The sequence below is a fragment of the Callospermophilus lateralis genome, chromosome 6 (assembly GCF_048772815.1).
Source record: "Callospermophilus lateralis isolate mCalLat2 chromosome 6, mCalLat2.hap1, whole genome shotgun sequence".
NCBI lineage: Eukaryota > Metazoa > Chordata > Mammalia > Rodentia > Sciuridae > Callospermophilus > Callospermophilus lateralis.
Window position 1 is genome coordinate 35,975,147 of NC_135310.1, and position 144,179 is coordinate 36,119,325.

The following is a 144,179-nucleotide window of genomic DNA, read 5'->3' on the forward strand; positions in this document are numbered from 1 at the left end:
CACTCCCAGGGATAAAGTGCTGAGATTTCCATGGAATCTTGTACCACCCTAATGATGCTTATGCCTTGCCTCTACCATACAATGGCACGCTGTCTAGACTGGATGTGTTAAGTATGATTTAGAAATCTCATTACAACATACGCTTTAAAATAGAAATGAAAAATTCCTAATGTGTATAAATCCTACTTTGACAAAACCATGTAATTTTAAATTTTTTGTTGTTGTTGCTCATCATATCTTGGGACATAGTTTGACAAACCATACTAAATCCTAATCCTAAAGATTTATTAGATAGATAGCTGCCCTTTTTCCTCTCCTCCTTTTTGTGGTCTTGAGGACCAAACCTAGGGCCTCATGTTGCCGGGCAAGCATTCAACCTCTGAGCTACCTCCCGGCCCCTACATGGCTGTCTCAACGCCCTTATGCTTGATGTTGTCCCTGATCTTGTTCTATCTCTCCTGTGTGGCAAGCTTCCTTAAAAATCATACATGTATAAAAAATGTATCTGTAATTAAGACTTTATTTCATTTATATCAGGTATAACAAGTGCAACTTGAATGTACAGATTCTGAACAGAACATAAAAAAGGGGGAAAACCAACAACGAAAACTTATTTATCAGATTCATGCAAAGAAATGAATGGGACACTGCAGATGTCACTGACCCTCTTTTACCTTAAATCATGACAAATGCAAAGGACTGCTAACAGATCCCAACAGAGCACATTAAAGGAAGTTCTACATCAGGAAAAAAAAAAAATGAGAGCAACTAAGGAAAGGGGTGGGACTTTCATCAGAATTCAGACAGCATGCTACAAACTTACTTTCTATTTTTAAAATAGTCCTTGAATAAATGTCTAATCCTGGAATTCAAAAGTACATCGAAAGACTGACAAAATAATTTACTTTTTCCCTTAGAAATGCATTCTTACAAAAGAAACACCGCCAGCTATCAGTTTATAGATAATCAAGGGTTTTCGTTTAAAGTGCATCCGAATGCTCAGATAGTGAGGCAAAGTATTTTACAGAAAAGGGAATCCTTCTAGAAGGGAGGTTCTTGAATGACTGCTTTGGGATTCACCTCCCTGACCTGTGAGCACAGACATTTGTGTCTGAGGGTGCAGCTCCCTCACTCCAGGCCCACAATATAAAACCTAGACACTTGTTCTTCAGCCAACCCTGAAGAAAGTCTTTGGGTTTGGAGGACACCTCAAGACTGGAGACAGCTCTTCATGGATTAGTGTTTCCACCAACAGAATGAGCCTTTCATTGCTGAAAAGCTACTTCAATGACAATTAGAGAAAAGCTCAAAATAATCTCATAAACAGTTCAAGAGCCCTACAAACAGCCCCCACTGCAAAATGTAACCACACATTCCTCTGGTACCATCTGACTCTCGTAAACAACGCAGGCACCACGATGTATGAGACTGATGCCACTCAGATATGCTACCTAATTTATTTATGTTTATATATTTTATTTTTCAATTCCATTCTTTTATATACATGTTTTTGGTAATTATAGTAAAGATGCTGGTGAAAAGTAATTTGTTTAAGATTTCATATAATGCGTGCAAAAGTAAAAACACTGATTTGAAGAAAAGTAATTTTTACAACTCTTCGGCCCCAACAAATGATGACAAGCAGTTAGGCAATACCATGACTTGCAAAGTTATACTTAGCATCATGTTGCAATTCAAAATATGGCACAAATGAACAATACAGGTAACAGTCCCACTGGCTAGACTTAGCCAGGTTTTGACTAATTTGGTATAAGTTGAAATTCAATTATATAAAAAGGTTTCTGAAAGTACTGAAAAAGAAAAAGTGTACATGAAAGAGAATTCAACAATGTTTACAAAATGCCAAAGTTCTTACTCTGCCCCCCCTTACCATAAATAATTAATGAGGTCCCCCTTTCCCCCACCCCCCAGCCTCAAAAAGATTTACAAAGATAAATTTAGCTCAGTGAACAGAACCAAAAGATGACTGTTGTTAGACAGTACCTGGTTAAAAGCTCAAGCACTTTCCTAAGAATTCATATATATTGTCTCTTGAGGAATATAAATATCAGATAGTGTTGCTCTTTTGAATTTTCGAGACTTCTCGCTTAGGAGTTATATCCGTCCTTGTGCTTTGAATAAAACATGAGCTTTAAAGCAGAAAGCTGATGGTACTCAGAATCCACCATCTTCAAAGTTCATTGTGAGAATTCTTCTCTGCAGCTTTGAACATCAGAATAGAATTAAAAATTTTGAGAGCAGGGCCCAGCTTAATGCTCATGATTTTAACAATGTCCGTTTGAGTCATGAGTAGAAATGCTTCTCCATCAATTTGCTAAAATATGGGGAAGAAACAAAAGAATGTGAATTAGCCAGGAGTTGTGCTGTGGAAGCATCCAAGGTTAAGTTCCTGCTGGCCTCCACACAGGAGCTACACAGAGGCTTGGTGTGCAACTGCATTTCCCAATATTACCTAACCCAGACGACTCAAATGTGGTCTGGGAGCAGAGCCCACAGGAAAATGAAAGTGCCCATCCCTTCTTGTGATTCCCATGAGTTAGGTGCCTAGTCAAGAAGAACATAGGAAAATTTAGGGTGCCCCACATCTAGTTCAGACTTTTAAATTAAAGATAATAAGCACACCATGTGGGCATAAGTCAAGGAATTCGAGAAAGCATTCAGCTGTATGCTAATATATATATTTTTTAATTTGTCCTCTACCATGAAGGAAAAAGGTGACAAGAATGACATTTACTTCTAGCATAGCCACAATTTGTCTTTACATACACGGAAGAAAAATAATCAGCAGTGTTACCATGTGGGCAACAGTAAGAAAGATCCTCCTCTCTCGGGGCTACTTCTAAGATAAACGGCCTATTTGTCTAGAAGCACTTCCTGGTTCAAAGACACACTGCCACAAAGATGATGTCTGTTGTTCTTGGTGGAGAGATTTTTAGTTTTTTTTGTTTTTTTTTTTGGCATGACTTTCAACTCTTAGGGCATTCCACCACCTTAAAACACATTAATTCACTCCTCTTTAGTTTACCCCTTTGCATAAAAAGTAAAATACACTCGTTTTCCCTCTAGACTGTGTTAGAAACTTCTCACAGCAATACTGCGTTATGTAGTTGAATTATGTCCCCTGCAAATTCATGTGCCAATGTTTTAACCCCCACAGTCCCTCAGAATGTGACCTTATTTGCAAAAGGGTCAATGCAGATGTAATAAGATGAGGTTACACCAGAGTAAGGTGGGCCCCTAATCCAACATGACTGGTGTCCACAAAAAAAAAAAGAGGGAAATTTGGACATAGAGACAGATACACATAGAGGGAAAACAGGGAACAGTGGCTGCAAGTCAGAAGGAGAGGCTGCTTCCTCAAGTCTGCAGGAGGAGGCAGCCCTGCCCCACCTTGACTTCTAGCCTTCTTCAGATTTCCAGCATCCAGCACTGGATAATAAATTTTTGTCATTTGGACACTGACCTGTTTGTAATGGTTGCCCTAGCAAACTGATAAAACCCTGAATTCTGCAAAGAGTTCAGTAAACAAAGGCTGACATAATAAAATAGCTATTTCTTAAGATCTCTCTTCTCTAAAAATAAAAAGCCCTGTTCATCTAAACTGACTATATAGTACATATAGTATACGTAACTATTAAGAACTAGAGTCATCTTATTCAAATTCAAGTGATAATTATGTGGAAAAAAAGTTTGTTGACCTCAGTAAGAGGTCATCTGCTGCAGTAAACTAGACGGAAGGACTGCCAGGTTGGATGTGGATTCCGTGTTCTGGAAATTTTGGCTCTGGTTTCAATTGCTTATGCTATGAAGAAGGTCAGGAAGAAAGGCAGGGCTGATGATAACACTTCACTCAACCAAGGCAGACCCTGGCAGAAGGGACAGCCCGACAGAAGTCTTCTAGATCCTTAATGAAAATGTCAAGTAACACATTGCATCTCAAGGAGCGCACAAGAGACTGATGAGCTGAATCCAATTCTGGACCCTTCTGGAGGTTTGCAGCAGCCACCGAGTGTCCTTCAGTGTCTATGTAAGACTTAAACATGACAGGTGACTGAAGAAAAGGAACATGTAGAGAACTGAGAGGCTGGGATTTGAAGTTAAGGATAAAAACTGGTTAAATTTTGGTAGATTATTATTTATGAGATTGTGCTAGAATGAAAAAAATCTTGAAGCCAGTGCCTAACTCTGTGTTATCTCATACAAGCTGCTCTGATGTGTGGCTCTAGAATGAACTTCAAGTGGAAGGACATAAACGGAAGGAAGTGCAGTGTGAGAACAGTGATCACTGCACTGTGTTACTGGGCTTACTTCTGATTTGCTTTTGTAATGCACAGAGCCCTGACTCTATAGATGAAGTGTTGTGCTAAAGCCCTAAACCAGGAAGAAGGGTTAGGAGCTCAGGACCTCTTCCTTCTTTTTCACTGTTCTTCCCTCTATCCACTCAGGTTCTTTACCAATGATTTCACTCTGTAAATCACAATGACATAGTTTGTTGGAGTCTTTCTCAGAGTATAAAGGTATTAGTATATGCACTCAATGAAAGCATTCTGAACACCTATTATATTCTAAACACTCTTTTGAGGACTGGGCATATAGCAAAGAATAAAACAGATAAAAGCAAAATATGCAAGCAAGCACAACCTCTCTGTGGAGTTTACATTCCAGGAGTGGGAGACGACAATAAGCAACAGACACAATAAGGAAGCAAATTAATTAGTAAGTTAGAAGGCAATTATGTGTTCTTAGAAAACAGAGCTGGCTGGGGAGATGAGTGGGCAGTTGAGCGGGGATGCTCGAGTAGCAGCAGATGGTGATTTCAAGGAAGACAGGGCAGGACCAATTGAAAAGCTGGCATCAGAGCAGAGGGAGACAGTCATGTGAGCATTTGGAGGAAGAGCATTCTAGACAGAGAAGAGCCTGAGCATGTCTGGACAGTCTGAGGAGAGCAAGGAGGCTGGCGTGTGGAACTGTGATGGGCAGCCTAAACAAAGAGGCCAGGCAGCAAGGGGTGTCAGGCTGCAGGCCCCTGTCAGGACATGGGATTTTACTCAGAGACTGGAAGAACCTGAACAGAGAAGTGACATGATCTGCAACTAGGTGTGTTTTAAAAACACAGATTCCACCCTCTTCCTCTCTCTGCACCACAATCCTGGACCGGGCCATCATCTCACCTGTTGATTCATGCAACAACTTCCTAACAGGTCTCTCTGCCCCTTTTTGCTCCCCTGTATTCTATTCCCAGCACAGCCAGAAATACCATATCAATCTGAGTTTGAAATCAAACCTTACTTTAACTATATGATACAGCAAATCTACTATATGGATTATCTAGCTATTAACAGAATCAAAAAACAGAATTTACAAAATAAATTGACTGCTTGTTTATTTTCAAAAATATTTATCATTTTTAAAGGTAATGACCACATGACTCTTTCAAAGAAAGCACAATGGCTCTAGTGTGTGAATCTAAGGCTATGCAGGGATAGAAAATTCACTCAGAGTAGTTTATACAAAGACAGGACTTAGGGGGGAAAAAAAAACCCAAATGAGCAACTGGCAACTAGAAATCAGCTACAAAGAAGACAAAACATTTCTTCAGTAGGAACGTAAACCAGAAAAAAAGGGGATGTTTAAAATTAGATCCTTGTGCATTTTAATTGGCATCCATCTAAAGAATAATTATATCTAACAGTTTAATGAGGCCTACAACCAGTTGCTGAATTTTCAGCTGCCCTTACACTCTTGCAATGCTCTTAGCTGCAAGTGTGCTAGTCTTAAAAGCTAAGGTCTAGGGACTGGGGATGTGGCTCAAGGGGTAGCGCGCTCGCCTGGCATGCATGTGGCCCAGGTTCGATCCTCAGCACCACATACAAACAAAGATGTTGTGTCCGCCGAGAACTAAAAAATAAATATTAAAAAAAAAAAAATTCTCTCTCTCTCTCTCTCTCTCTCTCTCTCTCTCTCTCTCTCTCTCTCCCCTCTCTCACTCTCTCTTTAAAAAAAAAAAAAAAAAAAAAGCTAAGGTCTATAGGTGAGGAAAACCAGGTGTACATGAGTTTAACTGTAGACAGCAGGTGCTGGAGAAAGCCTTCTGAAATTATGCAGTCTGTTTTCTGCCTTGTGGCAGTAGTACACACTGCCAAAATCAGAGCATTAATGGACTGCTCTGCTTAGGAGAGATGACAGGAAAGTGGCTTATTTTTACAAATCTCTGGTGAAAAGGGTCTCCTGCTGTACTCTGACTGCATCACCTCTAGAATAGTTAGAAAGCAAATTCCTACTTATTCTAATGTTCAGTCCAGGTGGTCATTATTAATCATCCCTTATATTCAATTTTTGGAGAAGCAGTGAAACAATAAATAAAATAATCTTCCCAAAGCAGACTGTGATAAATGTCTATTATTATTCATAATAATGAGAAATATTTAAGAGGTAAGGGATTCTTTTTAGCAATAATGGTAATATGATTTATTTTAAGTATCAAATATAGTTAATCTTGGTATTGTTAGAAAAATATTTGAAAATAAAATAATGGAAACTAATTTCATTTTATTAAAAAAATGTTGCATATTTCTCTTTTGGGCTTCTTTTTGTGCTATGAGCTATGTAAGTATATGCTATTAAGTTCTATGTTTTTTTAAAATAACGAGTCTAATGCTCCTGTGCAGAATAAAATGGTACTTACAAACATTCCTTGGGCTCTCATCTACCAAGACATTTTTACGTAACTCATTTGTATGTGTCAATTTGTCAATTTCAACATAACCCATTTCTCAATTCTGCCAAGTCAACGTATTTCCCCATTGGATGCACTTCAGTGCTTTGATCCCATTAAATGACATTAATAGCAATTTAATGGAATACTTACTTCATCTTTAAACACCTTTCCATGTTCTTCACACCCAGGTAAGCTCTGTATGAATTCTGACACCTGTCAAAAATAATACAAATCTCTGAGTTAAAAAACAAACCAAAACAAAAAACTCAATTGCTACAGGTTCAAAATATTTAACCCAGATGTTTTAGGAATCTGTTAGAATAATTCCTTCTCTTACAGAGAGTAGGGGAGAAAAAGAAACCCAAACAGTACCCTATCTACTCTCATAAGTCATTACTCTTATACCTGCTGCCTGAAAGATAAGAAAATAAAATATACCTCATCGGTGCTCCATTTGGAAACTTTACTCGCAGGAATTCCAGCAACAGTTGGAAGAAGTTTGCTCTGCTGCTCCCAGCGCAAGGGCAGACATGGAATTGGGGACTTAAAGGACAGAAAGACAGCTGACCTACGCTGTGCCTGCTGTACAGTAGGCTCCTCCCGGGCACCTGCTCAATTGAAACAAATGGGATATCATTCTCTGAAAGCAGCAAAAAAGCCCAAAATGCCATGCATGTCCCCCAGATGATGAAGTTGTGGAAGAGGAGGAAGTTTAGCGGGATTCTTTTCAACATCATGTCATTGAACAATCACCATCTCCTTTGTCTTTACTGAAGGTCACTGGAAAAATCAACCACATTCAACTTACATGTTTGCTACAGCATCCATTATTAAAGCCATGTTTCATTACGTGGTTCAGTGTTGCCTCTTGAATGCTGCAGATGAGAAATGTGCCACAAGGAAAGTAACTCTCACCTTGGTAAACTGTTCCTCTTTCTGCCTCAGAAGTCATAGAGGGAACAGTTGCCAATTTGCATGCTCAAGTGCAGCAACTGTGCCCATCAGGTGGTTACTATACTTGTTCCCTCTTTTGACTCCGCCTTGGTTTGTTTCTAATTTACTAATCAGGGTGACTTTTATGTAGCCAACTTATTTTTTTTATTGAAAGGAGATAAGAAATTACTGCAATAAAAATAAAGCAGCAGAAAGACAAATGCTTTTGTGACTCTTCACTTGCGCAGATCAAACTTAAAATTTCAGAATTTTCTATTTACATGCAAGATCTTCAAAAATCAAACAGGTCTGCTGCTGCTTTCTAAAAACAGACATTCTCTAGCAAATAACCTCTGTCCTTAGAACTCTTGACTCAAGATTGCCAGCAGAAGAAAGGCAACTCTTCCACCATAGTCTCCCATCACACACAGGTCAGCTGCGGGGATATTTCAAGTCCATCAGAAATCCTTGTCAAATGGCTACTTAGTTTAGGTTTTTCCATTTTTTTTTTTTTGCATGCATTCTCTCTAAGAATATATTCAAGTAAGCTTTTTTTTCCCCCTTGAAGAATAAGATTTATAGAAAGGTACATGAATTTTAAGTTCACTGAATTTCACAAAGTAAACATATCCAAGTAGTCAACAACCAGATCAAAAAGAAGGTGGCCAGCACATTCTTATAACCCCACTGGTTCCCACCAAGGGTAGCTATTTCCCTGACTCTGAACACGGTCGATTCATTTAACATTTTGGAACTATAGTTAAATGGGATCACTGGTGTTGGTTTCATTGAACAGCTTATCTGTGAGATGCTTATGGTCCACATAAAGACAAGCTCTTGAGAAGTGCATATTCATGATTTATGCCCATTTTGTCTACTGGGTTGTCTTTTCTTGTTTTCACTGATTTACAGATGTTAGCTAAGTACACCCTGGGTAAGACTCCTTTGTTGGAAAAACACATTACAAATCTCTCTCCCACTCTGTGAGTCCTTAATAGGATCTTTTGAAAAACAGAAGTCCCTAACTGTAATAATGGTTATTATTTTTTCCTTGTATGCTTAATGTTTCACATGTCTACTGAAGAAATATTGTTTACCCCAAAGTCATAAGAAGTCTACTCAGTTTTCCTCTACAAACACTCTGTGCATTTCTTACATTCAGATCTACAATTCATCTGAATTTATGCTTGGGGTATTTATGAGGTAAGAATAAATATGAGTGTTTTTTACACATGGATTTCTAACTGATCAACCACAATTTACTGAAAAGACCATCCTTTTTCTACTACAATGAAGTGCCAGAGTTTCCATACAGATTTTTCATTTTGACATACTGACCTCTTGACCTCAGCACAGATTTAATTACTATCACTTTGTAAGTGTCCTAATATCAATGAAGTAATCTTCTTCAAGATTGCCTTGGCTATCTATCCTTTCTCCTTTGCATTTACATGGAAATTTTAAAATCAGCTTGTAAAAGAAAAAAAGACAAATGATGTCTTCACAATACCAAGTCTCTCAATTCATGAGCACAGTATATACCTTTATTTCTTTGGGTCTTTTTAAAAGCTCTCATTAATATTTTGCCATTTTCATCTAGAGATCCTGCACACCTTTTATTAAATTTATTCCTAAGTATCTGATGTTTTCTGATGTTGTTACAGTGGCACAGTTTTCTTACAAATTATTTTCTCTTGCTCCATTCTGATTTTCTAATTGGTTTTTTCCTCTTCAGCTAGTCTAATCTAAAATTTAAATTGTTCTAAATGTTATCAAGTCACTTTACAAGGTCAAAAATCTATTTTTACATGAGCTAACACCTACTGGTTCTGATTCTGCTCTGCTGGGCCCACACAGCAAATTTTCTCCTATCATTTCACATGAAACACCTCTTAACATTTTTAAATTTAAATTTTTAAAAGTCTCTCAACATTTAAAAAAAAAAGTCATTATAACCTCTCTTTCCACATTTCATTCAATCAGTCTCAAGGTTTTAGATCATCATCTGATTTTACCAAACCAAATGTATAAACTAACACCAGTTTGCTTTTATTCTTTTTAAATCATCCAGAGCTCAAAGTAGTTTTGTGTAGCCAGATATAGGATAGAGGCTGGGAAGTATCTCAGTGGTAGAGTGTTGCTTAGCATGCACAAGGTGCTGGGTTAAATTTCCAGCACTGCAAAAATAAATAAGTAAATAAACAAACAAATAAATGAATAAATAGGGGTGGATGAGGGGAGGCTGGGGATTGGGGATGTAGCTCAGTGATAGAGCACTTGCTTTGCATGTATAAAACCCAAGATTCCAACTCCAGCACCAAAAGTAAATATAATAATAATAAAATTAAAAGAAAAGGGAGAGGGGTTGGTGATACCTTAAAATCATTCCTTTAATCTCAGATATTCCCAAGAGTTTAAAAATTATTTGAAATACAATCATTGTGTATATGTCACAAGACAGGCTCAAATGAAATGGTAAGGTTTCCAATTCCATACTAGAGTAAAATAATAGAAATTACTTAATTATTTGTGTCTGACTGTTTGCCACAACAGTCCTTTTTAAACCCAAACTCTACCCTGCCCAATGTATATGTTCCATTGACACCTGGCACATTTACTTTGTCACTATAGCTCCATTCTATTTCCTACAACAAGTTATATTACTTGTTCATCACAGTTCTTTTCCAATGCTCCTACATTATTCCTCAGAAAAATAACTCTAAATTACTAAAAAACCTAAACGTCCTGTATTTGTGGTGACTTCTGCATGTCTTTGGACCTGATAGTATAAGCAGGCCTTAGACACATACTACACCACTCCAATCCTAGTACCAACTTTGCTTCCTTCACTTTAAGACTTCACTCTTCCATTTTGCTGAATCTTCTGTGTTGACTGATGCCCAGAGACTCACTGTTATTTTTTGACAAAAGGGGTAACTGCAGTGTTTACCAGTCATAGAACATACCATCTCCTATGATTCTAGTCCAAGAGGAATAAAAGCAACTTCATTTGAGTGAATCTGTATTTGATTCTGTGAATTGCTCAGAAAAGTGAATCCAGGTTTTTACTTAATGTGAGATAGAGACTAAAATAAATGCAAAGACATTTTGGCTCCAATGGCTGGCTCACTGTCAAGAGCAAGGAATGGTTAGTCTGAATGTGCACAACATGCTTTGGAAAACACAGTGTTTTGTTCTGTAAGACATTTCCACCACAAGCATTTTATTAGGATTCTCTTTCTTACTATCCTCCTTTGCAAACCATCTACCTGCATGAAAAAATAATACTTTTAAGGAGTTTCCTATAGTTTTCAAGTTTCCTAAAATAAAAATTGACCAAATATATCTGTTCAGATTGTTTTGACTCTTTTGTGTTCCTTTAAACCAATGACAAAAGTGAAACCAAAACCTTCAAATGCCTGCTCGCATTCTAGTGTTGAAACAGTGCCACGAAGGAGCTTGTCTCTAAGATGGGGAAACTGAGAACCAGCCCTCATACACCCAAAACCACACTGAGAGATAGGAGCCACACCAGGGTGAGGCCTGATCTCTTCTGCCTCCTGATATAAAGAATAGGGTCTGGATCCAGATGGCAAGTTCTGGAATACAGCTGAGAGGCTTGGATTCAAATCCCTACTCCGTCAGTATAATATTGGCTAAACCAATTTACATGTAAGGATTACAGGATATTTTCTAAATGTTTATCCTAGCATCGGACATGTACTAAGCTCTTGGCAAATGGGAGAAATTACTACAATCTTGAAAGAAAGGCATGTAATTGACAGTGTATTGGACAAAATGAAGAAGACTCAACAATCTGTCTCAGCTAATATTCCAGAAGGCTACAAAATATGTTCTTTTTTTTTTTTTTAAGAGAGAGGAGAGTGAGAGAGGGAGAGAGAGAGAATTTTAATATTTATTTTTTAGTTTTCGGCGGACACAACATCTTTGTTTGTATGTGGTGCTGAGGATCGAACCCGGGCCGCACGCATGCCAGGCAAGTGCGCTACCTCTTGAGCCACATCCCCAGCCCACAAAATATGTTCTTAATGTGAAAGGAAAAAATAAAACCAAAAGAAATGGAATATCTGGTCACTATTTTTTTCCCTTCAAATGAGGTTAACTGTTGACTAAATATAAAATGATCAACAACAAGTGTTTGGGTAGAATAAGTAGATTCAAAGGATCGAGGAATACAGAGATTATTAACTTCCAAGACACTTAACCTTAGGCATGAAAGATTTTTGAAGATCACTTCAAGTTAACAATCAAAATAAACAGACTGCTATGGAGGAAAAACTGGAGCCTGGTTTTTCCAGTAAGAATCTGGCACATTACAAAATGGCGTTCAAATTTTTAAAGATATAAGCCCCCGGTGAGAGAGAATTCTTGAAGGAGAGAAAACAAAAACCACAGAAGCATAAGAAACTTGAAAGACAATCTACAGAGTTCTTTATTAATGGGCCTTCCACCATGGTGGAAATGAGCTATTTATCGCTTTAGGTGGAGAAGATGAGAGAAAGAAGACTATCAAATTATATTCCATAAAAGCCCCTAAATGTCCAATTCCACAACAGGGCATGAATCATCTAGAAAGGGCTTATAATTATGCATACTGTGCTGAATTAAACTGAATTAATTGAAGAGACATGGGATGAATCCTTTTTTTCTTTTCTTTTTCTAAAACCAATTTGTTCCAAGATTCCAAACAAAATCATCTTCGTGTACCTAGTGAGTCACTAAACCCTATTGGGTTTGGAAAGACATTCAGGGTAGTTGCTTCTCAGTCTTCTCTGTGGTTAAGTGCAGCCCACTGCAACGGGCTTCCCCTCACTGCTCCGTAGCAACCCCAGTCCCGCCAGATCTGGAAGGACCACAGGAATAGAACTGTGAAGGGGCACTGCTAGGCACCTCCTGGGCTCAAGGGAGTGGGCTGCAATGCAGCACCTGTACCTGACCTTCACCAGATTTCAGGGATTCTGTCCTGACCCAAATGGGAAAGTGTTCCCTAAAAGACACAGGGAACTACTTCAGGGCTCAAAAATGATAAAACAGAAAACAATCACCATGGAGCTTCTGATAAAAAGCTCTATAAAAACATCAAAAGGGAGCACTGATTTATTGACAGAGCTTAATGATTTTAGTAAGTCACAGGGGACATCACTTTTACTAAACAAAAAAATAGAATATGAAAAGAGAAGATCAAGACAACACCATTGGAAATTATAGGAAAATAAAACACACTGCTGTTAAAAATCCACGTTACAAGCAATAAATACTAGATATCAGAAGAGGTTCGTGAGCTATTTTAACGTGGGAAACATGTCTAGGACATCAAAAAATGCACAAGTTGTTAAAATATTAAAAACTCTTTCATAGTGGTTGATAATAATCACCTCTCCACCCCACACTGGGCCCTTGTGGAGCTTCCCCAAGACACAGATATGAAGGAAACTCATGATGCAGCGGGGAGTTGTGAGACCCTGCTGGAGCAATAAGACCACTGCAGGTTACAACCATTTTTATGCAATGCTGGCTGCTAAAGAAACTGCTAAATATTTTACATATCAACTCTTGGTTCCAATCCAACAACAGAAATCACTAGTCAAGAAAGAGACAAACAGAGCAAAAGTAAAAATCAAAACTAGGACTGAAGGAAACTTTTTGGTTCTAAGGAACACCTGGGTCTAAAAAAAAGAAAGAATGCGCATTACTTCCCAGGAAAAATTCATGCAAGAAAAAGTGCATTTAAGAACCGGGTTCATTTTTCAAAATCAAAAGACTGGACTGAATTGGGGTAGCCAAATCTCACAGATGTAAAATGGTATTTTGGTTTCATTTTTTTTTCTGTTTGATTTTTCTTAAAAGAAAAAATAGGCCAAACAACTGTCTAGACATAGTGAATTCTGTGACAGGCCACTCAATTCCCCTTCATGCTAAGGCCACTGCCTCCCTCTCCAAGAGCTGTCCTAAAACAGAGGGAGCTTCTTTACCTAAGGACACCCACTTCTGGCCAAGATCTGAAGCCTGCTCAATCAGACACAAAGCCTGGCCCTCTTGCCTAAATTTGGGATAACTCTGAAGAAACTTAGGGCAAGGACTAGGTCTCTTTTGTAATCACATCCCAACTCGCCTTCTCATCCTATCCAAACCTCTTTGTCTCAGTGTCTCATTGGTACCATTCCCAAGAACACTCACCAGCAAACCCCCAGACAACACTCTCTTCATTAGAAAATGATTATGAAAAAAAATCCACTCATTTCAAAAAGATAAAGGAAGTCTAAGAAAGATGTTAAGTGAAAGACAGCAAATGAAATGATTTCATTACAGATAAAATTAATTTTATGGATGGGGGTTGGAATGATAGTGGAATGAATCAGATATAATTACCTATGGGCACACATGATTACACAACCTGTGTAACTCTACATCATGTACCAGACAAATGAGAAGTTATACTTCATTTAAGTATAAGGTCTCAAAATGCAATCTACTGTCATGTATAACTAATTAGAATTTAAAAAATCAAAAATTGATTTTATGGGACACTTATTCAAAATGTTTCAAAAATATTAGAGACAGTTATCAAATTCACTTTAGGAGGCTAAAGTTGAATGAGCCAGTAAAGGGGAAAATTTTAGGCCAATCTCATATAAACACTTTCATAAAAAATGTTCACAACTGATTTTACTAGGCTTCATTTCACAATACAAAAAGATAATAATTAAAATATGCATACTGAACTACTGGTTTTATAGGTTCAAAATAATAAAAGTAAATGACTTGGAAAAAATCACAAAATTAAGAATTATATATGAATTCTAGAAATGTTTCTTTGCAAAGAATTACAAGAGGAAATTCAAATCAAGAAAAATAGAAAAAATAAAAATAGAAACTAAAAGTAGGGAGAGAGAAGACCATACATATCAAGTGTTAATAAATCTAAAATTCTCTATGAAATGGGTAATTTTCTGGAAAAAAAACTACCAAAATCATTTAGCAAATAAAAATTAAATAGGTTATCAAGTTAAACTACAGTGTTTTAAATTATTACTCCCTCAAAAAGTTCAGGGCCTAGAAATTTTTATTATGGATTTGCACCAGCAATGAGATACAAAGACATTATTTCCCCACAATATTAATAGTACTAACAAAAGTGGTATATTTAATCCTCAGAACAACTCAATGTGTGCGCATGGGGACCACATCAAATTTTTTCAGGAGAAACTGAGGCACAGCCACAGGACTAGTATGTGGCAGAGCCGAGAAGGCCATGCTATTAACTTTTGGTAGACCGATGCCTACAAAGAAAGGCTGAGCCTCTGTGGGAGAACTAGACAGAGCCCTGATAACAAAAACTTCAAAAATTAAATATTTTTCTTCTTTTTCAATGATCAGAAACATTTTAAAGAATCAAATCCTTATACAGGCTTACTATGTGGCAGCCACTGGTCTAAGGAAGTAAAAATGTTACTGTGTTTCTCCCTCACTACAACCTCAGGAAGAAGTTATGTCACCTACTCCTTCAGGAGAGATGAGAAACAGGCGCACTAAGAGGTGATTTTAATGACATGTCCAAGATCACACAGCTAGCAAGTGGCAGAGAGACCGAACCCTGGCCATCTGTAGGATCTTGACGTGGTGCCATAAAACATGCTGCAGACAGTGCTGAACATAACTTCCAAATTAGTCATTAATTATTGCTTTATAACAATCAGCTACAAAAACCCAAGCACCACTGAGTGAGTAGGTCACTGCAGAGTCATTAGGATCCATTCTCACATCTTATATGATATCCAAACCAAAAAAGGGTACGTGAAAAGCAAGGTCTCCAAGAATAATCATCACACTGACAACCAGACATTTTCTTATGAGAAACAAATAATAAGTTATATGTGAATTAATAAGTACACTCTATACCATGAAATTACTGCCTTTTAAACAATAATGTGAGTCAAATTACTTTCTCTAGTATAACTTAAAACATTGGTTCAAATGATTTTTGTGATACTTAATGAAGATCATATTCTATTTGGATTTCTTATAAACTCTGAATTGAGTTTTAAACATATTAAGCAAATAACACCAATAATACTAAAGAAAATGTAGCCCAAGAACCAAGAGAATGTCTCTTACCAAGCTGTATACAATATATGAAACACATTGTGAATATAAAGCCATACATGAATCTTTATCATTATGAATTACATGCTAAATAAATTTTTATTGCCTGCGATAAGGAATAAACCAACCAAATAAAGCTCATCTTTAATATAAATCTGACTACTGTATTCCAGTTAAATTCTATTTATTTTGCAGTGCTGGAGATCAAACTCAGGGCCTTATGCATGCTAGGCAAGCACTCTACCACTGAGCCACATCCCCAACCAATAATTATGAGTTTTACATTCTTGAATATTAAGAGTAACACCCATCAATAAGATGAGAATATCATAGTTACCTCTGGCTTCATGTGATGTCCTCATTTCACTTTCTGTTCTCTCTTCAAAGTCTTCTTTGACATCATCAGCATGCTGGTCTCTGAGGGGAAAAAAAATGTATTTCTGTATTTTATAAGAGGAACATTTAAAAAAATAGTTCATAGCTATATTTTAACAACTTTTTTTTTAAATTTAAAAACAAGAACTACCAAAATATTAGAAAGGCTATGTAGTTCTACAACAAAGCAATTAATACTAATAACATCTACAAATGCCCCCCTTTCCTCATCAACAATTTTTTATTATTATTCAGAAAGGAGATTGTTTTTAAAAAACTAAGAATATTAAGATGACCTATTCTGGAAAATGTAGCTATTTAATAACCCAGTAATAATTTCTCATGCATTCATGAGAAATTTTACTTGTTATGTTTGGTAAGACTTCAATTTAGGGGAAAAAAAAAGGTTTGGAAGTCTTGGACAATTATTTACATCATTTTACACCTCGGGTTCCTGGGACTTGGGGTTGAAGCTGAGACATAAAAATCAATCTGAATTGGAGGAAGTTTTTCTTGGATTGATTAGGTCAAATCCATAAACTGAACTGATTCTATCACTTTTTGACCAGGAATGACCTAATACTAACCCAAACATAATACAGATTGCCTAAAATAGAATGGGTTCATTAAAAATCTTAATTTAGATCTTTCCCCTTAAGCCAGGAACAAAAATGGCTCTAAGAAACTGGGCACATGATACTTATTTAAAGCTAAATTTCAGAGATTTGAAAATTTTCAACCTAATGTATTCCATCTTCAAGGTTCAAAATAAACCTCACTTTGTAATTTCCCCTATCTAGGATACAGTATCTATCTGACTACATATTTCAGTGCTTTATAAAATTCTCACCCAGACCTCTTTTATTGTTGAGTTTAAAGAACAAGGCAAATGCATATGAAACAAAATATCCCAACAAAACATAAAAGGTTCTACGGTTTTAATTACAAATTATTAATTTATACTCCATTTAAAATTATAACAATGTAACATAATGATGCTAACATAGTAAGCAGGCAATCAATGTTTTAGAAAAGATTATTTCCAAGAGCAAATGTGAAATTTCATTTGAATTGGGGGTTTGGCTCATAGTAAAAACAATCAGTCACAACTGCTGAAAACTATTTGCGCTTAGTTGAGAGTGGGGAAGAATCACTTTAGTTGTTCAATTAAAATGTATTTTTTCAAGAAATTCAGAAAGCTCTGAATTAAGATTTTAATGAATCCATTCTATTTGGAGCATGTCCAGCATGTTTGGTATAGTATTATGTCAACTCAATGGCAGAGGCTCTTACTCCAGAAAAAGTAAAACAAATGTAAGAATATCACTGATCAATTGAAGAAGGAATGTTAGTTGAGGTATTGACAGAAAACTTAGTCTTCTCTGTTAAAACAGTGCTGAAGTCATACTTCGTGATTACAATATGTTAAGATTGGCATACTTTGCACTAAAAATTAACTCATAAACTTACAAACTTGTTTCACATTAAATTGAAAATAATATTCTTTAAGTCAAGTTCTATCTCAATAAGTACTGATTGTAGCCAATGAAAAATGTTGCTTATGGGTAGCTATATTGATATTTATTGGAAACATATTATTGGAAACATGCATTGTGGTGATACAACTTAAAAGTGGCTTTTCCCAGAGTCAAAGAAAATATATTCCCTTAATTACTGTGATGTTCCTAGAAACTTTGAATGATTTTTTTTTTTTAAAGAGACAGAGCAAAAACTAAAAATAAGTTTTAGACTTCTCTGTGTAAGTTTTCAAGTCTCTTTCTAATGGAAATAGAAAGGGAAAATAAAACCTTTGACCCTCCTTGTTCTACAGTTTCAACTTCCTAAGCAAAAGTTATTCTAGTTACATAGTCTTTCAATTGTAGACAAAATATGTTTATATCAGAATGTGAAAACTTTGGGATAATATAGCAGTATATTCTGCAACATAATACAAGATGTGCTTCCTGACAGATTTTTAAAAACTAACTACCTGAAATATTTTTATACTATTGTTAATATTACAACATCACTCAACTTAAAAGCTTCTTGACCTGCTCTCCTTGATCGACATCTCTCGGTGCCAATAGTTATCTAGGTGGGAGCACACACTAGTTAGGGATGAGTGTGTCTCAACACAGAGAAAGCCGCCCAGCAACAGTGGTTATGTCCTTGGAAGCAAGGTGACCTGGTTCAAATTTCAGCTCTGCTACTTACTCATTTCACAGGACCTTCAGCAGCAAGTCACTCATTTTCCCTAATTCTCAGGTGCATCATCTATCTATAAAACAAGGGTAAGCCGCCCTCACAGAGAGCATTTTGAGGACTAAAATAAAAAGGTCTAAAAGTGCTTAGCACAGAGCCGGGAGCAGGACACCTGGCAGTGATGACTATTTTCCAACTACTAATATATCAGGATAAAATCACCTGCAGATCTGTATCTTTTGACTATTAAAATAGGTTTTCAAGTAATGGTGCCTACAGCTGAACTGCCTGGGTTACTGGCCAGGTCTGCTCCTGAGGAGCAGTGTGGCCAGAACCAAGGATGGGGGGTGTAACGCAGCACCTACATCACCAGAAGCCTGATCAGGGTTAAGTGAGCTTGGGTGGGAAGGAGCACCTAGAATATAGCAATTTCTCCTGGGATTTTAGAATTTTCCAGAACCAGTTTTCTTCAATTTATACTGAAAAACAATCAGCAACATTTTACTCAAGAATACTCTTTTGGCTTTTAATCAAGATAGTGGAATCCACTCAGAAAAACATGTTCATTGTTTTTTTCCTCTGTAATTAAGCAGCATGTTTTAGATGTCTTACTATCTTACTCTAATTATGCCTTGTGGTAAATATTAGGGAAACAAACATGAGAAGAGTAAATGCCTAGGAATAAGATGACATTTGAATGCATACAGCTGTATTTCCTTAAGTTTGTTTATTTTTCATTTAAAAACAATCCCTAACCAATTATGTTTCAACTGGTACCCAGTGTGCTAAAAACGATAGAGGAAAAAATATGAAACAATATATAATTCTGCCTCAATTCAAGAATGTATTCGTTTTAACCACCTCTCTAAATTCAGTATGTAAGGGGGAAGTAGAATATGCAATGTTAGCAGAAATGTGCCATATACGTCAGGAGCTCAGTGACTGTCAGCCCAGCCTCAGACACACTGCCACAGGTCAAGTGCAAAAGGCCTACTCCTTGGAGTAGCTTGAAATAACCTGCTATAATTTGGATCTGAAAAGTTCACAAAAAGTCCATGAGTTAAAGACTTGGTCCCCAGCCTGTGGGCCATTGGGACGTGGAGGACATTCAGGAGGTGGCGGTCTAGCTAGGCCATCAGAGGCATGTCTTTGAAGGGGATACTGGGACCCTGGCCCTTCCTCTCTTTCCTTCCTTTTGCTACCTCACTGCAAGATGAGCAGACTTCTTCTGCCACCCTCCTAACCTCCCACCATGATGCCACAGACCCCAAAGTAACAGGGCCAAATGACCATGGCTACAATCTCTGGTGAGCCAAAATAAACCTTTCTTCCCTTTAAGTTGATTGCCTCAGGTACTTCAACAATGGAAAGCCAACCAACACACAACATACTCTTCTCTTTCTGTAGTGGCTAATTTTACTGTCATAGGGGCCTTGTCAGGGCTGAAAAGGACTAGTACCCTAGTAAGAAGTGGGGGCACAGTGAATGCCAGAAAACCATTAGTAAAATGTAGGTTTTTCTGTTTTGAACTTCAAAAGGATGCCTATTTGCACATCCCCAGGAATTTTTGTTTGTTTTTTCAATACCTGGGCAGAGGTCACATATAGGTAAAGATCACAGAACAAGAACCCCGAGGTTGCGCTTTGCAGGTTTCAAATACTTAACCTGTCTCCAAAATGCTTGTTCCTATAAATGAAGAACCTTGAGAAGCTTCAAGGCAAGGAAATAACCACCCTCAAAGGAATTCAGAAAGGTTGGAAAAATGAAACCAGGGGCTTAAAAGTCTTATGCCTATGGTTAACATTCAAATAAGGGATTTTTAAAATTAAATTCCTTTTGAAATAAATGATACTATAGCCAATAGTTTTGTTTTGTTTATTTTTTTGGTACTGGGGATTAAACCCAGGGTGATTTGCCACTGAGCTTTTTCTTTTCTTTTGAGACAGGATATCCCTAAGTTGCTGAGGCTGATCTCAAACTTGTGAACCTCCTATCTCAGCCTCCCAAGTTACTGGGATTATAATGTGTGTGGCACTGTATCCAGCTGTAGCAAGTTTTACTGAATCAGGTTTTCATAAATATGGCCCAAGGTAAACATAGCTCACTCTAATGATTAAAAATAAAGACATTTTGATTAAGAAGCCCATTAAATTAGAAGTTCACATAAGGAACACATATTAGTGAAGGAACATAATAAAAGCATTATATCGAGTGAATCAAGTGAGTATTATCAAGATACTAAGGAAAAAACTGCAGAAAAACTCACTGAACAAATTACTCGATCCTCCTATGGAATGGAAAGCCCTGTCCACTAAGGCGAGAACTGGGAAATAAACATGACATGTCACAGACAACTTTTTGCTGTTGTGGAAAAGAGAATAGATGTCACTGCTGTTCTCTTTCTCATGGAAGAGTCCCATGAGTAGGAATTAGAGACAGTCAGGATCCTGCTACAATACTGCTGCGACAACTTCACAGGCATCTAACAGAAACATCCATCCTCCCTTACACTTGGAATGGCTGCCTTGGTGTCACAGCAGTTGACATCAAAACCTCAGTGAGGGTTTCACTAAAACTGGGCTTTTCTCCGGTGCATACAAACGACTGCACAGATTAGACTTAGATTCCCAAAAGCAGGAATATTTCAAAATTCCACAGCTCCTAATTCATATGTGGCAGCCCAGAGACAAAAGGGAGGGGAGGCTTTGCGAAGCCAGGGAATGCTTGGTCAGCAAAATGACTTTCTCCAATCTTCCACACCAAGCCCCCAGGCCCAGAAAACCTCAGGAGGGAAAAACAAAGTTCCCCAAGACTACTAATTAACTTTGGTAATCTTTTAGAACTCTGGCTCTAAAACTAATTTTATTCTGCTTGGTGTGATAGTTTTGCAAAGTAAATAGATGTATTTAGACTTGTAGTCTGATATTTTATGTTAGCTCATCTCCCCACCTGCTTAATAGGGCACAGAGGCTGTAGTGTGACTGGCAAAACTGCATTAGTATGAAAACTTTAAATCAGATTGATGGTAGCAATTCCTACAACCTGTTCCATGCACATTTCAGAGTGAAAACATGGGCCCTACAACTAGGAAGTCATTTTAATAGCTTATAACAAATAGAATGAACTAAATTTTTTTTTCATTAGATTACTTTAGCAGGCATTTTCAATATGCTTTATTGTGTTCCTGTGTTTATATCTACACAAGTTTAAACATGGGAGTGTAAAACACTGATTTTTAATAAAGATAGCACCTAATTTAGAACACAATTAACAAGCAGCTGTAGGACAGACCTCATGTGAATTAGACTATGTAGGATGGATGCCTAGTGTTTTCTAATTGATAATACATTGTGAATCATTACTCCGGGGAAGGATGTTTACATTCAATAGCATTTTCCAAAGCCCAGCATACAGAAGTCTTGCAGGAGCTTGTTAAACATGAGGATGAGAACTTCTCATCCTGGGATGAGAACTTCCTTTTCCTGACAGTATCTCTGGAAGCAGTGCCTGAAATCCACATTTTTAAAAAAAGCACTCTGGATAATGCAGGTGCAATTCTAAGTTTGAGACCCACGGTTTTATTAAGACATAGAAAGAAATACACATATGCTTTTACTCAGCTTGTGGACTTGTAGAATCGTTATCAGTCACCAGGAAAAGCTACCATCCGATGCCAGAGACAGAGATGGCTGCTGCCATGGAGTGAGGCCATCACCTTCCGGAAAGCCCCAGTTGAGCATAGGTGTTCCTTACACTTCAGACAGATGAATGGATGAGTGGGAAAAAACTGTGTGCCCATGTTTCTAACTGGACAGGCCCTAGGATATGCTCGTGAGTCTCTGAAGGCAGAGTCTAAGCACTCAGCACACCTTTGAGGAGACTCAAGCAGGGAGCTGTGGAATGTAGGGCAGAGCTTCCCTGGGTGCAGGAGTACTAGGATACTGACCCCTGCAGGCCTCCATAAGCCTCTCAGGCTCATCCATGTCCTTATTACTCCTTACAATGCTGTTACTTCTCTAATATCATTATCTGTGTGGCTGGGATGGTAAACAACAACAGACAGGAAAGTATCAACCTCATTTATTTAAAAAAAATGTATATATGTATTTGGGGGAATTTATCTCATTTAATAACTACTCCTTATATATCTGGTATGGTGATCTTACAAAGTTGGAAATGTAGGAGTTTTAAGTGAACAAAAAGAGTATAGAGCTATTGCGTATTAGGCTATATGACAGGCATGTTTCCTTTGAAGATGGACAGATGAGTCAAGGTCACCATTACATGTTGAGCGATGCATGGCAATATGCTCAGGTCTGAGGCTAATTCAGAGTGAGATAGGACGCGGTCTCTGCCTTTACGGAGTGTATCATTAAGCACAGTACACAAACACTTTAATAGAATCAGGATGTGTGATACGAGAGCATGACAGAAGGGCAGAAATGGCAGTCTGGAGGATCAGAAGAAGCTTCCCTGAGGAAGGGACAGTTAATGCAACACAAAAGATGAGAGATTTGCCAGAAGACACACAGAAGTTTGGGGTAGAGAGAAAAGGATGGTTGAGGACCAGGATGCATGAAGCATTGGTTAAAAAAAAGGGCCTGGTGGGGCAAGTTCAGCAGGGGCTAGTTGACACAGGACTTTGTAGGCCACATGAAGTAGGGTCATGATCCTTTGTAATGGCAAGTCACTGAAAAATTTTAAGCAGAGGGATACACTCAAATGAATTTTTAGATGCAAATCCCAAGGTTCTTTCCTAGAAAATTCTGGTGATCTAGGAAAGGTTCCCAAATTTGAATTTTAAAGACGTTGCAGGGAATCTGACATGAAGCTAACTTTAGCGGAACTACTATTACAGAACGTCAGTTGCTTGTGGGCTTATGCGAGTAAGTAGTACTTAAAATAATGCTACAGTGTGTACAGAATATACACGTTCAATTGTTCATTTATTCTTGGTCATATCAGCCCTGGGCCAAAAGCAACACCAGCATATCATTCATTCTAGGGGCTGTCTGGCATGTGGAACGGGTGAATGGGACGTGGAATGGTACAGCACTTGCTATCAGCACCTTGTCCACCCACTGCCACTTCAGCACACATGGGGCTGATGTCCCCTATGCCACCTGCACTGCTTTCCTGCAGGATTCCAGGGGCAATGGCTGCTTTGGCTGCCATGCAGCAAGGCAGATGTGCTGAGGAATGTCATGTGCAGCCTCACTGTGGTGAAACAGTAGTGGTGTTTGCACAGTTCAGCTCCCTCGTCCCTCTACTGGGTTAGTGCTGAGATGTGCGGTTTGGAGAGCATCTCAGAGTTTTCCCAGATCTGTGCTCCTGCTGCCCTCGGTGGCAACCAGTATGACAACTATGTTTCTTCTGGCTGCCTTTCCTTCCTTGTCCCCTTCTTCACTCCCTGACTCATGTTTTCTTCACATCCCAAGGACACCACCTGCAACCACCTCCTGATCTCAGGATTTACTTCTGGGGGTCAAAACTGTCTCTTGCTGTCACAAAGTACATTAAAGAAAAGACTGGCAACTGTATTTTAGCAAATTATTAGGAATGCTGTAAAGAAAATCTGCTAAAATCTGAGTGGAGAATTATATCCAGGCAAGCAATGATTACAGGCAAAAAAGAGAAAAGATAATTTGATACTACATGAATCATCTTATTTAAGCCATCTCTCCAAAGCATAACTTAGGAATATAAAAAAAAATTGGCCATCCAAGCTTTTGTTCCTAAGGAACAAAAGCAAAACAGATTGAGCACATCCAATCCAAATTTCTAAAATCTCTAAAACCTGAAACTTCTTGAGCAATTTTAGAGAATTTCATAGTAGGGATGCTCAACTGGTAAAGTCCATGCAAATATGCTTAAATTTGAAACACTTCAGATCCCAAGCATTTTGGATAAGGGCTACTCACTTGTATTATGAAACAAATTGTAAACTATTCCTCTTTCAACCTCATTAATAAAAACTAACATTTATGCTGCGCGCAGTGGCACATGAGCAGTTCAGGAGGCTGAGGCAGGAAAATCTTAAGTTCAAAGCCAGCCTCAACAACTTAACAAGGCCCTGTCTCAAAAAAAAAAAAAAATATATATATATATATATATATATATATATATATAAAGGGCTGGGGATGTAGCTTAGTGGTAAAGCACTCCAGAGTTCAATCCCCAGTACAAACAAACAACAACAAAAAAATAAAACAAAAAAACCCACTAACATTGATGAAGGGCTTTTTTACTTATTAATCAAATTATAAGAGCTTTATATTATATTTAAACTTTCCATCTCACAAACTCTGAGGTTAATAACATGTAAGGAGCAATTTGTCTTCTCCTAAGAAGTAAGGAAGCCAAGATTTAACTAAGCAGTAAGTACCCTATGCTTTGAATCACCAAGTTACACTCCTTTTCTATGAAGAAATGAATAACGACAACATAAAACACTATGATGTGCTCTTACAGTGCTGGATCTGAACTACTTATTGGTTTGGACCTTGGATATGAATCAGAAATATTTAATCTTTTTTTCTTCTTTTATTAGTGCATTATGATTATGCCAATAGTGAAAATTGTTGATACATACTTGTACATGCACACAATATAATTTGGTCAATTGTGTTCCCCAACACTCTTTCCCTTTCCTTTCCTCCCGACTCCCCCTGGAGCCTTTCCTGAACTTTATTGATTTCCCTTCTATTTTCATGAAATTTGCCCTACCTTTCCTTTTTCCTCTCTAGCTTCTACAAATGAGAAAAAACATATGACCCTTAACTTTCTGAGTTTGGTTTATTTTGCTCAACATAATGTCTCCAGTTTTTTCCATTTTCCTGCAAATGACATAATTTTATTTTTCTTTACAGTTGAATAAAACCCCATGGTGCATATAAATATGTGCCATTTATACACACACACAGACACACACACACCCCTCATATGTGTTCATATATGTCACATTACATATATCACGTCAACTATACCAAATTATATATGCACATATATATGTATATATACAAATACTACACCATACTTTCTTTATCCATTCATCCTTTAATGGACACCTAGGCTGATTCCATACTTTTGGCTATTGTGAATATAAACATAGTATGCATGTACTGCTACAGTATGCTCAAAATTCTTTAGGATAAATACTGATGAATGGTATAACCGGGTCATTTTGAGATTCTACTCCTAGTCTTTTGGGGAAACTCCATACTCATTTCCATCATGGTTTTATTAATTTGCAATCTTACTGACAGTGTATATATGTCCCTTTCCCCACACACACTTTTCAGCATTATTTGTATTCTTGATGGCTGCCATTCTGACTGGAGTGAGATGAAATCTCATTACAGTTTTTGATTTGCAGAGAAATACCTAAGCTTAAAAGCTACATTTAGAGATTAGATAGTCAAGCTTGGAGCCTAATGGCAGGAAGCTAAGTGTTAACATCAGACAAGGAAAAAAAAAACCTGACAAAGTTTGGTAACATCAAGTTTTTAGGGTCCCTTGGGTTTGTACATCTTAAGTTATTATCAGGAGCTGGGGCAATGCCTGTAGTCCCAGCAACTCAGAAAGCTGAGGCAGGAGGGTTGCATGTACAAGGCCAGCTTTGACAACTTGGTGAGACCCTGTTTCAAAATGAAAAATAAAAAGGGCTTGGATGTAGTTCAGTGGTAGAGCACCCCTGGGTTCTATACCCAGCAACACTAAATAAATAAATGGGAAAGCACTGAACAGAAAAGGATTGCATCACTGATAGTATTTACTTAGGGAAATAACATGTAAGAAAAATACCTAGAAAAATGAGAACCATCGTGATATAATACCTAGTATAGCATCAAAAATACTCAATAAATATATTTTAATCTACCAATAATAATTTGCTTTCAGGAAAGTTTAACTTTTCCACCAGGAATTATAGAAGCTCTTAATCAATATGAGGTTACTTACTTCCTCTAGGCTTTAAGTGATTAAATACTTTTTAATTAAGAAAAAAATTGGGAATGCTATGTGCATTCCTGAATATGTTCCAAGTAATCTTATTTAATGTATAAATATAATGTACCAGTTAAAAACAAAACAAAAAAAAATAATAAATAGAAGGAAGACCAATAGAGCAGAGGAAGAGGATGGTGAGGGGAGGTGGGAAAAAAAAACGGGAAGCACTGGGGAATGAAAAGGAGCAAATTATGTTAGGTCCATTTATACAAAAGTCACAATAAACCCCAATATCATGCATAATTATAATGCACTAATAAAAACAGAATGAAATATAAACATTTTTTTAAATTGATCATCTTTGTCATTTTTTTTTTTTATTCTAACCTCTTATTATACTACTGATTTGCCCTAGGTGGACCTTTCTTATTGTTTCTTGGTTAGGTGGAAAAAAATGAGAAGCAAAGTAGAATTCCATAAAACTAACTAGCTACAATGTCTGTGAGGTAGATTTTTTCCTGCATATTAAAACTGCAGCTTTCGCCAAAGTCAATGCAAAAAGTGAGTTGAGAAGATGCAATTAAAGCAAGTGAGCACATCTGAACCCTCAAGAACAAGGCTCTAAGGCTCTCTCCAGAAAAGGATCAAATCCAATGACCAGCAGAGTCCTGCCCCTATATCTGCTCTCCCACTTGACATCAGGTCACTGCTGCTCTGTCATTATCCTTCCACAAGTTAGAAAGGGACACATCTGCCATTTTCATCATAATGGAATAAAACACTTGAAAACTATTAAAACATACTCACAATTCAAAGTAAAACATTACTAGTTAGGATCTTCCTGAAAAGAAGGAAATGCACTAGGAAAGAAACGGAAGACCATTTTTTTACCTACTAAAGACAGTGTTTCCAGCCTAGGGCTACACACTGAAATTAGTTTTTTTTTTTGTTTTTTTTTTTCAAATGGAGGTCAGTCCAGCCTTGAACTCCTGAGCTCAAGCCATCTTCATCTCCCAGGTCCCTGAATTTACAAGTATGAGCCACCATAGCCAGATTTGTGTTAAGGTTAAGAAGAAAACAAGAAGAAGTAGAGGAAAGACTCTTTGATCTCTTGGGAAAATGTGAGTCAGGATGGAAGAGGGGGAGCTGTCAAGCACTGAACCCCACCATCATTTCATAGATGAAGTGCCTTTTCAACAATGCACAAGAAAACATTACCACAGAACATAAAATGTCTAAGACAGGCAACCTCTTCAACAAGAGTGCTTCCCAACAACACAAATATCATCATTTTAATTACCTGATTTCAGGAGATGAAGAGCTCTCATTTGTGTCTGTCCTTTTATTTCTTGGAAATGATGGGCTAGCTGGAGGCATCTCACCACTTAAGCGGTCTGGGAAAATGCGGTCTTTATTCAAATTGATTTCTGAATAGGGACAGTTGGCAGCACTAACAGATTAAAATAAAAAGAAAAGAACATTTCCATTAGACCATACTTACTTCTTTCAATTAAATGACAGGCTACAGATTATAAAATTCTAAAGCTGATCTGAGTATGTTATGTATATTTATATATGTTTATACATACGATCAAACCTATTATATGAAATACTGTATCTTTAAAACATAATTTAGGTATAGTCTGATAGAAAACATGCCTTTGCATAGATTCTTAAGAAGCAATTTGCTGCAATCTTTAAAACTAAGCAATGGTCATTGAAAAATTTTCTTTGTATTGTTCAAGGGTAAAAAGCTGTGCATATCTCCGAGAAGAAAATGCTTAAAGACATCACAGGAGGGCTCCTGAGAGAAGTAGGAGAGACTAATCTGGTCAATGGGGCACATCTGCTTCCTAAAGGGATCCTCCAGGCTCCAGAGAGTCAAGAGCTACTAAATTTCCTTTGTAATAGTTGCTGCCTCCAAAAGAGGTAGGACCCCCTGTGAACATTCCCATCCTCAGGTGCTGCACCTACAGCTAATGTATTAGAAAATACACACATATAGCTAATCCTATCCCTAATATGAAAAGGGACCAGAAGCTGACTTGGACAACCACCCCTGTAGCTCCTTTCTCTTCCCTCTCTGTGCCTGCAGGTAAGCTCTGAGGTCTGAGGATGATGGCTCCTATTATCTAAGCAAAGGAAATCAAGGTCATTAATTGTTAATTTAACACTAGTTAGTAGACACCTGTGCTTGGGTCTCAGCATTCCAGTCTTCAAAACAAGTGGAGAAGCCAAAACAAGTGAGAACCTGTATCTCACCAACCTCTCTAACTAACTGTCTACCTTGATTGTGTATAGGAAGCACCCCCAGACTCCACTCTGGGGTTCTGATGGAACTCAGGGCCTACAGAGACTCCTGATGCAAGAACAAGTACTCTGCCACTGAGCTACAGCCCCAGCCCCAGCCCCAGGAAATCTTCTTAAATCTGGAAATGGTTTTTCTTTGGGTAAATTATATTCATGTCTTATGTGTTCTTTTCTTTAGTTTAGGTCAAAGTGAGAATATGGATAATTACTCAGGGGAAATTTTAAACAATGCTTATTTACCAACCACCAAGAGGATCTGATACACACTCCTGGGAAGAAAGAAGAGATTCTCCTACAAGATAATTCTAATAATGGCTTATAAAATTTATCGTTAATATCCTATAAGAAAAAATGCAACCTTTATATCATTTAACTACATGCTACTGTACACTGGTTAAGCAAAAGAAAAAAGTAAATAACACCTGATCATATGTTGATATAAATTCACATAATGCTAACCCAACAATAACAAAAGCAATAGCCAATAATATTTATGGAGCATTTACTATCAATCAAGCATAGGGCTAAGTGCTTTTCATGCTACATTTTGCTTACTCTTCCCAACACACTATGAAGAAAGCATTTCATGAGATAAACTAGGGCTTAAAAAGTTCAATAACTTCAGTCTTTAATTATTCCAATAATTTTGTACGTATTTATCAAGCAAGTATTTATCAAGTGCCTATTATGTGCTAATTACCTTTCAAGGCATTGGAAATATAATAGAAAATAAAAAGACTAGATCCTGATCTTATGGAGCTGATAGTCTATGGGGAGATGGGCAATGCGATCATCCAAATAAGTTAAAGAACTTCACACTGAAGAAAGTAAAACAGTATGACATATGAGAGGATGTGAGGTCTCCTGGGAGGAGCAGCATCTGGGCAGAGCCCTAATGGTCAGAAAGCAGATGCTCAGTCCACTTGTAGGGGAGACTGGTCCAGGATGTGGGACATAAAGCCAGAAGTGTTTGAGGGAGAGACAGACCAGCTTGGCCAGCATGTGAAAATGAGGCAAACCAGGAGATGCAGACAGGATGAGGATCATGCAGGGATCAGCAGTCTGCAGTAAAAATTTTACTTTTGGTTTATTGGAAATCATGGAGAGCTTCAGGTAAGGGAATGTTAGGGTTTAACTTAAAAAAAAAATCACTCAGGCTGCCTTGTGGCTAGATCTCAAGGGGGCAAAACTGGAGCAAGGTAAGAATTTAAGAGTAAAGACACGATGGTGATGTGCATATATGTGGCCGAAATGGAGGAAAAGTAAAAAGGACCATCATAGCATCTTCTGTGATCCCAACGTGACCTGTGAGTGAACAAGGGATGGCATGTAAAAACAGCCTTTAGGTTTCTGGCTTGAAGAACTGTTGGTAACAGAAACACCACTTGTGTCCTTTTTTTGAGATAAGAATGACTAGGGATAAGTAGATATGGGGCATATCAGGAATTAGCCATCCAAGCAGAAATACTACTTGTCCAAGGTCATACAGTAGTGAATCAGCTCAGCAGAATGAGTGCTCTGTTTTATTCATCTTACTGAGAAGAGGAATACAGAGGAAGGCTGGAGGATCAGGCTTGGGAAGAGAGCAGGGTGCACCAGCACAGTCCCTTGGAATGGTCCGCATAGGATGGGGCTCCTGGGCCGCACACTCATGCCACTGACCACAGGCTCCCTGCCATGCCCTGACCTCTTCCTCAATTTCATAGTGGAGCAGATGCCAAGTTTGACTTGCTTTCTTACCACTTCTCAAGATGAAAAACCTGGATGGCAACATTCAACTGGGAAGGGGGCGTCTTCTGCCCACAATGTAACCTCCTGAGGAAGGAAACCAGGCTCCTCCCTTGCAGTACCTTATAGGAGGTAGCACTTGCCTAACACTGATCCTGAGGCAGAATCCAAATGTCTGCAAAATGCTTCTACTCAGATATCCTAGGTCACCTAATAAGAGATACGTTTAAGACCAAAATTTATCATCTCCAGTAAATCCTACTCCCTGTCCCCCATCCCTGAAGAGTAAAAACAGAACTAGCTCCTCCTGCTAACTCCTGTTCTCTTTTTGTTTCTTCTTTTTTGGTACTGGGAATTGAGCCCAGGGGCACTTAACCACTGAGCTACATCCCTAGCCCTTTTTTATATTTAGAGACAGGATCTCACAGAGTTTCTTAGGGCCTCACTAAGTTGCGAAGGCTGGTTTGAGCTCACGATCCTCCTGCCTCAGCCTCCCAAGCCCCTGGGATTATAGGCATGTGCCACTGTATGCCTGGCCTATTCTCTTTTTCTGACAAAGGAAATACATTAACCTGCCTCAGATCTTAACCATCATTCATTCCTCTTATTTTATATTTTTATTGCAAATTTATCTATTTGGATTTTCTGACAACAAAAGAGAAGAAAAAAAAATTCAAAGACAATGTTTTTGTTTCTTTTGACAATATGCTGCTAATCCTAGAATAGCACAATCATCAAGTTTCACTTATTGTTAAGTTCACTTATTGTGGCTTTGCGATCAGTGAACAACAGTGTATACGTTCACCCTGGAATATGATGGGACATAAAGCAAATAAAAGAACATAGAGGTCCTGTTCACAGTCCCAACAACACAAAGACTTGCAGGATTCTTAGATGGTTGGGTCCCCAGCTAAACATCATAGGCACAGAGTAGATGACTTACATTACATGCTCTTCAGGGCAGGACTTCATATATTTATTGAATAAATGAAAGAACAACAGATATTTCTTGATCACCTTTGTAAACTTGGGTAGCCAAGAAAAAAGCAGAAATGCTGGTCAGATGATGCTTACTATCTAAATCAATCTCTTTCTGTCTCTCTTTCTCTCTCTCCTTGGGACAACAGATTGCCAGAGCCCAGAAGGGACTCTCAAAATTCTCAATCCAAAGTAGGGAAAATAACCACAGGCTCTCCGCAGAAATTTACTAATGAGCAGGTAAACACCACCTACCTAGGGAGCCCTGTGATGATCAGTTATTGACTTTACACTGACCCTTTCACTTCTTTTGAGCCCTGAGAAAAATAAAAAATGCTTGCACACCATCCATTCTGCCGCTCCTGTGGGGCGGAGGAGAATGCCACTGGCTACTGAAGCAGGAGGTGATGAAGAAAGGGGATGCCACAAAACACAAGCAGCCTTAACACTAAAGGGATAACATGCTGTGCAAGAGAGCAGGCAGCCTGGTTCTAAATGCTCTCTGCTGCTCTGTCCTCCATTCAGTAAGGATCAAGCACAACTTTCCAGGCTATTTCTTTATCATCCTCAGTAAACTGTGACCTCTCTGGGCACCTTATCAGGTTAGGTGCTCTATGTGTCTTACCTAATTCATCTCTCACAACCCTAGGAAGTAGTTCCTACTACAATACTCATTTTAGCAGATGCAGAAACTGAGGCTTGGACAGAGCAACTGGGCAGTGTCACTCAAATAGTTCTTGGTGGAGTTTGACCATGAGCTCTGGCTGTCTCTTAACTGCTGTGCCATATGGGTAAAGAGTGCGTGGGAATATTGAACAATTTTCTTATTCCTAATCCATGACAATGAAATGGATGTGAAAGTACCATTCTTGTAACATGAAGCTGCCACCTGCTCTCTAGACGTATGCAGCTCAAACGTACCACACACTTACTAAGTACCAGGTACTGTCCCAGGTACTTTATCACATCCTCCTAGTAGTCAAATACTACTGACACCCATTTTACAAATAAGGACACTGACAGAGAGGTGAAGCACTGGCTCAAGGTCAAGGAACTTTGTAAAATAATTCTTACCTGATGCCTTTCAAGGCAAGCCAACATACAGACATATGCCAAGTATTTCAGTAACCTCACCCATCCACACTAACTCCCCCTTAGGATAAGAACTATACTGCAATTCATAAATAATCATGTTTTCAAGGAATTGAGGTCATTCCTATGTCTCCTGCTTAAAGGATCATGAGAGATTTGTAATTTTTTATCATATTAGAAGCGCTGAGTATTCTGTTTACTATTTCTTCTGTAATGTATAAATACAAGTTATTATTTTTAAAACTGTACATGAACTTTGAAAAGTCACTAGTACTGATACAAAGAGTTACAGTCTTATAATACATGTAATAATTTCTCGTTTTTCACGTATTAAGCTTCTAGTGACAAAACCTTAGTAAGGTTTCATTCTATAAATAATGTGTGTGTATTCCATTTTGGGTACACACACACACACACATTCACATTACACAATTCACCATTACACAATTCTTCAGAGCAGAGGAACAGAACATAGGATTACACTGTTCTCTCCTTTAAGGGCTCTATTAGGCTGCACGTGGCTCCATTAGCAAATAATTCCATATCAGCCATTTAGACAAATACTTGCCTAATGGTCCCTCTCAGGGGGGCTATTTTTTCTAGGTAACACTGGTCTGCTCATTAGGTAAGGTGAAAGGACCACCTGACTCACTACTTTCCACTGCCATTTTAAAAACTTTATAACTGGAAGCATATTTATTTAAATAATCAGGCAAGATCTCCAGTTTAAATGTTCCTATGATCATTCTCACACTCTGTCCTGACAAAAAAAAAAAAAAAAAAAAACACAAGACAGGCTCTAACAGGAAAACCAACATACAGACATATGCAGAGACGCAGATGCCCATCAGGGCTGGGGTGAATCCTGCTTCTTCTGACGCTCATCCTGGGCACACACCTAGGCATCGAACCTCAGCCTCCATATCTGCAAGATGGTGCCCAATTCACAGACTTGAGGAGCTTATTAAATAGGTCACACATGTGAGTCCTTGGAATAGTGTGTGGGACATCTCTACTACATCTTACCAAATTACTGCTATTAATGCTGCTTTACTAGGGGGTTAGAATTAAGCAATATGGCTAGGAATATCCCTAGAAAACATGGTACCCCACATCTGACACTCTCAATGATCATTTTTATTCCAACATTAAAAAAAGGTCACATTCTCAAACTTCATTACTGAGATGCATGTTCTGTTTCTAACACTTCTTGGATCAAATTCAATTTATAATCTTCAGAGATGATAGCAACAAATGCTAGTCAAAACACAGTCTTTTCCTTATGTGTGCATAAAACTGACTATATTCATGCTAAAAGAGCATCTTTCCTTGTTATCTAAGCAAAGAATGCATGTTTTGATTTATGCAGTTTCTCAGTAAATTAATCCAGAGAGAATTTTCTCATTATGTTTTCCTAAACGCAGCATTCTTTGCAAGGACAAAAATAAGTGCCAGTGAAATGAACCTTTCAAAGAATATCCATGATGCAGCAAGCTATTCCATGAGCCTACTAAAGAAATGGAAAGCAGGCTGGCCTTTTAAGGATTAATATCCTGCCAGAATAAAGAACACTGGGAGTCGAAAATAGGACAGCCTAGTCTGGGAGCCTAAGAAAACCCAGCCCAAAGGCTGAGAAGAGCAGGGGGCACTTGGGCAGAAGGTGGAGCCTCCCACCCATTCTGTGAACTGCATTCCTCTGTCCAGAGGCCCCTGATCACCAAAGAGTAAATAAAAATTCAATGGCATCCCAACAGCACACTGTCAGTGTTCACCTGTATTTTGAATTTCTTTATTCTTTTCCTTCACATTTGAGCAATTTGCCTTTAGTCCAGTGAATGTCATGGGATTGTATAGTGCTAAGGTAAATGTGACAAAGCTTCAACATTAATTATTGTTTTGTATCTTATATTTTAATTAAATTGTGTATAGCTTTCTAGTTCCATCAGTACATGAGTCTTTGAAGGCTAGGTAGATGATGATTCATGGAGTAGTGCCTTGAAAAGCAGCCAGGGGGAGTGGTAAAGAATACAGAGCCTCAAGCTATACAATGCTCCCATCAAACCAGCTGTAAGGCGAGTTATGAAACCTCTCTAGTGTCTCAGTGGCCTCACCAAATCTTGTGGGAAAGTAACAGCTCTGATATCATTGGGTTGTTCTGAAAGCTATCCAATACATGTAGAACAATTAGGGCAATCTCTTGCACAGAGTAAATAAATGGTCGATATGCATTCATTGTTCTATTGGCTGCTCACAAAATATTTACTAAATGTACAATGGCAAATTAGCATGCTCATGAATTATTTCTGGTATTTAGACTTATATAAATGCCTGAAAAATAATTCAGCTGCTTTCACTAGGTAATATTTAATAACTTTCAAGATGTAGTATTTTAAACGCAGTTTAAATTAATCCAGTAAATTAATCCAAAAAAGGATTGCTAATGGATCCTTGCAAATGGAATCATCATCCTCTGTTCAGATTTTTTATTCTGGGACATACTGATCCTCATAAGAAATAGGGAGGAGTATTGCAAAAAGAAGATAAGCAGGATTAGAGGTCACAGAGATGAAAGAAAGAGGAAACTATACCCAGGTGAAAATAATTATACCAATCTTGCAATTCCTATTAATACTTAGAGGATTAGGTAGAAAATTTTCAGAATTTTTAAGACAAAAAGTTAAGCAGATTCACAACCTATATAAACTTGGGGAACTAGATAAATAAGAAATAACTTGTCACAGTAGGTGTTTCAAATAACATGAGTTTGCAACACACTGACAAATCATTATTTTAATACACACCAAATGGATGATGTTTTTATTTCTTAAAAAGTTCCAGTTAAATCACAAGAATTTATTGGTATTTTACTAATATTTTCAGAATGTCTACAAAGATCACCAAATCAACTAAACAATAACATTAAATTTAAATGTAGAGATTAATTTCCTTTTAGTTATGAGCAAGAGAAAAATACTGAAAAACACTTCTCATCTCCACTTTCTCATGTTTGATTATATTTGTGTTTTTTTGTGATCTTCACTGCTAATCCACAATAATCTAACCTCTCATTATTCAAACTATTAAGTCACCAAATCACATAATATTCTACAAAATATTTTCAACAAGGTCCCTTCTCATTACTAATGGCAAACTTAAAATAACTAGAAGCCACACATCTATAAAACAAGGCAGAATGCCACAAAGAGCCAAATAGCTGGAGTAAATCTATTTTAAACAACGAATGCATTTTTCTCCAGCAAGATTTAACTTCAGATATATGCTTCAATTTTACACAGTCACCATGGTAACCATGTTTCTTATAGAATCTAAATTTAAAATTAGTTCACATCTATTAGAATGAAATCATTACACACACACACACACACACACACACACACACACACACATACACACAGAGAACAGGAAGCCATCATATGACCATTTAAGTATTTGTCAAGTGAAGGGCGGGGGTTGTGGCTCAGTAGTAGAGCACTCACCCAGCATATGTGAGGCACTGGGTTCAATCCTTAGCACCACAGAAAAATAAGTAAGTAAATAAATAAATAAAAATAAAGATATTATGTCCACCTACAACTACAAAAAGAGAGAGAGAGAGAGAGAGAGAGAGGGAGGGAGGGAGAGAGAGAGAGAGAGAGGGAGGGAGGGAGGGAGAGGGAGAGAGAGAAAGAAAATGTGTCACATGAGCAGTAGTGTATGCTGAGCACTTACCTGTGAGGGCCCAGGTGTCTGGCTCTCTTAAAATGGCCAATCCCTTTACATCCTGGGGTTGAGCATCCACCATGTTCTGAAGCTTCCATTAACTCTAATGGGCCTTAAAATAAAATTAAAAGAAAAAGAAAGTGGGACAAAAAGTTAAGCAGTCATCGGTAACAATTAAATATTTAGGATCAGAAAAGGGGAAGAAAAAAGTCCTTAAAAATTCAATTTTTGAATCAAAAACAGAAAAACAAGCAGATTCTATAAAAGTTAAAACTATATTAAAAATCTCTATTTTATAGAGTTTTCTCTTTGACTTCATTCACAACCTATACAAACTTGTAGAACTAAATAAATAAGAAATAACTTTTCATACTAGGTGATTCAAATAACATGAGTTTGCAATTTGCCTTTAGTCCACACGATTTATCTTTCTTTCTTCAATAGTGAAATGTAAACTCTGATCTTTCTCAGAATTCCATCAATTACATAAGATAAATCTTAATGAGAAAATTTTATACAATAGACACTAGTATGACCCTATGTATAAACATGACTATATAACCAATGTGATCCTGCAATCTGTACATGTGGAAAAATAAGATTAAGATTACATACCCCATTTGAATCAAATGTATGACATGTCAAGATCATTGTAATGTTTTGAGCAACTAATAAAAAAATTTAAAAAAATATTTATCAAGTAGATAATATAATTTACCTAATACTCACACACTGTGAAAACTTCAAACAATATGTAACAATACGGGATAAGGATTACAAACCCCCTTTCTGGCTCTTCTCTGTATTCTGACCTTTCATCTGGGCCACATAGGGGAAGCTTTACCCTCCCTAATGTGCCTCTAAACATTCAGATTCAATCTATATGTGTATATGAACACGTATCAGGTTTCTGGTTTTGTTTTGCCATATAAAAGGTACAATACAGATGTGTACTGCTCTGAGACACTCTCCTTTGGTTTTTAACTTGTCTTATAAATCTTCCTGTGGCAACATTAACATTCTTCATGACCTCTGTACAGTGTCTGCAGTATGATACACCATAATTTATTTAAACAATATTTTCAAGTTTTGTTATTTTAGACATGCTGCAATGAACACCATGTACCTGTGTTGTTGTGCCCATAAGCAGTTTATAAGCAGTAACCAAAAGTAAAGTAAATAAAGAACATTGATATTTTTTAAAAAACCTGACTACAGTATATCATATTTCCTATGTTTTTTTTCTAAAAGTTATTTATCCTCCTCCAAAACTGAGATCATAATATGTTAAGTACTCTTTTCATCTATTTTTAAAAACTGAATTAAACTGAAATATTTACTGACATAAATGTAGATTCACATGTAGTCGTAAGTAATAATATAGAGGAAGATCTCATTTACACTGCCCAGTTTCTCCCAATGGTAACATTTTGCAAAACTATAATATAAGGTATAAATATTAGGGTTATACGTTAAATTTAGATACTCTGACATACTGTCTTTCAAAAAGTTAGTGTGTGTGTTGAGTGTGTGTGTGTGTGTTGCGTGTGTGTACAGCATTGTATATATTTTGTTGTGTTGTTGTAGGGTTTTTTGTTTGTTTATTTTGGGCAGTACTAGGTATTGAACCCAGGGGTACTCCGTTACCAAGGTACACCCCTAGCTCTTTTGATTTTGAACTGAGATTCTCCTGCCTCAACTTCCCTAGTCATGAGGATTACAGGTGTGAGTTGCCTCACAAAGCACTAATTTTAGAAAGCAATGCTTACTTTTTAATAAAAGTAAAGGAATATCTATATACTTTTCCAGGCACTATTTTTTTCCTTTATGTTTTGGTGACTATGATAATTAAAAATCTAATAAAAAAGGATTATATAGTGTAGAAATATACAGTAGAGATAAAAAGAGAAGGGGAAAGGGATTTTAAAAAATTACGCATGCTACAAAAGCAAATGGAAATATTTGTTCAAGTTATCCTGTGTCTCTTACTCAAGGGAGGCTGAAGAGGATGTCCAGTTTTGGAACACCAGCCTACAGGGTGAATGTCAGGAGAATCTGCATCTATCCAGTAGTCATAGCATCCATTCCAGCCATCAAAGTGAACCTATAGAACAGAAGGACATTAACCACCACAAAAATTCCTATGGTAGAAGTTCTGCCCATAGCATAACTTTACATACACTCTCCCAACTTACAAATTCATCCCGTGAGACAAAAGGCCCTTTAAATACCTTCAACATAGTATCTAAGCAAAAAATGTCAAAGGCTTCTGAGCATCAGATCTACAGGTGTACTCTGCATATCTTTCAACATTGTAAGTAACGTGAGTACAGCAAGTATTACAGTATCTTCCTCTGCTCCACATCGAACACCCAGTAAATATTGCTGAAACAACTAAAAAACCAGGGAAAAAAACAAGGGGAGACAGAAAGGAAGAGTGTAGAGGAAGACCTTCCAAGTAGATGTTAACTAAGGATTTTACAAAAAAAAAAAAAAAAAAAAAAAAAAATTCAATGCCCTACTGCAAATATATCCAAATATATACAAAATACCTCTCCAGTAAATGCATTTTTAAATATCATTTTTTTCTTGTAAATCAATACAATATCTCTCAAAGATACAAAGAGGTCAGTGTTGTCAACTTTATTGCTCACCATGTAAAAGGGCAGCTAGCCTTTCAGTCAATGTCACTAGGAATCAGTTACATCTTTTAGGTAGCATATATTTTTTTGATCTTTTAAAATGAGAGAAAATACTGAAATGCCTTATATATTTTACCTTTTTCCCCCCCCAGTGACTTCTTTTTTAAAGTCTACGGATCTCTAACTCCTTCTAAGGCAATATATGCCAAATGGATTAAAAATTCAAATATTAAAAGCTGAACAACAAATATTGTAGAAGAATGCATGGGTGAATTTACTTGTAATCATGACAAGTCACCAAACTCAAAACCATTAAAAAATAAAGGCTGATCAATCCAACTACGTAAGAGATGTAAAGCTTCAGAGTGGCAAATACAACCACAACAAGACGGAAGACCCACAAGAAACTTGAAAAACACACAAATTACCCAGGTGATCAAGTACCTTCTTCCTTAATCTTTATTAAAACATATATCAATATAAAAAATTAAAACTCCCAACAGAAATATGATAGACAGAAATAGCTCATTATCAAGAAAATAAATATAAGTGGTTGGTAAACAAATGAAGAGACAATTTAACTTAAAACTAAAAAAACAAAACAAAAAAAAAAAAAACACTACAAATTAAAGCCACAAGATGCAATGCTTCACCAGCTTGCCAAAACTAAAAATGCTCACATTTTGGTGACTCCCATTGCTGGTTAACTATGAGAATAAACGGGCACTCCCATAGACTGCTGATAGGAATGTTAACTGGTGAGACATTTCTTGAGAGATAATTGGCAAAAACAATCAACAAAAATACATCATCACTGACTTGATCATCTCAACAAAATAGTTTGTAATAGAAAACAACTAGAAGTAACCCAATGATCCACTCAGGAAACTGGTAAAATAAATTATGATATGTTCACAGGATAAATAGTATGCAATTATTAAAAGTACATATTTATGGGCTCAAAATAGTGTCCTCTGCAATGAATCCACTTTCTCAAGCTTAAATTACACCCCCCACCCCTGCCAGATTCAAAGCCTCACAGAATCCCAGGCCTGGAAGAAATCGCAGATAAGATTTTAACAAGGAAAAGAGACTCTTAAAGATTAATTACTTAGCTGACAGTCATATAGCTAGTTTGGAGGAAAAACTAGACCTAGAACTCAAGAATCAGAAATAAAATAATTCATCATTCACATACACTGAACATAAACAGCATTCACAGTTAACTCAAAACCACCCTTTCCTCTGATTAAAAAATTATACCATTAAGAATGATATTCATGATAATTTTCTGAAAACACAAATTTGTAACATCAATTCTATCAATAAATGAGTAATCATAATTTATGACATTATAGTAAGTTTTAAGGATTCTAATTTTCAATTCATCAGAGTAGATCATCTTTGTTGTACTAGACATGAAACTCTAATTATTTTGATCTTGCCATCCCTAGATTCTTTCTTTTACATAGGAATCAGTGTTAACATAACTCATGCTCCCTTTATTGTAAACAACAAAATTTCAAAAAATTTAGTATCTGTCTTTTGTAAATGAGCTCCAGTCCTCAACAAGATAAGTGACTCTCTACCCTGGATACACACCAGAATTATCTATGAATACTGAGGGGAAAAGAGAAGAGGAAGAAAAAGGCAGAGCCCACCCTAGAGGTTCTTACTGCACAGGTCTGGCTTGGGTTGTGTCCACCTGTATGTCATTTACTAAACTTCTTAGTAACTTTTATGTGCATTAAGAATTGAGACCAAATGATACTAAGTAGGACATTACTGTATGGCAATATAGTCTCCAAAAATCTTACTAGCATCACAGATCAAAGGGTTTCTTTTTAATTTTCCTCAGGTATCAATACAAATAATGTTTATATTGAAGCTATTATATCTAGTGATACCATATCCTTTCCAAGTTTTCATCTAAACTGACATCTCAGTGTGGCAATTTAAAGGTGATCTAAGATTAATATACTTTAGACACTGAAGACAGATCTAATACCATCTACAAACTACACTAGTAAACAATCTGAAGATTTTTAGAGGCTAAAATTTCATGTATAAAATTTAGTTCAGAAATCAAGAACAAATGCATTCAGAAATATACTACCAGATTTATATAAATATGCACAAAATAAATATTAATCTTAACATTCTAACTTTAGAAGCCTAAATTTAAAAAACCATTAGGTAAGTTTGTATAGTTTCATTTCATCTTTGAAAACTTTTAAGACTTCAGTCTATAGCATATTAAGAGTTTTTTAACAAACAAAGACATCATGTTATAGAAACGTTTAGTAACCATTCTCCTTTTGCTGGGTACTACCCTGAAATAAAGCCAAAGGCCTAACAAGAACAGCAGCAGAGAAAGACACATAAACATATCATTTACAAATTTTACAAACATTTACAAATTTTACAAACACAAAAGAGAAATATAAAATTATTTGGACACTATTCTATTGTAACAATCCTGAATTAAAAACAATTCAGCAACACTGTTGAATTTTATTATATTTCTAAGGGAAACAGAGTATTATTGATCAGAGCACAGAACAGATAATGTAACTGTTTAAAACTATAGTTTAGGAAACTAGATACATTTTTCACCTAGAATTATAATTTAAACCCTTTATAAAAACTGTATACAGTGACAATTTCAAGATTAAAAGTTATATTTTAGAAAGCACAGTATTTCTTTAAAAACAAGAAAAGATTTGGCCAGCGTTTGTTCATATGAAGGCAACTCAGTAAACACACTGAAGACCCAGGAACTTACCTCCAGTCTCTCCTGAAATTAAAGTTATACTTGAAAAGGCATCAACCCACAAGGACAAACAAGAAAGGAAAGCAGCTGATAGTTGGGAAATGACAATGATGAGTCTGGGAGAAAAAACAGGCCAAGGAGTGCTGAACTACTTAGGGAAGTGGAGGACTGAAACTCGGGTACCTACAGAGGGGATCAGAACAGAAGTCGCTCCGTTCCCCTGCAGAAGCCAAGGAGGACATGGGCTGGATACCACAGGTGGGTGAAGAGAAGGGTCTCAAAAAGGGCAAGACTGGTTCCCACTCTGGATATGGGACTGCTTAGAACTTTATATCTGCTCATCCACTCCACCCAATGAGACAAGGCCCTTTTCAACCACCCTGCAAAGGAGCAAAGGTTTGCTTTCTAGAGAAAAAGCATCATGGGCATGTGATGAAGTGTAACATGGATCGTTTCACCCAGCAGCAGCCAAGTTCAGCCTTCCCCCAGCTGCAGACCAGCAGAAACCTATAGGCTTCAGATGCCAAAAGTGGGGTTCTCTCTGGGAGAAGCCTGCCTCTTTGCTTTCCTATGCCATGGCACAACCCACCAGTCAACCCAAGATTTCCCCTTTATCAGTTACCTTAGGTACAGTGGTCAAAAATATTAAATGGTAAATTCAATATTTTTAAAAAGAGAGGGGGAGAGAGAGAAACCACATTCACATAACTTCCATTACGAGATCTTCTTAAAACGGTTCTATTTTATTAGCAAGTAGTGTTAATAATCTCTTATGCTGTCCTAGTTTAAAAAGTAAACTATATCACAAGTATATACATATAGGGAAAACTGTGTGGGGGGGGTGTCAGTACTATCTGTGCCTTGACCACCACTGGGGGGGGGGGTCTTAAACACATCCCCACAGAGAGGAGGAGCAACTCTAAGTCTACCCATGAAAGCAGGCAATGTATGGTACCTCTTTCTTAATATGAACAGAATCAAGGATCACTAGACATTTGAGGAGAGCCAACAAAAGCAGAGACCATGCTAATTAAGGAAGAAATTTGCAGGAAATAAGCAAGGAACAGAAGAAAAACCATCACTTGTACCCTCAGATTAAAAAATAATACTAGGACAAGATATAAAAAGAGATACTATTTGAAAAAGAAGAGGACCAGAAAAAAAAAAAAAAACTTTTTTTTTTTTTTTTTTTTTAAATCACAGGTGTAATTTAAAATGCAATAGGAGGTTTGGAAAATAGGCTCAGTATTTATAAGCACTTAGAATTAAAAAAATAAAGAGAGTGAGAGAGAGAGAGTTGCAGAGAAGGAAATAAGAGGGTCAACCCAGTGCAGTACCAGAATAGCAGGACTTCCAGAAAGAACAAAGAGAAGAGAAAGCTATCAAAACAACAATAGGAGAACATTTCCAGAAACTGAAGGACATGAAGCTCCATGGTGAAAATGCACAAGTACTCTGCCTGACAAAGGAAAAGACCCTTGCAACAAGGCACACTACCACAAAGCATCAGAACATCAGCCAGGCAAAGACGGACCTGCAAGCTTCCAGAGTCAAGAGGAACATCACCCAAACAGGCAGAATCAGAATGGACCTGGGTGTGCCGAAGCCAATGCCATGTCTGAGAGGAAGGCAGAACTGTGTTCTTAACACCCTAGGGGAAACAGCTCTTTACCCACAACATCTCGCCTAGTCACGGTAAGAGTCAAACACAAAGCTGGCATGCTGGCATCTTCAGACATGCAAAGAGTCAAAAAATCTGCTTCTTACAGACCCTTTTCTTAGGAAGACACAAAAAGACGTGCTTCAGCAAGATAAGTGTACACAAAGAGAATCAAAGTGCATGACTAGATTCTGGAAAATGAAATACAATTTAGTGTGTCAGCAAAGAGAAGTCCCAGGCTTAGACTATATCCACTCAAGAGGCGGCTGCTGAGCTGTGGGGAAAAGATTTCAAGGAAAGAAAGAAAAGAAAAACACACTTGAGCTTCTGATTCCAAACACAAATATTGGAGCATTTGTTAAAAAATTCATGAGGAAGTGGAAGATTTAAAAAAATAAAATAAAATAAACTGAGATTATCAGTGCTCAGAAAAACAAAAAGTCTTAAGAAAAGACAACTTGGCATAGTAGTACTAACTCATAATGAGAAGAGTGAAGGAGAAAAAGGAAAGAAAACCAAACCAATATTGTATTACTGAAAGAATAAGGGAAAAAAAGAATGGCTTAAGATATAAATCCCATTGGTGAGAGAATATATTAGTATAACTGCTATGGAAATCAGTATGGAGGCTCCTCAAACGACTAGGCATGGAACCACCATATGACCTAGCTATACCACTCTTGGATATTTATCCTAAAGAATTAAAGTAATCACACTGCAGTGATATGTGCATCCCCATGTTTAGAGCAGCACAACTTACAATAGCCAAACTTAGAACTGACCTTGATGTCTGTCCATCAAAGGATGAATGGATAAAGAAAATGTGTGTGTGTGTGTGTGTGTGTGTGTGTGTGTGTGTGTGTGTGTGTGTTTTATTTAGCCATAAAGAAAAATGTAGTTATGTCATTTGCAGGAAATAATTGGAACTAGATACCACCAGGTTAAGTGAAATAAGTCAAATTCAGAAGGTGAAGGGTCATATGTTTTCGCTCTTATATGGAAGCTAGAGATGAAAATGGAAAACAAAGATGCGGGATCTCCTAAACATCAAAGAGAAATCAGTGGAGGAAAGGGACCAAAGGGTGAGGACAGAAAGGGAAGGGGGAATGTTGTAGAGTGGTATTGGTCAAATAATTTTGTTATATGTGTTCACGTACGATTACATAACAACACACCCCATCAATCAACTATAATGCACCAATAAAAAAGTGTGGGAAAAAATCTAAATCCTGAACTATCATAACAGGAAGAAGCCCTTACTTAAAACTGGTGAACTGAGAAATGTCAGGATATATAATATTTTAGAAAACTGTAGATAAAACATCATAAGCAACCACCAAGAGTGCTGAAAGTTCTTGCCTCTGGGGAGCCAGACTGGGGACTGGAATGGATGGAGAAGGACTGTATTATGTTCTGTTACAAAAACGTATGATAGGAAAACATTCGGAATGTTTTTCATCAAGATGGTCTGATAAAATATCAGATTTTAAAACTTTTTATTATAATAGCCCAAAGTGTGGAATATTATATATTGTTTAACTTAAACATTGAGATTTTTAAGACTTGATTTTATCTCTGAGAAACTTAAAATAATAAACCACACTAATGATTTAAGTATATATTTTCCTCTTTTTTTTCTTCCTTTGCAAAAAAAAAAAAAAGAATAAGCTTTCCTGTTGTATCACCTCTCATATTATTAGAAAAACTCCTACTGTTGAAACCTTTTATATTTTTACAACCTCCAGTGAATCTGGAAGTGAGTCACTGCCCCTGTTTACTGACCTTTAAAGGTGATGATACATACCAAGATATTTGTACAGTGTTCACCTTCAGCTGTGACATTCATTCCAGTAATTATGCAAAGGTTATCATCAACTGTACAGCTCACAGTCAGTTCTTTTGGGGGGTGTCAAGTACTGCCAAGGATGTTGCTTTGGAGGAAGGATTCAGCTTCAAGTAAAAGGCTGGATTCTAGCCTAAACCTCTCCTGTTAACTGAGTCCTCTACTTGAGAGTGTTGAACGCCTCTGGGACAAAATTTCCTCATATGTAAAAATCAAAGAGTTAACCTAATTTTTTTAATTCTGAAACTAACATATGTTCCTGAAACCACTATCAAGAGAAACCTAATGATTTATTAGTCTTGGCACCCTGAGACAAGCACTGTTATTACTACAATATGTTTTTTTCCAGAATGTTTTTTTTCTTCAGAATAAAAAGAAAAAAATCAAATAATATTATACATAATGTTAAACCTGAACTTTTTACTTCTCAATATTAAACATGCATCTGAAATGCTTCATGTTAACATCATGTAGATGTACTTTATCTTGCCATTGGTGCCTGTGTTGTCTTCGGTGTTAAATCAGCGTGGCTGAACTGGGTTGGAGCTTTTGTTGTTGCCTACTTCTTTTGGTTATTCCCCAACATAAATTCCTATTACTAAAAATCTTGAATTAAAGAATAAAAAATATTCTAAGATTCTGGTGCCAAAACTTTTCTTCATAACAGCTGGGATACTTTATATTCCTACCAGTCATTATGTGAGAACAACCTTTCATGCGCCTAAACTAAAATCAGTTGTACTTTTCAATTGTGTGCACACTGACTTATAAAGATAATATCATGCTTAATTCCACATTTTTTTTTGATTGCTGGCCTATATTGTTTTTAAAAATACTTCTACATCTAAAATATTCTGGTTACTTTATGATTTACACCAAAACCAAACACAACTGATAAGAAAATGCACTTGAAAAAGATTTACACAGGCCTCATTATTTCTAAAATTTCCACAAATGTTACATGATTATGTAACCTTAAGTACAATTAAACATTAAAATTTCTATTTTATATAAATACTACATTGGTTTGGTTTTTCATGTTATTTTGAAATTTTTTTTCTCATATGTTATCTCATTAGTTAGCGGAGGATGTGATTTTCTTTTTTAAATGAGCTTATGATTAAGGCTCCTATAGCATGGAACTGAAACTTAGTTCTGCCACTGCCAGTAATGAATAAAGTAATTCATTTAATCTTTCTGAGTCCCTGCCTCATTAATAAAATAGGGATGACAGCACACATCTCCCACGTTGCAATTACTACAAATGTCAACTAATGCGAGAACACTGCTACCCTGTAAAACGCCATGTACGACGAATGTCTTGCTGTTATAACTATTATTATCCGAACAGTAATTCCAAACAATCCCATGAAGAAAAAAAATGGATACTGTTCTGGTTGAAAAGGGAAGTAAATGTTGAAGCCAGAAACAGATAAAACCTTCAACAGTGCCCCTAACCTGGAACCCTACACTCATTGCACCACACTCAATAAACTGAACCCACCTTCCCCAATTTTTGCTTGTTTTATAAGAGGTTTTTATGAATCTCCATTTTTATTTATCAAGCTATTTATCTTTATTTGTCCTGTATTCAAAGACAGTATATTCTTCTGAAAAGACTACATCTAACACACCTTACAAGAAACATTAATTATTTTTAGAAAAACATACTATTGAAGAATGAAGATATGTTTTCTTTTGAACAGAACATTAGTTTATTGTATCTACATTTCTCCAAATACTCAAAACTTTAAATTGTCACTTATAATTAAAGAGAAAATGTCTGAGGTAGATTAAAGGAGAAAAACTTGGATGAATGCTGACTTTCCAAGAAGCATAGTCACTGACTTTGCATATTCCTATTCCTACTGTTTAAATATAGGACTTTACAAGTATTTTTCTGAAGTTTCCAGGCATGGCACCTTGTAACAAAAGCCAAAACCAAAGCACACAGAGTACTTACTTTTATTCGGTGATCATCCGTGTCTGCGACAGTTGCAACTCTAATAAACATGGGGTTTCTTTTGTCTACAACCTCAAGCTTCATTTTTTTCTGGAATCCATGTGGAGGTTTCTGCCATAACAAAAATGTCATGAGGTGAGATTCAGAGGAAGAGCAGGTGGACTCGATGTTACGAAAAATAAGAAATAGTTGAAGTATTTAGGGAATCAGCTTTTTAAACTCTCAGCTCCCAGACTGGCTCTGGATGGCACCTTTCCTATCAAAAATTACTATCCCAAGGACACATGCAAGAGAAACAATCTGAGTGCCTAGCTGTGGAATGAGTACGTAAGGCTGAAGCAAAGATATTTTAGTTATTTGATTACCTGTAGGGACGATGACAATTTTTAGCTGGAGGTAGCTCAGCAAAAGTCAACAAGCATAAAATCCGATTTTAAAAGGGGGAGGAACAACATTCAAGTGGCTGAGACAAAACACCAAGACTAATAAGTGTTAATGAGAGCAAAAAGCAGAAGAGAGCTTCAGAAAAAGAAAGAAAGAATATTAGCAAGATACAACAGACCCTACAGGACAGAAATGGAAAAGGGGGACCCAGAGCCACCTCCACCTCAACCCCACAGACACATGAGCCTCTGGAGAAGTTATAGGCAGCAGAAGGTGAGGGGATAGCTGGGAACGGTGCAGGACTATGCCAAAGTCCTTTTGTAAGCTTCCAGTCCTTTTTCTATAAAACGGAAGTATGCATGTGTGTGTGTGTTTGTGTGAATAATTCTGACTTTCAAAATTTTTTAATTTTAAAAATATCTCACTTATCCTTTTACTTTCTTCTCAAATGTTTACCAGGACATTCTCCTTCTGTTCTTAAATTTCAGCAAATAAATAATATCATCAACACAAATTAAACAAATACAGTGCAAAACACATCATCTCACCACTTTGAAAGCTCTTGCAGGAGCTGGTAAAGAATTTGTTTCTTCTAAATATTTATCCCAAGAAAAATGTTTCACATTTGGATATCCTACAAAATAAAACAAAGATATTATATCCTATGAGTTTTAACCAACGATAGTGAGAATAACAAAATGCTCTATGAAAAAATTATGAAATATTGCTACCATAATAATCTAGGCAATTCTTATTCACATGCACATAACATCTCTAAATCAGTCACACACTCAGAACTATTTGTAATGATCACTTTGTTCTTGTCTAGATCATGATTTCTCTATCGTTTTTCAGATGAAAATTTAATATATATATACACACACACACACACACACACATATATATGTATATGTGTGTGTCATTTACACTCTCAAAAAGGATAGGTTTAGACATACGACACACAAACACATTTTAATCTAGCAGTTGTATACATTACTAACAAAATTTCATGTATATGTATGAAGACAATGCATAATTATTTGTAAATGTGAAAGTAGAAAAACAAATTAAATAGACACTCAATATAGAAATATGCAAAAATGTGAAGTACACATGAAATATGATTTATTAGAAAGAATATTTAAGATTTATACGTGTTAATATATGATATTCCAGATACCTCCTTATATTATAAGGTCAAGGAAACACACACAAATCACAGAATATTATTAATAGAAGGTACAAAAATAACTATCATTTCCTCTCTCCCACTGCTTTTTGTTTTCTCCAGAGCCTAAAATCCATTAGGTAGGCATGAGCAGACATTAATGGTGGCCCAGTAGGATAGGAAATTTGCTACACAAAGGGGACTGAGAAAATAGGTAAACATATTAGAGATAATGGAGGCCAGGTTTCTCCCTGACAAAGAAAGGCATAAATATGGACAGACTAAAACTGGAATGAAGCCAACAGTGTTGGATTTGAATCAGAGCTAATAGTATCAATCCATGGTTTCAATATATCCAATGCAGAAACAAATCAAAATATAAGTTTTTGTATATATTCACATATGTATATATATTTCCTAAGTCCATTGAGAGGCCCGCAACATTTCAATAAGCACACCTAGCAATCAGAACTTAGTTTCTAAATTTCAATCTTGACAACACTAAAAAAAAAAAAAAAAAAAAAAAAAAATCACAAGGATCTCTGGAGAAATGTTTGACTGTAGGACTGGGTCAAGGCAAGCTGAGCCAGATAAGTATGATGCTCTCAAAAAGTGGTTAAGATATGTCAAAGGGACAGGTCTCCTAATTGCTAAAATTTCACAAAAATCTTACATGAAAATAAATAATGTGTGTGTGTGTGTGTGTGTGTGTGTGTGTGTATATAATTTTTTTTAAGAAACATAACTTGCACAATTTAAACATTTAAATTAGAATAATCTACTTAATAAAACTGATACAGTTGAGCATGGTAGTTCAAGCCTGTAATCCCAGTTATTTGGGAGGTTGAGGCAGTAAGATTGAAAGTTCAAGGTTAGTCTTAGCAACTTGGTGAGATCCTATTATAAAATACAATTTTAAAAGACTGGGGATATTGTTCCATGGGGTACAGTGCTTTCCCAACATGTTCTAGAGTCTGGGTTCAATCTACAAAACTGCAAAAATAATAATACGTAGACAAACATGTGAGCACACACATAGGGAAAAGTGTAATGACAAACTAATATGAAGTATTAAGAAAGAAAGTGAAATACGCCAATCCCCAAAAAACAAAGGCCAAAAATTCTCTGATATGCAGGTGATAACACGCAATGGGTGGGAGGTGGGGGGAGAACAGAAGTTCTTTGGATTAGACAAAGGGGAATGAAGGAAGACAAAGGGGAGTAGGAGGGGATAGGAAGAGGAAAGACAGGAGAATTTATCAGACATAACCTTCCTGTGTTCATATATGAATACACAACCAGTATAATTCCACATCATGTTCAACAACAAGAATGGGATCTCATTAGAATAATTTATAGTCCATGTATGTTTAATATGTCAAGATATATTCTACTGCCATGTATATCTAAAAAGAACAAATAAAAAATTTTTTAAAAAGATAACAAAAAAATAATTTTAAAATGTAAAGATATTAGTTTTGGGGGGAAAAAAAAGTAAAGATAGGTATGTTTACAGAAAAAGTGAACACAGGGGCCAGGAGGGCTGGCTGGTCAGAGGATGGACTCATTCTTGAAGCAGCCAGGGAGATTCAAGAATAGCTGCCCAAGGCACCTGGATAATCAGGATTTCTTTTCAGACAGGCAGTGGGAGAACGAGTCAGGAATTTCCCTTTACACAAAGGGTGTCTTTTTTGTCATGGAGCAAAGAGCAACATCAGCACATGCCTAGTAAACCACTCTTAAAATCTGCAGGTTGTATTTGTATTTTTTATTGTGGTAAATTATATATTATATAAAATTTACTATATTAATCATTTTTAGGTATCCAATTCAGTGGCCTTAAGAACATTCACATCATTAGGCATCATGTACTTTTTCTACCTCTACCATATTATAAAAGGCACACAAAAGGTGTTGAATCTTTCATAAGAAGTTGGCAATAATGCCTTACACCATCCCTTCCCAGGGTATCACCAGGAGCCTCTGTTCACTGGTTTTTTGTTTTTTAAATAGTCTATTGTAATTTATTTTCTCCTCTTTTGTTTCACAAAGCTCTTATACTATTGACATATGGTTCACTGTTTATTTACCAAATTTCTGAGTATGACCAAAAATGGTGTTATGGAAAGAAAGGATTGATATAAAACTAGAAAATATTAGATTTTAGAGTCCTAGAGTATAATCTAAGAGTAGTTTAGATGAGAGTGACACAGAACAACTATGCAAACAGCCAGCTTATTCTGTAAGCTACAGGACACAAGAGGGCTGAATACCAGGCATTTCCAGGCAGCACCATATTTGGGCCGTGGTACCACTAACACTTTCTGCTAACACTTCATAACTTAAGTCTCTTTCATCTTCAAAACAACTCTGTAAATTAGGTCAGAGGCTTTCCTTTCCTCCCTTTAGCATAGCAGAAAACTTAGAAGTGGAAGGGACTAGGCTCACCAGCCACAGGAATGGTTGGTCCCCTGAGGAAGAAGATCAGACAGTCTAAGTGAGGCACTGCATCAAGGAACTGAGGACAAGCCTTGAAATGAAACCAGCCCCTAGAATGGAGGGAGACTACCATTTAAAGCTACAAGCTGAACCTCTGCTCTCACCCCGCTGTCAAGCTGAACCTCTGCTCTCACACGCTGTGGGCCACATTCACAAAACAGCTCCTTAGCAAAGCTAGGCCTCCCTGTTTCCTGTGACCGCTGAGCAGCCACCTCCTGTGCTGTGAGGCTTTGTGTCAGCCAGTGACCCTGCCTTTCCCTACCAGTAGGGACTATGACACCTTCCATAGAGAAGTGCTCAAAAACACAGTCTTGACTACAACAAAGCTGCAGAATCTGTTCTTCAGCACACAAAAAATAAATTCAAAATGCCACAGAATAAGGATGCTATGTATTAGCAGTTCCTGTGCTCCCTGCCAGAAAAAAAGTAAGTTGGGAAGGCCGTAAGGCCAGAGGCGGACAGCTGGAGGACCAGAGAACTTCAAAGAAAAGAGAGGTACCACTACTATAATCTATTTCTGAACCAGGAATCTCTCTCTCACACACACACACACACACACAAAAAAAAAAAAAAAAAAAAAGGAAAAGGGAATGTGTGAGCTTTAGGTAAAAACTTTAAACCCTCAAGTGCTCACTTAAATATGAATGGTGTGGTCCAGTGTTATGTATAATTATCATGTGCCAATAAAAAGGAAGAAAAAAATAAATGGTGTGAATATCAAGTCCATGATGCACCCACAGAGCCGTGTCCCCCACAGTCACCTTTCTGTACTTGTTCAAGCCTACACAACTCACGTCTGCAGTCAGACAATATCTTTAAATTAGACAATATCTTTAAATACTAATATAAAGCTTAGAGATGAATTTCAAGTTAAAAGATAGTTCCTTGAAAGCACAACTTATATTTCCAAAGAAGACAAAAAACTGAGACTGATACAAACTTAGCCAATGCTTCACCTACTTGAAGGGACATCAGGGGTCAGTGAGCTAAGCTTGCTGCATGTTTTACAAACACTGTGCGACTATAGCACAACCATACTTGTTCACTATTATTACCTGTGGCTGCTTTTGTGCTACTATTGAGTTGAGAAGTTGTGACAGACTCTACAGCATGAAAACTTAAAAATATGTACTACCTGGCCCTTTCCAGAAAAGGTTTGCTGACTCCTGAGGTATATGAATGATACTAGACAAACACAAACCTGGTGGAGTAATAAGGGTCCTTCTATGTTCTTTACACCAACCAACGGGATGAATGTGGGGACTAGATGCTTCACACCTGTAGGTTACATAAATTTAAAAAATGTAATTAGATAAACTCACAAATAATAGCAGAATTTTTTTTTTTTAAAAAAAAAGGTTAGAGATTCTGAACACTTTACAGAGTTCTGCTTATTATGGTCAAATCTGAAAACAAATTGCTGGACTAAAAATCTTTTGCTCTCCCAATACATCGATACCAAGTAGATTTTAGCAAATAGCATATGCTTTTGATACCATGAGGTTTTCTTTGCCCCACTAATTTTGTTATATACTGAAACTTCAAAGATAACATTAAAACATTACCAAGGTAACATTAAAATTCGGAATTTCCATTATGTAGAAAAATAAACTTAAGACCATGTGCACACAAGAAAACTAAAATTATTTCACAGCATATGTTCAAAGTTGGGAAGCTCAATCACATGCTACTTCCATTACCCATTAGAATGGCAGAGGCCAGATACTAGAACATGCTGTTTCTTTCCTCACCTCTTACTTGTCCTCTCTGTTATCTTTACTACAGTCACATATGTATTCTTCCAGAGCCTTTCTATCTATATATAAATGTACATCTGATTTCCTCCTAACCATACTTTTTCTATGTATTCCCCACCTCAACAGGCAATATGCTTCACCCATTCACGTGCACACTTGCTCATTTAAATATTGAGTGCCGATGATGTGCCAGGCACTGTACAGAATCTGAGGAAAGTGTAGCAAATAAAACAGATTAAAAGTTGCTGCTCTCACGGCATTTGCGGCATAGCAAGAAGAGACAACAAATAAACAAACAAAATACAGTTGTCCCTCTGTATCTACAGGGAATTGGTTCCAGGATCCCTACAGGTGCCCATATATACAATGGCACAGCATTCACATACAACTTCTATGTCTACCCTCCTGTGTACTTTATCTCTTTTTCTTCAAACCCTTCAAGTCTTTGCTCATGTGGTGTCTTACTTGAGAACCTGTTTTGACTAGGCTAAATAAAGGAACACTTCTGGGGGCTGGGGATGTGGCTCAAGCGGTAGCGCGCTCGCCTGGCATGCGTGTGGCCCGGGTTCAATCCTCAGCACCACATACAAACAAAGATGTTGTGCCTGCCGAAAAACTAAAAAAATAAATATTAAAAAATTCTCTCTCACCCTCTCTCTCTCCACTCTCTCTTTAAAAAAAAAAAAAAAGGAACACTTCTGCACTTACATAATTGACTCCTTGACTACATTTTATGTCTACTTAGAGTTGTGCTACCAAAGTATCTATACAGTTGGCCCTTGTTACCACTGGGCTCCACGTCCACAGTCAGCCAACCACAACTGAAAGTGTGGCTAGATCTGTAATGGTTCACCTAGACTAAACATATGCAGGCTTTAGACCTTTTAAAAAATTCTTCTAAACAGAACAGTATAGCAACTTTTTATATAGTGCTAGTACTATACTAGATAATACAAGTATGCTAGAGATAAAGAGAACTGAGCCACTTAAACATATATGAACTATACTGGACAGAAAAGACAGCAAGTCCAAAGGTTGTGGAGTGGGAACCTGGCAGGATTATATCAGGAATAGGAAGGAGCAGACTGAGGGAAGCAGGACAACAGAATACGATGTCAGACAGGAAGGGCTTTCAAGCCACATTAGGACTAGGATTTTACTTGGAGTGAACTAGAGGTTTTAGGCAGAGAAGAAGCTTAACCTGGTGCATGTTTCAAATTTTTCTGACTTCCACAAACACAGTAAACCACGCTGGTGGGCAGAAGGTGACTGCAGAAGATGATCATGGTGGCCTGGGCCACAGGCGTGCTAGCCAAGAAGTGATCATATTTTAGACACATATTTAAAGAGAGAACCCAAAGGATTTACTAATGGATTTAATGTAGAATGTGAGTCCACTGAAGAAGCTGAGACATCATAAGGCTCTGGGAACGCACAACAGGAAAATAGCTTCTGTTTTCGGAGGATGAGGGAGACAGCAGGCACAATCACTGGTGTTCCAAGTGAATGAGGAATTCTGTTACTGACATGTCTGACAGATAATAAAAGATGTCAAATAGATAGTGATCACAAACCCTGGAGTTCAAGGGCAATATCAAGGCCCTTGTAAAAATACAAGTTTGGAGTCACTAGTATCTGAGATCATATTTAATACCATGAGTAGAGCTAAGACATCTAGAGAGTAAGCAGAGTAGGAGGGAAATTCCACGCAGGACTGATGGTAAATAAGGGGAGAAAAAAAGAGAAGAATGAAATCAAATGGGTTACATGCTGCTGACAGACCAAAGAGCAGAAGAAACAAGAATTGATCACTGAAGTTTCATTGTAAAGGTCATTAGTATCCTTTACAAGAGCTGTTTTGGTGAAATTGGGGATGGAAAATAGCAAAAGACTGAACAAACTGGGTTTAAGGGAAAATGGAAGAAAAGACAATGGAGATGGACATAAAGAAAATGTGTTTAAGAGGTTCTGTTATAAAAGAAAGCTGAGAAATTAATCACTAAAGAGAAAAAGAGAAGTTTTGCTTTACTGTTTGAGTTGTGAACTTGGGGGAAGATGGGTGAGGTATTTATGGTAATTCTTTATACTATTTCATAAACCTTTTTTTTGTTGTTGTTGTTTAAAACTACTTGAAAATAAAAATGTGCTTAATGAGATGAAAAAATAATTACCTGATTTAGGCAAGAAGTACATGCCTAGCAAATTCCTTAACAGGACATTGTTTTAGATGCCAGGGATACAATGAGTATTAAAACAAAAACCCTTCTCTTATATGTGCACTGGCAGAAATAATTCAATAGAGAAGGTTATCTACTGATGAAGAAGAGAGAACTGACTCGATGAGAGGAAATGGAAACCAGTCCCTGAGAGGAGAGCCCAGTCCCTGAGAGCAAGGCATGTCACCCACAGTCAATCTGTGGGTGGAAATGAGAGGTGCTGCCATGAAGAAGTCTCCTCTGCTTTTTTTTTCCCTTCCCAATAAAATAGGAATCAAGGTATGAAGAAAGAGGGAGGATAGGAAGAAGATGTGAGAAGTCTGAAGCAGGGAAAAGGGAGAATGAAATTTAGTAGTTTGGAAATATAGACAAGGATAGGACAGGACTCATGGCCCACTTGAGGCTGGCAGCCACCAACAGCAAGTCGACCAGTCAGTGTGCCATGGGTCTTTCTCCAGGTTTATTTAACTGCTCCACTACAGGAATAGAGTGGGCAGAAAGTTGGATCCTACTAGGGTTGGGATTTTGCCAGGCAAATACAGTATAAGGAAATGAAGGCTATATTCATAAGGGAATAGACACAATAATATTACAGAATGCACAGGCACCTAAAGATAATGTCACAATATGTTTTCGAAAAGTGGTTATGATAGTTCCCCAGGTATGTTCTCAAAGATGAAAGGTATCCTTAGGTTAAAATACATATTTTTTCATACTTAAATATTTTGACCATGTGACACAACATAATACTTCTCCGAGATTTACATTCACATGAGCATACTAAAGACTATGAAGTTATTCTATAAAGAAACCAGTTTTGAATTGTTTAATGTAGCATTTCCTAAAGACAGTTAATGATGAAAGACTGCTTTGTTAAGCAAACTATGAATATCAGTTTGGGAAATGTTGATCTAAAGGATGCTAAGGAGCCCTGTCTTCCTCTATTCTCCAGCTTGCATTTACTCCAAATGATCTGGAAATCTCAACACCATTCTTCAGATGGGAAACCAGAAGGTAGAAAGCCAGAAGGGCAGCAGTGGTAGAGTTTTCAGCAAATAAGCAAGTCTAATGAGTACTGAAACACAAAGGACTTGCTCAGAGTAAATGAGGTCAGCATATAGTCACCACCTACAAACCAACCTTCCAGAGGATGCAGTCTTGTGCAGTAGAACATGATGAGTTGACATAACCACTATAGCATGCTGATTTTTTTCCAGCACTTACTTCAGTAAAATATACCTTGAATTTTACAGTTAGATGTTTCTTCCTTTCTTCCTTTATTCTAACATTGTCTCATACCTTTCCCTTCCACAGATAGCCATTTTTCTTTATATATTATAGGTGTGTATATCATTATTTTAGGAATATGCAAGAAAAACAATTACTGCTAGGTCAATGCCAAATTCATATGGTAATCACTATATTTCTTACATTTTCATAAAATATATTTCAATGCAGAATTCCTTAAGCTGCATTGTTATGAACTACATATAAACAGGGTTATGGGGCTTTATTTCCAGCTACCCTAATGTTTTTGTAAATATTCACTTTGGTTATGGATTATTACTAATGACAAATTGCCTTTACTCTAAAAAAGAAGGCTAATTTACATATGGATTCAATAAAAATGAAAAAATAATAAATATATAACAACTGTCTGATTCTTTCCTTCTCACTCTAACACAACTGTAGAGTATTTTTTAAAAATTATCTACCAGACTCAGGAAGATTCTTTTAAAGAACATTAAATATTAATAACTCTGTTTTTATTTTATTGGTTTTTCTCTTTAAATAATAATTAAGGAAAATACCATGAGCTATTATGGCCACTCACTCCTGTACTACCTCAGTGTTATACAAGATCTTACTATCTGTATGTGGATCAAAGTTATTTTAAAACAAGAAAGCCATCTCAATAGAGAAGATAAAAATAGGCCCACTTTTACCTATTTTACTTAAACACTCCCAGTAGCAAACAACACTTCATTCAAAAGTGAGAGGCTGTGAAGCCCACTGCAAAACAAGTCATCTCTTAGTCCCACCTAGTGTTCAAAGGCAGAACTGTCACCAAAAAAGAAAAGAAAAGGAACAACCAGTGGTGAAAAGTTCAGCACATCATTGATCTCTGTACCCCTCTATCTTAGGGTTTTGTGTATATCATGAAAGAATTTTTTAAAAATTAAAGTAAGGCAGATTATTAATGAAGACTGTTAAGAGTCAATCAGATCTAGACTAGTAGATAATTAAAAGGGTGAATAATTATATGAATAATCCATGAAAAATCTATGTTTATTGTGGAAGGATAAAGTGAACAGAAATGAAGATCATTTTATGGAAATGTAAAGAAGCTAAGTAACTTCACCAAACCCTTGAGTTGGAAAAAAAGAGATCCTCCTTTTATTTTGTTTATTTCACTCATTCATTTTTGGTACTAGGGATTAAACCCAAGGGTGCAAGCTACTCCCCAGTCCTTTTTGATTTTTATTTAAAGACAAAGTCTTGCTAAGTAGCTGAGAGCCTCACTAAGTTGCTGAGGCTGGTCTCAAACTTTCAATCCTCTTACTTCAGCTTCCTGAGTCGCTGAGATTATAGGCATGTGTCACCGCACCCAGACATCCTGGTTTTATTAGCCACAGCCAAAAGCTAAACAAAGATAATGCATACACTCAGAACTTAACAGAACTAGGCATAGGTCAAGCAAGAACATTTTAAGACACTTGCTTAGGATTGGGATTGTGGCTCAGAGGTAGAGTGCTTTCCTACCATGCGAAAGACACTGGGTTCGATCCTCAGCACCACATAAAAATAAAATAAATATATTGTGTCCATCTGTAACTAAAAAAATGAAAATATATATAAAAAGACAATTGCTTAAAGAAAACATCAAAGTATCCTCATTTAAGCAATAATGATTTGGGTTCTTTCAAGAAATGCAGGACACTTGGCCTCTCCCACTCCTTAAACCCAAAGCATGACTCTGCCGACTTATTAACCAGGACCAGACTCTCCGGGCTCCTCATCATATGCTAACTCTTCAGGGCCTCCTTCACTCTCTGCTTTACCACTGAACCCCAAAACTCATCAGGTTCAGTCACCTCTTTCTCCTTTCCATCCCTAATTTAACCAAGCCCATTCCCCATAGTAGCTGCTATAAATATGAATTAACTGCTTCAAGGTGAATATCTCTAACGCAGTGATCTGGAAAAGATGAAGAGGATGTCATCTCATCACACAGATTTCCAACTTTCCTTTTATTTCTTCCTTCCAGGCAGAGAGACAAAAATTATTGGTGTCTCCACAATGTCCGATACCTCCACTTGCCCCTTGCACGGTGGTCCATGACCTCCCTCTGCCAAACAACCACGCTCAAAACACCCTGTGTGCAGGAAGAGTCCCCTTAAGCAAAAATCCTTTTCTGACTTCAGCACCAAACTTCTCTGACTTCCTTTATTACAATCTCTTCATCCTTTTGCAAATTTGTTTCTGCTCCTAAAACTTTTTTTAATTCCCACCACATAAGATGAAATAGGTATTAATATTAATTCCCTCTTTTCTTTAGGGGAAACTAAAGCTTAGAATACTTAAGTCATTTACAGAAGAACAACATTCTACCCCTGGGACAAAACACATTTTTATCATGTTCCTCCTTAGAAGGAAAAAATACTTTATTACAACCAAACATGTAATATCACATAAACTAATGTATATAGACTATCTATGTTTTCTGATTCCCACTTGAATACAAAAAGAAACAAGATTACTATCCAAATCAAAGGAGGAAGAAAATATCATTTCAAAAGTATTTTGAATTGAGAAAGGCAAGCCAATCTGTAACTTCAATTACACACCAAAGTAGTTTATGCAGATAAAAACCATTCCAAAATTCAAAGATCAAAGAACATAATATTTAATAAAACTGGAGAAATTCCAGTGTGCTTAAGTAATTTTCAGTGTGCCTTAACTGAATGTTAAGGAAGAGAATATACGGTATTTTTTTTTGACAATTAACAATATATGATTTCATGTCAATAGTCAAAAGTATAAGTAATCCCCAAAAACATTCCATCCTAAAAGTAATTACATTTGTTTATGCTTACGAAAGTGTAAAATCAGAGTTATAACAGTCTTTTTCTTTACTTTTTCTAAAAAAATTCCAGAATCCTTTCTGTTTGTTCCCTAGGCATTTGACACCAAGAAAAATGAGTATGACAAATTCTTTTAGATTTTTTTTGTTTATTTTTTCCAAGACCAATTTGAAAGGCAACATATGGTCTATTAAATAAGCAATGTATATAGTACCTTTAAAACACAACAATACTTATGACCATAAAAATAAACTAATATTCATCCATTTTGTTTAAACCACACAAAATCTTGAAAATAAAAATTCTCCCAAAGTGAATCAGAATTTTAAAAACAAAAAAGGGCTGGAAATGTAGCTCAGGGCCAAGTGCTTGCTTAGAATGTACGGAGCCTTGGGTTTGAAACCCAGCACTACAAAATAAAAATTTAAAAAATAAAAATAAAAAGGAAAACAAACTCCCCATTTCAACAAATTCCAATAATTTAGTATCATTTATTATTAAAAGGACTGGATCTAGAACTGCCATCTTCACAGACCACCAAACAGGAGCAGTGGAATACGTTCGACCTACAGCAGGTCAGACTATTTCTAAAATCAAACTTTTCTCATCCATTTACCCAAAGTAGATATAAACAATTTTAAATGAAAAAAAAAAAAAAAAACAAAACACCAATTTTCAGGAAATATGAAGAACAGAAAAACACGGTATGACAAATAAGCAAACCCATATTGTGGGAGATTCAACAGAACAAAACAATTCAATAAAGATTAAAAAAGTAAAAAACATAAAGGAATAGGGAGCTATCAATGAAAAGAGATCAAGAAAATATCAAAGCAACTATAAAGAATATGCCTTATTTCACCCTAAAATAAAAAAAAAAAAAATCCAAATACTAATAAGATACCAAGACAATACTGGGAGAAATGTTTGAGTACGTTAGTGACATTATACCTATTAACTAAAAAAAAAAATTTTTTTTTCATCTTTCAACACCAATTGAATTATTCACACATCAAAACCTATGTTATCTGGAATTGGCTTGAAAACAATCTTAGAGTTGGGTTTTTAACAGCAGGGTTACAGAGGAAACGACACTGGACATAAATTGGCAACTGCAGGTATTAAGTAAAAGACATTCAGGAGGAATTTTGGGGCAGGGTACCAGGCACTCAACCACTGAGGCCCATACCTAGCCCTATTTGGTATTTTATTTAGAAACAGGGTCTCACTGAGTTGCTTAGCATCTAGCCATTGCTGAGACTGGCTTTGAACTCATCATCCTCCGGAGCCACTGGGATTACGGGTGTGCACCACCATGCCCAGCTAATCGTTTTGTATATGAATATATTTCACAAATTTTTTGTCACAAACTGAATAAAACACCACATGAGGCAAAATTATGCTTTTGAAAGAAAAACATAAGGGAAAACAACCAAAATATTCTAAAGGATTTGACTCTTACATATAGTCATGGAATGACTTGTCTACCTGTTTACAAAAATTCTATAAAAAGTAAACATATAATAGAAAGCAAATAAATAGCAGATAAATTTAAATTCACTCTCTTCTTTCTTAAAACAATTCAAGATAAATATCTAAGAATTCAGTAGGAAGAGTAATGAAAGTCATTGATGGGTCTTTGAATATTTAAATATGTGCACATTAAAAGTAAGGTCAAGAAATGAGCTTCCCAGAATCTTGGCCATATTGACATAACTTAATGTTCACTTGATACTATAACATTAGCCAAATTTTATAAACACTTTTGTCACTTCTCTATTCTCATTTCCAGAGTTCTCTAGACAGAACTGAAGACTTCAAAAATGAAACTGAATTCTAGCAACCAATGAACATGAGTTGGGTATAGAAAAATCCTTTTGACTGTTTAATTACAGTTTGATGGCTTGTCAGGTATGGGGGTACACACTTGTAATGCCAACTACCTGGGAAGCTGAGGCAGAAGAATTGCAAGTTCAAGGCCAGCATCAGCAGCTTAGTGAGACCCACTTATTAAGTCCCACTAATTGACTCAAAATAAAAGGGGCTGGGAATATAGTTCAGTGGTAGGGTGTTTGCTTAGTCTGTGTGTGACCTTGAGTTCAATCCCTAGTACATCAATAAATAAATCAATGAATTAATAAATAAATGAAATATGAATGCTTTACTACAACTATTTTCCAATCACATAATTTTAGAATATGTTGTCTTTACCTTTTACAGTACATCTAAAAATGGTAAGGATTAAAACAATGTTCATCAATTAATGCAGCTGCATTCAGCTATTATGAATAGTGAAATTAGCTACCAGGTATGAAAATATGGAAAATTAAAATAAATTCCTAAAAAAAATGACAGAAGACACTCAAGATGAAGGGGAATATGTAAGTCTGTATGTCACACACACACGTTACACTAGGAATGTGGGGGGTGCTTATGGATTTCACTTTCATGGCAGGAAGTCAACTAAAATAAAATCATGAAGTAGCATTAAAAGATGTTATTTAGAAATACATGCAATATGGAGTAAGTAAAAACTGAAAAATCTGAACTAGGAAAGAGTGGGGCAGAGCACTGTTGGCTTTGTTATAAGCTTTGCCTTGTTACTGTTTTCAAACTGTGCACCTAGTTAATGTGGATAAACACTGCATTTTAAAAAGCACACATTAATGGAAAATGTCTCACCAATAGTCATAGCTCTCATCCCAGTTGTCAAAATGTACCAGGAAACGATTGTCCACCATATCTGTTACCGTAGCAACACAGATGAACGCAGGATTCTTTTTGTCTACAGCCTCAAGCTTCATTCCAACTCGAAAGCCTGATGGGATCACTGTCTATGGAAACATGCAGATTTAATTATAGACAAGCACACACTTAACAACAGCCAAGACCTGCACACTCTGCACCCCTGCTCAAAGGCCCAGCATCTATCTCTATATTCACATAATTTTAAAATCATGTGCTGGTTTCACAGCAGGATCATTCCCCTCCCCCACAAAAAGACAATTAAAAAATACCCTCTATGGTTACACCCAATTAACTTTCTGAGCCTCAAAACTACAACATCCACAGCCTAGCAGAATAATTAATTTTAACATGTGTTTTGGTACCTTAGTTGGAAGACCACGCTAGGCAAGCAAGTTTTATTCATCATATAGTTCCCATTTTGGCTTTCTTTTCCTTGATTACAGACTTAACAACAAAAGTTATTTTACACAAAATATGTACTTACTTAATCAGGTTAAAAATGTGCATGAGTCAGTACAAATTCACTCCCACTTTTGAGAGCTCCCAAAAGAGTACTCTACAGAAAGTAGGTCATCTTCATATATGAAAGGCTGCAGATTATTACAACTTTTATTTAATGCTACAACAGCAGCAAATGAAATGACTGTTAATGTACAGACAGCCATTCAAAATAGCTGGTAATTTAAGGAAATCTATAGATTATCAGTCATCTTGGACTTGAAATAAAATTCAATATGAGTTAGTGCTTGAGGGACAGTAATATGAAAACATCTCTTATAATCTTTTATGAGAAAAATATCCTAATCTCAGAATAGGGTACTCAGCTGTCAATTATGTCAATTGCAAGGGTTTTTGTTGTTATTGTTGTTGTTTTGGATTTTTTTTTGGTTAGCCTTCTAAAAAACCCTTTCTATTCAGATTGAAGTATACAGGTATTATTCTAACTAAGCAAAATAAATATTATTTCTCATCTTACTATAATTATACAGGGATTGTTATAAAAATCTAGATAGTTACATATCTGAAAAATGTTAGAGAAAATTCTATATGAATTAAAGGAGCAAGTACAAATAGTACACAGAAATTTTTAATACCCATTTTAGTCCTGCAATTATTTATCAGTGTTATGAACTTAAATATTTGACTATTCTGAGGTAGAGAATCTAGAAATAGAAAAATCAGTTGCCTCTTGAATATCAAACTCACAACCTGAGATTAAGTTGTATGCTAGCAATGCACAGAATGTAATAGGACAGGTCAGCACAGTTAATCAAATCCCTGCCTGAAATCATCAGAGAACCAGACAGGGATTAGGAACTCGGAGCAGAGATAGCAGGCTGCCGAGTTTCGACCCAACTGACCTTCCTCCCAGGGGTAAGTCTTAACCGAAAACCTACTGACAAGGCAGTGTTTACATTTCAGCAATTAAGCTATCTTCTCAATTAGAATGTTATAAAATAATAACCTAGCCCATTATCTCTATTAGATCTCTAAACACACACTCACATTCCCACACATTCACTCTCTTCATATATCTTAATTTCTCTAATTCAACCTGGCTTATATTCAATTTAATCAGAGAATATTTCATCCATTAGCCTGATGCCTTCAAACCAACCGGTTAATGTCATTTCCCAAATGGAGGGTTTTCCCCAGCTCCCAATGTTTATTTCCATTTGAAGTGAACTCTCTTCATGAAAAATGACTGCCTCTCTCCACACTGCAACTCATGTTACCAAGCAGGTGCATATGGGAAGGAGGGGAAGCTGGGCTACAGGGTGCACAGCTTCTGCTCTGCCAGAGAGTCCAGTGTTCCCTGGCCCTAGCAGGTAGAAAAGGGCAGTAAATCCCTTAAATTCTGGGGCTAGGATCAAGAAGTTTTTTGTCTGCAGAAATAGGTCATGTATGTTGTAAAGATGATATTTTGATTTGCCTTCTGCACTTTCTGATTAGAGAAGAACTTGGGAAAGAAAAGAGCCTCTCAAGATTCCAGGCTTCTCAACGATGCAGAAAAGAAACGGAATGAGAAGTGGGAATATAGGTCAAGATGTAGTAAAAATGCACATATCCTGCCTTGCTTCTGTTACACTGTAAATAAAGCTGTAAACCACAGTGAAGTACTTCATAGTCTCCAGTGACCTCCTGTGTGCAAACCCAAACAGGGCTATAGTCATCTCACCATGTGAATCCCATCTGAACACCACTTCTAATTAAATGATGGCAACAATAAAGTAATCCACTTTGTATGCATCTTTAAAATATTACACCTGGATTTGAACTATGTTGCCTACTATCACTCAATAATAAGACAACCTTAATATGGCTATGACATAATATTTATTCATGAAGATTTTAAGTTAATTTTAAAGTTTAGTAATGATAAGAGAACTCTATTTACCAAGGCAATAAAATTTTTGATAGCTCCTTGTTATCACTTGTAATTTATCTTATAAGACTCTCAAAAATCACTTCCTTTGAAAGAAAAAGTATTCTGGATGTACTTACTATATTCTGATTTTCAAATAATGACTTAGGAGCAGCTTGGGCTTTACATGTCTTAAGATAGGTCTGCCAATTAAATTCTTCCTCTTTGTATCCTACAGTAAAAGCACATATGAACAGATTAGTAAAATATCAAAACATTTTGCACTTAACTTTTCCAGTCCGACTTTTATCTGTAACTTCAACATGCCAAATTCAAGCATTTGCCCAATTTTTTTCAATAAATAAAATTTAATTCATAATTTATAATTGCATTTTGAGACATGAGCTGTGTTTACTTTCAATAAGTTTTGATAATCTTTTTCAATTCTAAATGAATAGAGGTGGCTACAAAGAAATGCGTAAGGAAGCAAATACATTTTACACCTATGTGCACTTTTTTTGATCAACAGGCTGTTTCCGTCAGAATTCAGTTAGAATCCTCAGCAGTACAGACTTGTGAGCTGGAATGGATTTTATTTTTTTCCTCAAAATATTCTATTTTGGGGGAATATTATAGGCACAAGTGGGAAGTTGAAGAAATATTAATAAAGCAGGTAGGATCTTTTTAGCTTATCACCACAAAAATGACAATTCAAGGCTTCTGAAGTAAGGATATTAGCAAATCACCAAAGAAAAACCATCCTTGCCTTAATTTTCAAAATTTTATTAAAGTTAACATTGCCTCAGAAGAGAAGATTGAGCATTTTACTTAACTGATAACATCTAAACAAATGGGTTCTTATTGATTTTAAAATATGAAACAAAAAGTGATAATACCTTTTGGAGGATGAAGTTTATGGCCAGTTTTCTCACACCACCCAACTGGATGAATATCCAGAGCATCTGCATTTACCCAGAAATCATAACAATCAGAATATCCATCAAAGTGAAGCTTTATTCGGTATCCACAAACCTGAAACAGGAACTCAGATTGAGTAATTAAAGAAAAAAAGTACACATACAAAAACTAATTAACAAGGACATCAAGGTACGAAATAGCCTACGTTCATCAAGCCACCCTCATTAACAGCAACAAAAACAACTATACAAATTACAAAATCTAAAGGCAATATTGCAAAGAGCTGATGTTCTGGCCACATTTCTAGTACCATTAGAAGCATAGGGATAAGGGGTGAAGAATAATTTTCCACAAATACAAAATATCTTCTCTCCAGTCCCTGAACTGTACCAGCACAAATCACCATGGTGAGCTGGCAGGGCTGAAGCCAGACCAGCACACTGCACCCAGCTCAAGCAGGACCCAAGGTAGAGGCTCCTACTCTGCATATTACAGGGCAAGGATAGAGGAGACACAGAGAGAAGTCACCTGAATCCTCTCTACCAGCACCTGGGCTAAAAGAAAGAAAAGCTGCTTCCATTTCATACTTAGGCTAGACAGGTTCCATGCAATGCTAGTAAGAACTCACAATGTAACCCCCCCTGTACATCTGCCTACACGGCCACAATGAAGGATATTCTGGATTTATGGGACGTGTCTTGGGTAATAGTCTATCCTGGGCTCTTATAAGATTCAGCCCTTCAATGTTCTTTGCACAAACACTAGTAGATGAGTTCCAATTGGACCCCCCACACACGCCAGACCTCTAACTACTCCAGGAGCACATATGTGTCCTGCAGAAGTCCATCTAACAAGCCTGAGACCAGAGTACACAGTCAGAGCAATTAATTCCAAAAGAATGAGGCAGTTGTACAGTTATTGTCATGGAAAGATCTCTAAGACACACTGTTAAGCTTTAAGTGGCAAACAAATTATATAGGATGAGTCTGTTTATGATAAAATTATACGTGTGGGAGTCCGTGTGTGTACTTAAGTATCTTTGGCTGTGTGTATATATACATACATATATATGTATAAAGTACACATTTATTTTTTAAAATACTTTTCATTGCAGGTGGACACAATACCCTTATTTTATTTATTTATTTTTATGTGGTGCTGAGTAACAAACCCAGTGCCTCACATGTGCAAGGCAGACGCTCTACCACTGAGCCACAACTCCAGCCCTAAAGTATGCATTTATACATACGCATTTATGAATACAGTTACAAATGTAAGTTTACTATGTAAATTCATACTAAAAAAATAAATAAATAAACTTGATGAAAATTTGCCAAAACATTAACAATAACAATGATTTCTTCTGGAAGTGCAGTGAGAAGGAAGAGGCAAAACAAATGATGCCCTTTTTCTTTTTTATTTTATACATTAGTATTTTTTCAATTAGAATATATTGATACATAAGATTTACAACTAATCTGACTTCCCTTGGAGACTACAGAGTCTCTGCACTGAGAAGAGATTGGCAACTCTGGGAAACACACTCTCTCAGAAAGGGCAGGGGCTGTTCCCACCTGTACATCTACCCATGCCAGGAGGGAGTTCATGGGCTGCTTCTCTACCTTGCCTTGCACGCAGCATTCTGTGGTCCATGGGAAGGAGCTAAGCCCCTTAGTCACCTACAGCCTCTTGTGCCCTTGTAGTAGCACGGCTCTGAGCTTCTATCCCTTGACTCGCCTCCTTCACTTCTCTCCATGGTCTGTCAATATACCTCTTGCTCTCTGGAATGCTATGCTTTGGGAACAATCTCAGATATCCTCAGCCTCCCCGCCCAGAGATTCACCTAGTCATCCTTCTCAAGCTTTTCCTCAAAGTTGCTCATTTTTTCCAATTCTCCAGCCTACAGACTCAAGAGAAGGGCCACTGCCTCACAGTACAATGGGCTCCTCTACTCTGCTCCTCTGGCACTCGTGCCACAGGGAACAGACTCATCTTCATCCCACATTCTACCCTCCAAGCATCCCCTCACTCATCACTTAGCCGGGCTTACTCTCCATCCTGAGTACTTGGCCATCCACAGGGAAACTCACCCAGGACCCTGGTTTCCTTGTGCCTTTCATTTCCTCTCCATTTGGGAGACTCACTCCTGTGATCTGATCTGCCTGCCATGAGGAACTGCTCTGCCTCTCAACACCTATACTAAAAAGTCCAACCCTGGGAAGACACCTTCTGTTCTTCCAGTTTGCTAACCCAGCTACTCTCAATACACATCTGCTTCTATCTCAACAAACAAGAACCTCACATTGATCCCTCCATTTTCTTCCTAGCAGCCCCTCACCAAGTCTTGCTTCCTTAGCAATCACTTAGCAATTTTTTAAAACTTTGGTCCTGATATCATTTCTGAAACTTCATCTGGCTAAATTTCAATATCCTAAGGGTGTGCATACTCCCTAGCTATACCCACCATACCCAGTCTAGTGATTAGTGCTGGGAAAGAAAAAATGACATACGGTAGGTTTTCATTATTCATGCATTCCAAATTTGAGAATACACCTGCTTGCTAAAACCAATTTCTAACCCACAAAATAATACACCAAGTGTTTGTGAACATGTGCATATACTGTGGCAAAAAAAAAAAAAAAAAAAAAAATGTGAGTCATCCACGGCTGACAAGGCGGTATTATCTTCTTACTTTGGTCTATACTGTAAATGAGTCTCCTTTGATGTGTCTTCTTAGTAATATGATGTGTTAGCTTTTTGCAACTGTGATCTTACAAGAATGACTTAAAGGAGGGAAAGTTTATTTCAGACTCATGATTTCAGAGGTTCAGTCCACAGTTGGCCAACTCCACTGGTCTGGGCCTGAGGAGAGGCAGGACGACGTGGTGGAGGAAAGCTGCTCAGCTCATGGCAGTCAGAAAGCAAAGAGAAAGCAAGAATCCAGGAACAAAATATAATCCCCAAGAGTACACCCCCAGCCCCTACTTCCTCCAGCCATGTCCCACTAGCCTTGGGTTACCACCTAGTTCACTTCATCTCTGAACATTACTGCATTGGGGAACCATGCTTTCAAAACATGAGCTTTTCAATGGACATTTCTAGATCCAAACCATAATACGTGTTTGTCATATTTTTGTTGATGATCTGCTCTTTAAACCAAAAGAGGTTGGTGATATAGTTCAATGAAAGAGTAGTTCACTTAGCCAGCACAAGGACCTAAAGATTTACCCCTAGTACTAGAAAGAAAAAAAAAAAAAAAGGTCCCTAAATGCCAGAATGCTGTGATGTGCCTTACAGAGAAAATATATGGGTTATATAAGCTTCATCTAGACATGAGTTGTAGTATTGCTGGCTATGGGCTCACTCTTGATGAAACAAAAATATAAACTAAATAATGGGTCTTTAAACAGAAACTCATGTAAATCAGGTTATCTATTGATCAGTTTATAAAAATACTGTGACCAGAGCCATGAAGGAACCTAACACTGTATGTCCTCTGGAAGCAACAGTTCCCTGTGCACTAATTTGTGAAACAAAACCATCTCAAATAGTGACAATAAACTCTTGAGAACCTCCCATGCCTGAGTGCTGGGATGACCCTGCTACATAGGAACACTCCCAGCCGCTCTGTCTACTCCCTCTCCCATGCTGCACGACAGCCTTCAAATCCTCTCCTACAGCTGCCCATCCCACCATCTCCACTCCACACTCCCAGGCAATGATTCACCTTCTGTGTCAAAGATGCCCCTCAAGTGTCTGCCTCCAAATGTACGACTTGCCTGTGCCCAGGAATAGCAAGCTGTTCCCCCTTCTTCTGTTCAAATGCAGGAAGAGACTCCTCCTCAGGGCTGAGACCTGTACTCCCCTGTGTATCTGCATCCCGTCTGCTCCCATCCCCTGTGTCAGCTGCTCTCTCAGAACCTTCCAGGACCAGACTCACTAGTGGATTTCTCAAAATTCAAACTATTTATGGTTTCTTTCCATTACAAAAGGAAAAAAAAAAAAGAGGAAGAAAGAAGGGGAAAAGGAATATGGAAGGAAGGAGGGAAAATTTTAAAAATCAAGAAAAGACTTATCTTTTAGTCTTAAACAAATTTTCATACATCCTTTGTGAGAATGTAACAATTGATATACTTATGAATCACCCAGTAACAACACACATCAAAAATGTAAATATCCAAGCCTGGTGTGGTGGCATGTGCCTGCAATCCCAGCAACTGAAGACTTAATGGGGAGGATCTCAAGCTCAGAGCCAGTCTGAGAGACTTAGTGAAACCTATCTTAAAACAAAAAATAGGGCTGGGGATATAGCTTAGTTGGTACAGTGCTTGCCTTGCATGCACAAGGCCCTGGGTTCAATCCCCAGCACCACAATAATAATAATAATGGCTAAGGCTGTAGCTGCAGTGGTAGAGCTAGTGCCCCTGGATTCCATCCTTAGTATAGTGGGATGTGTCACACACACACACCAAAAAAAAAAAAAAAAAAAAGAAAGAAAGAAATTTAAATGTCCATAAAATGTCCAGAACTTCTCACCTGGCAATTCTAGGAATGGATCTGACAGATGTACTTACATAAGCAAAAACATATCAGATATAAAAGATATTTATTCAAGTACTTTTTGTTAATTATAACAAAGAAAACTACACAGTTGTTATCAGTTTGAGAGCAATTAAGTGAATTAAAGCAATTCCATGAAATGGAATAATACCAATGGCCAAAAGTACATACATATATATTATATATGAAATATATAATACATATGAAGTACATACATATGTATATAATATATGTGTCACAAAGAAAAATATGCAGAGAAAACATCTAGAAGGACACAGTAAACTTCTCAGGTCATGCTCTCTGGGCTACAAAAGAGGAAAAGGGGATGGGATAGAGAACTAGTTTTTTCACACTAGTTGATATTTTCCCAGTGAGCAAACAAAACTTCTATAATAAAAAAAAAGTCTGGAGCTGGGCATGGTGACACACACCTGTAGTTCCAGAGACACAGGAGGATCTCAAGTTCCAAGCCAGCCTCAGCAACTTAGCAAGGCACTGAGCAACTTAGGGAGACCCTGTCTCAAAATAAAAAATAAAAAGGCCTGGGGATGTGATTTAGTGGCTAAGTACCCCTGGGTTCAATCCCTAATACCAAAAACACACACACACAAAAAAATCTAGACAAGGTGAAATACATCTCCTTCAAAAACCAAGAGCTGGAAGACACACACACAGCTAAACTTCTCAAAGACAATCTATGCTTAATCCAATTCTGCTCTACTTAAATTCAAATTCAATTCTGTTCTACTTAAATGGGCTGGCTCAGGACACAGTGACCTCATCCTTCTGGAGAACAAGCACAGCATCTGACACTACTCTCCCTTTCCTTTCTATGGTAGACCTGCTCCTGGCACCCTTCTCTGTCTCTAGCTACTCCTCGGAATCCTCCAGCTCATCTTCTTCTGCCCGATCCTTATTCTTCAAGGGCAGCGCTCACACCTGGCCCTCAACCACTCCAGGGTTCTCATCCTCTTCAAAGGACACTGTCCATAAAGAAGCTCTCCCCTTCCAACTCAGGGGTTCCAACAAAGACTCCAGAGTCCAAAAAAGAGAAAACACACAATCTGAATCACACTGTCCCAGGATTCTCATGCTGTATATAGAATCTGCAGAATACAGTATTTTCCTTTCCCTATATACGTGAAAGACAGAGGAATGGCCTCCATCTCAAAAGCTTGTTTCCAATATAAATTAAGAGATGGAAGGAAGCTGGATCACTACCTGGCATGTGCTGCAGGTTAGAGTAGCTGTCGTTATCACTCACTATAATTGCCATCATCCAACTGTCATATACTATGTGCTCTGCAAGAGCCAAGCTCCTTACAAATTCACCAAGTCACTGAAAGAATATTATGATAACTAAACCTAGTAGCCAAGACCATCTTATTCTTTGGGGAAGGTTTTTAAAAGATGCATAACCCTGGATCACAGGAAGGAGCAAGGAGGCAAATAAAGAAGGAAAAAAAGAAATCAAAAAGAAATGTTCCCAATAATACTATGGACTTATAGTACATATGGAGAAAGAGATATTTGACTTAGCCATTTTTTCGAAAATTTTTCAGAGACACCTTAAAACACACACAAAAATATAAATATCTGTTGTTCTGCTCCTTATGTTAAGGAATGTAGCATGGAAACATTTATGGAGTCGGAACTGAAATCCTGGTTCCACCACCATGAGGCTCTGTGGCCTTGTACATATCACCTTCACATCTCTGAACCTTAGCTCCCTCATCTATAGAACAAGGATAAAAAAAAACACAATTGGCACAGATCAGAAATCTCAAGAAGGTTGGGGAGATAATTACACACGACACTGAGCAACCTGCCTGGTATGAAGTGAGCACTCAGCCCAAGGCACAGTTTTCCTCATAACACCCAGGATCACCATTTAATTTTAAAAATAAGAAAGAGGCAAAGCTTACCTCAGCCACAGTCAGGACGCAGTACACGGACTGATGCTCAGGGTCCACACCTTCCAACTTCATGCCAACTTTGAATCCATTTTTGTTATATGGGAAGGACTGGTACTGAGAAGCAATATGACAGCAGCTTTAGTATCACCCCAAAAGCCCAGTTACAAATGTGAATAATTACCATTCCTAAACACTCTTTAGCCATAAAAATAAGAGAAAAAAAATCAAAAAACAACTAAATATAAATTATAACAAAATATCCAGAATAATTCAAAGCAAAATGGACAAAGACTAAGGCAAGTCATAGAAAAGAAAGTTAAGGTTTACAGCCTTTGTCTTCCACACATTTGAAAAGATACTCAACCTCACCTATCAGTTGCACAAAATAAAATTAAACAAGGATGTCTTTCACCTATGAGACTGGTAAAGAGCTGGATAGGTGGCTCTAGGAAAACTGGTAAAGGTATGCATTGCTAATAGGAACAAAAACTGGTACAATCTCTAGTAAATTCATAATATCTGTAAAAAAACTGAGTATTCTCTTCAAATCAGCAATTCAAAATTTCAGGAAATTACCTAACATACAGGTGCAAAATGACAGGTGTACAAGGTCACTAGAGCATATAGTGAACATCTGAAAATATGTATGTGTCTGTGTGTCAATCAGCAGGGAACAGTTTCAATTTTTATGGAGCAGATGGAAGACACAGTAATACACAGGAGTATAAAGAATGATCAAGGGATAAAAAAAAAATAAAGTGGAATAATCCACAAACTATGAAGTTAAACAAAAAAGCAAAGTCCAAAATGTATGGGACACATGTTGTCACTGGGTTTAAGAGAGGGAGAAGAGGATTTAGATATGCAGGATGCTAGTATGTACATAAAAATTTCTAGGAAGGAAATAGAAGAACTAGTATTGGTGGTCACTTCAAGGGAGGCAAACCTTGTGCTTAAGAGGACAGCGGCTTAGTGGACACCTGGCAAACCTGGTGCTTAAGAGCACAGAGCTTTAGGGAACAGCTGGAAAACCTAGTGCTTAAGGGGACAGAGCGTTAGGGGACTTTGTGTTTTATGTTCTTTTGGTACTTTCATATTATGAATCACTTGAATGTATTACTGATTCAAGTAATTAGTTGTACTTTCATAAAGAAGAGGAAAAAAATCTGGTAAAGATCCAGACTTACAGAAAATAATTATCCAGAACAAATTCATGTGTAAAACCAATTCATTGTTTAAATTAAATATTGTCATTGTTGATGTAATCACCCTAATACAGAAGGAGTTTTTAAAAAATGGTAACATGTTTTAAAACCTCCTCATGTTCATTCATGAAGATATATACGATAGATTTATTACATACCACAATTAATTATAACTAAATAACTTAAACCAAAGGTTAGCAAACTGCAGTCTGGGAGTCAAATCCAGCCCACCATAAGTTTTATGAATAAAACTTTGCAGAAGTGAGCTAACCACCCCCTGACTCCGCCACGTTCCACACGGTGCCTTCATGCTACACAATCAAGTTGTGCTGATGTAGCAGACAACAGATGTCCAGCAAAGACTAAAATATTTACTATCTGGCTCCTCTGTTTTAGCCTGGGGCAGCAGTTCATACTCAGAACTACACCTGAAACCTACATTTTTAACTAATTTAAAAATATTCCATGACAAAATATTTTATTATTACTAATGCAATATAGTTACCCTTTTTTAGATTTTTCTTTGTTATAAGACCTAAATCTCAGTAACCCCTTTTCATTCTCTTCTGGGCCATGATGTTAACATGAAATTCCATGCTAGTTTTTCTTTACCCATTAATTTTCTAGTAATAGTATTAGTATTCCTATTCAAAATCATAACTGAAAGTCTAGTAAATGTTGATAGAAAATAGCAAGTGCGTGCCACACATGCCACACATGGGAAAGCAGGCATGCACTGGTGCTAACTGGCCTTGGAGGTGCCCTTCTGGGTCACACACACATGAAAAGCAGTGTGTTTGAGAAATTATCCCAAGTCACATTTCCTAAACAGACAGTGGAAATGACAATACTAATCCACATCAGTATTGGAGCCCCTTCGCCCTTAAACACAGTACTTCTAGAAAGGTCGTACCTCCTTGAACAGCTTTGCAGGCACTGCCACTGCTTTCTCCTCCTCCAGATAGGATGCCCAGCACCAAGCTTTCTTGCCTTTAGGAGGCAAACCTGAAAGGCAAGTGAGACTGAATGATGGCATTTCCAAATCTAAGAAATCCACTGTGTATTTTGTGACCTCTCACTTCCAACTGTACTATTCCCCTCTCTTCTTTTACTTCCATGGCTCATATTCCTTTCCAAAGACATGAGAGCTGTGGTGAATACCCACCGATATGAGGGCGGAACAAAGAAGCAGAAGAGCTTAGAATAAATGAAGGAGACCCGCAGGAAGCGGAGAGAGGTCAGTCCATGGAACCTACAGGAAGTGAAAACTTCTAAAAGCAGGATGCTCAAAATTTTTTTCCTAAGAGATTATGAAGTAGAAGACTGAAAAAAGGCCAGTGTACTGAATGTTTAGGGAACATCCACTGATCTTAGAAAAGGAGAGGAAACAAATTGATGCAGTGAGAGTCGGTATTTTTCAATTCAGAAAAAAATATGTAATTGATAAAACAGGGGGGTAGTTCATATCTATTTTATTTTTGATTAATCTGATAAAAATATTAAAAATGAGGGAAGGAGTATAACAGCTTGATTGGTAGGAAAGTCAGGGGGAAAATATTCAGGGGATGCACTGAAACAGGCAAAAAAAAAAAAAAAAGAGAGAGAGAGAGAGAGAGCCCACAAGGAAAAAAAATCAGAACATTTAAGGGAAAAAAAATGATTAAAGGAAAAAAGTGCTAGAAGAACCAAGGGGTTGAAATTTCATCCAGAGTAGAAATTAAGCAGAAAGGAAAGAAAGGTTGAAGAAATAAAACATTTTGAGACAGAGTGCTGAATAACTCAGGCATTTCATTTACTCCCTTTAATCTCACTGATAAAAGCCATCTCTAAAAAGATGTAAAAATTACGTTGTTCTCTTGAAGCAGGTGAAAATATTTCTTTTTGAAAAATTAACAGGAGAATGAGCAAGGAACACTTCCAGGCACCAAGGGGCACTGGGCTGTGGCAATGATTTGCAGGAACCGTGTAACTGCAGGTTGGGAGCTGGGCTGTGCAAAGAGGAGTGACCTAGAAGGAAGAAATGGCATGGCAGATGCAGCAGGCCCCAGAACCAAGCTGCACAGAGGCCGCCATATAAATGAACCAAGGCCCATGCCAAACAGGGGAACGAGTGTGTGCAGCCAAATAATGAAGCAAGGTCTGCAGCCTGGATTCCTCCTGAGAATAAAATGCTGCCTGAAGAACTCAAACAGGAAAAAGGTTCCATGTTAGGAGTTGGTTACACTGAGAGGGAACACAAAATGAACAAGAACAGAGGTTTTGGAGCAGGAACCATCTACCCAATGCGGGGGTTGGGGGGTGCTGTTCGCAAGCTTATCATGAACCTACTTGAAAGTTACTAATTCCCATCTTTTTCTTTAAATCTACTTCCTCAAAGTCATTTTTAGTGAGAAAACTGAATCAAAGAACCACAACGATACTTTAACTATGACAGTGTACAGAATAATGGGGACTAGAACTTACTTAGACAAACTGTTTTCAATTCCACCCAGTTACAAGCAAAAGTATTCTCTCATCAGCTCACCCTGCTTTAAGACAGCCGAGTCCCCTCGTCTTTTCCTTCGGGCCCTCTGTGAACCCCTCAGGATCCTTCCATCTTGTTTGTTCTCCTACAGTAAAAAAGGAAAACTGTGACTTTAAAAGTTCATGAAATTGGCACCAATGAAAAGCAAGAGACCTGTCAGCAAGCTTATTTTGTTGCTGTTCTTTTCAATCTCACTTCGTAAATTTGAAGGAAATGTAAGAATGTCATTCATTCGAGTACTGTGTTGCTTTTGGCCGAGGTCTCTAGAAAAAGAACGACGCTTCCAAGGATTACACCCTGGAAGGGCATAAATGCTGCCCCCTCCTCCTCAAAACATAGTTTGCTCTTAGCTTCATGACCACTATGTTCTGGCTCTCCTCAGACCTCGCCAGCCCCCCTCTCAGGCTCCTCTGCAGATGTTTCTGCCAATCCAGCCCCTTCTCTCCTCCATCTGACCACTTTCCTTGGAATCTCAAGGTCGTTTCTATGCCAAACACTCCTAACCTTCATCTCCAGCTCCCTGCCCTGACTCCATGTGCCTGTGTCCAACTGCACACATGGGATTTTACTTGAGAGATTCATGAGTATCTTAAACTAATGATGGCCAAAGGACTCCTGTTTCTCTGTGCCACCGCTGCCTTCCTATTCTTAATCTAAGAAATTCTTAGAACTTCTGAGTCTTCCCTTTCCCTCCCACAGTCTGACAATCTCTACCATCAGTTCTAAATACACTGACTTCTATCTTATATAGCCCTCTGACCTATTCTATTGCCAGCAACTTCTAACTGGTTCCCTTAATCATATCAAAGCATCTCCTTGCCTTCAAATTCCCATTGATCTTAAGTGAAATGCTTTATGACCTCTAAGTACTCTTTTCATATGGAACCACTCAGACATACTTTAGGGATAAGATATCTATGTTTTAATTAGCACAATTTGAATGATTTTTTTCCCCAAAGGTACTTGATATTTGTGTGCCATCTTCTATCTACTCATATAGTTTTTTGAGCACTACTTGCAATTTATCAAAATGGGATTATCATTTTGCAAGGTTTTGTTGTTGCCTCTTAGCCCAGTAGTAAATTCCAGCACCTCCCACTTCTTCACCTGAAAGGAAGGTACTATTACTTATTATTCCCATTTTGAGAGGAACACAGAAAGACAAAAAGAGGCCAGGTAACTGTCAAACAGTAACAGTAATAGAACAACATTTGAACTCAAATAACTGGCTCAAGGGCAGTGCTTGAGACCACTACGCCACCCACTTGAGAAGCATCCCCGTGGTCCTTGGCAGTTACCTAAGAGATACTAACCATTTCATCATCTCTCTCATCTCCATCCTCCTTGGGGTCGGCCTTCAGAGATAATTTTGGTTTTTTCTTCCGACTACACTTAGGATCCTCTTCCTCGTTGTCTTCTCCTACATCCCTTTCTTCCTTCTGGTCTCTGTTGTGTTTATAACCCCAAAATAGTGACAGGAAACAATACCTATCAAATATCTACATGTTGATTATCAATTCAAAAATTATTTTAAAAAATCTATCTCCAAAGGAAATATATTTAATATTTAATCACCAGGAGATGTTCATAGGCAGTAGAATATCACATTCAGAGAACAGTTAAAATCACTATTATGTAGGACACTCTATCAGGGTAGAAAGTATAAATTACCTTATTTGTCAATTTTAAAAGGGGACCAGCAATTTTAGTGAAATAGATGCTAACAAGCATACAATTATTTATCTGCCATGTCTGCCATCCAAAGAAGAACCAGTGACTTAGAGGTACTTATCTTCAGATCAATTTTAAAGCAAGGATCTAGCAATATTAAGAATGGAAAAATAACTGAAAAGGTGAAAAGCAACTTTGTATAGCATCAGTTGGCCACCAAAAACAGAAAATTCCAAGGCCATGATGATTTAAATATGTGGAAAGCTCCACTACACTTAAACATCAAGTCATCTGTCTATATACACAATTACATGCAAGAAATATACTTTCTTGCTGACTAGCTCAACCCTGTCAGGGTTCCCAAAAGGGAAGGTCACACAGCACCTGTCTGCACCCTGAGATCATCCTAACATGACTCACTGTGCTACCCACCATGGCCACGTTCACTCAAGTGACTCACTGCCAGCCAGTCAGTGGGAAGCTTTGTTTCACATGTGGAGTTTTAACTGAGTTACCTAAGAACTCCTGAAATTACAAACAGAACTGTGTTTCCATATATACTATTATCATTAAGATGCGAGTGTAGCCCAGAAAAACCTAAATACTCTTAGCTGGGGTATAATCAAGTTAATGTAAATGTAAGGCTGAAGGCAGAGGCACAGTTGTACTGCAGGGAGAACACTGGCAGTACAACTCAAATCAGGTGTGACAAGAGTCACTAGACCTAAGAAGGACCCGGGTTATGTGTCCCCAAGGGGAAAATCTGAAAAAGAAGGCAAAAATGGGTGACACACGGCAGAGTGCGCAAAACCTCTGTAATCAAAGGCACCATGATGTTGGACTCCGAAACCCACTTTATAGATGGAACAGGGCAACAACCTACTTGTCTTTGACATGCCGAGCACAATTCTGGCTGCAATAGTTTCCTCCAGAAAGACACTCATCTACATTGCCATACTGACAACAGTTCTCACAGAATTGAAGCCCTTCTACTTTCAGTGGATCCTTCAGCCTGAAAGGCACCCCAGTCTTCTCTGAAAAAACTAGAAGATGAACAGAAGAAGAAAAGAATTAAAACCATGGCAGAAGACATTCCAAAATATATGTACAATTTTCCTTCTAATAATTTTGTTAGGAACACAATGAAGAATCCTGTTTGCTGAATGAATGGAATATTGAACTACAGAATTTGGGAGGGAGAGGGAAATGGTCTTGGCAGGAAATCACTCAAATTATTTCTATAATAAAATAATCTGCCAAAAAACAAACAGATGCTTGTGCAAGGCTTTTTCTATGGAGTTCAAAGTAAAATGGAGAAAACTTCGTTAATCACTCAATTCCAAAGATACAATGGTCAGTCTCTAGAATTCTAGTCTATAGGTGCATCTCTGATAAAATCAAAAGGGTCATTTATTGTCATTTCATGTTTCTAGCCTTTTGATGAGTAATTTTGTTTTGCTTAATTAGCATCTATTTTACTTTTAATGTAGTAGATTTCCTGAATCATAATTACACAAATCATTGGGTAACTCGCATTTCATTTTGCCTAAATCATTAAACTAATCATTCGTTCAGCAAACATTTATAAGGCAACAATTTATGCTACACACTGGTAACGACAGTTATAGACCTTGCCCAAGACAGCTCACAGTCTAGAGGAGGAGACAGGCAAGAAAACCAATATTTACAATAAAATGTGATGCATGCAATAATAGAAGCATGAACAAGTTCCAGAAGTAGTGCAAAGGAAGAAGTGATTCATTCGGCGTGGGGTGAGGTCAGGGAAGGATTTTCTGATACAAAGCCTCAATAGGGTTTTGATGGCTGAAGAGAAATGTGCCAAATGGACAAAGAGAGAAATGGCATTTGAGCCAGAAAAAACAGCATGAATAAAGGCAAGGAAGCATGAAACCACAAGCTGAGTTGGGAAAATCCCACATAATTCTGTGCTGCTGGCACTGGCAGGACACAACACATACAGAGAAGGGGACAGAAAGGAAGGAGACAGCAAGCAGGTGGGTGCAGGTCACCCAAATCTTGGTATGTTTTGCTAAAGAGGCAAAGAGAAATCAGCAAGTGTCAGATAAGCAATCTACATAATTCTTCTGACTTCAGGGTGCAGGGTAAGTTGGAAGGGTGTGAGATTAGAAGCAAAGTAATTACTTAAAAGACCTCTGCAATAGTTCAGGTAAGAGTTGATAAGGACCTAAATTAAGGCAGTAGCAGTGATAATAGAAAAGGCCAGATCTGAGACATATTTAGGAAATAAAAACCAAGAGCATTAAGTAAGAGGATATGGGGATGGGAAGAACAAATTCAGGATGACTCCTGTATTTCTGGCCTGTCCACTGGGCGGATGGTGCTAGGTCAACTGAAACATGGGTTACGGAAGAAAGAGCAGGTTTGGGGGAAAGGGAGAAAGAAATAGAAAATGAATTGCATTTCAGACATGTGTAGTTTGAGGTACCTGTGGGACATCCAGGTGGAGATGTCCAGTAGGCAGGTGGAAATACGGGCCTGGAGCTCGGGGGAGAGGTCGGGGCTGGAGATAATAGATTTAGGAGTCATCAGCATATAGGTGTTAGTTACAACCATCGGAATAGATGAGAAAAAAAAGTGGCAGGCTTTGGCTCAATCACCTGTGTAGGCGATTACAACTTGGATTTACTTGATAATTTCAAACTAACTTTGTGCTATTACAGATCTGGCATTAGGAAAGAAGACAGTTTATAGTTATTTTAAATATTTTAAAAGCTGGCTCCTTATCATTTTTCATTACAGAAATTTACCTAAGAACATGAGACACAAAAATCACCCAGGACTTTCAAATTTCCAGCCTGTTATAAAACCTTAGATATTCTCATTTCGAAACTCTCAATGGGAAGAAACAAAAAGCAGACGACTCTTTCTTACCTTCTTGAGCAGTTGGTACCATCCAAGTGGTGGTAGCAGTTGCTTTTTTAACATTTTCCATTTCACTTTCATCTGTAATAACTTCCAAGGCTCCAAACTCATTTACCCGAAACTAGGGACGACACAGCAGAAACAGGTAAGATTTACAAAAATGTTCAGGACAATAATTATTACATGACTCATATATAATCTTTATACAAATTAGTTATGTGTTAAAAATTAATTGAAACAATTGCATCTTGGACATGGCTTTCACCAACATTAAGACCTTTGCATTTTGCAAATTTCAAATTGGGGGAAGGTATGAAGCTATGCAGTCCCATAGATTTACCAATTGTATTTTACTTGTAAGGATGTCTCCTTCCTCAGAGCTGTGCTTCCTCTTTCTTTACTGCCTTTTCATATTCTCCATTATTAGGCTGGGGATATAGCTGAGTTGGTACAGTGCTTCCCTTGCATGCACAAGGCCCTGGGTTCAATCCCCAGCACCACCAAATATATATATATATATATATATATATACACATACATATATATACACACACACATATATACACATACATATATATACACACACACATATATATATATATTTCCATCCATCCCCTACTATTAAGTCAGGTGTAGTATGGTGCACACCAGTAGTCCCAGCACCTGGCAACTCAGGGAGGCTAAGGCAGAAAGGTCTCAAGCTTGAGTACAGCCTGGGCAATTTATTAAGACCCTGTCTCAAAAAGTAAATACTGTTCAGTAGCAAAGCATTGGAGATTTAATCCGCAATACAAGAAGGAAGTATAATAACAAAAATAATAAGCCAAGCCTAGTGGTACACACCTGTAATCCCAGCAGCTTGGGACGCTAAGGCAGGAGAATCGCAAGTTCAAAGCTAGGCTCAGCAACTTAGCAAGACCCTAAGCAACTTAGTGAGACCCTGTTTCTAAATAAAATATAAAAAGAGCTGGAGATGTGGTTCTTGGGTTAAGCACCCCTGTGTTCCATCTCCAATACCAAATAAAATAAAATTCTCCATTATCTTCATCTCTAGTTTACAGACCAATTTTAGCATTAAAAAGTAAGGGTATTTTGATTACTTGGACATTCACATTCCTAATATTGAAAACTTCCTCTCACCTTATGGCAAGCTTCAAACAAAGTAGTTTCTGCAATAACCTGAGTTTACTGTTTGTGTGTTGGATGCCTGACAGTTACCTCTGTGCATGGCCCTGAAATCATACATTCTAGATACAAGTTCTCAGGGAACATGTGTGTAGAACATTTAGCATGATATAGCAGTCTGGAAAATGGCGAAATTTAATGAGGTGGAAAAGAACTAAAAATAAGTTAAACTAAAAAAAGAAACAGAATTATTCTTACTGATCAACTCTGGAAACAGAATATTTCATAATAAGGCTGACAGTACCATCTACTGGGCAAGAGTAGAAAAAACAAGCTGTCATGATAATTAATAATTAATGATATTAAAGAATGTGACAAAATCAATTCTGAATTATGATTTAAAAAAAAACAAGGGAAAACTTACTAATTAGGTTCAGGTAAGATGTTTTACTTTACATGTTAATTTATATGCACTTTTAAGTATTACATGTTATTTCATATATGCTTACTTGATAAATGTGAAAAATAGCATCAAATATTTTCATAAACAGAAAGGCTACTGTGGCTGAAGTTGTAGATTTCTTGCTCACCTGGAAACCACTTTGCATTTCAAACACTGAGAAACAGAACACTACTGAATGAAATCTCCAAGTAAAAATGCACAACTATTATATTTAGAAGGATATGGCTCAAAAACTTTTGAAGAAAAAAGGTAATAACCCACAACACAACATTTAACCTGTCATCTTTTCCTTCTAATATTAATTGCCAGTAACTGATTCACAGTCTAAATACAAAATAAAGATACAATGTCACTAGGGACAGTAAGCTTCTCTAAGTCAGAGATCTGTGGATAGACTTCAAGGGTTGATGCATGAAATGCTTTCAAAATTATGGTTATGTGCACATGTATATTCTGGGCGGGGGGGCCCATAGGTTTCATCATATCCTCTAAGGCATCCTGTAACCCTGAGAAAGTAAAGTACATCTGCTCTTATCAAAGTTACTTATCTCAAAAATCAAAATCCTCAAAGCATTTTCAAAGCAACCTTATCATATGCAAAAGGACACAGAGATCAACTTTTTCTGTGTCTTCTCAAATTCACATTCACTATGTCTTCTACCACCCCACTACTGTAGAAAAATGTGAGTACACGGTTTTAGGCCTTGCTAACATTATCAAAGTCCCAATGAAAGGATTCCAGGAAGACTGATTTGCTAACTTGTTTTTTCCCCCAAGTAAACACTCAGTTTCTGAGGCTGGTAATGCTTTTATGGCTTTGGAATGATGAGAAACTTCATATCTCTCTCTCTCTCTCTCTCTCTCTCTCTCTCTCTCTCTCTCTCTCTCTCTTTTAAATTATCGGTTCTTTTAATCTAGAGACAGTACAAAAATTTGTCAAATGGCTCCCTTCTACAATCAAGAATTTCCAAATTTTAAATTTTACAAAAGGGATTATCAAGCAAAACAAACACACCAGCTGACATGGTGATGTCTTCTGCATGTTGATGTAGCCAGGTCAATCAGAAAACAATTATGTCTGAAATTTATAAGGGGTGGCAAAAGTGTTGTTTGTTTGGCTTGGCTTGAACCACCTTTAATTGATTCAATTCTCTTCTTTATTTTTGCTTTAGGGGCAAAGGCTCTTTTTCAGTTTTTGTTTGTCTTCAATAATAGATCATTAGAAGACACCACTGAGGTTATTCTTATCATTTTATTACTTTCAATGCTGACATTTTAATTCTAATTAACAATGTGTTTTAAAGGCAAAGATGTCTGGTAACTAAACAGCTTTAAACATTCATCCAGGAGGGCAAAACTGAGCATTAAGAGAGCACGGAGCTTTGCAGCCACATGGTCCTGCTCTCAGCTAAATGGCAATTATTCTTACTAGATAAGATGCTATCACTCTCAGGAGAGTATCTGCATTTTACTGAGGGACTTTCAAAGACTAAATCCTTATGACCCAGAGGAATAATTCTCTGTGGATAAATTTCAGACATCATTAGAAGTTCAGGTAGAAAAACTTCTTTGGCACTGGGAACCCTGCCAGGCTCCTTTCCACCACCACTTAGTCACCTGCCTTTTCTGATGGTTGGCCCTAAGACATTAATCTACAAATGCTTCTCTGCATTTAAAAAGAACAAATTAGGCAGTGGTAAAGTTTCCACAGCTTGCTTAGGCAAAAAGTGCCTTGTTAATGACCACAATATTTTCCAGACCACTGGTGGAGACCTGCTGTTCTCCTCTACCACTCTGTGGATTTAGAAGTTCCTGCCTCTTCTAGATACCCTTCTCTCTTGCCCTCCTCCCATTGCTGCCCCTAGAAGTCTTCACTGAATCTCCTATTTTCAGCACCCAAAGACCAAAAGAACTCTGCTTTTCAAAGCCTTCCTAAGTTCTTCAGCTGAAATAAGTTTTTACCTCCTCTATCCCTGTAAATTTTTCTTTTATCTCTGTTGATATGAAAATACTCTCAGTCTTCAGGCAGCAGTATAGTATAAGATTAAGATAATCAATTTTAATACTAGAGAAGCCTGTTCTCGAGATCCAGCTCTGCCAGTAAGTGACGTGAGCCAATGCAATAACCACTCTGCACCTCCTCGTCTGTAAACTGACCTGCAAGACAGACACTACCCCAAAGGAGTACATAAAAGGATAAAACAAGAAGATTCAGGTAAAGTGTTCAACAGAGAGGAAGTTCCCTTATTCCTCCCCCATCTGTCCTCAAAGACAAAGTTGGCTCTGCTTTATCTAAGGGTTAGTTGGCCTAGGGAGGGGAAGGGGGATTCCAGCACAGGGAACAGTAAAAGGGGTCCAGAGTATGAAATCTCAGTAGTTTGGTATGGATAGAAAACAGAGGTGCTGAGAAATAAAATGAAATGTGCCCAAAGGGAGGCCAGATCACAAAAGAAAACAAAATCATATCCTACGGAAAATTTCAGGGGACTTGAACTTTGCTGTGAAAGATACCAGCAAGTGCAGAAGAAAGTCATAACTAGAGTGGCCGTGATCATGAGGCTTTCCCAGAGGGAAAGCCTTTCAAAATGGCCAAAGCTGAAGCACATAAAAACCTGCTCCCATGATAGAAAACTGAGTGAAGTGGGGCGGGCTGTCTTAAGCTACCATTCTGTTAGGAGAACCCCATGCCCCTACTCGTGAAAAAGCAGAAGTATGGCTAGTATCCAACAAGCAAAGCATGATGTGAGAGGACAGATTTTACAACTGATTCAAAGTTCTCGTATTTTAACTTTCTGCAAAATCATTTCCTCAATCAGATCTCTTAAGCAACTCAGATTTTAATACAACAAGCACGTGAATTAGACATCCAATATAATATAATCAACAGGCTAGTCTCTGAATTTTAGATACAATGGGTAATAAAGCCATAAAGTCAAAAATAATTTTCAAATTATTTTCTGAAGTGAAAGTGTCAAACTATCTGCAGCACATAACGGGAACTGGACACCTGGCAATGACCCAGTAATTAGACAAAACTAAAAGTCATATCAAATAACCCAGATTATAACACCCATTAAGTGGTTTAATTACCTGATTGCCTTAAGAGGTATAAGCTGATTTCTAAAGGTCATTGCTTAGAAAACCTTAAAGCAATCCAAATTTCCTACAGGTAGAAACTTCAATCTCCTGTCAAAAGCTAACTGAACACAGTGAAGGATATATATGAATGAACTCTCTGTTCACATTTATGAAAATTTTCTGTAATTCTATAATTATTCCAATATGAAAACTTCTTCCTAATTGATAAAATCCAGATTTTTGTTTTATAACTATATAATAATACTATATTTTGATGTTAGCTGAGAATATTCAGAATTGGAATAGAAATTTAATTTTTCTGTGTCTTCCTTCCCCAGTTTCTTCTTCTTCCTTGATTTCCAAGTGTGTTATACAATGCATGGATAGAAAATACAGTCATTTTTCATTACAGAGTTAAAAACATAAGCCCAATAAAAGTACATGCCATTGCATCATTGGACTGTAGAATAGAAAGATTCCACACTCACGTTTACTCCATGCCTATTGTTTCACATGTTTCTTACCTATTATTCTCTGTTTTTAAAAGGTGTATTTTTTGCAGGGGAGTGATACTGGCTAAATTATATTGTTATAGTGTGTGCATGTACAAATATGTAACAACAAATCCCATCATTATGTACAACAATAATGCACCAAAAAAATGGGGGGAAACAGCTAACTGAACAATAATTGCAAATTTCTCCATTCACTTGATGTTAAAAAAATAAAAAAGCCATTAAGGAATAAAAATACAAGAAAAATAAAGTAGTGCAGCAATAAAAAAGATACTGTAAAGCCATAAACAATTGGTTAAGTGTTTATATACATTAGGTTTTTTTCAATCCTCATAACCCTTTGTATGGTTGTAAATCTTATTATAGATTCTAAAAGCCCCATTTGACAGATACGGCTTCCAAAGCTTGGGAATTTTAAATAATCTGACAAAGTTCAGGTGGCTCATATATGTTTGGCTTCATTAGAACTTGAGAAATATTTTTTCTTACTCAAAAATTTTCAGTACTCTCTATCATATCATGTCCAGATGGGCACTTGGAAAATGCCAGAGCAGATAAAATCCTTAATATTTGTTTAATTCCTTATTTTATAGAGGAAAATTGATCTGAGGAGTTTAATTAACTTGTTGAAGGTCACACAGAAGTAAAATTAACACCCCAACTTTTTTTTGTAAATTTTTAATTGCCACAAAATATTTCTGCATATTTATAGTACAGTAAAATAATTCCATATATATGTATACATATATGTATGTGTATATACATATATGTATCACACACACACACATTCAATGTGTAATGATCACATCAGGGTAATTAATATTTCCATCTTCTCCAAACATTAATCATTTCTGTGTGTTGGAAATCTTTGGACTCCTCTTTTGAGTTACCTTAAAATTTATCTTATCATTCAGTTTTAGTCTAGTTATCAACTATTATGCTATAGAAAGCTAGAATAAATATTCCTATCTAACTGTATTTTGGTATGCATTTAAAATAAATCAATTTCTCCAGATTTCACTAAACTCATTGCAATATTTCTGTGACAGTAAACTTGAGATGTTGGAACACTGCACTTAATTAAACCTAACCAAACTAAAATCTCAAGTATTTTTCCAACGACAGCCAGATTGTTCAAATCACCCCACTGAGGATGAGTGAGGGCAGGCTTGGCTAAGATACTTGTCAAACAGCCACGAAAAGGGATTAGATTCCAAGAAGCCTCTATCAGGGGGAAATTTTTCTATTCAAGATAGTTCAGAACACTAAGCCTTAAAGAGGCCAGTCAGATGACAGTCTATTAGGGAGATCGGAAGTTCAAACACCCAAATGACCAAACACAGACAGAAAGTCTAAAAGGCCACCGACAGGTTCAAGGTCTCAGTGATAGGATCAGAGCAAAAGTAAATCAGATCTGAGAGGTTGGGGCAGTTGGCTCCCCAGATGGATGCTTGCACAACCATGTTTCACAGTGCAGCACAGATGGGCCTAGAGTGGAACAGGGTCCTGGGGAAAGGGACAGGGCAAGCACGTACAACAGAAGCAGAATGAAACTCCTGAAGAGGGTTCTCATCTAAAAAAAAAAAGCATTATGACTTACAGCAAAGTCCTGTTTTGAACAAGTGATTATAGAAAAAAACAATTATTTACATTATAAGTAATTTAAAAAAATGAAAGTCTGTTTATTCAGTATTTTAACATTATTTTATCCAGTTTTTAAACAAGAAGGGCTAAGACAAAGAAAATACAGTTATTCCAAGTAGCAAAGCCCATTACTACAAAATCCAAGAAGCTATGATTTCTATGAAAATCAAAGTTCTGCACTCAATCTCTTCATCTCTGCCATTTCTACATTTACTGGCCCTCAGATCAAGTCAAAACTGAGATGATCCTCTTGGAAGCTATAAATTAATTTCTGTAAAATAAGAACATGCTACAGAATATTCTTATATTTTTAGTCCCCTAACTCAAGTGACAAAAGCTTCTGCCAATCCATCAGCATTCCAACGTGTCTTGTAAATTTACTGTTGATGTGTGAGCATAACATAAAACCCGAAGCACTGTGCTTAATGCTTTTCTTATTTCACATATGTATTCACTTAAAAATAAACACACACACACACACACACACACACACTCAGAATAATAAAGAGAGCCTACCTTTAAGTCACTTCCTGGTAAGGTGCCCACTCCATCTTTCCAGTCCATAACACTGAATACATCAAACTCTTGACCACTTGTGCTAGAGGCAGACTCAGTCATGATTTATTTTTTAACCTAGAAGGGGAGGGGGGAAAAAAAAGAAATATCACTAAATATTCCACATGCAAATCATTTTTAATTTAGTAATCACTACTTCAATTTCCAGTACACAATTATCTTGATTACAACATCCCATAGTCATAGATCTAATAATAATTGTTAACTGAGCTTGGGGTAAAGCTTAGTGGTAAGAACACTTTGCCTATCACACATAAGACCCTGGGTTTGATCCTCAGCATCTCCCCACTCCAATCCCTATAAAATTATAGGACAATAATTTTATAAGTGTTATGGTAAAATTATGCTGTTATTAAAAAAAAAGAAATTCATTCATTCATAGCATATTCACTTAAAACAAAACAAAAAAATCATCGTCTTTGGGTACAGATATCATACAGCAAGAATTTCTTGCCCTCTAAGTATGTTTTCTTTTCTAAGACACTGAAAAGAATAGGTGTGGATAAAGAATAAAAAATGTATACAGTAGTCTGCCTTTATCCTAGGGATACATTCTAAGACATCCAGTGGATGCCTAAAAACACAGTACCAAGCCCTACATGTACATTTTTCCCCATACACACATATTTATGACAAAGTTTAATTTACAAATTAGGCACAGTAGGAGATTAACAAAACTTACTGTAGGTCTTAGCAATTGTAGCATATGACCTTTTTTCTTTCCTCATTGAGAATTTTCACCTTTTCACTTACAGGAAATAATTTATGATTTCTCTTTGGCATATTCAAACTGTCAGCATCACTACTCTTGCACTTTGGAGCCGTAATTAAGTAAAATGAAGGTTACTGGAACACAAGCAGGATGATACCACAGCAGTCAATCTGACAACTGAGGCCGCAACTAACTGACTAGCAGGTGGGAAGTGTATACAGCATGGCCACACTGGACAAGAGATGATTCATGTCCTGAGCAGAACAGGGCAAGATTTTGTCAATTACTCCGCACACCATTTAAAACTTTAGAATTTCTTATTTCTTGAATCTTCCATCTAATATTTTCATATAGCCGCTGACCTCCAATAACTGAGACATCCAAGTAATTGAAACCCCAGAAAGCAAAACTGCGAATATAAGGAGACTACTGGATAAAATAATGATAAAAAATAAAGAGGCCAATTTGACAGTTAAAAAGAACAGGGAAAATTTAGAGCATTATTGACTGTCATCTACACTACATTTATCAATTAAGTGTCTGATCTACTAATGTAACAAATGCACAATGTGATTGAGTCAGAAAGTAAACAGATTTATTCAATTCCATTGAAATAGCTGCAACTATGTTGCTTTAAGAAACAGGAAAACAGTCTTAAGATGAACAGCAAACATCAATAGTAAGGCTCAGTTAAGATAACCAATTTGGCCAGGGGCAGTGGTGCCCATCTGTAATCCCAGAGGCTTGCAAGGCTAAGGCAAGAGAACCCCAAGTTCAAAGCCAGCATCAGTAACTTAGCAAGGCCCTAGCAACTCAGCAGACCCTGTCTCTAAATAATATAAAAGAGGTCTGGGGATGTGGATCCATAGTTAAGCACCTCTGAGTTCAATCCCTAGTATCAAAAGAAAAATAATAAGAACCAATTTGGCCAGGCGTGGTGGCAAGCACCTGTAAACCCCAGCTAACCCAAAGGCTGAAGAAAGTTCAAGGTCAAACTGGACAACTTAGCAAGACCCTGTCTCAAAAATAAGAAAGGGCTGAGGATGTAGCTCAGTGGTTGAGCACTTGCCTAATCCACTCCAGGCCCTATGTGGAATAAAAAAAAAGGCTAATTTGACTAGCTAAACTAATAATGCTTTTATTTCCATTTTTTTAATTACAAAACTTTCCATAATCACATCATTGGTGGTAATACTGATATTTTCTGAAACTCTCATTTGTTTAATATGAGATAAAACAAGTCAGTCATTATGTGCATATCATAGACAACTGACAAAAGGATTAATGGATCCTAAATTTGAATTGCAAGTATCAATATAAATTCATGATGTATTATGCCTATTTTCCAGCTATCCAATCACTAATCAATGATAATGAGCAGCTGGGTTCTCTGATTTAGGAGAAATAGTATTTAGTTACCACAATCTTCCCAGAAAAGGAACTGATTTCTGCTCAATGGCAGAAAATGTCCCAGATGAGCCTGGGACATCTTGTCAAATAAGAAAGCAAAGAAACTATCAAAGACAAGGGACATCACAACCAAAGATTTGTTTGGGGCTAATTTGAAGAGGCTCCTATTAGCAAAATAAGGCAAAGTAGTACTCTTACTAGTTGCAATTAATTAAAATACATCAAATAAATTTAAATGCATGAAGCCAGGCACAATGGCACAGGCCTGTGATCCCAGCAGCTTGGGAGGCTGAGCCAGGATCATGAGTTCAAAGCCAGCCTCAGCAACTCAGTGAGGTCATAAAGCAACTCAGTGAGACCCTGTCTCTAAATAAAACATAAAAAAAAGGGCTGGGGATGGACTCGGTTGTTAAACACTACTGAGTTCAATCCCTGTAAGAAAAAAAAATTATAAATTCATATTGATTTTCAAAACAAACAAAAAAGAATATTTCACTGATCACCTTTTTTAGTTTAGGAGGAAACCAACTCACTATTTGGAAAAAGAAATAAGCACTAGTGAATTGTTTGAGATGGAAATTAAAGCTGCTTTTTGAATGGAATTCCATTTTTATTTAACAAACTGTGTTTATTCAGGTTTGGATACTAGACAAATATTTTGTCAAAAATAAATGAAGTGAGGTTATCACATTTTAAAAAAGAAATACTAATTTGAGTATTCCAGGGAAAAAAAGAATTTTTGAATACTTGTATCTATCACCGTGAATTTGACAGCTTCCCAAAAGACTTCACAAAGGAGATAGATGGGTGGTGATAACAATAAATGTGATATTTAAAATACTTCATAACAAAATTTGTTAACCTTTGAATGATATATACAATTCAGTGAAGAAATATTTTCCACATGACCAATGCATGATGTTACAAAACTACGCATGGATAAGGGATTCATTCAAAATGCCAGACCGACCAAATGGATTTCAATGCCTCAAAATATGAAAAACCCAACTGATAAGGTTTCAAATTACATTCCACTAACCTTCAAGAAACCATCACCTGTCAAGTTTTAGTGTGGTATCAAAGAAGAATGTACACTTATTATTGAAAAGACTAGTAAAATTATTTCTCTTTTCCAACCCTCTATATGAAGCCAGATTTTCTCATATACTTCAACCAAAACAACAGATTTCAATGGACAGTGCAGAGGCAGATATAAGAATACAACAATCTTCTATTAAGCTAGATATTAAAAAAGATCTGCAAAAAATGTGAAGCATTCCACTGCTGTTTTTTTTAAATTTTGGAACTATGATTATCTTTCATAAAAATATATACTTATGTATAGTCTCATGTACTGGGTTTGTTGTTGTTATTTTTAAATAAACATTCCAAAACAACCTATTTCTAACAGTAAATATTAGTATTTATTAGTATTTATACAGACATGTAGATAATCTATATGTCATCCAAACGATCCCTCTTTTTTAACCATTTTTCAGTGTAAAGACAATGTGAGACCAAAAAGTCTCAGAGTCACTATTTTACAGAATGAAAACTTATTTTTTTCCACAAAGATGAAATTGCAAGGAAAAAACTTGAGGAGGAAATTTGAAACAGAGAAAAAGATATTTAAGATATATATCAACCAATCCCAATATTACAATTCATAGATCTGGTCTGGATCCTGATTTAAACTACTTTTTTTTAAAAAAAAAAAATATTATTATATAGGGCTAGGAATATAGCTCAATTGGTAAAATGCTTGACTTGCATGCACAAGGCCCCATTACCACACAAAAAAAAAATTATATATATATATATATATATATATATATATATATATAAAACTCATATATAATATATATATATGAGTTACTTTGAATACCAACTGGCTATCTGATGACATCAGAAGAAATAGTGTTGCTTTTTTAAAGGGGTGATGCTGGTATGCACTTTTTAAAGGGGAGCTGTTCCTATATTTTAGTGATACAAGTGAAATGGTAGAGGAAATGACATACTAGGAGAAATTTGCTATAGAGTAAACAATGGGGTGAAATGGTGAAAATAAGACTGGCAACATATAAGGAACTGTTCAGATGTAAGTGGGGTCCGTGGCAGTTTATTATATTACATCCTAAGCTTTGTATGTGCCTGAAAAATATCTTTCCAAGATTTTTTTTAATGTAATTTCCTTATGTGTGTTGAAAAGGTTAGGTTTGTGGATTCTTTGTATAAAATATTATAGCACTTAAACATTTTTAACATTCATTTTTCAATAGTCAATAGAAAAATTACTTGGGATTCCTTGAGTGATAGCTGTCTTCTGTTGAAAATTTTTAGGTACTTCAATATTCTTTCTTTTTTCTTCTTAAATATAAAAAAATATGAAACATTAGACATTTCAAAATGTATATCCAGTTTTAATTTGAAGAATCAGATTCCACTATCATTAACTTAATCCTCAAAACAGGAACTAGAATGTGAAGGCATAAGAAAGAATTAAATTATAAAATTGTAAAAGTATGAAATAAATGAAGACTTGTACTTAAATTCTTTTATGCTCCTCCCTCACCAAATGGATAAAGACCAGCCATAAAATTGACTCCCTATCAAGGGATGTAGGAGTGGCAACTTTTTTCTGAAAGAGAGTACTGACAGAATAATTTCCCCCCTGCTGGATAAACTGGGTAAAACTAGAGTCCCTGGTCTTTTTCCTACCCAAAAGTCATACATGTATAAAATTCACAGCAGTAAAATCCTGTCTGTCCAGGAAGAGAAATCTAAAAGCTAACATTTCACAAAACCTGAAGTTAATGTTCATTACGAGTTTTAGGAAATAATCAGAATAGGCTTTTGTTATATAAAATATTAATAATGTTACACAGTGTGCTCAGTCTGTAAGCATATTATCTAAAATCTGTAAAGCTTGTTTCATCCATTTTTTTTTCATTCTAAGGTTTGAGGACTTTTTTGTACAACACAGAAATATTATTACATTGTTTTTCGCATCGTCATCTAATTTTGAGGCCACCGGTGGCTTACTTTTTCATAAGAAGTCTGAATGGCTACAACAGATTTAGTGTTTTCAACCACCTTTCATTCAGGTAGAACAGCCTGCACGCAATAGTATTTTAAGAAAAGCTACTGCTTCCAAGACATCTCAAGTCTTTCTTCCTTATTTCACCCTCCCCGTGTACGTACACTTGCATACAAACATTCGAAGGCCTTTCACTTCAACAAATCACACCCAAAAGACTTCAGCAATTTTTTTTTCAATGCTTAGAAAATGTTCTTGCTTTTGTTTTGTTCCTGTAATTACTACCTGCTACATTCCATAATCCTATATGTAACCTGTATTCTACAGGCCATAAAAAAGCAGGTAGATAGGAGTCATAATACAAGGAATAGTTTTTCTCATTCTGCAGAAAATCCCACCCCCAATCTCTTGTTAAATGGTGCTGAGATTTCCTAAGAAAATGTCATAAAAGTGCACCACGATGGGCCTCTGTGCTTTCAAACAAGATTCAGCATTTTTCTCCTACTTTCTTAGTTCTAATGGTCTCTGGCCTCTACTGATGTCAGACAATGCAGCTTTTGGGTTCAGACATCTACCAAATGTATCAGTGGAGCTTTCAATTTCCCCTAATATACATGTTATGGCTGACCGTGGTAAAAATGAAGGCATTGATGCCCAGCAGACCCCTACCAGTGCCCACTGCAGATGTCTTGCCAAGGAACTGATGACTTCACTGAAGACCAGGGCCATTGCTGCTAACACCAATAAAAATGCATTATCTTCCCAAAGTATCTTTTTTTTTTTTAATTTTTTTTTTTTTAAGGTGTAGATGGACACAACACAATGCCTTTATTTTTATGTGGTGCTGAGGATCGAACCCTGGTCCCGCCCATGCTAGGCGAGCGCCCTACCACTGAGCCACAATCCCAGCCCACCCAAAGTATCTTTTTACAAAACAATTCACTTCAGCTGTCATTCATTTTTATTATAATCTTCTTGCCCTAGCCTCCAACCAAAGGTCTAGAGAGCAGCCTAAATGACATATGACACTATCCTCAGAATTACCTCCTGTATGTCTCTCCTACCCCATTCCACTTCTCCAAACCACAGCTGTGCAACTTGACTCTCCCTGGAGATAATTCTATTGGATGAAACTCCTCACTTTCTCATGTAAACAAGTCCCTGGCCACCCCAGTCTACCAGTACCACTTTTGTTAGGTGGTAATGAAACTGGTTTTTTGGTATTGCTTTGTTTTGTTTTTGCACGGCTGGGGATTGACTCTAGGGCCTCATGTATGCTAGGCAAGTACTTTCCCACTGAGCCACACTCCTAGGCTACTTATTGATATCTTACATTTAAAAATCCTATGTTATGTGCATGTACAAATATGTATGAATCCTGCTATTATGTATGATTATAATGTACCAATAAAAAAATATGGAAAAAAATCTTACATTAAGGTGCTGGGGATATAGGTCAGTAGTAGAGAATGTGCTTATTAGCACACACAAGGCTTTGGGTTCAATTCCTAGCACACACAAAAAACAATTCTGTTATCAGACTATAGGGAAACAGGACTTCTCATATTCCTTGACGAAGGCATTATTAAGTTGAAACAACCATTATGCAGATCAATATTCAAGATCATAACCTCCAACTCAGCAATTATACTTCTAGAAATTTATTTTATAAATACTTGTGCATATATGTATAAAAAATTATATACAACTTAACTATCCATCAATGGAGGACAACTATAGTAAATTCACACAATGACATATAATGCCACTGTGAAAGACAACAAGAAAACACTTCACACCGTAACAAAGAATTCCAAGACACTATTAATAGTACCAATTCTACACAAGGTACAAAAACTGCATGCTACATTTTATGTAAAACAAAAACAGGTAAATATAAATATGTATATTGCTTGTATATGTATAGACCAATTCCAGAAGGATTTGTCAAAAACCACTTCTATATCCAAGAAGAAGCAATGGTTTGCTAAAGGACAGTCATGGGAGGAAGCCTTCTCTTTGCACATTTTTGTGTCCCTTTTGAACATAGTTAAATTTTTCTTAATTATAAAAATGTAAGTTTTTAAATCCTGTTTCATGTTTATTTAAAATTATGTTATAAGCTGGATGTGGTGGCACATGCCTATAATTCCAGTTACTGTGGAGGCTGAGGCAGAAGGATCGAAAGTTCAAGGCCAGCTGAGCAACTCAGTTAGACCCTGTCTCAAAATAAAACTAAAAAAGGGTTGGAAGTATAGTTCAGTGGTAGACTGTCCTTCGGTTCAGTCCTCAATACCACAAAAAATTTAAAAATAAGACATACCTTTTATAACATACATATGTTTATCATGAAATATTTGTTACTGATGTCAAAAACTGAATCTATCACCTAACAGTCACTAAGGGAAATCAACTTCTGCAATGCTGTTGGGTAAGTTTACTAGTAGGTGTTAACTCTATGTGCATGTGCATCAACTCAACTGCTGAATGGGAAAAAGAAGTGTAGGGTTCACTCCTGCACAACCAAGTTATGCATTCCCAGACTGCATATTGATGATTTCTACTATTCCTGAGTGACACCTGAAGTTCTCGTGACATTTCATAATTTTTCGTTTTACATAGACATGAGTCTGAATCACACATGCCATAGGAGAGGGGCAGGGGCAAGATAGTCTGGCCTGGCCAAGGTCCAGTTATGCTCTTAGTCACAGTGCTCCGTCTTAGTGCTGTGAACACTGTAAATAAAGTGATAAAAACTCTGTTTCTTTTTAAGAAATGAAACAAACAGAATTAACTGCTAGTTGAGTCTAAGAGTTGATGACAGAATGAGGGGAATATGGAAATGTTTATGAAAGTAATAGGCCCTAGCCACAAAATAGAAGTTTCAGATAAATTAAAGACTGAAATGTCAAAAGCAATGACTCAGACACACTGTGTGAACAAAACTACCAAATGCTCCAAAAGTAAATCAGTAGAAAATACATGTGAATTTGTGTCAATAAGTTCTCCAGACAGTACAAATATCCCTCATCAAATGAGAGAAGCAGTTAAGGGTCCAGAAAGATCATTTAAATATTTCAGGTATACTTTTAGTAATTTTTTGGAAGGAATTGTGTGCTACAATGTTTTTTAAATTTTGAATTACAACTGGCTTGGGCCATATCCCTCACAAATGTCAAGAATCTACTGCATCTAACTTTGTCATAAAATGAGTTTATGTCCTTCATCATTCCTCCCTCGTATCATTTCTTTGCTCCTGTCTGCCATGAGTGGATAACAGAGAGGCTCGGTGTGAGGGGCACAGTCTCCCTATGTGCAGAGCTCCTGCTGCAGAGTCAAAGTGAGGAGCCTGCCTGGGCTGAGATGAGGAGAGGTGACCTAACATAGGACACAGCACAAAGCAGAAGAGTGGGGCCCTGTCTGCACCCCAAGAGTCTGAGCCTGCAGATACGGGGAAAAACAAGGATCACTAAGAAAGAGCACAAAGTGTAGCCTATTCCCGCTCAACCCATCATTCTCCCCAAATTATATTTAAAAGAACAATGAGTTGATGTCCATTAAGACTAGCTAAATAGTTGTAATTCTTTCTTTAGAGTTGCATTTTATAGTTTTGTAGCTAATTGGTGCAAATTCAAAATTAAGGTACAAAGATACTGTGGTTATGAGCTGAGAGTATAAAATGGGAGTAGACATTACCTCAAAAGCAGAATCAGATTAAAATTCTAAGAACCAGAATCAGATTGAAATTGTGTCATTGAGATAACAGGCATGAGATATCAGGCCTGGTGTTGATGAACTAAGCCTTCCAGATTTTGGTTAAGAGGGCAACGTTATCTTCTCTAAAGAGCAAATCAAGAATGCTAACCCTAAAATCATTATCATGCACAAAAAAAAAAAAAAAAATGAAAACAGTATAGAAGAGGAACATGGCAATGAGAAAGGCCAACTCCACTGTGGGAGTCAGAGGCCTTGTTGCCATGATGATTACTGTTAGGCCATTAACTGAAGAGGGCTTTTGGTTTATTTCATAGAAATCATCAGTTAGCAACCAAATGCTATACCTGGCACAGAGAAACACACTCAAAAGTCCTTAAAATCATTCTTCAGTTATATCAGCTAAAAGGGCTCTCACTGTGACATGCAGAACTGCTCTGAACCCCCATCCTCACTCTCCGGGCTCCTGGCATCTTTCACAGGCATGAATCAAACGATTTCACGGAGTATCCTTCAGACCTACTGTACTCTCACAAGTCCTTTCCATCCTTTCCCCTTCCCAAAACTAGTACTTTCCACTCCTCCTCTTCATTCCAATTTCCAAAGTTTGACAATTGCTTCTTCTGTGACTGTGGATGAGTTAGTCACTTAATCAATTTCCCCTCTGTAAAATGTAGAGGATCACAGAATCTTTCTTTACTGAGTAATGGTGAAGATTAGATAAACCAGGTAATATGTTAGCTATCCTGTAGACAACAGTCAAATATAATGTTAACTTCTTATTATAATTATTGACTTTAACAATTATCTGGGTTCATAAGAGCTCCTTGGCAATCAAAAAATTAAATAGCAATTTTTCTTTTCAACTCATTTTTAACTTAAAATTAATTCAAACATTTGTTAATTTACTATTTTTGCAGTACTAGGGACTGAACCCAGGGATGCTCTATCAATGAGCTACATCCCCAACTGTTTTTTAACATTTTATTTTGAGACAGGGTCTTGAAAAATTGATAAGCCTGGTCTTAAACTTTTTATCCTCCCACCTGAACCCCCTGAGTCACTGAGATTACAGGCATGCATCACAGCACCTGGCTAGTCAATTCATTTCAATAACATCCAGGGTAGTAAGTCACGTGTGTTCAAACCTACATCAGAAGATGTCAAGATTACTATGTTAAAATTAGGTATTGTATTATTAATAATAGCTCCAGAAAGACCCCCAGTTTTGTCATAAAGCAATCCGCCCGAAGTAATGTAGAAAGATCTGCCACGTGAAAAAGGCCTGAAGCCACCCAATCCCCAGAGAAGCCCCACATGTGGTCATGAGCTACCACACTGGTATGACTCCATTTAAACAAGACTAGATGAAACACTAGGACAATATTTCCCAAAGTCTGCTCCCCCAAACACAATTTTTAGAAAGCCATTCATTCCTATCCCAGATAAAATATTCGGTGATAAAAGACATGCAATTTCCCAGCAGCCTTTGGGAGATGCACACTGGCTGTGGTGCAGACACCTGTGTAGCACTAAGTCCACAGTCACTGTGGACTTATAATCACTGTCACAGCACATTGAGTTCTACAGAAACCCCTCTGTGGAAAATAACATGAAAGCAAGTAGTGTTTTACAGAGTAGATGTCATTCATCTTCAAGTTGGATGCAACTTGAAGGATGCTACCTTCGGACTTAGCTCCCAGACTGCAGCCATGTGTGGAATTCTATGACGTCTCATACTGAGGCATGTTGTTTTAGTTCAGACTTGAGAAAATAATGCTGAAAAAGATTTGGGCCCTGCATCCTGAGACCTCCCTACAGCTTTTGATGTACTCTGTGATGATGTCCTTTATAACACCTAAGGACCCAACATTTACTAAGAGAACTCCGTGTCCACCAATACAAGGCCAAATGGGGTAATCAGACTAACCCATTAACAGATACACATTAAAGGAACACAGAGATGCTGGGGAAGAAGGGGTTCTTTAATGCCTTGTCATATTAAAGGATCTCACCAATACCAGCCTACTTGACCTTCACAACTGATAAGAACTATTTCAAGACTGATAAGAACTATTTCCTCATTTTATAAATAAGAAAATTAAGAAGCAGATTTTTATCTCTTAAGAGGGAGCCCAGGATGCTATAATTTAGTCAGCAGAGAAGACAATGAAATGGTGTAAGGCAAAGGCTCTGCAGCCACAGCACCTGGATTTACATCCCAGCCTTGAGTTTTACTACGACCTGTACACCATAGGCAGGGACCTCCCCTCTTGAGCCTTAGCTCCTTCAGATGTAAAGTGGATTGAAATATCTGCTTCATAGAGATATAAAAACTTTTTTTAAAAAAAATTATGCAAGTTGGGATGCTTTGCACTCAGTCTATAAGAGCTTCAGTGATTGTGAACAAAAGAAAACAATCTTCTCTCCAGTGTCCATGCGCCCTCCAAGCACCAGGTCACCAGGTATGTGCAATAACAGAGGGCAGGAGATGATACCTGGGCAAAGGCCAACACCTTGGCTTCATTAAGCCCTATGTAAATTTTCAGGAATCCAGAGATTGGGGGTGGGGGGAGCAGTGTTTAAGAAAACTGCAAGACTCCGAGTTGTCACGGACAAGTAGATTTCAGAGTGGATTTGGGAGACTTTGTAAGGTATCCTAAATGTAAGATCAATAAACATTAGCTTAGCCACGTTCTTCTAAAGAAAAGAACATTTTGACAACCAAAAAATAATAATAAAAAAAATTAAGATTAAAAAAGCTACCCCAACAAATTAGGCCACTGGCAACTTTACTGTGATGTTTGTGCTTTGAAAACATTGAAACCTCCTCACATGCCAACAGTGGCTCCTGAAAGTGCTTCAAGAGACAGGCAGCAGGTGCAGAGGCAGGCAGCATGCACTGGAAGGACTGCGGCAAGAGGCTGATATGAAGAGGAGAGACGAAAGCTAAGGATCCTCCCCAGGAGGCTCCAGTGACCCGGCCAGTCTTCCTCTACACAAGCCCTGGTTTGTGTATGTGCACCTAAGACATGAGGAGAAGAGGCCAGGAAGACAGCATGGATACCCTGATTATCATCACACTGTGTCATCACCATCTGCATACAAGAAGTACTGATGGAGACCTTGATTAACTGGGCTTTATAATCCCTTGTGAAGATTCACAGTAGGTATTGATAAAGGTTACCAAATGAATGGATGAAACAGGGGAAAACATGACAGATTAACGGAGAGGAGGGTTAGAAAGACAGGAAATCAGAAAAAAGAAATTTATTTGTCCATCGGTCTCACATTCCCCAGTGAAAATTCCAACTAACAACTAGGCTGCTAAGTATTTATTTATTTACCTCCTTGGCAGAAGCATAACATCACCACTCCAAGAAACTCTCCTTATTTAAGCGTCAGTGAAGAACACATCAAAAGAAGTTAAATTCAAACCTCTTAAACGGGCTTATTCAATAAGGATGAGAAAAATCCAAACTAACACTTGAAGCATCTTTCAACAAACACATATTGCTACAAAGAAAATTTTTCCTTTCAAATCAAGCATGACAGATACCAGCTTTGATATTCTACTTACCCTGCTTGATAAGAACTCTGAATCGCACACATATTGGAACTGAGATCTGTGGTAGAGAGATGTGAAATTTTGCCCTGAGGGCCCAAGTTCACAGATTTTAAGCAGGCAAACTCTAGATTATTTCAATGTGAGAACGGAAATCTTAATCCTATCAAGAACAAAGCCTTCAGAATCTGGGTCTTCTATTCTCAACCACGCTTGGACAGCAGATCTTGAGCGTCAACAAATCCATCTACCTTTAAATATGAAATCAGCAGGAAGAATGCTTCCTCCTCAATGCTTTCTCAAGAAAGCTCCCACTTGACCTCCTCACCATACTCTAGTGAGAATGGTCCTATTTATATGGTGGCAATGGTTCATCTGATTTCTCATCTATGCTGCCATGGAGATGGTGTGCAAAGGAGTACACCAAGGGTAGCTTAACAAAATCTCAACTTCCTGCCCCTGTTTGTTACTGTTAAGAAGGATGAATTATTGAGATTCTGTAACCTCACCTACTGACTTCCTCTAAAAGAGGAACAGAAAATGAAAAATGCCTTTCAAGAAAAAAAAAAAAATGTACACAGAAAGTGAAATCACACTAACTGACACTAACAGGCCTATGGCCTATTTAATACACTCTCACCAAATACTTTTATTTGAAGTTCATCTTCAATGTATGCACTACAAGATATCTCAATGTGAGGCAGAAATTTCTTTAAAAATGTTATCTCATCAACATACTACACTAGAAAGATAATAATAGAAATTTTACACCCATTAGAGGGATTCAAAGGCCATAAAAAGAACAAGAACCTGTCTGACACAGATATTTCTATGCTTTTGCTGCATATGCATGAATTTAAATTTTAAAAGAAAAACTAAAAGTAGTGCCTTGTTCTTTTTTATTTCCCTTCATAAATTTTTTTCAAAAACACTAAAAGTGGTATCTTCTTTTACTTATTCTGCTTCATATTTTTATAGAATATAGAGCTAAAATTAAGATTTACACTTGATTTCTCTTATGTCATAAGTTAGATTTGATCAGATTTTATTTCTCTCCCAGAAGTCATGCCTACAGCTAATCTTGATAACCATTTGTGACCAACCTGCTTATCAACATAAGCCTCAAGTTCACCAAATAAGACCACAAATCAACAGGGTGAATTATTTAGATCATTTAACAATCAGACCAAATTGACCACTTAGAAATTTCAATTCATTCTTCAGGGTGCAACAGTGTAACACATGGGGAGAAATACAAAATATTTCCTGAACATCCTATTAAAGAAGGTTGGGAGTACACAACAGATTAATGTTCTAAAACCTGAACAAATTTAGTTCCATAAATTTATATATAACATAAAGCTGTTGTCCCACCTTGAAAGGGCTGGGACAGAATAGGTGCTCAAAAAATTTTACTGAATAAAGTTCAAGTTGGGAGAAACAAACAGGTGTGGTGATGCACACATATAATCTTAGCAACTTGGAAGTCTGAGGCAGGAAGCTTACAAGTTCAATACCAGCCTGGGCAACTTAGTGAGACCCTGTCTCAAAATAAAAAATGTTTTAAAAAGGGCTTGGGGCTGGGGGTTGTGGCTCAGTGGTAGAGCACTTGCCTAGCAAGCATGAGGCACTGGATTCAATCCCTAGCATCACATAAACAAACTAAATAAACAAAATAAAGGTACTATGTCCATCTACAACTAAATAACTATTAAAAGTTTGTGTGTGTGTCTTGGGGGGGGGGGGTGCTTGGGATGTAATTCAATGGTAGCATGCCCCTGGGTTCAATCCCCCATATCCATTTAAAGGGAAAAAAAAAAAAAAAAGTTTATTACCTCTAATCAATGCTTGTAGTAGCATCCTGCTAAGTCAGACCCAGATACCTGGGTGAGGCACACAACAGGGAGAAACCACCCAACCAGGCAAAAGAGACTCCATTCCACCATGCAAAGATGGCCCCTGGCTCTCTGATTACAGTAATTCAGAATTAGTGTATTGTTTTGAGTATCTTCTTACTTACATTTCATCTTCATTTTTATTTTGATTCTAGGATACTACAACTGCCCTTCGTTCCTCCCCATTATTATCTGTCTTATTTTCTTACTTCTTTTAACAATCCTAGCTTCAGAGTAAATTCCATCATCTTTTGAGTCCCCTCTGTAAACTTAGATCCCATTCTTTTTGATGACTGCTTTATAATGGATTCATGAATTAGACCAAGGAGGGGTTTTTTTTGTTTGTTTGTTGTTTTTTTTTTGGGGGGGGAGGGGGGTTGTTTTGTTTTTTGGTACCAAGAATTGTACCCAGGGGCATTTAACCACTGAGCCACATAGCCTTTTTTTCTTTTTCATTTTGAGACAGGATCTCGCTAAGTTGCTTAGGGTCTCACAAAGTTGCTGAGACTGGCTTTGAACTTGCATTCTTCCTGCCTTCCAAATTGCCAGGATTATAGGCTGCACCAATGCACCCAAGGTATTCTTTTCCAAACAACTCAACAATGAATCTTCTCAATTCTTGGTTTAAAAAAGGAAAGAAAAAAAATAAAAAGATGAATTTTATTCTCATTTATTTTTCTTATATTTGCTCATTATTGTTCATCTTAGTATAAGCCATGTATAAGAGCAAACATATTAATCTGGATATGTGTTTTCTTTGAAATATCCTAGGAACTACTATTTTGAAAATCAAAAACCAAAAGATAAAACAAAATAATCCCATGCCAATATCATTTTACCTCGTTCTATCCCTTTCAAACAGCATAATATAGACAAGTTACTAAGTATCTCCAAGCATCAGTTTGCATTAATAGAAAAAAATAATAATACCCAAAGTTCAACATTAGTGAAAGTAGTAGAAATAATACCTTGTGCCTAGAGCAATATGTGGACATCCAGAAGGTAAACACTAGGTATTTTGGGGGTGAATAAATAAATAAGTAAATGAATAAAGCACTGAGTTTAATGCTTGACATTCAGAGAGCACTCAAAGTATACTTCACCTTAAATATTAATACTATAAGTGTTTTGCAGCGGTTACTCCACCTGCCCCATCACTATCACAGGAACATGTATTACCACAGTATTACCATGGTACCCATGACTTCATCTCTACCATTCACACATATTTAACTGCAGCTTTGTTTTGTAAACTATCATTTTATATATATGATTTATCTCCCCAACCAGATTATAAACTTGCTGAAGCAAGGACTGATATTTTATTTCTTGTAGTCCCAACACATTCATTCATTCAACCCTACTTCAAGAGTTGACTGTGTGAAGCACTCCCCAATATCGATTTGCATAGTATTTGTTGACTCCATACAAAGCACTGATTGTAAATATGACAGAAACAAGAATAATACAGAAGGCATTTTACTGTATTCATATAATATGCATGCAATCTTTACAATAACCATCTAAGCCCTTAATTCCAAATCTACTTCTGAGGAAGAAACTCAACTCCTTAAATATCACCCAACTTTATTCACATTCCCTTCAAATTTCCTTGTTCTTTCCTCCAAACTATCCTGTTTCCTAAATGGGGATTTCTTAGAGCTAATAAATTAAATTTAGTTGTTTTTCAAGGGTACCAGTTCCAGGTGTTTCTTTCCATCTGCTCCCTGCAATAACTGCTACAATCAACACTAACTAATCCATCATCTCTTCTATTGACTCATATCTACATACATCAACTAAGAAACTTGAAACAGTCAAGAGAAATCCTGAGAACATCCCCACTAGATAATGAAGCCCTTAAGAAATGTATCTTCTGCAGATACCTTGAACTTCAAGACATCATATAAATAGAGTATCTTTGGGGCCAGGGGTGTGGCTCAGTGGGTAGAATACTTGCCTAGAACGTCCAATGCCCTAGGTTCAATCTGAGTACTGCAGAAATAAACAAACAAATAAGTGTATATTTTTAATACATATCTTCACCCATATTATAATCACCCCAAATCCCTGTGAGGAACAAATACCTCAATAATAGCAAACAGGAACAGTAGTAATGAGATATTCACCAGAAAGTCGCCTGTCGACGCAGTGATCAAAGAGAACAAGTCAACCCAATCCATCATTCTCAATCATATTTCAGGCATTCCTTGACAAAAGGTGAAAAGCTGCTTACTAGCTTCTGAAGGCTAATCATTAAAAAAGAAATATCCTGTACTCTGCCACATGTACATGATTGCAAGCCAGGGTCCTGCATCGTCCAGCCCCCAAATCCATGTTTCTTAGCTCAGTGGCTTCCACAGCTGCTAAAACTCTTTTTCTTTTTTGCTGGTACCATGTGTAATTGTTACAGTATTATTAGTGGAATTCAGAGCTATGGCCACTTCTGGAGAAGATCAAGAAAACTCCACAGGGCAAAGATCTAGTCTTTTAGAATTCATACTATAAGGATTGACAAATCTTGGTAATTAACTAGAAACACTGCTGGATGGATCACTCAGTGTCACACATCCTTGAAAACCCCAGAGTACTCTCATCCCACACCATGTAAAATAACTTCTGTAAATATCCCATCTTAACTGCATCTACAGCAAATCGTGTTGGTTGAAATAGTATATAATTCTTAAAAATAAACTAGCAAACAGAGCAGGGGAAATTATTCAGGAACCAACTCTCAATTACTCAGGGACTAATTAAACACGACATATTTCTTCTTTCCTCCACTAATGGGTTTTTAAATTCGTAAAACATTGATTGGATAATATATAAAAGAGAGATGAAATAAAACTAAAACATGCCAGGGTTTATTTTGTCAAATTCAGAATCATCAAATTAAATATAATGACAAATAGTACCTGTGAGGTATTTTTCCATCTAGATTTTAGATACTTGGCTATAATTAGAATGTGGTAGCAAAGGGGTCTAGAAAACAGGTGGGAAGAGCCCATGTGGATTTTTACCTAAATCCAGTCATTCACAGGAATCACTTTCTGGTCCACATAATTAGTTTAAATCACTACAAGCCCAGATACCTATTTTCTCATTTTCTCATTCTCTTCTCCCAGCAGACTCACGCAACAAAAATATTAATTACAGTACGTGAATTCCCTTCGCACCTACTCTTCTTCTTTAACCACCCTACCATTTCCACAATTAGGCAACATTTTAAAGTAATTCTTTCGCTTGCCCCTTCTCCTTATTAAATGACTAGGCTGGGATAAATAAATTTCAGGCTTTGTACCCAGTATCATGTTAGAACATGTTCCTCCCCTCCAAGAGTCAATACTATCAACGATAAGTTACTTTTTGCTCAAGGAAAAAATATTGCTGGAAATTTTTTGACAGGTATATATAATGCATATACCAGAAGCCAATCTAAAAACTTTGGCCAGGAATTAAATTACCATGTTCTGCCCTAGACAACCTACCTTCTGCCTATTACAAAGCCTGACTAAGGCAAAATGATAATATAACCACCACATGTTTGAATAATTCTTTAAAGTTTTCAGAATCTTTTGTTATTTAATATTTAGATTTTTTTAAAAAGTAACTATTGTTCCTATTTTCCAGATGAAGAAATCTAGGCTAAAGGAAGTAATATGACTTACACAAGGTGATATACATTAAGTGACAAAATTTTGTCTTCTGATGCCTATTCTGACATTCTATCCAAAGCTATAATGACTCTCCCAAAAAAGAGAAACAAGTGCTGTCCTCAGCTCAGCATGTCCAAACACGAAGCTCATCTTTCCAGTTAACACCTACTAATCTGCTTCAACCCTACTTCTGTCTGCATGATCTTGTAGTTGTCTTGCCCCATCGGTGTCCGCTGCATTACTTACACATTTACAGAGACCACATCTATATACTTCATAATTACACTACTCAAATCAACCCACAAGCAAAAATGACAATAAGCTCCTGTTAAAAATCATTTTCATACTGGTAATTTTTGGTTTGACTTCTAGACCATACCTGGCCCAATGACGATTATTAGTCTTGCTCAGAAAAGTAAGTCTAATCTTTGTTACATTTTGTTTGTGCTGAACAATTAGTGACCCAATTTAGTACTTACAACAGAGAAGGCAGGAAACAAGCAGAAAAGGAGAAAGCAAAGTTAAGGAGGGAAAACAAAAAAAGCAAAAGAGGTATTAACAGTAGAAACCACTATGTTCTGTCCCACAGCCCCCCTTGCCTAAGAGTAACCTTGGTAAGGGGGCTGGGATTGTGGCTCAGCAGTAGAGGGCTCACCTAGCACATGCAGGGCTCTGCATTCAATCCTCAGCACCACATAAAATTAAAATACAGATATTGTGTCCAACTACAACTAAAGCAAAAAAAAAAAAAAAAAAAAATATATATATATATATATATATATATAGTCTCTTTGTCCTGAGAGTAGGTCCTAGACTATAGAAAGTAAGCCATTACCCTCCAAAATTACTAAAAAGACCATACTGGACAACAATGATATTCTCCATGGAGATATATTCAAAAGCTGACAAGACCAAGGTAACTCACTGGAGCCTCACCATGACCCTATGCCATGCTATCTGGTACACATCAGCCCTGTTTGGATTCAAGCCATAGAAGTTACTTAAATGTTATTTAAATACTCCAAAACTCTCATTGTAAATTTTACCTACAAAATTTTACTACAGACTCCCCATCTCACCAGTCTTAAAAGTTCGAAATAGCTCAGTGCTGGAGCCCTAGCCTAGCATGTGCAAGGTCCTGGTTCAGTCCCCTATAGCACCCCCGCCCTTCAAAAAAGTTCTACAGTCTTCCATATCACTATATACTACATAATAGTTACATTATTTTATAATTCCAGTTTCCCTATTTTTCCAAATTCAAAGAATAAAACAATTTACTCTCAGAAAATGTGTTGAAATGCTAATTAAGAATCCACTAAGTAAGCCAAGGGAGATGGCTCACCAACTGAGGAGGCTAACTAGGGTAGAACAATTACAAATTGGAGGTCAGCTCAGCAACTTATCAAGACCCCCAGCAACTTAGTGAGATCCTGTCTCAGAATTAAGAAGTAAAAAGGGATTGGGGTGGGGGGTGTATAGCTCAGTGACAAAGTGCCCCTGGGTTCAAACCTCAGTACTGAAAGAAAAAAATCTAGGAAATAAGTGGGTCTCAAAATTATCCAGGACAATTTCATTCTCCCTATTGTTTCATTCAGCTCTCAATCACATTTATTGCCAACACTTTCACTCATTCAAAGAAGCCCCCACAAACCTGTGCTTTTCTGCTAATCCTGGCCCATACTCTCCTTTCTGATTTCCAAAAGCAGCTTTTAGCATTTAAGTACATCAAGCAATTTATATCAACAAGCAAATCTTACCTTGTGGTGGTAAAGAAACACAGAATTGTCTGGTGATCTTCACAATTGCTGTGCACCCCAAAGACTTCTTTTAAGAATCTAGCACTGATTTTAAAAGAGGAAAGTAAAATCAAAAGTACTGTCATCAAAAAGAAGCCTTCAAATCCACAAGTAATGAGTTCACATTTTCAAACACTGACATGCATAATTCCACATTCTACCACAATTGTATGTTAAAATAAACTAGTTCCAGATAAAGTAAAACTGATTTTAATCATTTATATCATTCCCATATCCTAAATTCACCCAATGACAAACTGATGAAAGTTTTAATTTTAATTTCCTTCATTATTTTTATCTTTAAAATACTTGAAACTTGACAAAACATATGCTGGCAAAAGACTAGATAATACCTAAGCAGTTTTTACCCACATATTTCAGTGTTTTAAATCACAGATTATACAAAGTATTAATAAATAATGTTTTACAGTGAAACAAAATTACAATCTTATAACTAGAAAGTGCATAGTTAAAAATTGAAATACTAGCCTTAAGTTATACTTATGGGAGAATAAAATGACTAATTCATATAAAAGGTAAATTTCAAAGATCTTTTCCATTTCTTCCAAGTTTTAAACACATATTTCATTTTCTATTTCTATTAACATTCAAAATGAAAAGTGTCTGCTTTGACTTGTGATTAGAAATTGATGGAAGATATGAACGATGACAAATACAAAAACAATTGTTTCTTTTCCAAGGAGGGCCCAATCTCAAAACCCAGAATACAACCAAAGTGCTTTTCTCATATAAGCCATGTCGAGTGGAAACTACGGGCCCTGAATCCTCAGAATTCATTGCTCTCGGATTTAACAAACTTTCTATTTCTGATCAGCATCTTTTCACACAACATCTGGCTGCTCGCTCAGGTCCTCTAATTACTTCCACGTCTGAACAGACTACGTAGCTACAAGTAAAGGCCAAACTTTGCTCTCGGCCTTCCGAACTTAAGATGCGTTTAACCACTAGAGGTCTCCCCTTGGCCAGTTTTGCACGTTCGCTATTTTGCTGCACTTGAAACTTTCCGGAGAAATGCTCTCTACTCGAGTCAGTGTTTTTCTAAAAACTTGCGCAAAAATCCACGCGACCGAGATAGCCAGTACAGAGACTGTCGTGCTCCCAACACTAATGAAGACATCACAAACCACGATCTAGGAAAATAAAAATGAAAATTCGACGCACTGGCCCGAGCCGAAGCCCCCCCAACCCCAAATCTTATTTCTCATCTCAGTTTCCCTTAACTTAGAAAAATTAAAAATCTGTTTTTGTTTCTGTGCACTTTGAATGATCTCGAATGCATTTTTCTGGCCGTAGCCCCGAGGTGGCCAAGGAGCGGGCCAAGGGATGCAGGGAGGGGGAAGGGCCGTGCTCACGGCGCCCGAGGAAGTTGCATAAGGAAAGAGACTCCGTTTTTCGGGTCCCCTCAAAAAATCGGCGGGGAGGGGGAGGAAAAGGAAGCGGGGTGGTGGCGGCAGGGGGACTGAGAAGGGAAACCGAAGCGACGTTTACCTTCGTCTCCCCGTGGAAGGGTGGGGCAAGAGTCGGTCCACGCGACCCGGGAGTGCGGCTCGTTACCCCCACCTCTCTCCGAGCGCAGACGGACAGACAGACACCCCCAACCCTGCGCGGGGAAGGCGGAGAGGAAACCGCCCGCTTTTAAACTTTCTCTCACGGTCGCGCTGTGGGCCGTGCTCTAACCAGAACCGGGGGTTAAAATCATAGGGCCTTTTTTTTTTTTTCTTTCAAGGTAATTAAAGTTTTACCAGTCCCGAAGTTGCACCCTCCCCCCGCCCGTGCCACCGCGCCCCCTCCCATCCCAGGGCTCTCAAGTTTTCCTCCTCCTCCCCCCACCAGCTCGCGGGGCGCGCGGCGGATGCCTCTGCTCCTGCGCTTCCCGATCCCCACCCCCGCCGGCCTCTACTTCCCCCCGCCCCGCTGCCGCGGCGCGAGAACGGCCCGCCGGGCCCAGGACGCGAGTGTGCAAAGCCCATTATTCCGGAATGGCACACGCACGCGGCGCGAGGCGGGCGGCGGCCCCGGCTGCGACCCCGCTCGCCTCCCCAATATAAGGCAGGCGTAAACAAGTTGCAGGAACAGCAGCCCCGCGCCTCCCCCAAGCGCAGCCCGCCGCCCCGGCGCGGCCGCCGCTACCACCGCCGCCGCGGCCGCCGCCTCCCGACACACGCCCGCGCCCGCACCCGGGCCGGCGCGGCACGGCACGGCGCGGGCGAACGCCGCGACGGCGCGGGCTCCCGGCCCGGCCCGCGGCCCGCGCCCTCCCCCGCGCGGACGGCCGCCGCGGCCCGCGCCGCCTCGCTTCCCGAAGCACTTTCCTGCCTCGGGCAGAAATAAACCGGAGGGTTTATTTTTGTGCAACTTTCCCAAAATGGCGGAAATTGGAGCTGATCTATATGAAATTCTCACACACTCGGTCGGGAATGGGGAGGCGGCGAGGAAGCAAACGCAAACTCTCGGCCGCCGAGCCTGGCCGCGGGTCCGTGTGTGTGTGCGTGCGTGTGAGTGTGCGTGTGCGCGGTGGGAGTCGGGGAGGCCTTTCCGCCGCGCACACACAGCACACGCCGGGGAGACGCGCCTGCACATTCAACCAGTCCATTCTCCGCAGCCCGAGCGGGGAGAAAGTGGCCCGGCCTCTTTTCCCACTGCCTGGGTCTCGGTACTTGTACTTCTCGCGCTCGCTCGCTCGCTCTCCGGTGCGCGCCCGGCACAAAGGCCACACGGGCGGAGGGGGCCGCAGGGGCGGCGCGCGGGGCTCGCGCCTCCCGCCGCACCGATCCGCGGCCCCGGCCGCCCCCGCGCCCCCCGCCGGCGCCTCTGCCTCGGCCGCCGCGCTGGCCTCCCGGGCTGCGGCTCCGCGGCGCCCACCCGGACACGCACCCCGGCGGAGCCCGGCGCCGCCGCGCTCCCCCACCCCGCGCCCGGTGTCATGAAAGCGACCAAAGTGACAAGCTCGGGGGGCGCGGGGGAGGGGGCCCACACGCATCCCGCCGCCTGCGCGCGGGCGAGAACCCGACGCGGCCGTCTCGCCCGGGCTCCCTTCCGCACGGCCCCCCACACCCTTCCCCGTGTGCGCGCAAAGAAAAAAATACAAGTCTCTCCTCCCCCCATTTTTTCCTTTCTCTTTTCTCTCTCTTTTGTTCCTCTTTCACACTCGCACTCACTACTTCAGAGTGAGATGCCCAGAGACTCCCCCTCCAGCCATTTCCGAGTCACTTGCCCACTTTTTTCCCCGGGATTAAGTTTTCTCCTCTTTCCCAGAGGCGCAGAGAAGTGGGGGAGAAACCCCTTCTGTCCTTCCCCTCCCCTGATCTGTTTCACAAGACGAGGGTGCGCTTCCTTCCCTCTATAGGTCTCTTAACTTTCATCCTCACCCAGAAAAATAAATGAATGGCTTTTGCATGGACAAATCTTCAGATTAATTAGAGATTAGATCCGATCAGCCGCTTCTTACCCCCAAATTTTCTCTTTTTTTTTTCTCCGTCTCACGAGTAGTCCTGACAAATGGTCCAGGGCTGCGGGCGCAGTGCGCATGTGCGCGTAGAGTCAGGGCTGGGGAGAGGGGAAACTGCGCTGGTGCCGGTGCCGCCGCCGCCGCCGCCGCTGCCGGGGAGGCTCGCTCTGGCTTCCCTGTTAGTGCTGCTGCGCCTTCGCCGCTGGAAAGCAGCAATAAAGCCGCTTGGCAAATGCAGCTGCCCGCAGATACTGTTTCAGGTGCATCTTTTCGAGATCCTTGTCACCGGCTCGAAGAGGGCTCAAGAACAATCTGAACAAATGTGAAAGACTGCTAAGGTTATAGATTTCTTTGTCTGTTTTTCACTTTACTTTTTTTAAAGGCAATTCTCCTAGCAGCTAATCCACCATGTGCTTTTAAATGTATGCATTCAGCCATTAAAGAGTGGGCCTTGGTTTTACACAAACACTACCCAAAGCCTAAATACATGCTACAGGTCATGAAAAATAAAGTTTTAAGCTTCTATGGAGTACAATCTCTCCCTCTTTTTAGGACTGGAAGAATGCATAATAAAGTATGCATTAAAAAACTTGCGCGTTCTTTTCACTTCCTAAGTGTGAATCTGTATTAATAGATTTGATGGGTTAGGCCTCTGTTTTGAGATATGCTGGGATTCCTACCTTAACTTAGAAATCACTATTCAGGTACCTTGGCAATAAGCAGGTCTAGGGTTACCCTCCTAATGTATTCAGTCAAGATGGCTGAGTGGTCCTAAATAGCAAAACCTGCCTTTGTCAACGTGTCAAAACTAGATCAAGAGAGTATTGTATTTCAGTATTGACAGCTCTCCGCTTATTGACTGCAGGCTGTCTTTGGGGCAGCCCACTGTCCTCCTTACTAGATAAATGTACTTATACAAAATAATTCAAGTAATTAAAGTTGGGATAAACATGTTGATGCCAATATCCAAGTTTGCTGGGGGGAGGGGCGCAGGAGTAGCTAGTGTGATTTTAAGAATGGCAAAGCAAGCCTTATATTTTGTAAAAGTGAAAAGGTGAGGAGAAGCCCCCACCCCTCGAGTGAACTATTTATTTTGTATCTAATAAAGGGTAAAGGAGACCCTTTTCTGAAATTGTTGCCTGAGGCTTAGAATTTAAATATATCACAGATGGAAATTCTGTATTAAAAATCCTTCCCCAAAAATGTAAGTAATATTATTCTTGATTGAATTTTTTCACCTAAGGAATGTTCCTTGAGCCAGCTTCAGAAAATAAACTGTTAAATTCTTTCCTTAGGACCATGAAATTACCCTAGAGAAGCAGACCACCCAACTCTTTCTTCTGTTGGTATAGTGACTGAATTCTCCAAACCAAGAATCAAGGCATGTAGCTTGATGTATACTTTAGACAAAGGTACAAACCCTGTGATGCAGAAATGAGCTTATAAAATATGCTTCATATACTGGACAGCTATTGGTTCCCTTCTGTGAAGGGGAAAGACTGGGTTAGTGAGAGCTATGGATAATCTCAAACCACTGTTCCCTTCTGATATCACTCACCACATCCAACCTTTTTCAAAGCAGCTCTCAAGTAGTTTCATTAACCAGTCTCAATTTCAGCTTCTTGCTTTCTAGCCCTTGAATAATAAGCAGCAAAATGGCCAAAGGCAGACTATGAGAGAAGAAAAAAAAAAAAGACCATGAATTATGTGGCAAACTAAGACCTTGCCCCAAAAGAAACTCAAATTAATTTTAGATTCCTCTTTCTAAAAATCCATCTTAAAAAAATAAAAATAAAAAATAAAAAAATAATAAAAAAAATAAAAATCCATCTTATATTCATTCTCTATAGATTATTTCTGGATGGTATTTCTATCGTACATGGATTTTCAGAGATATTGGTTCAACAGTCTGTAAATGTATATGAATGGTCTGTCTTGTGCTAAGCACTCCACAATGTGCCAGAGGTAAACAGATGACCAAAACTAGGCCTTGGCTATAAGGAATTCAGTTTGGTGAGAGAGAGACAGTGTAGTAAATTTGGCATTATTTTCTAGTGTGGTAAATGTTATAGTAGGGGTATGTGGAACAAGTATAGTCAAGGAGCACTGGTGGCAATAAGGAGATTTTTTAGAAATGATGGTTCAGCTAATTCTTGAAGGACATGCATCCAGGGTGTGTGATGTCCCCTTATTTCCAAGGTGTCCAAGTACATGCTCCAATCATAAAATACCTGATAAAGGCCCAAGGTTGTAGAGAGCAAGGCTTGCCGCACTGACTGAGGCTCACTAATAGAAATAAGGATGACATGAGGCACTCTACAATACATTGTCTTTCTCCTTCAGAGGTCATTATTAGAACCTCATCTCAGTTGTTCCCAAGATGTGATAATAAATATTTTGAAGGTACTCCCCTGTAAGAATAATGACTTTAAAGGCTACTACCGAGATTTTTTTGGGTTTTTTTGTTTGTTTGTTTGTTTGTTTGTTTGTTTTTATTAACAAGGAATCTTCAGTGCCACCATCCAAGACAGGCTGAATACACCATTAGCATCCAGATAACATTGTTTTATTATTTATATAAATGAGTACTATTTAGAGGATTTTCACCATCTGTTCCCTAAGTGGTAATATACTAGAAGCTTCTCTGCCATACCTTCAACCTTCTGCTGTTCAGTCACTGGTTAATCATGCATGATGAATACATTTTTTCCAGCATCATTTAATCTCATCAGTCTCTACCCCTCTCCTCACTTCCCATTCTACTTTGCTTCACCCTCCACACCTACATACCAGATCCATCCTTCAGACCCAGGTCTCCAGATTCCCTGGCTGTCCAAACTATTTATTTTTCTTTGTATTTATTTACTCATACCCAAACTTCCACTCCCTGCATATGACTCCATTCCCAACTATGCTGAAGTTAAGGACATTTTCCGCAGAAAATGTTTTGAACAATTCACTCTTCAGAGTTTTTGAGGCTTCTGATCACCCCACAAATGGAGGCCATTTAAACCTCTCATTGAGCACATGCAGGGGTGCATGCCAGTAATCCCCTGGGCCCAGAAGAATGAGGTAGGAGAATCACATGTTCAAGGCCAGCCTCTGCAATCTAGTGAGACCCTGTCTCAAAATAAAACATATAAAAAGGGCTGGGGATGTAGGGCAGTGGTAAAGGGCACCTGGGTTCAAGTCTCACTACCACAAAGAACAAACAAAACCTCTCACTGTATCAGGTCCTATAACTTCCACTATGCCTGAACTTAAATTTAGAAATCAAACTCCCTGTTCCTAACATAGGGTACACTCCTGTACTGACAGATTCACGGATGATCTCCTCCATGAGCCAGGCCCTCACAAATTGAAAGCACTCAGAAGTGAAGTCGAAGGGGTTCATGTTCTAATCCAGTTTTCTGCCACTACTGCTGGCAACCATTTAGCAGGTCACCTCACATTTTAAGGCTTCAATCATCTCCCTAATTTGACAGAGAAAACAGAAACTGATTTCTGAGGTCTCTTGGAATGCCATGGCCCTCCCTTCTCCCCCTCACATGTATTAGTAACACTGTCACAATTTAGTAGGAATAATATAGAACTAAGAAAGGAATTTTAAGTAAGGAGTAAAGGTTCATTCATCTGCTAGGTATCCAAATGTTATCAATAAACAGCTCATTCAGTGGGGCTAAGCCTGGTAGTAATGAGATCGAGGTCAGGGATTCTAGTCCCTAATGGCTAGTTTGTTTGATCTGTTTCATAGCCACAAACTGCTTTTCTAACCCAGGTCCCCATGTTGCAAAGTCTGCTATTATTGGTCCCAAGTCTTAAGGTAAAATTGAATCTTTCTACAGACATTTTCTAAATGAATAATACTTGAAATCATTCTTTTTAATGCATTGTCTTACTTTTAAGTATGAGTCGAGCTATTGATTTTTTTATCCTACATAATTGTGTACTCCATGTTTTTCCAAGTATAAAAATGATGTTAACATTGATTTGGCCAAAATTCTTATTATTGATATTTGTAAATGCTGAGTTTGTTGTTCCTGCTAGTGTTCTAGATAACACTAAAGGTTCATAGAGGTACTTTAATTTGAATCCTGGTTCTTTCTTGTGACATATCTGCATACTTTCTTAGCACAAGGCTTGTAATAGTGAAATGTAATTGAAATGCTGAGGGTAAAGAAAAGGGATATATTATTTATCAGATAAGGAAACAAGTATAATATCTACCACATTCTAAACATCTTAAGGAAATTAAATATATAAAAAAGCCTCTGGATGGAAGTGAGTATCTATTACAAAGAAGGTCGAGATGGATATATTCAAGAGTGGAACAACATTGACTTTTAAATTTAAAAGGCTATTTTTAATTTTATATAACAAACTTATTTAAAAACCTAAATCCAGAAGTCTTATATCTAAATAATATTAGTGGGGACAAGCCAGATTTTAAAACATGTCTGTGACAACAGCTCCCGATCCCATTACAGCCTGGTTCTAAAATCTTCTTTCTATGTGACCTGGCCTCCTGCCGCAAGTGATTGGTCCAGGAGTGGACATTTAAGTCAAGAGTAGAATTGAGCAGTGAGGGGGGTAGCCTAGGATCAGCAGGAAGTGCTGGCCCATATGAATAGCCAATCATATTCTCACACTTGACTATATGAACTGGAGGTACTGGAGATGAAGTTAGTTGATAGGCATTGCAAATACTAAATGACTCACAGGAAAAGGTAGCACATAGGTATATTGTAAAGTGCTTCAGCAGAAATCATAGGAAAGAGCAGAAATTAGCCGGCAGGAGAAGCAAAAGATGAAGATGCCAGCGCTGCATCCAGACTCTGCATGACCTCTCATTCTCACATGTCATTCTGGTCCAAAGAGACCTGGCCATTCTGTGATCACCAGGAAGTCTTCCTGAAGAGCAGAATTTCTGTCTTCTCTGGCACCCCTACAATAACTGTCTATCACTTATAGAGAATTGAAGAGTCTTCAAATTAAATAGAAAAACAAGACCCCAAGCAATGTGTATGACGCAGTCATTTTGGCTTTACAAAATGACAGAGGATCAAGTGTGTAGTTCAATTTAGTCATTTCTGTACCAAGTCATTTTTTCTCATTAGTGGAAAATGCCAGCCAGACTTCAAGATTCAAATCCCAACTACATTTCTTGCCACTGTGCGATCTTGAGCAAGTTACTGAACCTCTCTTCCCTGTTTCTGTATCTGTAAAACGGGAATATTAACCATACCAAGTTCAAGGAACTGTTTCAAGGATTTAATGGATGAATGCAAGAATAATCCTGGGCATTTAGTTAGTAGTCAATAAATGTTAGTTTCTGAATAGAAATTTTTGCCTGCTTTTATTATTCTTTACTGGAAGTTGACAAATTATAATTGCATATATTTACAGGGTACAAAGTAATATTGTCACACACACACACACAAAATGTGGAATGATTTAATCAAGCTGATTAATGTGTCTATAGTCTCAGATACTTATTAGGTATTCCTTGTGTCTAACTGAAATACTGTAATATTTGACAAACATATTCCTGTTCCCTCTATTACATAACCTCTGGTAATCACCATTCTGCTTTCTGCTTCTATGTGTTTGAAATTGTCTTTTTTGTTTGTTCGCTTGTTTGTTTGTTTGTTTTTCCTCCCACATGTAAAAGAACCTTTGGGTATTTGTCTTTCTCTGTGTGGCTAATTTTACTTAGCTTAATGTCTTCAAATTTCAACCATGTTTTCTCAAATGACATAATTTTTCTCTCTTTTTTTTAGGTGGAATAGTATTTCATTGTGTATATATCTCCCATTTTCTTTATCCATTCATTGGTGAATGGACATTTAAGTTGATTCTCTATCTTGTCTACTGTGAATAGTGCTACCAAAACATGAGAGGGCAGATATCTCTTTAACATACTAATTTAAAATCCTTCCTATACACACCCAGAAGTGGGATTGCTGGATCATATGGTAGTTCTCTTTTTAGTTTTTTGCGTAATGGCTGTACCCACTTAGATTTCCCCCCAACAATATATAATCCGTATCCTTGCCAACAAGTATCCTCCATTGTGTTCCACAATAGCCATACTGACAGGTGTGAGTGATATCTCATTGTGGTTTTAATTTGCTTTTCCCTAGTGGTAGGTGATGTTGAGCATTTGTTCATGTATCTGTTGGCCATTTGTATATCTTCTTTTGAGAAATGCCTCTTCAGGTCCTTTTCCAGACTTTTGCCAGTTTTGTTCCCTGTATATAGATGGCAAGCGTGCAATCAACACATATTAAGTAATTTACAGAAATATTATCATGGGAACTGTTACGTTGCTATTTTACTTGCCCCTTTCCCAGCTGGTTATTAGGCCATAGCATCATGTCACAAAGCATGTTCATGGGTAACATCCTCCTAAAAGTTCCTAAAAGCATGTAAACAGAGAGTGCTAATGGAATTCATAGGCCCTATTTCAAAGAAGCCTGCTGTTCAGAATATATTATCTTTATTTAGCATTTATATTACACTTTTACATTTTCAAAGCCCTTTTCAGTTTTTTAACTAAATATTTGTTATAACATTCCTACATTATCTTTCATAAGGGAGGTAACTGAGGCATGGTTCCAATTGCTAATACCTATACCTGGAATTGAATTTGTCACATAAATACAGTAAATGTAACTGTATATAAAAAAAAAATTTCTGGAACATTACTTTGTTCACATAGAATGCCGAATGGAATGTCAATGTAAGAGAAGAAGACAATCTGTTACTTTAAATTATACTAGCTATGCCTTGCACTTGGTACTATTTCAGAAACTAGAATCAATAGAAAGGTTTATAAACTGAGGTTTCTCAATGGGCTTGACATCTTTCAAGAACAAAATTTTGAAATACAATATTCAAACATTTCATCATATCTTGGTGATTTCTCAATATCTTTAAATGACAGCCTCTTGAAGAAAAATGGTTCTTTCCCAGTGTCTATACATGGGGGTGGTGGGGGTGCTCTGTGTGTGTGCTCTTAGAATTTGTTGACAGTGAAAAATGAAACTGGTGAAAATCAGCATACCACTGATGAAATCAGTGAAGATTGATCTAACTTAAGCATCTATAAATAGGCTAAGAAGGTTTGGGAAATACCCAAACCCAATCAGGTGTCTCTGTGGAATTTCAGGAAAGTCTAAAAATGTATTAGTCTGAAAGAGACACAGAGATTTCCTTACTGTCCCTATTGATTGGCTTCACTACAAACAATACTACCTCAGAGGAGCCCTCAGTAAAACTAGATAAACTATTCATTTAAGCCTACTTCTTTCCCTCTTCTTCAGTTTAACTAGCTATGTACTAATCTCCAGGTCAGCCTCTACCTGAGGCCACCACGGCCTTACAAGGTGGCCTCCATTTCCACATAAGTTTCTCCAATTCTTCCCTTCAGCTTCTAAGCTCTTTCTCTTCCATCTTCAGGAAAAGGATTTCCTTTCCTCTTACCCCAGGCTATGCTTTTAAATATGTTCTTAATCGTACTCTCTCGCCCTCCATCAATTTCCCTCAGTCTCCCAATATTTTCAGTCTGCTTTTCTCCACTGACTTTTTCTCCATAGCCCCCAAAACATGCTCTGATTGTCACAATCCTAAGGAAAAAAAAAAAAAAAGAAAAGAACAAACAAACAAAAAAATCACGGTTACTGAATCCCACATTCCTCTGAATACTGTACCATAATTTCCTTTGCTTCCAGTTTTCTTGAACCAGGAGCTCACAAGCCCTTTCTTCCCTTCCCGACATTCTAATCAGTGCATGGACCCTGAGCTGTGTCCTTTGCTCTGTGGCAAGTCACTGATGGCTTCCTAAATGCCCAACCTAGTGGCCACAGTCCACTTCCTACTTCAGATTCTAGAAGCATTTCAGGGCGCTGACTCATCCCTTTCTTGAAACTGTCTTCTCAGGCAACTTTCCTGTCACTTCACTGTTCTGATGGCCCTCTGGTCCCTCAGCCAGCCCTCCCCCCACCTTTTTTTCTCTCTCCTGATAAATACGTGCTTGGTAGTTAATTTTTGACTGGATTCAGAATTACCGAGAGAGCAGGTAAAGAAGTACTTCTGAGTGTGTTCGTGTTTCCAGAGGAGAATGACACAGAGTCGGGGAGGGCTGAGTGCAGAAGATCCACTCTCAACGTGGTGGGCACCACCCAATCAACGGGGGGGGGGCCTGGATAGAAGAAAATGGCAACTTCCTGCCTCTCCTGGAACATGGTCGACCCTTCTCTTTTGCCTGTGGACATCAGAACTATAGGCTCTTTGTACTCCAGGTCTTAGACGATCACCCCACACACAGCCTCTCTCAAGCCTTGGGCCTCTGGCTGAGAGTTACACCATTGGCTGGTATTGAGGCCTTTCAACTTGGACCGAGCCGTGCCCCCAGAACTCCAAGGTCTACAGTTTGGAGATGGTCTTTATGGGACTTCTGAGTTTTCATAATCAAGTGGGTCCTCTAATAAATATCCTTGCATCTGTCTGTCCATCCATCTGTCCATCTATCCATCTATCCATCCATCCATCCATCCAATTGGCTTTGCGTTTCTAGAGTTCCTTGAACTTATATAGTGTGTTTCTGGAATTGAATTCTGATCTTCCCTTCTGACATTACATTTTCTTCTGAGTGAACTCACGTACTTTTCCAGCACCCCTTGAACTCACTCTTTGGTAAAGAACTGGACTATACTTTCATTGCAAGCATTCAACTGAACCTCAAGAATTGCATTTCCAACTTCTTCTCTTTTTTGTGGGGGATACTGGGGATTGAACTCAGGGGCACTTGACCACTGAGCCACATCCCCAGCCCTATTTTGTATTTTATTTAGAGACAAGGTCTCACTGAGTTGCTTAACATCTCACTTTTGCTGAGGCTGGCTTTGAACTCTTAATCCTCCTGCCTCAACTTCCCAAGCCGCTGAGGCATGTGCAATTTCCAACTTCTTAAGAGATAAATCTAGCTGAATATGGTTTTGCTGGGCTTGGTAGCACATGCCTATAATCCCAGTGACTCAGGAGGGACAGTCACAAATTCAAGAACAGCCTCAGCAATTTAGGAAAGTACTAAGCAACTTAGGAAGACCCTATTTCAAAATACAAAATAAAAAGAGCTGTGGCTTGGTGATAAAGTGTCCCTGAGTTCAATCCCCAGTACAAAGAGAGAGACAGAGAGAGAGAGAGACAGAGAGAGAAACAAATCCATATGGATATTCTATGCATTTGAAGACAACGGAATATTGTGGTGGTAAATCTCAATTCTACCACTGAACTGTACATTAGACAGCTTCATCTACATAAACTGAGTTTCTTCCTATATACCATAATCCCCATTTTACTGGGTCATTATCAATATTCAGTGAGATAATATAATGAGGTACCAAACACATAAGAGCCCAATAAACAGTAACTCTCTCTCGTTTTTGCTTGCTGCTTCTTTCTCCTGCATCTCTCATCTCAGTTTATAATGTCGCCATGCTCTCAGGCAGATTTAACAACTTCCCTTCCTGCCACCCACATCCAGTTAGTCAACAGATTCCATCGATTGTACCTCTATGACATGTCTGCTCCCTTCCTCCCTCCTTTTACTATTTCCTCTGCCATTGCCCTACTTTGTCTCCTGCCAGGATGATTACCCCATATTTATAACTACATCTTTGCTACTACAGTTATCCTCCTTGAGTACCAAGTCAGTAATGTTACTCACCTACCCTGACCCCTAAATGGTTTGTCCCAATTTGACAAAAAAAAATTTCTCTTGGGTATGGCTGTTAGTGCCCTTCAAGGACACAAACTGACTTTCTGTCTTCCCCCAGGCCAGTCTTATGAGTAAGCCATATCCAGCAAGCCCAGGGCACTGACATTGGTTTTTGCTTTTTTAAAATTTCCTACATATAAAATGCTCTCTCCTGCCTTGACCTATCAAAATTTCTAGCTCACCCAAACAGATAATTTGTATATCCATGTTCATATCAGCAGTATCTATCATGGTCAAAAGATGGCAACAACCCAAGTGTCCATATATAGATGAATGGTGCTCTTGAGAGTCCCCCAAAAGCTCATGTGTTGAATGCTTGTTCAGAGAAATGTTCAGAGAAAGGAACTTAGGGGAAGTGTTTGGATCACGAGGACTCTGATCTCCTGAATGGATTACTTCATTAATGGGTTCATAGTCTAATGGACTACTGGGAGATGGTGGAAACTGGGGCCCAGTTGGAGCAAGTTGGCCACTGGGGACATGCTCTGGAAAGATGTATCTTGACCCCAGACCCTTCCTCTCTCTCCTCTGCTTCTAATCACCAGGAGCTGAGCAGCTTTGATGGACCACATGCTCCCTGCCATGACTTTTGCCTAACCACCACAAGCAAGTGTGGACTAAATCTCTGAGACCATGAACCAGAACACATTGTTCCTTCTCTGAGTTGATTTTCTCAGGTATTTTGTAACAGCAACAGAAAGCTGACTAATACAAAAGAGTAAACAAAAGGTGGCGCATGTTATGCATGTACTTGTGTGACTGTCACATACAATAAAAATCAGCCTTAAAAAGGAAGGAAACTCTGGCCCATTCTATAACCTTTAAGACAATATGCTAAGTGAAATAAGACAATTGCAAAAGGACAAATACTATGCTATTTCACTTAAGTGAGGTACCTAGAAGAGGCAAATTTATAGAGACAGAAAACAGAAGCGTGGTTTTCAGTGGCTAGGAGGAGTGGGGAATAAGGAATCATTATTTAATGGGAAAAAAATGATTTTGCAAGATGGAAAAAAAATTATAGGTGGATGATGCACAATAATACAAATGTACTTCTTTGACACTGAAGTACACATTTAAAATGATCAAGGCCTGGGGATATAGCTAAGTTGGTAGAATGCTTGCCTCACATGCACAGGGCCCTGGGTTTAATCCCCAGCACCACACACACAAACACACACACACACACACACACACACACAAAAGAATGGTCAAAACACTGCCAGGTGTGGTTACACAGGACTCCGGGCTTGGGAGGCAGAAGGATCATGAGGTCAAAGTCAGCCTGAGCAACTTTGCAAGGCCCTAAGCAACTCAGTGAGACCCTATCTATAAATAAAATACAAAATAGGGGATGTGGCTCAGTGGTTGAGTGTCCCCTGGTACCAAAAGAAAAGAAAGAAAGAAAGAAAGGAAAATAAAAATGGTCAAAACAACATTTTATGTGTCTGCTTTGCCATATTTAAACAATCTTTAGACTCACATTTACTTGTCCATATTAAGGACCAGGGACTGTTCTAGGCACTGGGAATAAAAAAGTGAGTAGAATGTTTCCTATTCCTAGAGGGACATACAATCAGGAAGAGCACAAATTTTACCTTAGCCAGAAGAACTCCAAGTAGCCACATTTGAAATGTAAAGCTTGCTTCTGTCTTTGTAACTATTTTAGCACCTGTCATATCCTGCTTTGTATTGTGTCTGGTTCTTGTAACGTTTGTCTCTCTTTTAAGATAATAAAATACCCTAAGGTCAGAAGCTCTGTCTTATCTATTCATTTTTTAATCTATCAAAGCACTTAATACAGTTCATTGCACGTAATGGGAGCTCAATAAATACTCGGGGAGTAGAACAGAACGGAATGGACATTAACCCCAGCCATCAAGGATGTTGTAGGCCAGGAATGACACCACCTGACAGATAGGCCTTCCCCAAAATGGATGTATCGACCAACGGCAGCTGGCAACACAGCTGGGAAATAACCTCACTTCAAAAAAACAGCAAGGGACTGAGGTATACATCAATGGTAGAGTGCTTACCTAGCATGCACAAGGCCCTCGGTTCCATCCCCAGCACCAGAAAGCAAAAAAATGGAAAACTCACAAATACATTACCCAATACCAGGAACTGAAAGATATTGTCAGTTTTAGAGATAAAGCCACATGTGAGTAGGCCAGATATTATGAGTTTTCTGAAATTTCAGATTTAAAACCATGATTTAAACATGAATGAGCTGGCCTCAGTACACCCAGTGAATTTACAGTGAGAACTATGTACCCACCATTAAGAGTCCTAGATGAAGAGGAATAGCCACTCACAGGGGGCTTCCACCCTGGTCCACTGGAATCTGGAGGAGTCTATCTCATGGTTGGTTGGCTTGAGTACATAGCAACAATCAGTGTGGATAGCACTGAGAAATCTGTAACTTCCTAACCTCTGTAACTTCTTAATTATAAGTCATCTAGGTAGCAACAGGCACTTAAGCCTGTCTTCTTGAGTGTTAGGGAAGTTTTGCCCTCATCAGGATGGAATTTGTCTCTTTATCTTCAGAACCAGAGGTTTCTATTTTACTATCTAAAAGTTGCTGGGTGATTACCATGTGCCAAAAACTGCTTTGTATTTTTTGCATTTACTATCTCATGTATTTTCTTTTGTTTTTTAATACACTGGGAATTGAATTCAGGTGGGAAGCGGGGGGGGGGGGGGGGGGGAGAGGGGGATTAACCACTGAGCTACATCCCTAGTCCTGTTTCATGATTTTTTTAAAATTTTGAGACAGGATCTCGCTAAGTTGTTGGCCTCGAACTTGTAGTCCTCCTGCTTCAGCCTCCTAAATTGAGGGATTACAGGTGTGTGCTACAGCACCTGGCTTCATATCTTTTCTGAATTAGCCCTAGGAGCCAGCAGGGTGATTTTGTTTGTGTGTGCCCGCCCCGAATCTCTTTCCTCTCCTCTCAATGACAGAGTCACAGTCTCCCGTTAGGGAGCTCCCTTTCTCCTTCCGTGGGATGGCAGGGCCCCTCCATTCTCAAGCTTCCTGACAAGGAGGACAATGAGGCCAACCAGACTCTGTCGGGAGAATGTGATTGGTGGAGAACGTGCCAAGGATGGGTGCAGGACGCTGAACTTTCTGAATGACAACCTCAAAGTCGCCCTTATTCCTAGGATCCTCAAGTACCAATCATTGAAGTTTCCCTTCAATTTTATGACATACCAAATTTTGTTCCAATAAATTCTGCTTCTTTCTATAACATTAGCTAGAATCAATTGCTTATAAATTATAAATTTTCCTGATAGGAAAAAATAGGTGGTACATTGTTATATGTTGCTGTATAACAGATATCTGCCCAAAGCAGCACACAATTTTTTTTTTTTTTCTTTTCTCACAGCCTCCATGGTCAGGGCTCAGACCAGAGCTCAGCTCTGTAGAAGCTCTGCTTAGGATCTCACACAGTGGCCGTCAAGGTTCAGACAAGGTCTTCTTTGAGGTTTGGAGTCCTGGTTGGGCATGATGGAACACACCTGTAATCACAGTGACTCAGGATGGGGGATGTGACTCAGTGGTAGAGCACTTGCCCAGCTCTGGGTTCAATCCCTAGGACTGCAAAAACAGAAAAGAAAGCTGGGGTGGGGGTCGGGGGGAGACTTGGAGTCTTGTTTCAAGCTACGCAGTTGTTGTGAAAACTCCATTTCCAATGGTGGGCTATCACCTGGGGGCTTCCTGCTCGCTGGACCTAAAGGATCCTGCAGCTCTTGCCATGTAATCCTATCCATAGGTGTTGCAAAACATACCACTGTGTTTCTCAAACCCCAGCAGGATACTCTCTCTCCCTTGAAATGACTCCCTTCAGGGAAGCTTGCAACCTGCTTTAGAGAGCTTGCCTGATTAGGTCAGGCCCATTCGCACTAATCACCCTTTTATAAATTCAAAGTCAAATGATTAGGAACCTTCATCACATCTGTAAAATCCCTTCACCTTTGTCACAGAGTAAAACAGCAATAGATCTCTCCTACAGAGAGAAGGGATTCCACAGAGGGTACACACTCATTGGGGAATATTGGGAACAGCCTTATAATTCTTCCTAATGCATGTAGCTATAATTTTCAACCCTCCTTACAGATGAATATGCTAACATTTAGAGAAGCTAAGTCATCCACCCAAGATTATCAACTTCTAAGTGTTCATGTCAAGACTTGAACCACAGTTAAGTCATAATATTCTTGGAATGATCTTTATCTTCTTGTAAGTTTTCTTATCCTTGCTGAAATTTTTCTGTTTTTTTTTTTCTTTTTTCTTTCAGTATTGGGGGATTGAACCCAGGGGTGCTTTCCTACTGAACCACATCCCCATTTTTTTTTTCATTTTTTACTTTGAGACAGGGTCTCACTAAGTCACTGAGGGTCTTGCTAAGTTGCTAAAAAAAAAAGCTGGCCTCCAACTTGCCAGCCTCCTACCCCAGCCTCCCAAGTCACTAGGATTATAGGCATTACCACAACTGGCAGGTTTCTGGGATTTTTTTTTTCTTTTTTGGGAGGCGGGGGTTACTGGAAATTGAACCCAGGCACACTTATCACTGGGCTACATCCTCAGCCCTTTTTATTATAATACAGGGTTTCACAAAGTGATAAGGCTAGGCTCAAACTTGGGATCCTCCTGCCTCAGCCTCTCAAGTGGCTACACTGGAAAGGTGTGTGCTACTGTACCTGTCACTTTTCTGTATTTTTAAGAGTTTTATCTAGCTTTCTCCTTCCCACTGAGTACCCTTGTTCCCTCTATTACATTTTCATATAATGAAAGCAGGAGCAAGACACTGTAAGAGAGACACAGGCATTCAACAAACCTCTAGAAAACATCATGTACATGAGTCACTGTCCCAGGTGGCAGGAGAAAACCCAGGGCTGACGCCAAGAACCCCATTTTTCTATCAGAAGACACACCACTCAGGTATGATCACATATGGGAAAAGAGTGAAGGGTGCAGAGAAAACAGAGTCATGAGGTCTTGCTAAATGAGAGGGCGAGAGAAGTCTTCCAGATGGTGACAGCGAGGGTCTTGTCTTGTACAACAATGAGGTTCGGCAGGGAACATAGGCAACCTGCCTTCCAGGAGTTCTGTTCTTCAGTGAATTCCTGCTCTCTTTATCCTTGCTCCTTATAAATTGACTTACAGTACGTGGCTATGGTTGTTACTGCAGTATTGAATGCAGGGCCTCATTGTATTAGGCTAGTGCTTGACCTCTGAGTTTTATTCTGGGATAGGGACTTGCTAAATGCCCAGACTGGCCTCAAACTTGCCATCTTCCTGCCTCAGCCTCCTGAGTAGCTGGGATTATAAGTATGCATCATCACACCTGGCCTTAAAAAGTTTTTTTGATAATTAAAAGAATATGATAAGTTTTCCCACATCCTGAAAGTCTATTTTCTTAGTTATCTTGAGAATGTTTATAAACCAAGAAAAAGAAAAAAAAAATTTAGTCAAACTATAGAAAATAGTACCTTAACAGTACCATTAAGCAGAGCACAGTGGCACATGCCTATAATCCTAGCAACTTAGGAGGCTGAGGCAGGAGGATTGTAAGTTTGAGACCAGCCTCAGGAATTAAGCAAGAATCCTATCTCAAAATAAAGAATTAAAAGGGCTGGGGATGTAGCTCTGTGGTAGGGTACCCCTGGGCTCAATCCTCAGCACCACACACATACACAAAAAGGAATCAAGAAAAAGTAAAAGAAAAAAAAAAACAGTACCATTAAAGTACATTTTGTCTGGGCTGCATCGTGTATATGATATGGCTTTATTGACTGCTAATTTTCTCACGTGATCCAACCTTTGCTTCTTGGAGAATTCATTCTTACTCTCAGGTCCAAGGTGCTATTGATGGCCTGTAAGGCAAATAGCACAAAGTCATTGGAGAAGGGAGAGAAAAACAGAAGAGAAAATAGCATTCTACACTACATTGAACCATAGTATATCTACACTGGAAATATTATGTGTATTTGTATTGCTAGAAATTTTATAAAAAAAAACAGTAAAAGAGATAATGTGAGGATAGTACTGATTAAAGTAGTTGCTAGAATAATTGAGATTTTTATTTTTTATTTAATCTGTTTTTAATTTTTTGGTAGTAAGGATTGAACCCAGGGATGCTTTCTTATTGAATTACACCCTCAGCCCCCCTTCCCCCCGTTTTTTTAAGTCAAGTTCTCACTAAATTGCCCAGAGTGGCGTTGAATTTGCAATCTTCCTGCCTCAGCCTCTCAAGAGGCTGGGATTATAGGTGTGGACCACCGTGCCCCACTCAAGATTTTTAAATTAAAATTTTCAGAGCCTGGGGCAGTGACACAGGCCTGCAATCCCAGTGACTCATAGGATAAGGCAGGAGGATCACAAGTTCAAGGCCAGCCTCAGCAAATTAGTCAAGCCCTAAGCAATTTAGTGAGATCCTATTTCAAAATAAGAATTGCAATAAGAATTGTAATGCATTCCGCTGTATATATAAATAAAAATATTTAAAAATTAAAAAAAAAACACAGAATCTGCAGTCAGACCAAGGTAGAATTTTTAGCTCTCTGATTCACTGTATGACTTTGGATAAATTGCTTAAATATTTTAATTTTTATTATTTTAATAATACCTTTCTTGCAGAATTTTTAAAAGCTGAGATTAATGACTACATTTGCCAAGCACTTCACATTGTGCATAGAATACAGTCTTAATAAATGGTGACTACTAAAAAAAAAGGGGGGGGGTGGAGGGGGTGGAGGGACGGTGGCACAGTGGCAAACACTGGTAATCTCAGCTCTGGAGGCTGAAGCAGGGGGATGATAAATTCAAAGCCCGCCTTAGCAACTTAGTGAGGCCCTAAGCAACTTAGCAAGATCCTGACTCCAAATAAAGTATAAAAAGGACTGGGAGATAGCTGGGTCAAATGGTGGCTCCTTTCCCAATTTTCCAAGGAATCTCCATAGTGCTTTCCATATTGGCTACACCAATTTGCAGTCCCACCAGCAGTGTATGAGTGTGCCTTTTTCCCCACATCCTCGTCAACACTTATTGTTGTTTGGCTTCATAATAGCTGCCATTCTGACTGGAGTGAAATGAAATCTTAGATTGGTTTTGATTTGCATTTCTCTAATTGGTAGTGATGATGAACATCTTTTCATATATTTGTTGAGTGATTGTACATCATCTTCTGAGAAGTGTTTCTTCAGGTCCTTGGCCCATTTGTCAACCTAGATGCCCTTCAATAGATGAATGGATAAAAAAAAAAAAAAATGTGGCATATATACCCAATTGACTATTACTCAGCAATAAAAAAGAATAAAATCATGGCATTTGCAGGTAAATGGATGGAATTAGAGAAAATAATGCTAAGTGAAATTGGCCAGTCCCCAAAAAACAAATGCCGAATGTTTTCTTTGATATAAGGAGGCTGATTCATAGTGGGTTAGGGAGCGGGACCAAGGGAGGAATAGATGAACTCAGGATAGGGCAGAGGGGTCGGAGGGGAAGGGAGAGGGCATGTGGTTATAAATGATGGTGGAATGTAATGATCATTATTATCCAAAGTACTTGTATAAAGACATGAATTGGTGTGAATATACTTTGTATACAACCAGAGATATGAAAAATTCTGCTCTATATGTGTAATAAGAATTGTAATGCATTCTGCTGTCATATATAAATTAAAAGGGGGGGGGGCTGAAGATGTGGCTCAGTTGTTAAGCACCCCTGGGTTCAATCCTTAGTACCAAAATAAATAAATAAATAAATAAATAAATAAAATTAAAAAGGACTGGAGATGAAACTCAATGGTAAAGTGCCCCTGGTTCAATCCCTGGTACCAAAAAAGAAAAAAGATTAGACACTCAGAACCCATATTCTAGCCAAAATTGTCCAATTTATTCATTAATTTAACCAATATTAATGGAGTATCTACTTTATGTCAGGTGCTAGATTCAGTTCTGGGAATAAAGCATAAAATAAGTCACAGCTTCACTTTCTTTAGATGTAAAATACCGCAGGGACATTGCCAATAAGCAAGCAATTAAAATATATCATAATATATGCTACAGTAGAGAAATTTCAAAGTCCTATAGGGATGTGAAGGAAAAGAATTTTGTTGCTTTGTTACATTTTAGGGAACCATATGAGATTTCCTAGTGGGGAAGCTATTTAAGTTGACACATGAAGACAGAATGGTAGATGTGGAACACCTTTTAAAGAGCAAAAATAATTAAGCACTCCCCCAAATTGTGATGGTTATCTGAGGTAGGGAAGGGTGTTACTGAGGATTATCACTGTTGTCTGGAATTTTCTATTGCCGTAACTGAGTACCACAGGTTGGGTAATTTATAAAGAATAGAGGTTTATGTAGCTTATGGTTTGGGAAACAGAGAAGCCAATATGAAGGTGTTCACAGCTGGTGAAGGCCTTCTAGCTGTATTGTCATAGTACGTCAGAACAAGCATTCTAGCTCAAATTCTTCTTTGTAAGCCATCATAGGGGCCTTATCTCTAGTACTCTATCTAAATCTAGATCTCCCAGAGACCCCCATCTCCAGTTACCATCAACATATGAATTAGGGGTCAAGTTTCCAATTCAAGAACTTTTAGGGAACACATTTATACAATGCAATCATTTTAAAAAATATTTTAAAAGGTTAAGATCTATTTTGAAAAAAAAAAAAATCTATTCCCAACAGGGCTCAGTGGTACATGCCTATAATCCCAGCCATTCTGGAGACTGAGACAGCCAAGGAACCCAAATTCCAGGCATGGTGGTGCACGTCTGTAATTCCAGCAGCTCTGGAGCCTGAGGCAGGAGGATTACAAATTCAAAGCTAGTCTCAGCAACTTTGTAAGGCTCTAAGCAATTTAGTAAAACTCTGCCTCAAAACAAATACTAAAAGGGACTGGGAATGTGCCCCTGGGTTTCTTCCCCAGTACTAAAGAACAACAACTAAAAAAAAGAAGGAACCCAAATTTAAGACCAGCCTCAGAAACTTTGCAAGATCTAGTCTTTAAAAAGGGCTGGGGATGCATCTCCTTGATAGAGCACTTCTGGGTTCAAGTCTCAGTACCCCCCAAAATAAAAGAGGAATAAGATGTTTCATTTTGTTACTATGAGCCCATATTTATGAACTGCAAGTGCTTCCCTACAAAATCCAAGCAAAAAGTCAAGAACTTGTCTTGCTTGTCCACAACGGATTTTGCCTGGAATCTACCTCCACCAGCTCTGAAATCTTACTTCTGTAATGACAAGCATCCTCCCCCTCCACTGGCCACCGTGAAATTGGAATTTTAATATGCTGGGACCTCGTATTCATTGATGCAGTCAATGCCAGCTGCTTAAAGGCCTCCAACCAAAGTTGCCAAATTGTTTCAACCATATGCCACACAAATGCCAAAAATGTATGACTTCTAAATTAAGTTAATCATACAGGGTACTGAATATTACATCTTATATATTACAATAGACTTTACAATTTAATTTTACTTTTTTAAATTTCAAGTTTTGCCTCCAATCATGTAAATTGCACGTAAGTATACATACTTACCACTCAATTCCATTGCATTTATCTCACCACAACTATAACATTGACATAACTTATATTTGTAATGTTGAGATATATTTCTCACTCTTTTTTTAAAAAAAAAGCGCATGAGTTTATACATTTTCAGCATATATGAAAATTACTAACACACTTCATCCTTGACCAACATTTATATTTCTGTCCTATGGACCTTACTACATCCAGTTGTAACATTATATAGGTACAGTATTATTCACTGTAGCATTGTCTATATGAAAAAAAATTGCTTTACACATTCATCAATAAGGTGTTGGTTGAAAAATTACAGTAAATTTTTACAAGGAGATAATATGTAGCCAGAAGAATAAGAGAGTTCTAAATGTTCTGAAATGGAACAATGTGGCAAGTACAGTGTGTGATTTTTTTTTTTTTTATAATTTTCTTTTGTAGTTATAGATGGGCAGAAGGCCTTTATCTTGTTTACTTTTATGTGGTGCTAAGGATCAGACCCAGTGCCTTACACATAGTAGGCAAGTGCTCTATCTCTGAACCACAGCCCCAGCCCGTGCAGCGTGTTTTGTATAAGAAAAGAATACCTGAAGCACAGAGAGACAGCTATAAACATTTGGAGATTAATAGATGACTAAATGAACAGTTTTTAAATTCCAACTTTTTTGATCTTGGGCCACCTTACAACAAGAAGTATTGAGGAATCCAAGCAATTTTAATTTTATTTGACCTTTTTTTGGTACCAGGGGTGGAACCCAGTGGCACTTAACAATTGAGTGACAACCCCAGCTCTATTTTTTTTAATGCATTATTTTGAGAGAGGGTCTTGTTAAATTGCTTAGGGTTTCGCTAAGTTGCTGAGGCTGGCTTTGAACTTGATCCTCCTGGCTTAGCTTCCGGAGTCACTGGGATTACAGGCATGTGCTATTATGCCCAGCCCAGACACTTTTTATTATGTGGGTTCTATCTATTAATATTTACCAAGTAAGAAACTGAAAATGAGAAAAATTTTAATATTTATTACAAAATGACAGTAATAAACCTATTACAGTTTAACATAATATTTTTATGAAAAATAACTAGGTTTTCCAAAACAAAAAAATTAAAGTAGTATATCGTGTTTTTAAAAATCTCTTGAATGTCCCCTTTAATAGAACACATATGTATTTTCAACCTGCTTCTGTATTTGATCTATTGTGCTATATTGTTTTGGGTTAGTATATGAAGAAAGTCTCACACAGGTATTAGGTTTGAAAAAAGAGATAGATTTTAAATTTTTTTCAGAGAACCAAGAATATTTTTTTATGTTATGCCAAAACTTGACAACTAGTAGTCTATTAAAAGTTAATTGTTATGTACTTTTTGAAATTCTGTCAAAGAGTTATTCATACTGTTACATTAAAAACCACTGGTCTACCTTCCACTTCCAATGGCTCTTTTTTCTAAGTATAATTTTTTAAGATCATGCATTGGTCATTAGGAAAATACTGATCTATAGAGTTATCTAGATCTTCTAAATGTTAAAACATGTCATTCTATAATATATCAACATTGCATTTGTTATATCACCACCTAATTTATCAGAAAAGTTTTTACACATTGGAAAGCAATCGAATTCACAGCAGTAGATACAAAAAATGTTTTCTGAAATTCTAGTTGGTGGTGGCACACATTTGTAATCCCAGTGAACGTAGAGGCTGAGGCAGGAATATCCTAAGTTCAAGGCCAGTCTCAGAAGTTTAGCAATATATTGTGTCAAGATTAGAACAATTAAAATAGCTGAATGTGTAATTCCAGTGACCTAAGAATCTGAAGCAGGAGAATAGCAAGTTGGAAGTCAGCTTCAGCAATTTAGCAAGACCCTGCCTCAAAATAAAATATTAAATGGGCAGAAATGTAGGTCAGTGGTAAACCCCGCCTTGGATCAATCCCCTTTGCCTAAATTAGTAAATAAATAAACAAATAGGGCTGGGGACATAACTCAGTGGTAGAGGACCCATGGATTTAATCCCAAACCAAACCAATCAAAACAAAAGTTTTTCAAAATTCTAATTTTTACTTAAAAGCTCAAATTTTATCATTTTCAAGTCACATTATTATTTTTAATTTATTTTTATATTTATCTATTATTTTTTTTTTTGCCACACTGGTTATTGAATCTAGGAATGCTCTATCACTGAGCTTCACCCCAAATCCTTTTTTAATTTCTATTTTTTTTTTCAATTGTCTGTAAAATGTTTACTTAGAAAATAGTAGAAAATGTGTTTCACAAAATGAGTTTGGGGGCTTTATTGAACAAGATATACTTGGAAAAAAAAGCAATTTAATATACTCAAATTTAATTTCTAATTTTAAATAGGGTCTCCGTAAATTGCTGAGTCTGGCCTTGAACTTGCATTCCTCCTGCCCCAGCCTCCTGAGTTACTGGAATTAAACACATGTGCCACTGCCCTGGTCATATTTATTTTTTTTAAACTAACAGGATTATTTGGCTCATTTTCAAAAAATGTTTGCCAGGCAGGAATGGTGGTGTATGCTTATAATCTTAGTTGATACAGGAGATGAAGCAGAGGATCACCAGTTCAAGACCAGCCTGGTCAACTTAGTGAGACCTTGTCTTAAAATAAAAATAAGAAGGGTGTAGCTCAGTGGTAGAGCAATGCTGAGTTCAATCCCCAGTACTGGAAAAAAAAAAAAAAAAAGAGCAAGAGTCTCTGCCAAACACATATCTGACTACCCTTATGTTATCTGTCATTCTTTCAGATAGAAATGATGTTCCATGATAGAATGAGAGACCATCATGTTAAGCAGAATATGACAAACTCAGATGGTTGAGGGACATATGTTTTCTCTCATATGCAGAAGCTAGAGAGGAAAAAGGAAAAGAATGATTGGGGGCGGATCTCATGAAAATCAAAGGGAGCTCAGTATAGGAAAGAGACCTACAGACTGGAGGTATGGAGGGAGGGGGTAGCTTCTGGGGAGTGATACTGGCCAAATTATATTGTTATATTGTGTGCAGGTGTGAATATGTCATAACAGATCCCCTTATTACAAATAACTATAATGCACCAATAAAAAAATGTGGAAAAAATGTAAATAAACGATGTTCCATGCGATAATTGGGCTAGTTGAGGGTTCAACTCAAGCAGTCCTACGAGAACTTTTCCCTGGAGAGGACCACGGCATTGTGGCATGCAGCAGGGTCTTCACTGTGTTTTTTCCTGTGCGCTTCCTGTTGCATCAGACCGAATATTCAAAAGACCGATACTCAAGAATCAAGACAATAGAATTGTTAGCTTTTTCTGTGTCATTAAGGATATTCTTAAGTGAAATTTGAGTGTTTTCATCTCTAAGTGTGTGAGAATGAAAAATAAAATGACCCCAGTACAGTTTCCTGCTGCTGTTGGATCCACGTCAAGGCACTTTGTGTATCTATTGCTTCTGTATCACCAGTGCAACTACCAACAGTGAAAATGGCAAATGGTGTCTTCTTATCACTATGAAAATACTTTGGATCTCATGGACCCCCTCAGTGTATCTTAAGGACCCCCAGGTACCCACAAATCACAACCAGAGGACCAATGGCATAAAATATTTCTGGAGTCATAGACTAGAAACTGATTAGATTGTTTATCATCAGTGAAGAGCCCTGATAAGTGGGGTCAGGAGTGGGAAGAAGACATCTCACTCTATGCCCTTTTAACTTTTTAAATTTGAACAACAGGCATGTATTCCTCATTCCAAAATTAATTTAAGAATTATTTTGAAGAGCATAAAAAAATGAAAGTCTAGGGCAAGGAAAGTGGGGTGACCACATATACAAGGATAGTATTCAGCCTGGCTGCATAGTCACAAAGTGGCTGGTGGCGACAGTAGAGGACTTTTGAACCCTGGATCGCAAGGATGTTAGCCTGGACTTATTGGTTGGGCTCACACATGAACTAATTAGCACATTTCAGGCATGGAGAGTTAGCTGATTTGCAATAAATCGCAACCTGATTTGATAATAAAACTCAGAGAGGAAAATCAAAAGATTATATGTGACTGCAAACAATTAAGAACATCCAATAGTCCCTGACGGTCATTGACTTGTTTCCCCCAAAAGTCCAGCTCCACTCCCAGGCAATAAATCCACACAACTGTATACACTTGTCACTCGGAAGGGGCCACCTTCATCCATAAACTAACAGATGTGATTACCTGCATCCCCATCTTGGCCCATCTGACTCACCTTGCCCTTCTTTTGTGGAAATCAACAGTCATAAACTGAGATGCTCAGAGATCCCCAGCAAGTAATATCAAGGAGTAAAGCCACTAAAAAAAACCCACTATGCTCTCAGTGTGTTTTGTGTATTTCTGCTTGTGGCAGAGGCAGAGTGTAGGAGACATGCCATAATCCTCTGGACTCCATAATATGAAAAACTAAAGTTCAGGGGTGATAATAAATGGAAACTGACAGCTGGCCTCCGCATCTGGAGGATTATTAGAACTGGTGGGGACCCTGGTGAGTTGAGGAGCAGATGCATGTGTTGAGAGGGCACCTGCTCCCTGGCTTCCCTCAGCAGCTCAGGGATCTGGTGATGTCTCTAGAAATGTGCACTTGTAATGATCATCATTTTAGAGGGAAAATGTCAATCTGGATGCTTACGGAACATTATCCTACCTTTTGAAAATAGGCAACCAATAGAAAAATACTTTTGACCATGCAGTCTTTGTATGGAGGCAAACACTCTATCAGGCAAAGAAAACATGCCTATGGGCTGATTTCAGACCATAGGCTTATAGCTTGACATCTCTGATCTAAATTAACTTTCTAATATCTTAGTGAATATCTTCTAAACCAAAAGAGGATTTCATCACAACTGACCTGTTGCTCTTCACCGGGCAGCTCATTCCAACCAAGGCTAACTCCCCAGTCAGGGAGATAGAACTACTGACAATTAAAGTCTTCTTGGCAGTACACTAAATTAAAGGGGCTCAGCACAGTGGGGTAGGTCCCCACTCAAAGGCTATGAATACCAAAGGCAAACTTGAGAACTCTGCTTGCATCAGAGGAGAATGAGTTCTCTTTTTCTCTCCAGTCACTAACGAGACAGAAACTCAAACAATCATACTGACACACTGTTCTGTGAGGCAAATTATCAGCCCATAATGAGAGATATTCTAATGCAAAAAACTTTGTGACTTCAGTCTCAGAAGTGGGAAAGTTGGGAAGCTGGCCAATACCTCTCTGTGTAGCACTTGATCAGTATCTAAGGCCACCTTATAGTGTTCCCAGCAGTGTGGTTCTGGGATGTGAGGGAGACTCCTCAACCAAATCTATCAGATACATATCCTGGCATGAAGTACACACCCCAAGTACTGTGCTTCTACCATGAGTCACTGAGGTCGTCTGGAATATCTGGTGACTCTACCTTTTCATGTTAACAACCAAAATGTAAAGTATCATGTCACATGTACATAGGCAAAATAGATCTGGAAGTCTGGAATAGTTACTCAAGACAAGGAGCCTTAAGGACCTCTGAGATAACTTCACCATGGATTTTACCACTGGCCGTCCCCTTTACCTACCTAAGCAACACTATCATCTTGGTAGTAAATGCACTCACCAAAATGACATGCACCATCTCTCTGTGGGACATACTGGGTCCTCACATTTCTTTTTATTCACCATAGAAGTATTTTGCTTCCATAGATTCCCAGCTACTTCATCTACCCACTCTAGAAAGAAAATTCAGCTTAGGCCCTATCATCCATCTATACATCTACATAACAAGGCAAAAAGAAATCTTGGAAAATGCATTTTGCTAAGAGTATATCTGGTCTATCCCATTTGCTGTATGAAGAATTCACCACAAACCTCCACCAAGAATACCCTTCTCCATAGCAACACTACTATCATCTCCAATTACTTATTTACATTACCATCTTTCCAGAAAATATTGAGTGCATAGAATCACTTCAAGCTACCCCCCAAAGAGCTGCAGAACTTGCTTGAATAAAGCAAGGATAAAACCCAAAGGCAACAGACCTCGAAGGCAAAATAAGAATTTGGAGAGATCACCTAGCACTCATACTCCCTAGCTTTTCAAAGTTTCTAGAAAGACTTCCTCAGGACTGCTAAAATCATGAGAGCAATAATCAAATCTCAAATAGTGATAAAATAACTAGATAATATGCTCAATCCCAGGACACATCTGGTTCACTTCCTGAATTTAAAACTATAACAATGAATTAGTCTGATACTAGGCAGAAAAACAAGTCATCTACAAAGGAAAAAATGTTGACACCACACTTTTCTCCACAGCACTGTTTAATGACAGAGATAATAATAGTAAAATATAAAAAGAAGTCTGATGTTAAAACATTAAGACCATAGCTGGGCATGATAGTGCACTCCTGTAATCCCAGAAACTCCAGAGGTTGAGACAGGAGGATCACAAGTTCAAGGACAGCCTCAGCAGCTCAACAAGGCCCTAAGCCACTTAGCAAAACCCTGTCTCAAAGTAAAAAATAAAAAGGGCCACGGATGGAGCTCAGTGGTAAAACCCCTGAATTCAATCCCCAGTACCAAAAACAAAACAAAACAAACAAAAAATTAGGACCAGGCCTGAAAAAAATGAATGTAAATAAGAACGATCTCAGAGAATATAACATATGGAGTTCTTCTTGCAGATAAAAAGAAAATAGTTTTGCAGTAGTGAAGATTGAACCCAGGACCTGGAACGTGCTAGGCAAGTACCCTACCACTGAGCTGTATACCCAGACTTTTTTTTTTTTTTTTTTGAGTCAGGATCTTGCTTAGTTGCCTAGGCTGGTCTCAAAAGTGTGTTCCTACTGCCCAAGCCTCCTGAGTAACTGGAATTCCAGTGTGGGCCACCACACTTGACTTTTCAATGTTTAATTTTCATTCATAGGGGAAGGGAGGGGGGCATGGGGTTATTAATGATGGTGGAATGTAATGATCATTATTATCCAAAGTACAGGTATGAAGACACAAATTGGTGTGAATATACTGTGTATACAACCAGAGATATGAAAATTGTGCTCTATGTATGTAATAAGAATTGTAATGCATTCTGCTGTCATATATAAATAAAAAAATTTTCATTTGTAATCAACTGCATTTTGTCATCAAATTTCTTTTTTCATTTTCTTTTTTCTTGATAACAGGATTGAACCCAGGGTGATTAACCACTGAGCCACATCCCCAACCCTTTTTAGTTTTTTGAGACAGTCTCACTAAGTTGCTTAAGGACCTCACTAAGTTTCTGAGGCTGGCTTTGAACTTTCAATTCTTCTACCTCAGCCTCTGGAGTCACTGGGATTAAAGGCATGTGCCACCGCACCCAGGTCTAATTTATTTTTATGTTTGGGATGGCAGTGCATGCCTATATCCCAGCTTCCTAGGATACCAAGGAAGGAGGATCACAAATTCAAGGCTATCCTTGGCAACTTAGTGAGATATTGTCTCAAAAAAATTTATAATAATGGATTGTGAATGTAACCCAGGTGGCAGAGCACTTGTCTAGTATATGAATGAATGCCCTGGGCTCAATCCTTAACACCAAAAAGATAAATAAGATTAAAAAATTGAAGAATGGCTAAGTGGTAGAAGAACACACATGAGCAATGAATTTATTTCTACAGAATACTAGAAAACACCCAGTGCAAATAACTACAAGTCTTGATAAGATAAAAATTAAAACATACACCATGAAAAAACTGAGAGAGACAGGTGACAAGAATCCTAAGAGTGCTCACAACAGAGAGTTGATTGACACTAAAATTAAGTCATTTAGTTAAAATCAAAAACATAAATTTGATCAAGGGGTGCTCTACCACTGAGCTACATACACCTCCAGCTATTTTTATTTTATTTTTTTATTTTGAGACAGAGTCTCACTAGGATATCGAGGCTGGCCTCCAACTATTTTGGCCTCCCTACTAAGTGGGATTATAGGCATGTACTGTTTTGTCCAGAAGTCTCTTAGTATTTTAAATAAACTCTTTTATAAACTGAATTAGAGGTTTTTTAAAGAAGGAAATCATGCATTTTGTGGTGAAGAAACATACTTGAATTCCAACCATATCTTTAATATTTCTTCTACTCAAAATCAAAATGACTTTTTAAAAGGGGTCCATTTAGGGGCTGGGGATGTGGCTCATACTGTAGCGCGCTCGCCTGGCATGCGTGCGGCCCGGGTTCGATCCTCAGCACCACATACAAACAAAGATGTTGTGTCTGCCGAAAACTAAAAAATAAATAATAAAATTCTCTCTCTCTCTTTCCCTCTCTCTCTCTCTCTGTCTCTCTCTTTAAAAAAGGGGTCCATTTAACACAAGTCTATTACGTTGTGTCCGTGCCTCCTCCAATTGACTCATTGGCCTTCTCTGAGAGTGGTGCCAGCTGGGGTGAGCAACTGGGAGGCTGGGTGCTTGATCTGTGTACTTGTGTAGAAAGACTAGGAGGGTGTTCCCTGTGCTACTGCCCGTTTCTTAGTGGTAAAATTCAATTGAATTTAATTTTTTTTTTCTATTTTGCATTTTTAAAATATTGCTTGAAAATTCTACTCTTTTTCAAAAAGGATTTACCTTTAAATGAAAACAACAAAAAAATAAAACTCCTTAACCTTGAATTCTTCTCCATAAATGAAGCAGTTACCCAAAGCCTCTGTGTATTTTCACACTGCTTTGCTTCAATTCCATCTCCCGGGCTACAAATGCTTGACTCTGCAATTCCAACCTTGATCCCCACCCTTATCCTCTCTATCTCCATTATTTGGAACCTAATTTTCCCCTCTGGACTTCTGTTCGTTCTCCAAGTGTCCTGGGAGGAATCCAGGCTGTAGATTTTGCTGCCTAAAGATTTCTGTGCCACCTTCTTTCCTTGAGCCTAATGTCATAAATAGCGAATGTTGTTTTCCTACTCTGAAATTAATTTAATAGAATCCTAGGGTTTGTTCACAATTATACTTTGGGACCTTTACTAGAAATTTGTTACTAATTTGGACTTCCTGTTTGGGTACCAAGATTTTAATTAATTTTACCATTTTAATAATTCTATGCATAATCCTAAGTAAAATTAGAAACAAATATTTTTAAAATTGGCTCTTTAACATCCAAACGTCTCTCTTTATTGGGGGAATTCATCAAAATATGAGTCTTCCATGGATGCTGACATGACTAGAAAGGACATCTCACATTCACAGTCATCCAGACCTAGTCTTGCCCAGTCATGAGAATCTATCTGAGGCCTGAGTCTGTGTGAGTGGCAGCCTCTGTTCTTCAGCCACGGTTCATTCTGCTGCTTAGCCTTTCCTTGCTCCTGCCTGTATTCAAAGCCTGGCATTTCAGTCTTCCTAGTAATCCTGTGGGCTACCCAACAACCTCTCAATGCAATCCAGCATCTATTATTTGTGATTTAAAAACCTGTTCTGTGTGTATCTACTTGTGCTTTAAATGATGGGTACTGAGCCTCTAGTCTTGAATTCCAATCCCTATAGTTGTCTACGTTGCTAATTTTGCTTATGCATTGGACAACCTATTTGGACTCCTATATCTTTGTTTTCCTAATATATCCAACCAACATTCACTGTACTAACCATTCTACTGGGATCTGGAGTTGAAGAGGAAAGCGGCTCTATGACTGCCAAAGAGGAGTTGACAAGGGTGAACAGGGAAAGAGAGGTAAGGAATCAGGAAGCGTGGCCCTAGGAGGCCACATAGAAGGCTGAGTAGAAATGGCCTGGTAGAAGGGAACCTGTAGTCTAACCAGAAAAGCAAAGTGGTGTGTTCGGGTATTCAGAAAGCCACTGCTAAATTGTTTTTCTAAAGTGACAAGAGAAATGGGCACGCCTGAGGGATGTGTTTCCCAAACTTGTGTAAAATCTTAGATATAGAGTTCTTTCTTTGGGGAATTCGATTTACAAGGTTTAGAGTTCAGCCCCTGCTGACTCACAGGGAAAGGAAGCTGTCCCAGGGAAGGAGATTGGAGGTAAAATTCAGAAGGGCATTGTGTGCTAAGAAGGTTGAATTTTATCCTAAAGGCAAGGTGGAGCCATTTAAGGATTTGCAGAAGAGAAATGTTGAGATCAGATTTCCATTTTAGAAAGTTCACTCAAGTAGCAGTAAAACCAAAACCAAAAAAACAAAAACAAAACAAAACAAAAAAACCCTGAAGAAAATGGCCAGGCCAGTCCTGAAGGTACTCTCCTGTAATCCCAACTATGCAGGAGGGTGAGGCAAGAGGATTCCAGGTTAACCTGGGCAAAATAGTAAGACTTTTCCCAAAATAAAAAATAAAAAAGGCTGGGGATGTAGGTCAGTAGCATCATGTTTAACTAGCATGCCCAAGGCTTTGGGTTCAGTCAAACCAGCGTTGGGGGTCAGAGGGAAGAAATGAAGAAAAGGGAGTTTGATGAAGGAAGATCAGTTAGGTTACTAGAAGTATGTATTTGAGCAAGGCACAGTGACACACACATGTAATCCCAGTGGCTAGTGACATGTGGGGTGTGAGGCAGGAGGATCATAAATTTAAAGCCAGGCTCATCAAACTAGCGAGGCCCTAAGCAACTAAGCAAGAGCTGTCTCAAAAGAAAGAAAAATTTAAAGGGCTGGGACTATATGTGGCTCAGTGGTCAAGCACCTCTGGTACCAAAATGAATATGTATTTAGCTAAGTCTATAATCTGCAAAGCAGAGAAAATCAGCAGGATGAAAAGGATTGCAGCAGACATGGTACCCTGGATCTGTGTTGAAAGGAAGGTGCTACTGTGGCTGAGTTTAAGGCTTATACACAAGTGTGGATATGGGTGGTGCTCACCTGTATAAGACAGAAGAAGAAAAACACAAACTGGGGAGTTTCATTTTAGCCATGTGGCATTTGAGGTAAGATAAGAAGATAAGAATCAAATATGCCTTATGGGATCTTATGCTCAAATCTGGAGCTCAGAGCATGGGTCTGGAGAGAAGCTGTAGACTCTCTTCCAAATGGGACAGGGGAAGTTACGTTAGTGCCATTCAAAGAATTGGAAGGCAGGCAGTGGTGACCCAGTTAGAAAGATCCACTCTGAGCTGAGTATCAACATTCTGTTTACCTGGAGACTTATAAAAAGGCAAGTCTCCTGGGAGCCACTGGCTAAGGCTTAAGGAAGAGCCTAGAAATCTGCATTTAAGAGAGAGAGAGAGGATTTTGATGAGTAACCATCATATAGAACAACAGTTCCCCCAATTTGTCACACATTAGAATCACATTAGAGCCAGCTTCTACAAAATCCAATGTCGCAGTGTCATCCCATACCAATTAAATCAGCATTTAATGGAGGTCAAATGTGAGGGTGTTTGTTGTTGTTGTTATTTTTTTTTTTTTTTTTATACTGGGGATTGAACCCAGGGGCCCTCTACCACTGAGCTACATCCCTGGCACTTTAATTTTAATTTGAGACAGGTCTGGCTAAATTGCCCAGGTCAGCCTTGAACTTGCAGTCCTCTTGCTTCACCCTTCTGCTGGGATTACATGTATGTGTCACCGTGCCTGGATGGTGTTAGTATTTTTTAAAGAACCCCACTGCAACCAAATGCATAACAAATTTGGAACCGCTGATGTAAACTGTTGATGGCTAGATTGAGCCAAGTGAAGTCTCTATACATAGCAGCGGGAAGCAGTAAAAGGCCGAGGCAGGAAAAGAGTCACAGAGCTGAAGTCTGGATCAGAGCTGAAGGGGCAGCACCAAACATCAGATCTGCAGAGAAGAGGAGGTTGGTAAAGCTGACCCATGTGACCTCAGAAGTGGACTCCAGCCCAAGCTATGTAATAACCTTATACATTTATTTATGTTCTCCTAAATGAAAACTGTGAGGTAAGTCCATAAGGCCAGGTTCTCCTCTTTGTGAAGACTGACAGCTATGCAACTATAAATACATATGTATTTGGGATTGTATTGGAAGTAAACATAGGGAAAATTGGAGATGGTGAGTGAACCCTGGGGTCCATGGTCCTCTAGGACCATCAGAGGAAGAGGTATCTTTGAAGTGAATGGAAAGGCAAATCAGAGAGGGGGGAGAAAAATGAGCAAGGGTGACATTGCAGAGGTTAACAACACAGGGAATTGCAAGGAGGGAATAATCAGATGTGTTGAATGCTGCAGGAAGTAGTGATAGAATAACTGAAAACCATCAACTGGAAACGTCTATTCATTCATGTTAGAAATGATTGGAGGGTAGAATGCCTTTTCTCTTGCAACCTGCTCAACAACCACTATCTCAGTCTTCTTTGATTGGTGCATTATTGAGGGATGGAGAAGTACTATTTGAACTACAAATCTCATTAGCATCTTGTTTTCTCAAGTTCACATTGCACAGGAACGATCACATTTCTAACAGAAGCACCCCGAAACAGGGCCCTAAAATAATCAAAAAGAAAGGGATAAAGGGCGAGCTGGGAGCTCTGACTAGAAGGAGTAAAATGCTTTAGTTTAGAGAGGTGAAGGCTGAGAGGCCTCTGATTGAAGCATCCAATTAGTCATCAAGCCTTCACTATTCTAACTCTGCAACATGTCTCATTTCCATTCACTTTATTCCATTCTCACTCCCACTGGCCTTACGTGAACGACTCTATTACTGTGCTCCTCTCATGCATCCCCACCCTGCCTGTGCTGGCCCAGCTCATTCTTCTTTCCATTTCCTTCCAGGACCAATCAATCAAGGACTGACTTGGTCTCTGAGTAGATTGCCCAGGTCCCTGCTCTGCCACTCACCTGTCATGTGACCTTGAGCATATAAACCCTTGGTGTCTTGTTTTTATCACCTGTAAAAGGTTAATAACTGCCCTTACCTCCTAGGATTGTTACAAAAATTAAATGAGACATACAGAGAAGGTGGATATGATGTTAAGCAATTAAGCTCACATTCAGTGTCTCATCTATAAAATGCCTATGAAAATTGTATCTACCTCATTTTGTTCTGGAGGTTAAATTAGCATATGCACCTAAAGTACGCCATCCTAGTGTCTGCTAAACATTAACAAATGGTAGCTGTTATAATTATGGAATCCCATGTAAATTGGCACCCCCATCATGAAGGTTCTTCTGTGCTCAGTTTAAACAGGTCACTTCTTACCCATACTCTGCTCAGCATTTTGGTTTAGTATGGCCATCCTTTCTCTCTTCTTTTTATTGTTAGTTCTTTACATCTTCTTTTTCTGTTCCAGATAATTAGATTGAAGACAGAGAACTAAATATTGTATTTATTTAACTCTTATACTGTGTAGAACTTTCCCATGATTTTTAAATTCATTTAGGTTCTCATTAACTGGTTGTTGAATTACCTGATCTATATTTTTATATTGAGCTCTTATTTCCTATATGTTTATATTGTGAATTTTAATAATGCTCAGCATTGATGCAGTAAGAATGTGAAAAAACTGTAGGTTGGAGTGTAAATTGAAGCAATTGTTTGGAAGAAAATGTGGAACCAGGATTTCCAAAAACAGGGTAATGGTTACATAAATTAGGATATATTGACATGATGGAATAATATGAAACATGGAATATTATCTATTCAAAAAAATGGGCATATATAAACATACATATGTATGCTAATAATGAAAGATCTTTAAAATAGATCAGAAGTGAAAACAGTATGAAACAATGTAAATTGCATGCTTCTTTTTGTGCAAAATTAAAGATAGATGTGAGTTTATGCAGATTTATGCTTTTTTAAATTAGGAAGTATAATAAGCAATTGTTCACTTGGAGAAAGTAGTAAGGAAGAAGAAGGAGAGAAACCCGGCTGTTTACTTTCTATTTTGTAACTTTCTGCACTATTTAAATTTTATAATTTTATACATGTATTTTTCTTTTTAAAAATGTTGACAGGAAGGAAGATTAAAGCCTACTTTTTTGAGGTTGTTTTATTCTTTGTGCTTCAGAATGTTTTTTATTTTTTCTTGTTCCTTTCCTTGCAGTGCTGTGGATGGAACTCAGTGCTAGGCAAGCCCTCTACCACTGAGACACATCCCCTGTGTATTTTTTTTTTTAAATATTGAAAAACTTTTCCCATTAAATGTTCCTCAAAATCATATTTTAATAGTTGTGTGACGTTCTACCAAGTGACACACATAATTTATTAACCTTTTTGATAAGAATATTCAAGTTAACATTGTTTGGGTGTTTTTGATACTGAAAGGAGTATTTAGTTCTGCAGACAAGTTCTGGAAAAGAAATTGCTGAGGCAGTGGTAAATACAGGCCAC

The 144,179-nt window shown here is 38.0% G+C and overlaps 1 protein-coding gene across 4 annotated transcripts; it reads right to left on the minus strand.

Moving 5' to 3' along the window:
• Window positions 1–1,940: 1,940 nt before the first annotated feature.
• Window positions 1,941–110,677, minus strand: L3mbtl3 (L3MBTL histone methyl-lysine binding protein 3). Of its 4 annotated transcripts, none has more exons than XM_076859746.2 (23): window positions 110,605–110,677; window positions 107,097–107,180; window positions 87,291–87,407; window positions 79,959–80,070; window positions 79,513–79,587; window positions 77,929–78,088; window positions 76,688–76,820; window positions 75,375–75,459; window positions 73,764–73,855; window positions 71,655–71,759; window positions 65,148–65,283; window positions 64,392–64,483; window positions 61,821–61,972; window positions 52,282–52,358; window positions 47,962–48,047; window positions 47,030–47,140; window positions 38,138–38,252; window positions 36,158–36,260; window positions 27,621–27,770; window positions 16,134–16,213; window positions 7,178–7,347; window positions 6,890–6,952; window positions 1,941–2,335 (listed from the first exon to the last, which is right to left on the minus strand). In XM_076859746.2, exons 3-23 carry the CDS (start codon window positions 87,390–87,392, stop codon window positions 2,192–2,194), a joined length of 2,343 nt encoding a protein of 780 aa, XP_076715861.2. In that variant the 5' UTR covers window positions 87,393–87,407; window positions 107,097–107,180; window positions 110,605–110,677; the 3' UTR covers window positions 1,941–2,191. The 4 variants fall into 4 exon arrangements, with proteins under 4 accessions (XP_076715861.2, XP_076715862.2, XP_076715864.2 ...); XM_076859747.2 differs by lacking the exon at window positions 110,605–110,677 and adding an exon at window positions 108,645–108,868; XM_076859749.2 differs by lacking the exon at window positions 79,513–79,587.
• Window positions 110,678–144,179: the final 33,502 nt, after the last annotated feature.

Coding starts and splice junctions, on each gene's coding strand:
- L3mbtl3 (XM_076859746.2), bottom strand. CDS start 87,392: ATGACTGAGTCTGCCTCTAGCACAAGTGGTCAAGAGTTTGATGTATTC. Junction 61,973..64,391: donor TATTTGAAAATCAGAATATA/GTAAGTACATCC, acceptor ATGTTTCCATAG/ACAGTGATCCCATCAGGCTT. Junction 7,348..16,133: donor GACATCACATGAAGCCAGAG/GTAACTATGATA, acceptor TCAATTGAGCAG/GTGCCCGGGAGGAGCCTACT.